The sequence below is a fragment of the Salvelinus namaycush genome, chromosome 13, assembly GCF_016432855.1.
Source record: "Salvelinus namaycush isolate Seneca chromosome 13, SaNama_1.0, whole genome shotgun sequence".
NCBI classification, from domain to species: Eukaryota; Metazoa; Chordata; class Actinopteri; order Salmoniformes; family Salmonidae; genus Salvelinus; species Salvelinus namaycush.
Genome location: NC_052319.1, coordinates 44,680 through 188,858, shown reverse-complemented (window position 1 = coordinate 188,858; position 144,179 = coordinate 44,680). Strand labels below are relative to the sequence as shown.

The window sequence follows — 144,179 nt, the reverse complement described above, 5'->3', positions numbered from 1 at the left end:
AATATGCACATTTTCGAACAAAACATAAATGTTTTGTGTAACATGATGTTATAAGACTGTCATCTGATGAAGTTGTCCAAAGGTTAGTGATTTATTTTATATTTATTGCTGGTTTTTGCTAAAGCTATCTTTGCGGTGAATAAATGCGGTTATGTGTTTGGCTATTGTGGTAAGCTAATATATTTCTATATTGTGTTTTCGCTGTAAAACACTTAAAAAATCGGAAATATTGGCTGGATTCACAAGATGTTTATCTTTCATTTGCTGTACACCATGTATTTTTCATAAATGTTTTATGATGAGTATTTAAGTATTTCATGTTGCTCTCTGTAATTATTCTGGCTGCTTCGGTGCTATTTGTGATTGTAGCTGCAATGTAAAACTATGATTTATACCTCAAATATGCAAATTTTTTGAACAAAACATAAATGTATTGTGTAACATGTTATAAGACTGTCATCTGATGAAGTTGTTTCTTGGTTAGTGACTAATTATATCTATATTTTGTCGGTTTTTTGAAAGCTACCTATGCGGTGGATAAATAGCGTTGTGTGTTTGGCTATTGTGGTGAGCTAACATAAATATATATTCTGTTTTCGCTGTAAAACATTTAAAAAATCGGAAATGTTGGCTGGATTCACAAGATGTTTATCTTTCATTTGCTGTATTGGACTTGTTAATGTGTGGAAGTTAAATATTTCAAAAAAATATTTTTTGAATTTCGCGCTCTGCGAAGGCAGCGGAATGTTGTGGGCGAGAAAGGTTAAAGTCATCATTGTCCTCGTGGTTACATCCCTGAGTGGTTTCCTTCCTCTGCGACAACTGAGTTAGGAAGGACATCTCTATCGTTGTAGTGACTGGGTGTATTGATACAGCCTCCAAAGTGTAATTAATAACTTCACCATGCTCAAAGGGATATTCATTCTCTGTTTTTGTTATTTGCCCTCATCTACGAATAGGTGCCCTTCTTTGCGAGGCATTGAAAAACCTCCCTGGTTTTTGTGGTTAAATCTGTTTTTGAAATTCACTGCTTACAGATAAGACCTTACAGATAATTGTATGTGTGGGGTACAGAGATGAGGTAGTCATTCAAAATTCATGTTAAACACTATTATTGCACACAGAGTGAGTCCATGCAACTTATTATGTGACTTGTTAAGCACATTTTACTCCAGCTTATTTAGGCTTGCAATAACAAAGATGTTGAATATCTATTGAGTCAAGACATTTCAGCTTTCATTTGTAATACATTTGGAAAAATGTTGAAAAATATAATTTGACTGTGACATTATGAGGTATTGTGTGTAGTTCAGTGACAAAAAAAACAGGATGTAACACATTGAAATGTGGAAAAAGTCAAGAGGTGTGAATACTTTCTGAAGGCACTGTATGTGCGAGGACTGATGGACAGGCGCCAGTGTTGCATTTCTTTCCTCTCATTAATGGGATGCAATTGAAGCAAACATAGCTTATTTGATTCCTGTAGGTTAATATTTTCCATATAATAATTATTTCTCTCTCTCATTAGGCACTAATCTATGAATTTCACATGACTGGCAGTACAGAAAACCAGTCAGTATCTGGTGTGACCACCATTTGCCTCATGCAGCGCGACACATCTCCTTCGCATAGAGTTGATCAGGCTGTTGATTGTGGCCTGTGCTATGTTGTCCCACTCCTCTTCAACGGCTGTGCAAAGTAGCTGGCTGTTGGCGGTAATTGGAACATGCTGTCGTGCACGTCAATCCAGAACATCCCAAACATGCTCAATGGGTGACATGTCTGGTAAGTATGCAGGCCATGGAAGAACAGGGACATTTTCAGCTGACATAAAATATTTTCCATACGCACAAAAAGCTTATTTATCTGAAATGTCCTGAGTGCAGGGCTGAAATTAATTGAATGTTAATTTCTCTACCATAAGCCACCGCCAACATCATTTTAGAGAATTTGGCAGTACGTCCAACCAGCCTCACAACCGCAGACAACGTATAACCACGTCAGACCAGGACCTCCTCATCTGGCTTCTTCATCTGCATGATCGTCTGAGACCAGCCACCCGATGAAACTGTGGGTTTGAACAACCGAAGTGTTTCTGCACAAACTGTCCGAAACCCTCTCAAGGAAGCTCATCTGCGAGCTTGTCGTCTTCACCAGGGTCTTGACCTGACTGCAGTTCGGATTCATAACCAACATCAGTGGGCAAACGCTCATATTTGATGGCCACTGGCACGCTGGAGAAGTGTGCTTATTCCCAGTTTCAACTCTACCGGGCAGATAGTAGACAGTGTATATTGCGTCATGTGGGTGAGTGGTTTGCTGACTCCACCCCATGGTGGAGGTGGGGCATGGTATGAGCAGGCATACGCTATAGACCCGCAATTGAATTTGATCAATGGCAATTTGAATGCACAGTGATATTGTGATGAGATCCTGAAGCTTTTTGTTTTGTTATTCATCTGCCGCCATCACCTCATGTTTCAGCATGATAATGTACAGCCCCATGTCACAAGGATCTATACACAATTCCTGGAAGCTCATGAAACACGGGACCAACACTTTTCATGTTGCTTTTATATTCTTGTTCAGTGTATATTGAGCCAAATTTGCAAGCAGCCCATGTTTCATAACGTTGTCATGGAAAATATGATCGACTGGCACCGAGAGTACTCATAACATAGTTAAAACTGTTCTTTTTATATAATGGATGGTCAGTCTTTGCATTCTTACCGCTGTCTAGGAATTTCTTCATGCCCACCCCTCAGCTTTTTACCAACACCACTGTGTTTTTTTTTTTTTTTAACGGTTATTTTGACAGGGATAGCAAAAATTAGACTGGAAGTTTCAAGCATGATTCAAAGATCTGTGTGTGTGTGTGTAGGTGGCATGCAGTCAGTAGTTGAGTGGCACAGGGTGGTTTGGCAATGCAAAGCTGGTCCAGTTTGCATTGCAGCATGTTGTCCTGGGTACCCGGGGCCTCTGGGTCCAGCATCAGAGACAGTCCATAGTGCTTTTTCGCCAGCTCCATCTTACTCCAGTGATGGGACAGCACCGCTGATATGGAGCAGAGAGAGAGGAGAGGTGCAAAGACTTGTTATCGTGAAGCCGAAGACACATATTTTAGCAGGACATGTTGTAGAACACTCAGATAGAAATATATTATGTAGAACAAACATGCCTTTAACATTAAGAATAATGAATTTCAGTTCACGTTAGCCTGTATTCATTACATTAATATCTACAACGTTCCACCTTATACACACTTACGGCTAGGAGTTTGGTATATTTTTAGGGTTAGTGATTTGGGGTTAATGTTAGGTTAGATTTAGAGAAAATTGGATTTTGGATGGTAATCAATTCTTTAGTCCCCACAAGAATAGCAATACAAAACGTGTGTGTGTGCACGCATTTTTTTTATACAGTCGGTAAAAAAATGATATCCCATTGACTTCAATGCTGGACATCACACATGCACTTATCTGAAGTTCGGATTGGATAAGAGGTAAATTAATTGTAAGCAATTTCTCACTGTGCTGACTGACCTCATGCTTCTGTAGTTTGCCCAGAACGTTAGCCAATGAGAACATTATGGTGTGGTCGTTAGGGAGGAGCTTCAGGGCATCTCGGCCAATCACCTCCGCCTTGGACAGGTTGCCTAGACAACAGGAAAGAGAAGGGATAGACATGAGAAGGACAGACTGATAGAGGAAATCCAAGTCATGAGGAGAACGCATTTTAAAACTGACACCCTACACAAGCCTGCTTACAAGTTATCTTTATTGGAAGTCAATGGATTCACAGAGTAGAAATGGCAACTGCTTGTAAGAATGCATGAAGCTTTAAAGCAAATGCATACCTTCATAGCATGGATAAAACGATATAATTATGAATCCTAAATACACTGAGTACCAAGTGTGTTTGTGTTGTCAGTGGTGTGTAGAGCAGAGTTTTTCCTCGCCACACATGGAAGACTGCTTTAACCTCCTAATTAGGAGCTGAACACAAGGACCACTGGCTTGTGTTCAGTAGCTCTGTTCTGCTTATTGATCTATGTCAGAGACCTGTCTGTCAGTCTGACCAGGGAGGGAAGGTGGGAGGGAGAGAGACCGAGGGGGAGAGAGGGAGGGAGAGAGAGGGTTGGGGGTGAAGAGTGAGGGCCTGAGTCATGCTCTGTGCCCCATCATACATGTCTGTGTGTGTGTGTGTGTGTGTGTGTGTGTGTGTGTGTGTGTGTGTGTGTGTGTGTGTGTGTGTGTGTGTGTGTGTGTGTGTGTGTGTGTGTGTGTGTGTGTGTGTGTGTGTGTGTGTGTGTTAGCTCAGCTTTATCTCTGTGCAATATAAGAGAGAAGAAAGAACCCAACAGCAAAAAAAACGTACACCCCAGTTAATTTGAGTTTTTTGGTGAGATGTACCCTTGGCAGATTTGGGGAACAAATGATGTGGAGGGGGGGTTAGGAAGGGGGATACTGAATTCTGAGGAGGCACTTCTCTGATTGTGTCTGCTTTGCGTTTGATCATGGCCTCGCTAGCTGGTGATTGGACGGTTCATTGGCCCTCTTGGGAGAGGCTTCTGACAAAAAGGGCGCCAGCATCTGGAAATCAGCGCATTCTCCACACGGCAGGGAAGAGTGCCTTTAGAAAACTCAACACACAAAGCTTTAATACATACATTTCAAGCATTGCCGGTTCCTGCTCTTCCGGTCTAATCACATTGAGCGCTGAGATCAAATGTTTCCACCAAAAAATGAAAAGTTGTCTCTGTCTTTACTGCTGTTAACGCTCGGAAACAATCTTTGAAAAACTGTGCATATGGATGAATGTGTAGAAATATGGGGCATTTGTCTAATCAATGGAAATTCATCCATAACTGGATTTTGAATATCCAAAATAGTTTTGGCACAAAACACAACAAGTGATGGGCATTGTCACTCATAATATCTCCCATTAGATAGCAACTGTGGTGTGTGTGTGTGTGTGTGTGTGTGTGTGTGTGTGTGTGTGTGTGTGTGTGTGTGTGTGTGTGTGTGTGTGTGTGTGTGTGTGTGTGTGTGTGTGTGTGTGTGTGTGTGTGTGTGTGTGTGTGTGTGTGTGTGTGTGTGTGTGTAAGTGGTGTGTGTATGTAGGGGTGTGTGCCTGCGTGTGTGTGCTTACCAGTGTTGTCCAGCACTATGACCAAATTGTTCCAGGCAAGACTGTGGTCAGACTTCAGTACTGAAGCGTTCCTCCACGCATTCAGAGCATCTAGGTGTCTGTTCAGGTCTACATACTGGAGAGGGTAGGGGAGGAGATTACTTTACGATTCTAGCAAATCACATCACCTTCATTCATTGATGTATTAGTAACGTCACTTGATGTAATGTGAAGCATTCAAGCTATAACCTGGAGTCTGTATTTCAGGCTAACAGCAGACCTGCTACTTAGTTAGAAACATTTCCTTACTTTGTTGAGAAATGTAACCACTAAAATTCAGACAGACCTATGGACTTGAGATTGTCATGATAGTTTTAGACATGGGGCTATAGAAGTCAACCAGAGTGTATATCCTTTACTAAAATGACCATTGAACAGTATGAAATCTTCGAGAATGTGGCTTTAAGCCCAACCTATGTATTCACCAGGAGTCCCAGGTTGTAGTAACTGTCTGGGTATTTCTTCGGGAATCTGATGGCAATCCAGTAGCTCTGTTCTGCTTCCTCAAACTGTTCTGCACTATTCCCAGATTCATCCATGCTGCTGTAAAGTCTGGCCTGGGACAAACACATGGAATACGTTTTTCAGAAGACCACCACAGTTGCATTTCATGTCAGGGAATGTTTCTTAAGTCTGAAGACAAAAGCCAAATAAAGTTTTTGTTCCGGGATTTTTTCTGTTTGTGTGTGCATGCTTATGTTTGTGCATGTGTGTGTGTGTGTGTGTATTGTAAACTTAAACTGAATCTAAAATTGGAAAAACAATTGAGTAAACTGAAGAAAAAACTGAAGAAAAAAAAAACTGAAGATAATTAAGAAAAAATAAAACTATACCGAAACTATTATCTTTGACTGCAAAGCTAACTTAAATTAAATAAAAAACATACATTCTTGAGTTTTAGGATATTTGTTTTTTTACTTTAGGCAAAACTCTAATGGGGTTTTCAAGTTTTTTCCTAATGGTGATTTGGAGCTTATGAATCGGGCAGGTAAATGATGCCAGTAGATGACAATGTTTCAAATTGGCCTAGCTTGTGCATTACTATCACCTGCTATCAGCAGCTAACACGGATACAAAATCTGAGGGTGAGCACAGAGCATAGGCTTGAACAATGGTGGCAGCAAACCAAACACCAGCAGTGGTCAGTCGCAAAAAGTAAAGCCCCATATGGGATTATTTAGAGTTACATTGCTGGAAAGGACACAATAAAATGTATTGTAGTGTCAGAAGATAACAACACGTGTCGAACAGAGATTAAAGGGAAAAACCCAACCATTCTAAAAATGTATCTGAACCTGTGTCATAAAGCATGATCAAATGAATTAGCCACCGACACATTAATTTTGAGAAACATTGTAAAATGTTTTGGTCAAATTAACCAGTTATCTAACTTTGATAAGCAGCTAGCTACCTATAGAAAGCTGTTAGCTTGCTAGCTAGTTAGCTCCCATGCCAATTTCAAGCCTATCTAAACGAATATCTGACTAACTCGGAAATATAAAGTTATTTGAGAATGAAAGTTAACTGGCTAGCGCATAATGCTTTGTGACATTACGTTAGCTAACCCTAGTTAGATCATGTATTTTCACTTATTGCATCTGCGTTCTCCCTGGTGCACTCATTAGTTCACGAGCTGGCTGCTCATTCTAACTAGTATAATCTAATCTGATCCTAACAGTGGCAGCATATGCAGCAGTGGTAGTATGGATTTTGACATACATTCCACTTTGTCATTATGGGGTATTGTGTGTAGCTGGGTGAGATTATTATTGTTATTTTTTAATACATTTTAAATTCAGGATGTAACACAAGAAAACGTGGAATAAATCAAGGGGTACACTACCATTCAAAGGTTTGAGGTCACTTGACCTTGTTTTTGAAAGAAAAGCACATTTTTTTATCCATTAAAATAACATCAAATTGATCAGAAATACAGTGTAGACATGGTTAATGTTGTAAATGACTATTGTAGCTGGAAACGGCTGATATTTTATTGAATATCTACATAGGCGTACAGAGGCCCATTATTAGCAAGCATCACTCCTGTGTTCCAATGGCACGTTGTGTTAGCTAATCCAAGTTTTGAGGGTACTATTTAATGAAGCTGCCAGTTGAGGACTTGTGAGGTGTCTGTTTCTCAAACTAAACACTCTAAGGTACTTGTCATCTTGCTCAGTTGTGCACCGGGGCCTCCCACTCCTCTTTCTATTCCGGTTAGAGCCAGTTTGCGCTGTTCTGTGAAGGGAGTAGTACACAGCATTGTACGAGCTCTTCAGTTTCTTGGCAATTTCTCAAATGGAATAGCCTTCACTTCTCAGAACAAGAATAGACTGACAAGTTTCAGAAGAAAGTTCTTTGTTTTTGGCCATTTTGAGCCTGTAATCGAACGCACAAATGCTGATACTCCAGATACTCAACTAGTCTAAAGGAGGCCAGTTGTATTGTATCTTTAATCAGAACAACAGTTTTCAGCTGTGCTAACATGATTTCAAAAGGGTTTTCTAATGATCAATTTGCCTTTTAAAAATGATAAACTTGGATTAGCTAACACAACGTGCCATTTGAACACAGGAGTGATGGTTGCTGATAATGGGCCTCTGTACGCCTAAGTTAATTCCATTAACTTCTCTGCGCTACGGATCCCTTTTACGGGATCATTTTCCTAAACAACCGCTGAATTGCAGGGTGCAAAATATTACAAAATTTTTTTATAATCATGCAATCACAAGTGAAATATACCAAAACACAGCTTAGCTTCTTGTTAATCCACCTATCGTGTCAGATTTTGAAAATATGCTTTACAGCGAAAGAAATCCAAGCTTTTGTGAGTGTATCAATCAATGCTAGAACAGCTAGCCCCAAATTAGCTAGGTCACGAAAGTCAGAAAAGCAATAAAATGAATTGCTTACCTTTGATAATCTTCGGATGTTTGCACTCACGAGACTCCCAGTTACACAACAAATGTTCTTTTTGTTCGATAAATATTACTTTTATAACAAAAACGCGCAATTTGGGTTGCGCGTTATGTTCAGAAAACCAAAGCCTCGTTCCGTTCGACGAAAATTCCAAAATGTATCCGTAATGGTCGTAGAAACATGTCAAATGTTTTTATAATCAATCCTCAGGTTGTTTTTAACAAACATAATCGATAGTATTTCAACCGGACCGAAACCTATTCAATAAGAGAGAAAAAGTAAATGGAGAGCTACCTCTCGCGCGCAGAAACTAATCAGAGGACACCTGACTAGTTTTGAAAAATCACGCTAATTTTTCATAATAAAAGCCTGAAACTATGTCTAAAGCCTGGTCACAGCCTGAGGAAGCCATTGGAAATTAATCTGGTTGATACCCCTTTAAAGACGGGCCAGGAAACACAGATTAAAAATAAAAATAAATCACTTCCGGGTTAGATTTTCTCAGGTTTTCGCCTGCAGAATCAGTTTTGTTATTCTCACAGACAATATTTGACAGTTTTGGAAACTTTGGAGTGTTTTCTATCCTAATCTGTAAATTATATGCATATTCTACGATCTGAACCTGAGAAATAGTCCGTTTACCTTGGGAACATTATTTAAAAATAAATAAAAAATCTGACCCGTAGCATCAAGAGGTTAACCTGTTAGTGTGTAGGGGGCGCTATTTTCACTTTGGGAAAAAATCGTGCCCAATTTAAACGGCCTCGTACTCTATTCTAGATCGTACAATATGCATATTATTATTACTATTGGATAGAAAACACTCTCAAGTTTCTAAAACCGTTTGAATTATATCTGTGAGTAAAACAGAACTCATTTTGCAGCAAACTTCCTGACAGGAAGTGAAAAATCTGAAATCGAGGCTCTGTTCCAGGGCCATCCTATTCAATTGCTTGAAATCTATGGATATACATGCACTTCATACGCCATCCACTAGATGTCAACAGGCAGTGGAAGGTGGAATGGGGTGTCTAGCTTGATCTGAGGTCGAACAAGAGCTCTTGGAATGACGTGACCCCAATTTCCTTTGCCTGCCAAGGCGCGGGAAGGAACCCCAGATTGCCTTCTGAAAAGCTTTCGGTATAGACGGCTAATATCTCCGGCTTTGATTTTATTTGATACATGTGATAATATCATCGTAAAGTATGTTTTTTCAATATAGTTTTATCAGATTATTGAACGTTTATCGGGAGTTTTGGCGTTTTCCGTTCTCTGCGTTTGGTGAAGATGGACATCTTCGCGCCACTTGGCTAGCTAAGGTTGCTAATTCGACAGGCAAAGAGGACATTCTAAAACCAAACAACGATTTATTCTGGACAAAGGACTCCTTGTACAAGATTCTGATGGAAGCTCAGCAAAAGTAAGAACCATTTATGATGTTATTTCGTATTTCTGTGGAAAATGTTTAGTTCTATTTTCCGCCCTCATTGCAGGCGCTGTCTCGCTATAACGTAAGCTGTATGTCGTACTAAAGTTATTTTTTTAAATCTAACACGGCGATTGCATTAAGAACTAGTGTATCTTTCATTTGCTGTACAACATGTTTTTTTTAGTAAAGTTTATGATGAGTTCTTTGATTAGATTAGGTGACTGTCCAAAATATCTCCGGATAATTTTGTGTAGTTTGGCTACGTATTCACATTGTAAAACCACGATTTGTAACGCTAAATATGCACATTTTCGAACAAAACATATATGTATTGTGTAACATGATGTTATAGGACTGTCATCTGATGAAGTTTGTCAAGGTTAGTGAATAATTTAATATCTTTTGCTGGTTTTTGCAATCGCTACATTTTGCTGCTGATAAAAGCGTTTGTGTGGTTGGCTATTGTGGTAAGATAATATAATGCTATATTGTGTTTTCGCTGTAAAACACATAAATAATCTGAAATATTGGCTGGATTCACAAGATGTTTATCTTTCATTTGCTGTACACCATGTATTTTTCATAAATGTTTTATGATGAGTATTTAGGTATTTCACGTTGCTCTCTGTAATTATTCTTGCTGATTCGGGGCTATTTGTGATTGTAGCTGCAAAGTAAAACTATGATTTTATACCTCAAATATTGTAACGGCAGTCTAAGTCGTCCTCCTCCTCAGACGAGGAGAGGCGAGAAGGATCTGAGGACCAATGTGCAGCGTGGTAATTTTCCATTATTTAATTCACACAAAACAAGACACTATACAAAATGACAAAACAAACTAACCGTCACAGTCCTAGCTGGTGCAGACAAAACACAAAGACAGAAAACAACCACCCACAATCCCCAACACAAAACAAGCCATCTATATATGATTCTCAATCAGGGACAACGATTGACAGCTGTCTCTGATTGAGAACCATATTAGGCTGGACACAGAAACAGACAAACTAGACACACAACATAGAATGCCCACCCCAACTCACGCCCTGACCATACTAAACAAATACAAAAACAAGGGAAAACAGGTCAGGAACGTGACAAATATGCACATTTTTCGAACAAAACATAAATGTATTGTGTAACATGTTATAAGACTGTCATCTGATGAAGTTGTTTCTTGGTTAGTGACTAATTATATCTATATTTTGTCGGTTTTTTGAAAGCTACCTATGCGGTGGATAAATAGCATTGTGTGTTTGGCTATTGTGGTGAGCTAACATAAATATATATTGTGTTTTCGCTGTAAAACATTTAAAAAATCGTACAGGTTTGCTGGATTCACAAGATGTTTATCTTTCATTTGCTGTGTTGGACTTGTTAATGTGTGGAAGTTAAATATTTCCCAAAAATATTTTTTGAATTTCGCGCTCTGCGAAGGCAGCAGAATTTTGTGGGTGTTCCGCTAGCGGAACCCCGGGGCGAGAAAGGTTAACTTTTTATGGCTGCAGGGGCAGTATTGAGTAGCTCTGATTAAAGGTGCCCATTTCAAACGGCCTCGTACTCAATTCTTGCTCGTACAATATGCATATTATTATTACTATTGGATATAAAACACTCTCTAGTTTCTAAAACCGTTTGAATTATATCTGTGAGTCAAACAGAACTCATTTGGCACAAACTTCCTGACCAGGAAGTGGAAAGTCTGAAATCGATGCTCTGTTCTACTTCCTGCCTATACATGGGCATGATACGTAAGAGTATACGTCCACTTCATAGACCTTCCCCTGGATGTCAAGAGGCTGTGAGAGAAGAAATTTCGTGTTTATCTTGGTCTGAATTGGAATACAAGCTCTTTGTATGACGTGTCCCTCATTTCCGGTACTCTTGGGAGCGCGAGGTGGACAGTGGGATTGCCTTCTGTTTAGCTGCCGTTATGGACGACTACTATCTCCGGCTCTGATTTTATTTGATACATGTGACCATATCATCGTAAAGTATGTTTTTTCAATATAGTTTAATCAGATTATTGAAATTTTTTCGGGAGTTTTGCCGTGTTCCGTTCTCTGACTTTGTTGACGTTGAAGAGATCCGTGCCACTTGGCTAGTGCGCGTGCTAAATGAAGAGGGAAAGTTGCCGTTCTAAATCCAAACAACGACTGTTCTGGACAAAGGACACCTTGTCCAACATTCTGATGGAAGATCAGCAAAAGTAAGAAACATTTTATGATGCTATTTCATATATCTGTCGTAGATGTGAACTAGTCGTCGGCGCCCAAGTGTTTCTGGCTATTGTGCTAAGCTAATATAACGCTACATTTTGTTTTCGCTGTAAAACACTTAATAAATCGGAAATATTGGCTCGAATCACAAGATGCCTGTCTTTCATTTGCTGTTCACTATGTATTTTTCAGAAATGTTTTATGATGAGTATTTAGTTATTTGGCGTTGGTGTCTGTAATTTTTCTGTCTGCTTTCGGTGCAATTTCTGACTGTAGCTGCAATGTAAACTATGATTTATACCTGAAATATGCACATTTTTCTAACAAAACATATGCTATACAATAAATATGTTATCAGACTGTCATCTGATGAAGTTGTTTCTTGGTTAGTGGCTATTTATATCTTTATTTGGTCGAATTTGTGATAGCTACTGATGGAGTAAAAATCTGGTGGAGTAAAAAAAGTGGTGTCTTTTGCTAACGTGGTTAGCTAATAGATTTACATATTTTGTCTTCCCTGTAAAACATTTTAAAAATCGGACATGTTGGCTGGATTCACAAGATGTGTACCTTTCATATGCTGTATTGGACTTGTTAATGTGTGAAAGTTAAATATTAAAAAAAAATATATTTTGAATTTTGCGCCCTGCACTTGAGCTGGCTGTTTTCATAAGTGTACCGACGTCGGGCTTGCAGCCATAAGAAATTAACTGACTTGAATAGTTTAACTTCTTATGGCTGCAAGGGGCAGCACTGAGTAACCTGGAAAGAGGTGGCCATTTCAAACGGCCTCCTACTCAATTCTTGCTCGTACAATATGCATATTATCATTTCTATTGGATAGAAAACACTCTCTAGTTTCTTAAACCGTTTGAATTATTTCTCTAAGTGAACCAGAACTCTTTCTGCAGCCCATTTCCTATCCGGAAGTGAGATTTCCAAATGCGAGGTCTTTTTTCAAGAGCTTGTCTATAAAAGGGCATGTCACTTGGGACCATAGAAACACGTCATACGCCTTCCCTTGGGTGTCATGCGGAAGTGAGAGCAGAAATGACTTGAATATCTCGTTCAGGGATTGAATAAATCATCTTGGAGTGAGAGGTCCGCCATTATTTTTTGTTTCGAAGGCGCGAAGTTGGACCTTGAATTGCCTCCTGGAAAACCGTCGTTATAGGTGAATATGATCTCCGGCTTCGATTTTACTTGATACATGTCACAATATCATCCTAAAGTATGTTTTTTCAATATTGTTTAATTATATTATTGAAATTTATTCGGGACTTTAGACGTGATGCGTTGGAAGAATTTTTTCAAGAAGGAGAGGTTAGCGCCGCACGGCCAGTGTGCTTGCTAATTCAAGAGGGAAATAGTTCGTTCTGGATCCAAACAAAGACCGTTCTGGACAATGGACCCCTTTACAACATTCTGATGGAAGATCAACAAAGATAAGGACCCAATTTGGGATGCTATTTCATATATCTGTCGAGCTGTGCTATCGCTACCGATTACTTGGAATCAATGCTGTTGTGTGTTAGCCATTGCAGTAAGCTAATATAACGATATATTGTGTTTTCGCTGTAAAACACTTAAAAAATCGGAAATATTGTCTGTATTCACAAGATCTTTGTCTTTCATTTTGCTATACACCATATATTTTTCTGAAATGTTTTATGATGAGTAATTAGGTAGTTGACGTTGGTGTCTGTATTTACTCTGGCTACTCCCGTGCTATTTCTGACTGTAGCTATGATGGTAGCATCAATGTAAAACTGATTTATAGCTCAAATATGCACATTTTTCGAACAAAATATAGATTTATTGTGTAACATGTTATAGGACTGTCATCTGAGGAAGTTGTTTCTAGGTTTGTTTGGTTGGATCTTGGTTAGTTAGGTTGGCTTTGTGCATGCTACCTGTGCTGTGAAAAATGTCTGTCCTCTTTTGTATTTGGTGGTGAACTAACATAAATATACGTGGTGTTTTTGCTGTAAAACATTTTAAAAATCGGACACGTTGGCTGGATTAACAAGATGTTTATCTTTCAAATGCTGTATTGGACTTGTTAATGTGTGAAAGTTAAATATTAAAAAAAAATAGATTTTGAATTTCGCGCCCTGCAGTTGAGCTGGATGTTGTCATAAGTGTACCGACGTCGGGACAGCCCGCCTAACAGGTTAAAAAAGGTTAAGTAAATAAAAAAAATATATATAATATGTCTTTCAGAGCCTTTCCATAAGTTCACTCAAGTTTCTTCAACTGTCTTCTGACTGTGATTAGAGTGATGTTGATGTTGTGCCGTGATGCCAGCAGACTACAGACTGCATTTGCCGATCTTCCATCATCTTCAATCATCAGTGAGTCAATGGTTTGAAAATGTAATGAAAAGCACTATGCAAAGTATAAAAGTGTTATATATTATGGTCTGACATGTCTGCAGAAATGTTGCGATTTTGTAATGTGTTTTGTTTGGTACATTGTTTTGTAAATATTAATTCACATTTGTGGTGCCACTAAATCAACACTGATTTTATTTAATCAATAGTTTCAATGTGAAGAACCCCTAAAGAATACTCCAGGAATCTTTTCTTTTTAGAGTGTAGGAGTAAATGTCAGTTGGATTTTCATAGCCAAGCATTCAGAGGTCAAGACAGCAAGTGCGTGAGAGTGAGAGAAAATATTGAAACACACACAGTAACGCGTGTTAATGAGTTCAGAGAGCCGATCTGTTTTTCAACGATTCGTTTAATAGCCCGGCTACTGTGTGAAAATCCCCCCCCAACAAGCAATAGCCTACCCGCGTGTGGTCAACTATTTCAGCACCGTTTCGCACTGCTCTGAGACAAGCAAGACTACTTAATAAACATATACATTTCAAAACAGTTTTTTTTTATTAACCCTGCATTTTAATTGTATAAAAGCCCCTTAGATATTAATTTAGAATCCTCTACATTTAATTAGATATACTACTGTCCAAGGACATTTTATGGATTTGCCAGTATATTCATTTAGAGATTCCGGTAAAGAAGTGTGTATGTAGAGGGGTAACTTTATTCACCAGTTCTCTTACCATTTTGTACAATTGTGTGAATAGCCTACCAGTTGGTGTAACTGTAATGTTAATTCTCTTGAGAGGAATTTAGCTTTTCACTATCACAATATTAAATACTTTCAAATGCGTTCATGAATGAAATAGTTTTAGCCTACATGTTGCGGTTCATCTGATGAAAAATGTACTCAATCTATAAGCCCAGGACGATAGTAACACGGGCAATAAGATACACTACAAGAAAGGGAGCACATATATAACTTTAGAAAACGGTTGCAGGTCCTAGGGCCATCTAACAAGTGCAGATCTGAGGGCCATCAAGCCAAACAGACCAATGAAGCACGGGTAAACGGCGGGACTATCTATGACTCTCTGAGGACTGGGTAGGGTAGGGAGCCCATGCCCTCCGCTTCTCCCATCCCTCCACGCGGGGTTCTGGGCCGGCGAAGACACACAAAACAGAAAACAACTACCCACAAACACAGGTGGGAACAGGCTACCTAAGTATGGTTCTCAATCAGAGACAACGATAGACAGCTGCCTCTGATTGAGAACCACACCCGGCCAAACACATAGAAAAGGACAACATAGAACAAAACATAGAATGCCCACCCCAACTCAAGCCCTGACCATACCAAAATAGAGACATAAAAAAGGAACTAACGTCAGGGCGTGACAGTACACCCCCCCCCCCCAAACGTGCGGACTCCGGCTGCAAAACCTGAACCTATAGGGGAGGGTCTGGGTGGGCATTTCACTGCTGTGGCGGCTGTGGTGCGGGACGTGGACCCCGAACTAGGGACCCTTGCAGTGGGCCCCGGACAGGAGGGCGACTCTGGCAGCTCCGGACAGGAGGGCGACTCTGGCAGCTCCGGACAGGAGGGCGACTCTGGCAGCTCCGGACAGGAGGGCGACTCTGGCAGCTCCGGACAGGAGGGCGACTCTGGCAGCTCCGGACAGGAGGGAGACTCTGGCAGCTCCGGACAGGAGGGAGACTCTGGCAGCTCCGGACAGGAGGGAGACTCTGGCAGCTCCGGACAGGAGGGAGACTCTGGCAGCTCCGGACTGAAGCCCGTCGCTGGAGGCTCCGGACTAGAGGGCGTTGCTGGAGGCTCCGGACTAGAGGGCGTAGCTGGAGGCTCCGGACTAGAGGGCGTTGTTGGAGACTAGAAGGTGACGCTGGAGGCTCCGGACTAGAGGGCGACGCTGGGGGCTCCGGACTAGAGGGCGTTGCTGGAGGCTCCGGACTGACAGCCTTCGTTGGAGGCCTTGTGCCATAACTCCTCATTGGAGGTTTCGTACCATGGATCCTCACTGGAGGCTTCGTGCCATGGATCATCACTGGAGGCTTCGTGCCATGGATCATCACTGGAGGCTTCGTGCCATGGATCATCACTGGAGGCTTCGTGCCATGGATCATCACTGGAGGCTTCTTGCCATGGATCATCACTAGAGGCTTCGTGCCATGGATCATCACTGGAGGCTTCGTGCCATGGATCATCACAGGAGGCTTCGTGCCATGGATCATCACTGGAGGCTTCGTGCCATGGATCATCACTGGAGGCTTCTTGCCATGGATCATCACTGGAGGCTTCGTGCCATGGATCATCACTGGAGGCGTCCTGCCATGGATCATCACTGGAGGCTTCCTGCCATGGATCATCACTGGAGGCTTCTTGCCATGGATTATCACTGGAGGCTTCTTGCCATGGATCATCACTGGAGGCTTCGTGCCATGGATCACAACTGGAGTGGAGAGACACACAGGAGGTCTGGCTCTGGCAGCAGGCTCAGAACTCACCAGGCTGGGGAGACATGCAGGAGGGTTAGGGCTTAGCACAGGCACAGAACTCACCAGGCTGGGGAGACATGCAGGAGGCCTCTTCCTTATCCGAGGCGCCGGATACACTGGGCCGTGGAGGCGCACTGGCGGTCTCGAGCGCAGAGCTAGCACAACTTGTCCTGGCTGGATACCCCCTGTAGCCCAGCAAATGCGGGGAGTTGGAACAGGCCGCACTGGGCTGTGCTGGCGAACCAGGGACACCGTGCGTAGGGCTGGTGCAGTATAACCCGGGCCGAGGAGACGCACTAGAGGCCAGATGCGCTGAGCCGGCATCATCCCTCCTGGCTCGATGCCCACTCTAGCCTGGCCGATGCGAGGAGCTGCGATGTAGCGCACCGGGCTATGCGTGCGCACTGGGGACACCGTGCGCTTCACCGCATAACACGGTGCCTGCCCGGTCACTCTCTTGCCACGGTAAGCACGGGGAGTTGGCTCAGGTCTCCTACCCGACTCCGCCAATCTCTCCGTGTGCCACCCCCCAAAACATTTCTGGGGCTGCCTCTCGTGCACGTTTCCTCGAGCCAACTCCTCGTAGCGTCGCCGCTCAGCTTTAGCTGCCTCCAGCTCCTCTTTAGGACAGCGATACTCTCCCGGTTGTGCCCAGGGTCCCTTTCCGTCCAAGATTTCCTTCCATGTCCAGGGGTCCATTCCACCACGCTGCTTGGTCCTTTGGTGGTGGGTAGTTCTGTAACGATCGTCTAATGGAGGAGACCAAAACGCAGCGTGGTAAGTGTTCATATTATAATTTATTTCAAAACTGAACACTAAACAAAATAACAACGAGAGTGAACGAAAACGAAAGTGTTCTGTTAGGTGAAGACACACAAAACAGAAAACAACTACCCACAAACACAGGTGGGAACAGGCTACCTAAGTATGGTTCTCAATCAGAGACAACGATAGACAGCTGCCACTGATTGAGAACCACACCCGGCCAAACACATAAAAAAGGACAACATAGAACAAAACATAGAATGCCCACCCCAACTCACGCCCTGACCAAACCAAAATAGAGACATAAAAAAGGAATTAAGGTCAGGGCGTGACACACACCTCCAGTGTTGTGTAGCTCTTTAGTCTCCATCCAGTCTCCATCCATCCCCTGCACCCCATGGCTCAGTTAGACAGACTGATATTTAAAGAGCTGAGATCTGTTGGGACTGATGATCAGAGAGGCTGGAGAAGACAGCTCTTCTACCCAGAGAAACTGAGATTTGCTGAACTCTATCTAATAGACAGGGTTTCCTCTTTCACCTGAACATCGATATTCACCTGTCTGATTCAGTCCAACAGGGCTGAGAGAGTAGGAACCTCCAGCCCCATGATTACTGTCTGATAGCAGCTGTGCAGAGGAATACTGGTTATGGTTCACAATTTTCAACCCCCCAACTCAGATTCACTGAGTCTACAACATTCGGTTACCATGATGCAGGAGACACACTTCAGGACAGCTTTGAGAACAGCCTTAGGTTCTTGAGTCAGTCCTGTGTATTTAGATGTGTGCACTCATTAAAAGTAGCATTTAGAGCAGGGCTGCCCAAATCCGGTCCTGGATGGCCGAAATACTTCCGTTTTTTGTTTGTACCTGGTAGTAAATTGCACTCACCTGGTGTCCCAGGTTCTGAATTAGTGCCTGATTAGAAGAAGAGGAAAAGAAGAGAAAACCAAGACCGGAATTGGGCAGCCATGATATAGAGTGAAGGGTGTGCCATCATGCCCTGCCAGTGAATGTTAGCTCTTCAGTCCAGAGTGTGTTATATAGTACAGTAGTTTCCCTAAGTTCCAGTGCGCAGACACAATGATGTGTAGACACACTGAATTAACACCACTTACAGTGTACATAGAGTCATTACTGAGAAAAGTCTAACAGTTGTGTTAAACAATTCTTTAAGACATTTGAGCTGTCTGCTCCAATTCATACCTTCTATTATTTGATTGTATGAACAGATCTGCAGTAAACAGGCAGTAAAGAAGAAAGTTTCTATGAACTGATCAAATATTTGATACTACAGTACATTATAACCACTCTTCATAATCAAGAGCATGGCCTTGTAACCAAACGTGTGTGTGTGTGTCAGCTGTGCACTCTCGCCTACCTCCTCCTCTAGCTGTCCTGTGAGCATAAGGCTTGCAGGAAGCACCAGAGCAGCAGCAGCCAGACCGTCCTCCAAACAGCCAGCAGGGACACAGCAGCAGCCAGGCATTCAGTGAGTAGTAATAATTATAGTTGACTGTCTGCCACTCACACAGAACAGGACGGGGGACAAGGGGAGAGAGCGAGAAGCAAGGAGGGAGGGAGAGAGAGAGAGGGGGAGGCATGGAGAGAGGGCAGAGAGATATGGCAGAAAACGAGGTAGAGGGAGAGGGCAAGAGAGAGGGCAGAGAGAGAAAGTAAAAAAATAAAAAGCAGTCAATGGATTGATAAGATTAACCTTGGTGCACTAGACTTAAGGGGATACTTCGATGTTAAAACGGTTACGGGTAAGTGCTAAAAATACTTTAGTGTTCTGACACAAAACTCTTCCAACAATGCTTCCAAAAAGATGAGCGAGGTAACAAATTGAATCGTTATCTAGCCTACATACCTTAATATAGTATCTAAGGCTGGGCGATATGGCCAAAATATCATGTTATAATATTCAGCAAATTGTTGAAGGTATAATAGTATTTTATGTTTTTAAATAATAAAACTTCTAAATATGCTAGATGAGTTATTCATGACCCTAGGGTGGTGATTTCAATTATAAGTAATGGGGCTTTTAATTGGGCTTACTCCATCCAGATTGTTTTATACTGTTCAATCCAACTTCAAACATTTTTGTTTTTAGCATTTCTTGCACTTTTGATATAATTTCCACCCTGTGCCACGCAGGGCTGCATGATATGGGCAAAGCATCTAGGCCTAGTTAATTTGTAAACAGTTGGAATCATGGAAATAAAATTATTATTCTAATTCTATAGTTGGAATATAGCGGGCAGCACCGTGAATATATTGTTGTTTGACATGACAACGAATGAATAAGCCAGGGAGTAATTATTGACAGGGTAGGAACCAGAAAATTCAGTGTTTCCAGTGGACCCATATTATATGGTACATTACATGTTTTCTTACCTCATGTAGCTAACTAGCTAGCGTACATATTCATACTTTGCCTATTCCTCTCATTTAGAAGATACCGTTGCACAAACATGCGTATCTAGGCTTAAACCAGGCTGCATTACCTAGCTACGTTTGCTATGATTCTTAGTACATTTAGCAAGCTAGCTAGCCAGCTAACTAGCGATTAGCATTAGCGGCTAATCCAATTTATTTCAGCCACAATTTGCTAAGAAAAGACAAACTAGCAGACAGTAGTTTGCAGACAGTAAGATACACAAACTAATAGTGTAATTATATAGCTATTGGAAAGAAGCATCGTTGTCACCAACATCTTTTTGCAGCTAGCTACCCCTATTACTAGTCTGTTCAACCTCTCTTTCTTATTGCCCGAGATTCCTAAAGACTGGAAAGCTGTTGCAGTCATCCCCCTCTTCAAAGGGGGAGACACTCTAGACCCAAACTGTTACAGACCTATATCCATCCTGCCCTGCCTTTCTAAAGTTTTCAAAAGCCAAGTTAACAAACAGATCACTCTGTTAAGATCAAACAGATCACTTTGTTCTGTTAACAAAGAGAACAAACAGATCACATTTCGAATCCCACCGTACCTTCTCCGGTGTGCAATCTGGTTTCCGAGCTGGTGACAGGTGCACCTCAGCCACGCTCAAGGTACTAAACGAAATCAGAACCGCCATCAATGAAAGACAGTACTTTGCAGCCGTCTTCATCGACCTGGCCAAGGCTTTCGACTCTGTCAATCGCCGTATTCTTATCAACAGACTCAACAGCCTTGGATTCTCAAATGACTGACTCACCTGGTTCACCAACTACTTCTCAGATAGAGGTCAGTGTGTCAAATCGGAGGGCCTGTTGTCCAGACCTCTGGCAGTCTCTATGGGGGTACCACAGGGTTCGATTCTCGGGCAGACTCTTTTCTCTGTATATATCAATGATGTCGCTCTTGCTGCGGGTGATTCCTTGATCCACCTCTACGCAGACGACACCATTCTGTATACATCTGGCCCTTCTTTGGACACTGTGTTAACAAACCTCCAATTGAGCTTCAATGCCATACAACACTCCTTCCGTGGCCTCCAACTGCTCTTAACTTCTCTAGGGTAGGGGGCAGCATTCGGAATTTTGGATGAAATGCATCCCCAAATTAAACTGCCTGCATCTCGGGCCAAGAATATATGATATGCATATAACTGGTAGATTTGGATAGAAAACACTCTAAAGGCCGCCTTTGGCCGCCTTTTCTTCCAGCTCTCTGCTGCCAATGACTGGAACGAATAGCAAAAATTGCTGAAGTTGGAGATTTATATCTCCCTCACTAACTTTAACCTCTACTTCCTCACAAACCCCCATCAGTAAAAAAAGCTGACTAGCATAGGCTAGCATAGCGTCACAAGTAAATAGTAGCATCTAAATATCATTAAATCACAAGTCCAAGACACCAGATGAAAGATACACATCATTTGAATCCAGCCATCATTTCTGATTTTTAAAATGTTTTACAGGGAAGACACAATATGCAAATCTATTAGCTAACCACGTTAGCAAAAGACACCACTTTTTTTACTCCACCCTTTTCTTACTGCATCAGTAGCTAACACAAATTCGACCAAATAAAGATATAAATAGCCACTAACCAAGAAACACTTTCATCAGATGACAGTCTGATAACATATGCTATACAATAAATATGTTTTGTTAGAAAAATGTGCATATTTCAGGTATAAATCATAGTTTACCATTGCAGCCACATCACAACTCTCACCAAAGCAACTAGAATAACTACAGAGACCATCGTGTATTAGCTAATTACTCATCATAAAACATTTTTAAAAATACACAGCGTACAGCAAATGAAAGACACAGATCTTGTGAATCTAGCCAATATTTCAGATTTTCTAAGTGTTTACAGCGAAAACACAATATAGCGTTATATTAGCTTACCACAATAGCAAACATCACAACAGCATTGATTCAAGTCAAAAATAGCGATAACGTATAAACCACCAAAATATATTAATTTTTTCACTAACCTTCTCAGAATTCTTCAGATGACAGTCCTATAACATCATATTACACAATGCATATAGAGTTTGTTCGAAAATGTGCATATTTAGCGGCACAAATCGTTGTTATACAATGTGATTAGTGTCCAAAACTTCAAGCAATCTGTCCGGCGCCATCTTGGAGAGGCACCTATTCTAATCGAAAACTATTCATAAACTTGACTAAAAAAATACAGGTTTGACAGCAATTGAAAGACAAATTAGTTCTTAATGCAATCGCTGGGTTACATTTTTTAAATTAACGTTACTTCAAAATACAGCGTGCGATAAAGCGAGGCTGCACTGCAATTAATGGCGTCTTATGCATTTGACATTTTTCAACAGAACAACGAATTATCAGCATAAATAGTTCTTACTTTTTGATGAACTCTCATCAGAATCTTGGGATAGGTGTCCTTTGTCCAAAAGAATCGTTGCTAGGTTGTTTAACGTCCTCTTCAACGTTGCAATTAGCAGTAAACATTAGCATTTGAGCCAGAGATACCCAACTTCCTAGAACGCCACAAAAATACATACCCGAAAATCGCAATATACTGACATAAACTGATATAATTTGGTTTAAAATAACAAGATTATGATGTCTTTAACCTGTTTGGGCTGCAAGGGGCAGTATTGAGTAGCCAGATAAAATGTGCCCATTTCAAACGGCCTCGTACTCAATTCTTGCTCGTACAATATGCATACTATTATTACTATTGGATAGAAAACACTCTCTAGTTTCTAAAACCGTTTGAATTATTTCTCTGAGTGAAACAGAACTCATTCTGCAGCACATTTTCTGACCCGGAAGTGGAAAGTCTGAAATCGATGCTCTGCTTTTCTTCCTGCCTATACATGGGCATGAAACTTAAGAGTCTATGTTCACTTCATAGACCTTCCCCTGGGTGTCAAGAGGCTGTGAGAGAAGAAATTTCGTGTTTATCTTGGTCTGACGTTGAATACAGGCTCTTTGTATGACGTGTCCCCCATTTTCGGTACTCTGAGGAGCGCGCGCTGGACAGTGGGATTGCCTTCTGTTTAGCTGCCGTTATGGACGACCAATATCTCCGGCTTTGATTTATTTGATACATGTGACCATATCATCGTAAAGTATGTTTTTTCAATATAGTTTAATCAGATTATTGAAATTTTTTCGGGAGTTTTGCCGTGTTCCGTTCTCTTCTGTTTGTTGACATGGAGAGATCCGTGCCACCCGGCTAGCGCGCGTGCTAAATGAAGAGGGAAAGTGTCCGTTCTGAATCCAAACAACGACTGTTCTGGACAAAGGACACCTTGTCCAACATTCTGATGAAAGATCTGCAAAAGTAAGACCCAATTTATGATGTTATTTCATATATCTGTCGTAGTCGCCGGCGCCCAAGTGTTTCTGGCTATTGTGCTAAGCTAATATAACGCTATATTGTGTTTTCGCTGTAAAACACTTGATAAATTGGAAATATTGTCTGGAATCACAAGATGCCTGTCTTTCAATTGCTGTACTTTATGTATTTTTCAGAAATGTTTTATGATGAGTATTTAGTTATTTGGCGTTGGTGTCTGCAATTTTTCTGTCTGCTTTCGGTGCAATTTCTGACTGTAGCTGCAATGTAAACTATGATTTATACCTGAAATATGCACATTTTTCTAACAAAACATATGCTATACAATAAATATGTTATCAGACTGTCATCTGATGAAGTTGTTTCTTGGCTAGTGGCTATTTATATCTTTATTTGGTCGAATTTGTGATAGCTACTGATGGAGTAAAAAACTGTTGGAGTTAAAAAAGTGGTGTCTTTTGCTAACGTGGTTAGCTAATAGATTTACGTATCTTGTCTTCCCTGTAAAACATTTTAAAAATCGGACATGTTGGATGGATTCACAAGAATTATACCTTTCATATGCTGTATTGGACTTGTTAATGTGTGAAAGTTAAATATTTAAAAAATATATATTTTTAATTTTGCGCCCTCCACTTGAGCTGGCTGTTGTCATAAGTGTACCGACGTCGGGCTGCAGCCATAAGAAGTTAAAGCCTATATCGAATAAAAACACAGCCGGAAATGTCTAAGATCTATAACCGATGGTTCTAGTACAATATGCCAAGGTCCTCAGTGCGTCAGAGCGAAGGGGGAAAAGAACATACAAGTCTTTGCCAAGTGATTTATAACCTTTGAGATCTACGTAGAGACTCCATTTCAAGTCTCCCTATTCGCTAACATCCAGGGGAAGGCGTATGCAGTGCATCTCAACCAATAGAAGACAGGCAGATTTATACACAGGTCTCAGAGCAGCTTGGAAAATTTGGCATTCTCACATACACATAGGAAAATTGCTCTAAGTCCAGTTCTGTTTCACTCACAGATATAATTCAAACGGTTTTAGAAACTAGAGAGTGTTTTCTATCCAATAGTAATAATAATATGCATATTGTACGAGCAAGAATTGAGTACGAGGCCGTTTGAAATGGGCACCTTTTATCTGGCTACTCAATACTGCCCCTGCAGCCCAAACAGGTTAACTACTGGCTTGACTTCCTCCATCCAGCTCAGGGTAGGCAGAATGGTCAAAACTGTGAAAATCTAGAAAGCAGGGACTGGACTAGACTGGACTAGACTAGACTAGACTAGCGCAAGGGGGAAAACGCTGGTATGTTTCACAAAACAAAACAAACTGGCAACAGACAAACAGAGAATACAGGTATAAATACACTGGGGATAATGGGGAAGATTGGTGACACCTGGAGGGGGTGGAGACAAGCACAAAGACAGGTGAAACAGATCAGGGTGTGACAGTTTTACCTTTTTTCCACTTTTTGATTTTGTATATATCCATAAAAATGATGCCAGCTGATTCATGATTTCGACTGGCTGATAAACGCTGCCTGCCTGTGTCTCGTCTCGACTCCCGACACGTTCATTACTATGGGACAGCAGGAGACCAAATTTGCAAATGTCATAGAGACACACAGCAAGGTTTATACAAATCTCCGCTGTTGAAAACAAAATGTTTGTCTAAAAGAAATGTGAGATAATGTCTAGATGCTTTTTATAGTGGAGATCAAATTTACAAGCTGCCTGCCTGTGCTGATGAGACAGTCAGATGGAACATAGTGAATAGGCATTTTAACGTTGTAGGTTTAGCCGGTGGTGACTTGTGGAATAGACACTGGCTGGAATGCGGTTTTAACCAATCAGCATTCAGGAATAGACCCACCCATTGTATAAATAGTAATAATTCATACATCTTACATAACTAATGATGGTTGCATCATTCAGTGTAGATAAGTTCATAACCACAACAACATCAACAAATGGATCCAAATTAAGTATGCTTATCTAACCACGGCACAGGGTACATGATCGGTACATGTTAGATTGGCCTATTAGTGATAGAGGGTGTGGGTGTAAGACTGTTAGAGGGTATGGATGGTCAGGTCTATAAATATTGGCAATATTGAACAAAAATGAGCAAAAAATACCATAAAATAAATAATAAAAATAATGAGCTATATTGTACACTACATTTTGGGGGGAAATTATATTATTTTCTAATAATACAATTGCTCAAAGAAAGATATTTAGTTTAACAAATTTTAAAAAGATAGCGGTCAAAATGATTGTCACCCCTGTTTTCAATACTCTAGCACCCTCCCCTCGCTAGGATAACGACACGTAGGGTTCTCGGCTGGCGTTAAGTCAGTGCAAGCTCGTTGGCAACTTTGACCTGTTAAAGCCAGCGCTCTGCTATTTTCAAACTGTTGCCCAAGGATTGGTACTTTACCTGTCATATATCAGATCGTTTTCAATCAGATGGTAGGGGTGGACATTTTTTAAGTGTGTCCTGTAAAACATAATCCAAAGTGTTAATTTCAAGAACAAACAAAAGCTGGTTTTAGTGGTATTGCCGTTGGCCATTGCATGAATTTTTACAGAGGAAACGCAGCCTATCCAGCCGTGACGCACAATGCCCATATGCACATGGAACAAGAGTAATTTGCTTTTGGTGCCTGTATATTTCGCATTTAGAAACATAAAAAAACGTATGTTTTTACCCATTTAGTTTTATTTTATTAAAAACCGAACATAGTCAATGAAGGCTTGTTTTTTTTCCTGCCCTATGCAGTTGCAAAGTAGGCAAGTCTGTCGATAAAGGGTTTGGCTCGTGAGACCGCTTGGAAATCAATCTTAATCACCAAAGCTTTATTAAAAGATGACGTTTGAGAGGAGCAAAACAGTGAACTGACATTCCATTTTAATATAATTATTTTAGGCAGGCCTACATTATTTTAGCCATGCGGCTCCCGTGTTGGACGTGCGTAAAACACCCTTCCATGATGTATGCTACACGTGTCCATGCCCGTCATGAAACGAGAGATGAGAACCTTGCTGAATACCGATTAACCTTATTTAAAAATGATTTTCCTGTAACAATTGTTTCCTGTAACAATTGTAACAACCCAACTCGAGATGGGGGCTTTTGGCGGGTGGAATAGTGGGGACCAATTGGAGGTTTGCTTAGTGGAGATGCAAATGTCATGGTACAACTATATAGACACTCAATCATTATGTTACTTTTTAATAGGACGTTTACAAACATATATTTTGATAAAAATAATTGAAAGGTGTGTCTCATTATGGTAAGTGGTGAAATAAGTATAGCCAGTTACAATTGTAATGGCTTAGCAGATAATAAGAAAAGACGATCAGTATTTACCTGGCTAAAAGAGAAGGATTATAATATCTACTGTTTACAGGAAACCCATTCGACAGTTTTAGATGAAGTTTTGTGGAAAAAGAACTGGGGGGGCGAAATATATTTCTCCCATGGGCAAAGAAATTCAAAAGGGGTGATGGTTTTAATTAATAATAACTTTGATCCAAATGTGCAACTTGTCCAAACAGATCCTCAAGGTAGATGGATTATTTTAAATATGTTATTGGACAATAAACATATATGGCTTATTAACCTATACGGTCCGAATAATGATGATCCAAGCTTCTTTGACAATATATATAAGAATGTATCAACTCTACAAGCAACACTAGACTCTATTATTATAGTGGGAGATTTTAATACGGTCTTAAATACCTCTATGGACCGGAAAGGAAATCACACTACAAACTATCACCCTCAGGCACTTAAGGAAATCAGGAATGTCATGGATATATTGGAATTAGTGGATATATGGAGACTTAAATACCCTGACCTAGTGAGATATACATGGCGGAGGCTTAATCAAGCTAGTCGCCTTGACTACTTTCTTATATCATTCTCTCTGGCACCAAAAGTTAAAAAGTGTTTGATAGGGGACAGAATGCGGTCGGACCATCACATAATTGGCATATATATTACTCTTACAGAATTTCCACGTGGGCGAGGATATTGGAAATTTAATCAAAGCCTACTAGATGATAAATTGTTTAGAACTAGGACAGAAGAATTTATAACTGACTTTTTTAGACATAACATAGGTACAGCAGATCCCCATATTGTATGGGACACTTTTAAGTGTGCCTTTAGAGGCCATGCAATTCAGTACTCATCTATAAAACAAAAGCAATTTCGATCAAAAGAGTCCATATTAACAAAGGAAATTGAAGGACTAACAGTACAGTTAGATAACAATAAAAACGGTACCATAGAGGCACAGAATAAGTTAGAGGAAAAACAAAAAGAAATGGAGGAACTTATTCAAGAAAGATCCAGTGTAATATATTATAAAAATAAAGCGAACTGGATGGAATATGGGGAAAAATGCACCAAATTCTTTTTCAATCTTCAATATAGAAATGCTACCAAAAAAAACGTATTAAAACTTGTTACAAATGATGGAGTCACGCATGATTCACCAAATGATATTTTGAAAGAGGAAGTAAAGTACTTTAAGAATATGTTTTCGTTTCAGGCTCCTCCATCTCCACTAACTGAAACTAATTGTATGGATTTTTTCCCTAATAATAAGGTAAAATTAACATCTGTACAGAAAGACTCATGTGAAGGCCTAATTACAGAGGAGGAACTACTTGATGCAATTGGGGCCTTTAAGGATGGGAAAACTCCAGGACTGGATGGCATACCAGTGGAAGTATACAAACATTTTTTTGATATACTCAAAGGACCATTATTAGCTTGTTTTAACCACTCCTATATAAATGATAGATTATCAGACACGCAACAAGAAGGTGTGATATCATTATTACTGAAACAGGACCCAAGTGGTATATATAAAGATCCAGTCCATTTAAAAAATTGGAGACCTCTTACACTTCAGTGTTGTGATGCAAAAATCCTAGCAAAATGCTTGGCGCATAGAATAAAAAAAGTTTTGTCAGATATTATTCATCCTAATCAGACAGGTTTTTTACATGGACGATACATTGGAGATAATATAAGGCAAGTACTGGAAACAATAGAACACTATGAAATATCGGGGACACCAGGCCTGGTTTTCATAGCTGATTTTGAAAAGGCTTTTGATAAAGTACGACTGGAGTTTATATATAAATGCCTAGAATATTTCAATTTTGGGGAATCTCTTATAAAATGGGTAAAAATTATGTATAGTAACCCTAGGTGTAAAATAGTAAATAATGGCTACATCTCAGAAAGTTTTAAACTATCTAGAGGAGTAAAACAAGGTTGTCCACTATCGGCATATCTATTTATTATTGCCATCGAAATGTTAGCTGTTAAAATTAGATCAAACATTAATATTAAGGGATTAGAAATCCAGGGCCTAAAAACTAAGGTGTCATTGTACGCTGATGATTCATGTTTTCTTTTAAAACCACAACTAGAATCTCTCCACGGCCTCTTAGAGGATCTAGATACATTTGCTATCCTCTCTGGATTAAAACCAAATTATGATAAATGTACCATATTACGTATTGGATCACTAAAAAATACACATTTTACATTGCCATGTAGTTTACCAATTAAATGGTCTGACGGAGATGTGGACATACTCGGTATACAAATCCCAAAAAAAAGAAATGATCTCACTCCAATACATTTTTATAGAAAGTTAGCAAAAATAGATAAGATCTTGCTACCATGGAAAGGAAAATACCTGTCTATTTGTGGGAAAATCACCCTGATTAACTCTTTAATCATATCACAGTTTACCTATTTGCTTATGGTTTTGCCTACACCTAGTGACCTGCTTTTTAAATTATATGAACAAAAAATATTCAATTTTATTTGGAACGGCAAGCCAGATAAAATTAAAAGGGCCTATTTATATAACGAATATGAATTCGGAGGGCAGAAATTATTAAATATTAAAGCATTAGACCTCTCACTAAAGGCATCAGTCATACAAAAGTTATACTTAAATCCAAACTGGTTCTCTAGTAGATTGGTACGAATGTCTCATCCTATGTTCAAGAAGGGCTTTTTTCCCTTTATTCAGATTACACCTGCTCACTTTCGGTTGCTTGAAAAGGAAATAATCTCCAAAATATCTTTATTTTTTAAACAAGCCTTAGAAAGTTGGTTGCAATTTCAGTTTAATCCACCTGAAAGGACGGAACAAATAGTACAACAAATCTTGTGGTTAAATTCAAATATAGTAATTGATAAAAAAACTGTATTTATCGAAGAAATGTTTAAAAAAGGTATAATTTTTGTGAATGATATCATAAATAGGACTGGTGGAGTAATGTCACACATGCAGCTAACACAGACATATGGAAATGTCTGCTCTACCCAAAATTACAACCAATTAATTGCAGCATTACCACAAAAATGGAAGAGGCAGGTAGAAGGGGATAAAAGTAAGGAACTTGTATGTCGGCCTTATATTAAAGAACATAAATGGTTAAAGAAAAGTGTGATAAATAAAAACATATACCAATTTCATTTAAGGACCAAAAAACTTACAGCTGTGCCATATAAATTGCAAAATAGTTGGGAAGAGATTTTCGATGTACCCATTCCATGGCACATGGTTTATGAATTGATATGCAAAACAACGCCGGATTCAAAACTTCGAATTTTTCAATTCAAATTATTGTACAAAATTCTTGCAACTAATAGAATGTTATATATATGGGGGATACAATCTTCCCAGCTCTGTAGATTCTGCTGTGAGGAGGCAGAGTCATTAGACCATTTATTTTGGTATTGTCCGCATGTAGCTCGTTTTTGGTCACAGGTCCAGGAATGGTTGAAGAATTGCAACATTTGCGTAGAACTAACGCTACAGATAGCAATACTGGGGGATTTGAAAAGCCATAGTCAATCAATCAATAATATAATAATTATTTTAGCAAAAATGTTTATTTTTAATTTACAATCCGTGGAAGCTATGAGAATAGGAAGATTCAAATCTTTTGTGAAGCATCACAGCACAGTTGAAAAATATATGGCAAATAAAAATCCGAAATGGATGATGTTGGAAGATAGATGGGAAAGGTTGAGTGGAGCTGAAGGGTGGGACTAATAACAAGATAAACAATGTAGGGCATACGGGATCTGTGAAATGTGTATAGGTGCGGAGCTATTGTGAAATAGCACAGTTACAAGTGGAAATCAAACTGGATGGACAACAGAAATAGAGGAAGGACTAAGAACAAACAAGAGAGAACTATTATAAAGTAGACTGTGTCTGTAAAATGTGTATAAGATGTATAAATTGAAGGTAAAAACAGAAATGTTTATCAGTTTACTCCAATTGGGGGATCGGTGGTAGGGTTTGCGGTGAATAATAATAAAGGTATACTCTTTAAAAAAAAGTATGTATGTCTATGTAGGTATGTGTATGTATATATGTGTATATGTATGCATACGTGAATGGATATATATATTTACCCCAAAAAATATGGGGGATTGGAAATGATGCAGACAATTACATTGGAAGCAACATTCTTTCCGCAATATTAAGCTGATCCACCCCCCAAAATAAAATAAAAAATAAAAAAATAAAAATTATTTAAAAAAAAAAAAAAAAAAAAATTGTTTGTTTTCCATTTCATATATTCAAAACTACTTAAAAATATTTTCCAAACATTACTTTTCTGTCCCTCCCTTATTTTCTCCTTTCGCAGCTTTTGTCTAATTGAAAAAATGTCATTTTTGCCTCTGTGGATTGACTAACTTTTTCAAATAATACCAGATAGCCTAAAATAATGAATGTTTTAATCTGCCCTTGGACACTTGTGGTACCTCTGAAAGAATCAGCTGAAGACAACTGAGGCAGCCAACAGCGCTACATATAGTCTAAATGCATTTTTTAACAAACTGCTCATAACCAGCAGAATACCACTCTGCACCCCACTGCTGGCTTGCACCTGAAATTAAGCAGGGTTGGTCCTGGTCACTCCCTGGATGACAGACCATATGTTGCAGGAAGTGGTGTTGGAAGGCCAGTAGGAGGCACCCTTTCCTCTGGTCTAAAATAATTATGTCTCACGGCATTGATTGTGTAGGGTGCTGTCTTTTGGATGGAAGTTAAATGTTTCTCCTGACTCTCTGTAGTCGCTAAAGATCCCATGGCACGTATTGTAAGAGTAGGGGTGTTAACCCGGTGTCCTGGCAAGATTTTATATCTGGCCCTCATACCATCACGGCCACCTAATCATCCCCAGCTTCCAATTGGCTCATTCATCTCCCCTGTAACTATTCCCAGGTTGTTGCTGTCAATGAGAACAGGGTCTCAGTCAACCTACTGGGTAAAATATAACACAACAGTGCATGCCATTTTTCTCTATCTGCTCCTGAACTATATATATAACCGCCTTACTGCCAGCAGCCAATTAACATCCAGCTCAGGAAACTCTCTCATTCCTGGCCTGTATCTCTCTCTCTCTCTCACTCTCGCTCTCTCTCTGTCAGTGTGTGAGAGTATGGTTGAGAGAATGTGCAAAGCTGACATCAAGGCAAAGGGTGGCTGCTTTGAAGAATCTCAAACATATTTAGATTTGTTTAACAGTTTTTTGGTTACTACATGATTCCATATCTGTTCTCTCCTAGTTTGGATGTCTTCACTATTATTCTACAATGTAGAAAATAGTAAAAATAAATGTAACGAGTATTACCGAAGGTGGCTTCCCTTCCTGTTCGAGTGGCGCTAGGCGGTCGTCGTCGCCGGTCTACTAGCTGCCACCGATCCCTTTTTCCTTTTCGTTTGGTTTTGACTAATTGATTTCACCTGTTTATTGTTTGGTTGTTAGGGTGGTGCTATTTAAGTTCGTTTAGCCCGTTTCTGTTTGTGCGGGCTTGTCTTTCTGTTTTGTATGAGGTTTTTCGTTTATTTTGGGGTTTTCCACAGTCTGGATTTATTTTCCAGTGTGTACTTTATTCAAGTCGGATTTTTATGCCAATGTTTTTGACCTTACCAGTTGTTCTTCTGGTTGGACATTAAAGAGTGGTTTTTCCCCATATCTTTGCTCTCTGCGCCTGACTCCTCACAATTGTCCTCATTGATCGTAACAGAAGCCCGCACCACATATGGAGCCAGCAGGAGCAGCGACCACCCCTCTCCCCACGATGGAGGAGACAGTCCTTCATCACACGTCCATCCTCCATCGCATCGGATCAGCTATGGATCTAATGATGGAGAGGATGGATCGTTGGGAGAGGAGTGGTCTCCCTACTACCCCACCTACCCTCCCTCCAGCAACTATACCATCTCCTCCAGCGGGATCCGGTGCCAGCGCTTTGCGTATTACGCCTCCAAGTCAGTACGATGGAGCGGCGGCGGGGTGCCAGGGATTCCTGCTACAATTAGATCTGTACCTGGCCACCGTTCGACCAGCTCCCTCGGACGAAGAGAGCGTGAGTGTCCTCGTCTCCTGCCTGACGGGTAGAGCCCTAGAGTGGGCCAATGCGGTCAGGAACGTGACAATAAAGAAAAACCCTTGAATAAGTAGAGTCACGAATCGGCTCGAAGTTCGTAACAAAAAGGGAGACAACGTGGAGATAAGGAACAACAAAATATATGTATTAACTAAAGTAAACTAAATACAATTAACAATGGTGTGTGTAGTCAGTAATCAGTAGTGTAAGGGAGTGGTTGCGTGCATACATGTGATAATGAGGGGTGTTGAAATGTGCCAAAGCAAATAAACAAAACAGCCACAAAAAATGCCACAACCAAAATCTATCAGTGTCTCATGGAGAGAGTCTCCTCAATGAATGGGGAAGTGGTGCATTTATCCTGGGACACACCCGGGCCCAGGTGTGTCCCATGTCAGTGATGACCCTCCCAGCTCCGCCCGGCAGACAGAGTGGGAGGGTCGTCACAGCAGGTGTGTCCAAACTCTTGACTGGTAATGTATATATTTTTAAAATATATTTTCCTTTATTATTTTCCCCTAACCCTACCATCCCTCCCCTAATTGGAGTAAACTAATGGACAACAACACTTAGGCTTCTACTTCCAGCTTATACATACTATATACATTTCACGGACACAGTATATATTACAATAGTTATATTTTGTTTGTTTTTAGTCCCATCCTTCAGCTCCGCTCAACCCCTCCCATCTATCTCTGAACACCATCCAGTTTTGATTTCTGTTTGCCATATATTTTTCAACTGTACTGTTTCACAAATGTGCTGAACCTTTCTATTCTCATAGATTATACTTTTTGCTAAGTTATTATTGTTGATCGATTTGACTGTTTAAATCAGCCAGCAGTGCTATTTACAGAGGGGGACATAACTTAACAGTGATCTAGGGGTCCTCAAATTTTGGGGAAATCTAAAGCACATGTCCTGCATTTCTACACAATCTAATATGGCCCATGGTGTTTCTAGCCATCTCTATTTGGAACAACTAAAAGTTGGCAAACATTCCCACAGTCATCAAGCTAGGTAAGAGATTATTAAATATGTTTAAGTGATTGATAAGACTGAACTAGATCCCTGGATGAAATGCATGCCCAAATTAAACTGCCTGCTCTCGGGCCCAGAAGATATGATATGCATATAATTGGTAGATTTGGATAGAAAACACTCTAAAGTTTCCAAAACTGTTAAAATTAGTATAAACAGAACTGATTTGGCAGGCGAAAACCTGAGAAAAAAGTTTTTGGGGGGGTTTTGTAGTTTTCTATTCAATGTCATTACAGTATCCATGGACTTAGGACTCAAATTGCAGTTTCTATGCTTTCCACTAGATTGTTTCAGGCTTGTTTCAGGCTTGTATTCTGAAAAATTAGGAAGTAAGAGCAGTCTGAACTAGTGGACCCTGCCGTGTCACAGTGCTTTTTCATGCGCGAGACCGAGAGAGTGCGTTTCTTGTTTACCTTTTAAATTGACGACGTTATTGTCCGGTTGAAATATTATCGATTATTTAGGACTATAAACATCGTTTGACATGTGTCTATGAACTTTACGGATACAATTTGGATTTTTTTGTCTTCCTGTTTTGACTGCGTTTGAGCCTGTGGATGACTAAAGAAAACACGCGAACAAAACGGAGGTTTTTGGATATAAAGAGACTTTATCGAACAAAGGGAACATTTATTGAGTAAATGAATGTATGCTGAGTGCAACCATATGAAGATCATCAAAGGTAAGGGATTAATTGTATCTCTATTTCTGACTTGTGTAACTGTTCTACTTGGCTGGTTAATGTTTGTAATGATTTGTCTAGTGGGCTATGTTCTCAAATAATCGTAAGGTATGCTTTCGCCGTAAAGCATTTTTTAAATCTGACACCGTGGTTGGATTCACAAGAAGTTAGTCTTTAAACCTATGTAAAATATGTTTTGTTTTCTGAATTTTTATAATGAGTATTTCTGTATTTGAATTTGGCGCCCAGCAGTTTCACTGGCTGTTGAAGAAGTGGGACGCTAACATCTCACGTACCCTAGACATCTTCAATATCAAATTTCAGCCAGACTGCCCAGTCAACCCGAGCCGCTTACACCCCACCAGTCTAGTCAATAACTCAACTCTCTCCCCAACACAACTTCCTTTTGATCTTTTTTTTTTATTGAATAATTGAAATGACCATTATTCCCAGATCCCAGACTGTAGCTTTAAGCTTAATAAGTAAGCCGTCATTGTAAAAAACAATTATTTCTTAACTGACTTGCCTAGTTAAATAAAGGTTAAATAAAAAATATTACAACATTTAAGCTGCTATCCTGTATCTACTGTAGGTCTACCCATCAACTCAAGATGGAACTTTGCATCATTCACTGATATTGTTAATATAATGCAAAATTCACCTGAGCTCTGTAGACTGGTCTTCCCTGGCTGTCTGACCCTGCTGGGACACCTGTCACCATCTGATCCTGTTAAGACATGATGGGCATATTGTTGTGTACTGACTGTGCACTAGATGACTACATTCCCGCGGGTGCCTGCGGGTCCCAACATAGATAATTGCGGAGCGGTCAGCATTTTTCATGCTGCAGGCGGGAGCGGGAGGTCAGACAGATGACTTTGGGATGAAAATATGTTTGCTGTCCCACAGATTATTTTTGAAACGGTCCTCTTTCTGTTTTGTATGCATTTTTCACACACTCACAATTTGCTGCTTCAACTCAGTAGCCTACCTCTCGTAGTTGGGCGTGAGAGTTCAAGTGCGCCTAGTATGCGTGGTCTCATTGAAATAAAGTACGCTGTGTACTTGGGCGGAGAATCACGTAGCAGTTAACTTGAATAAGAAATGTACTTAAATATGATTAGACTGTAGTTTTCTACAGTGTCTGTAAATAAATATTGATAATAAAAATAAGTGGAGGGCTCTCAACCAACGTGAGTCGAAGTGCAATCAAAAAATGCAACCATATTGAAAAGTCACAATGCATACATAGGTTGGGCTACTATGGTAAGCAAGCGTTGCGCCTTTTCATTTTCAATAAGTATGGATTACCCATTTATCTGTCTCTGCTTGCAAATGGTCCCCCTAAAAGTTATACTATATCCTATTGTAGCGGCTCTCGTAGGTGGTATGAAGAGTGGACCAAGGTGGTAAGTGTGTGGTAAGTGTTCATGATTCCTTTATTTCAAAAACACTCAAACAAAATAACAAACGTGAAAATGAAAGCGCACAGTTCTGTCAGGTACAGACACGAAACAGAAAACAAGATCCCAACACCTAATGGTGGGAAAAAGGGCTGCCTAAGTATGATACCCAATCAGAGACAACGATAGACAGCTGCCTCTGATTGGGAACCACACTCGGCCAAAAACAAAGAAACAGAAAACATAGAATGCCAAGCCAAATCACACCCTACCTAACCAAATAGAGAAATAAAAAGGCTCTCTAAGGTCAGGGCGTGACACCTGTAGGACAATGCAAAACGTAGCAAGTGTCCCTTTCATCATTCTTGCTGCTTCCAGTTCAGTAGCCATACCTGCAAGATCAGGTGTGAGTGTGGTCTCAATTAAATAGAGTATGTATACAGTACATGGGCGGAGAAGCACGGCGCAGATATCTTTCCAAGGTAATGTACTTCCTAAATAGGCCTATAGTTTGCTACATTGGCTAGAAATAGGCCTACATTTTGATCACCCATATTTCTTCGTATGTGCTTTCTGTGGAGGTCGGGCAGCCAGCAGAAAATACAGAGAAGAAGGGTTGGTAATGTTCTCTTGTTGCGCTGTGATTGGCTCAGTGTTCTGTCGCTAATGGGGACACGACGTCAATGCCACATCTAAGGGTAGAGCTAGAAAATTCAAGTCCCTTGGGTGCTGCCATAGAGTTACATTAGAAGTGCCCATCCAAGAAGGCTCAAGGTCATTAACCACAGATAAAATGACGTTAAATCACGTTATATCTACAGTAGCTTTATTGGACTTTATTGGACTGTCCGATCATGTCAACATCATACTTTCAAAATCTTAGCTAGCGGTCATCATGAATCAAGTCGACAATCTACTGGAAAATCCTTTGAAGAGAAATGATAGATAAAACGTATCGATGCTCATCATGATTCAACCTTTTTTTCAGAGTTCCCAGTTGTTTTGAAAGCACCATATATCCAGAGAATGACAGACTTTGATGACAGACTTTGATGACAAAGTTTGCCCACGAAGGACCGCCGCGCCACCTTCCTGTTCAAGTGAGCACAGCACAACAAGGAGAGTCCAAAAATGTATTGTATGCTGCTGCAAAAATGATGTAATATGCCAGGCAGATATGTATATTGTAGCTAAGAAAGTAATACTAAGTGTATGTTGTGTAGTAAGCTGTAAGTAACCCATGTGTCTCACCCTAATCATTTGGTCTATTTTCACCTCTTAATTTTGCCTGCTGTTCTGACTTGGTGGTGCACATGTAGCCTATAACCTGTTTTTAAGAAATTGAATCATTGAATATTGTATGAGCTTTCATTTTCTGCTTATATGACCCCTTTATTTATCCTACGGTCCTGACTTGGTGTATATGGAGAACACTGTAAGAACAGCTCATGTTCTGAATTCTGTTGCTGTACATTTCAAAAGTGCTGAGCAAATAGTTATATTGACTACGTCCGTCCTAGCTCACGTATTAATGTCTTAATCGGAATTACAGATTGCCTCTTATCCGCTTGTCGTCCCCTTATGCCATAAATTGTACATTTCAATTGCAGGTAGAAACGACATTTGTTTAAGCAAGTCAGCGGTATAAGCTATGTTTTTTTAAAAGGCAGTAAATGAGGCTGAATGAACTGTTTCACTACCAGGCAAGGCTTCGCTGATAGCCAGGTGTAGCATTTGTAATGCTCTAACAGTTTGTGGGCACAGCTTGTCACCGTTATAGTGCAATTAATGTATTGTTTAGTATTGTGTTATGTTGTGTAGTGGCATTGCTGGCATGCATCACCAATGTATATATATGTTTTGCACCACCAAGATGCTGAAATCGCCACTGAAATTAAGTTTTGCATCATGCGATAGAGTCTTTATGGATGTGTTATGAATGACCGAATGTGTCTCACTTAAAACTAAGTATTACAGGACACTGCATAATGTGTCAATAAATAGGTTAATATTCTGCTGATGTATTAAGCTTCTCTCATGATCCACAGGATACTGTAGGGTGTGAGAGGAATTTAAATAAGTTGATGGACCTGCAAAGCTTGCGTTTGTGTGTGTGTGTGTGTGTCAGAACCAAGATGATTTGGAGTAGGTCCGCACCAGGTATTCCTCTTCTGTTCCAATGCTGGAGACCAGGGCTTGATTACAACCTGTTACAATAGTGCCAACATTTTGTGGCTCGTCTTTCAGCGGGGGAGTGGGTGAATGTGTCAAAGACCTGACTGGGCCCAGTATGGCTCGTTTTTGTTGTTAGTGTGCTAAGGAACATGGTGTAAGGTCGTCCCCAGGCTTTTGCACACACAGCACATACAAGCCTGGGATATAAACCAGTCAAAGTTGGCCTTAGTGGGAGTAACCATATAGTTAAAATGTGATTTGAAACCTAACCCTAATTAATGAAGGCCAAGTTTAATGTGTTGGTCCACCAGACTATCAGCGCATTTGGGCGGAAGTGTCTGGAAATTAGATTAGGTGTAATGTGACTAACATGACATCACTTTAGAGTGTATGCCATCCTTAAGCACAACATGTCACCCTTTATAAAACACATGTTTATATTATATTCGACATAGTGGGTTATGTCACACAGTTATGCTACGGTTATTAATGCTTTCTAACACATTTATGTAGTGCTTATGAAGGCATTATGAAGGCTTTTTGAAGCCTTTATAAGCTGAACGTAATTTAAAGTGGGACCTATAGTTCTATCATAGATTCTGCAAACACACCAGGACTGACACACAACCCATCTCTCTAATTGCTTTCCCTTATATGTGAGGGGGAAAATGAAAGGGAATTTTAACATCCTGTAACAAGTCAAAGTAATATACATATTAATCGCCTATCAATTACGATTCTACAGAGTAGAATAGGACTTGGGCCCCACCTCTGACCAATCCCCACAGAGAATCAAATTGTGTTTTCAACAATTATCCATTAATACATTCCAAGGTCATCTTGGCATTATGTTCTTGACAGTTGTTAGAACAAATTGAAGCAGTTATGAGCCAACTTTTCTGTCTGTCTATCTGTACACTGACAGAGCTACCCAATCATGCAGACAGTCTTGTGTGAGTGTGTGTGTTTATTTGTGTGTACGTGTGTATATGTGTGTACCATACGTCATATGCATGTGTATCCTACCTAAAGGTGAGGACAATGAGTGACCTGTAGGTTGTGTGACTGTTGTTGCTGCTCAGGTTACTACCCCAGAAGTGATTTCTCCAGATGCTGTTGATGGGGGTGGCTGGGTTCAGGTCCTGGAAGAGAGACACATCAAAAAAGAGATGTGACACATGGCTGGGGACTATTTTTCGCACACATTGCACCAAGTGTGGAAATCACGTTCCTCTACCGTTCAGAGTGCTGTTGACATCTGACTGCTGACATTTGTGCTTGATTATACAAGTAAAATATGTTTGCACTCAGTTTGCAAGTACTCTAGGCAGGCAAACGCTATTGGTGTGTTCGAGCCCTTAGAAACACACACATTGATGTGTTTACGTATGACTTGGAATATGACATGAGTATACAGGTTGACTCATAACCTGCAGTCCACGGTTTAATCAGGTTATATCCTCCGGCAGGTTTAGGGTCATGTAATATTGTGTCGGATTGAATAAAGAGAAAACAATACATAAAAAAACATAAATGTATCATTCTTGTAAAATGTATAGGCTACATTGAGGCTTTTCTTTCATTTTTTGTGCTACGTTGAGGCTTTTCATTCATTTTTTTGGCTACGTTGAGGCTTTTTTTTAATTTTTTGGGCTACGTTGAGGCTTTTCTTTCATTTTTTGGGCTACATTGAGGCTTTTCTTTCATTTTTTTTTGGCTACGTTGAGGCTTTCTTACAAAATGTTGGGCTACATTGCATTAGTGTGTAAACCTAACCTAACCTTCCTTAAGACCGGTCAAACTGATGTCATTTGGAAATTTAGCACAGATTTTTCTTTTTTATTGCACTTTCTCTCCTGTCCCTGCTGTTTTCACTTTTGGGGAAAATCGTATCCAATTTAAACGGCCTCGTACTCAATTCTTGCTCATACAATATGCATATTATTATTAATATTGGATAGAAAACACTCTCTAGTTTCTAAAACCGTTCTAATTATTTCTCTAAGTGAAACAGAACTCTTTTTACAGCCCATTTCCTATCCGGAAGTGAGATTTCCAAAAGCGAGGTCTCTCTTCAAGAGCTTGTCTATAAAAGGGCATGTCACTTATGACTGTAGAAACACGTCATACACCTTCCCCTGGGTGTCATGCGGAAGTGAGAGCAGAAATGACTTGATTATCTCGTTCTGGGATTGAATACAACCTCTTGGAGTGAGAGGTCCGCCATTATTTTTTTTTGGAAGGCGCGAAGTTGGACCTGGAATCGCCTCCTGGAAAACCGTCGTTATAGGTGAATATGATCTCCGGCTTCGATTTTATTTGATACATGTCACAATATCATCCTAAAGTATGTTTTTTCAATATAGTTTAATTATATTATTGAAATTTATTTAGGACTTTAGACGTGATGCGTTGGAGGAATTTGTTCAAGAAGGAGAGGTTAGCGCCGCACGGCCAGTGTGCTTGCTAATTCAAGAGGGAAATAGTTTGTTCTGGATCCAAACAAAGACGGTTCTGAACAAAGGACCCCTTGTACAACATTCTGATGGAAGATCAACAAAGATAAGGACCCAATTTGGGATGCTATTTCATATATCTGTCGAACTGTGCTATCGCTACCGTTTTCCTTGAATCAATGCTGTTGTGTGATAGCTATTGTAGTAAGCTAATATAACGACATATTGTGTTTTCGCTGTAAAACACTTCAAAAATCGGAAATATTGGCTTTATTCACAAGATCTTTGTCTTTCATTTGCTATCCACCATATATTTCTCTGAAATGTTTTATGATGAGTAATTAGGTAGTTGACGTTGGTGTCTGTATTTACTCTGGCTACTCCCGTGCTATTTCTGACTGTAGCTATGATGGTAGCAGTAATGTAAAACTGATTTATAGCTCAAATATGCACATTTTTTGAACAAAACATAGATTTATTGTGTAACATGTTATAGGACTGTCATCTGAGGGAGTTGTTTCTAGGTTAGTTAGGTTGGTTCTAGGTTAGTTAGGTTGGCTTTGTGCATGCTACCTGCATGCTACCGGTGCTGTGAAAAATGTCTGTCTGTCTTTTGTATTTGGTGGTGAGCTAACATAAATATACGTGGTGTTTTCGCTGTAAAACATTTTAAAAATCGGAAATATTGGCTATATTCACAAGATCTTTGTCTTTCATTTGCTATCCACCATATATTTTTCTGAAATGTTTTATGATGTGTAATTAGGTAGTTGACGTTGGTGTCTGTATTTACTCTGGCTACTCCCGTGCTATTTCTGACTGTAGCTATGATGGTAGCAGTAATGTAAAACTGATTTATAGCTCAAATATGCACATTTTTTGAACAAAACATAGATTTATTGTGTAACATGTTATAGGACTGTCATCTGAGGGAGTTGTTTCTAGGTTAGTTAGGTTGGTTCTAGGTTAGTTAGGTTGGCTTTGTGCATGCTACCTGTGCTGTGAAAAATGTCTGTGCTTTTTTCTATTTGTTGGTGAGCTAACATAAATATATATTGTGTTTTCCCTGTAAAACATTTTAAAAATCGGAAATATTGGCTATATTCACAAGATCTTTGTCTTTCATTTGCTATCCACCATATATTTTTCTGAAATGTTTTATGATGTGTAATTAGGTAGTTGACGTTGGTGTCTGTATTTACTCTGGCTACTCCCGTGCTATTTCTGACTGTAGCTATGATGGTAGCAGTAATGTAAAACTGATTTATAGCTCAAATATGCACATTTTTTGAACAAAACATAGATTTATTGTGTAACATGTTATAGGACTGTCATCTGAGGGAGTTGTTTCTAGGTTAGTTAGGTTGGTTCTAGGTTAGTTAGGTTGGCTTTGTGCATGCTACCTGTGCTGTGAAAAATGTCTGTGCTTTTTTCTATTTGTTGGTGAGCTAACATAAATATATATTGTGTTTTCCCTGTAAAACATTTAAAAAATCGGACATGTTGGCTGGATTCACAAGATGTGTATCTTTCATTAGCTGTATTGGACTTGTTAATGTGTGAAAGTTAAATATTTCTAAAAAAATATTTTTTGAATTTCGCGCTCTGCCTTTTCAGTGGAATGTGGGAGGAGTTCCGCTAGCGGAACGGGGGGGCGAGACAGGTTAAGTGGTTGATAAGGGAATTTATATGTTTAAAGTAATAATAAGAGAATATGAATAACATTAAGAGTAATGACTAAAGTATTTCACCCTAATAGTTACAGAAGCTTAGACAATGTGTTTAGACATACTACTACAATATTGTGAGACAGTGGGAACATTGTGTTTGTGTGTGATAAAGAGGAACTGACAACAGCCATGTTTTGGTACTGTGAGACCAAGGACAGGAGATAAAGTTCCTCCACCCAGGGAGGAACAGATGCGCTTGTACACTTGTAGGCGCTTGTAGGAGTTATATAAAAGGCTGTGCGCATTATATGATTTTTAGAACGTTCTCGTGAATAAAGGACCATACCTTTTGCATAAGCTAAGTCTTTGCCTAATTATTAATGAACCCAGGGTCTTACAAACCTCAGGAATTGGTCAGTAGTAAACAGTAGCTATAAAAATAGATTGAGTAGGCTGCATAGATTTCATGACTAGAAGCTCAAAAAGACGAAAACGTCATTTTTTGGGGGTAAATTGAAATTTGCTATCGTAAATGTTAGCAACACCTCCGCCTTTGCGGGATGCACGGGGGATATGGGCACTAGTGTAACCAGGAGGTGAGGCCTCATTTGACACAGTAAATTCATCAGGTTTAAGCCATGTTTCAGTCAGGCCAGTCACATCAAGATTATGATCAGTGATAAGTTCATTGACTATAACTGCCTTTGAAGTGAGGGATCTAACATTAAGTAGCCCTACTTTGAGATGTGAGGTATCACGATCTCTTTCAATAATGGCAGGAATGGAGGAGGTCTTTATCCTAGTGAGATTGCTAAGGCGAACACCGCCATGTTTAGTTTTGCCCAACCTAGGTCGAGGCACAGACACGGTCTCAATGGGTATAGCTGAGCTGACTACACTGACTGTGCTAGTGGCAGACTCCACTAAGCTGGCAGGCTGGCTAACAGCCTGCTGCCTGGCCTGCACCCTATTTCATTGTGGAGCTAGAGGAGTTAGAGCCCTGTCTATGTTGGTAGATAAGATGAGAGCACCCCTCCAGCTAGGATGGAGTCCGTCACTCCTCAGCAGGCCAGGCTTGGTCCTGTTTGTGGGTGAGTCCCAGAAAGAGGGCCAATTATCTACAAATTCTATCTTTTGGGAGGGGCAGAAAACAGTTTTCAACCAGCGATTGAGTTGTGAGACTCTGCTGTAGAGCTCATCACTCCTCCTAACTGGGAGGGGGGCCAGAGACAATTACTCGATGCCGACACATCTTTCTAGCTGACTTACACGCTGAAGCTATGAAGCTATCCAGTCCACATTTTTTACTTATTGTCAACCACCAAAAGAACGTAGTGTTAAAGCCTTCACATTTTTGATTCATAGCTTTGTAATCATCTGGAACTTCCCTGGAGATGTCAATAGCATCCATCTATACAAGGCTACTCCCATCCTGGTCAAAACTCCTCCTGTGCCTACTGTAGCCTCCTATAACTGGCCTCTGATGACTAACTCGAACTGGTTGGACCAATAACACCTGGGCGCAAGTTCCTAACCACCCTTCTGGTAGTGTCTATCGTATGCATCCTTTGCTGGTACAAGCCCACCATACATCAGTTATAGGTGCTGTGAGGTTAAGAATATTCTCCTGTACTTCCAAGCCGAAGTCAGTCACATTAACCTGTTTGGGCTGCAGGGGCAGTATTGAGTAGCCTGGATAAAGGGTGCCCATTTCAAATGGCCTCGTACTCAATTCTTGCTCGTACAATATGCATATTATTATTACTATTGGATAGAAAACACTCTCTAGTTTCTAAAACCGTTTGAATTATATATGTGAGTAAAACAGAACTCATTTTGCAGCAAACTTCCTGACCAGGAAGTGGAAAGTCTGAAATCGATGCTCTGTTCTACTTCCTGCCTATAAATGGGCATGATACGTATGAGTATACATGCACGTCATACACCTTCCCCTGGATGTCAAGAGGCGGTGAGAGAAGAAATTTAGTGTTTATCTTGGTCTGAAGTGGAATACAAGCTCTTTGTATGACGTGTCCCCCATTTCCGGTTTTCTGGAGAGCGCGAGGTGGTTCCTGGATTTGCCTTCTGTTTAGCTGCCGTTATAGGCGACTACTATCTCCGGCGTTGATTTTATTTGATATATGTGACAATATCATCGTAAAGTATGTTTTTTCAATATAGTTTTATTAGATTATTGAAATTTTTTCGGGAGTTTTGCCGTGTTCCGTTCTCTGACTTTGTTGACAATGGAGCGATTCGTGCCACTTGGCTAGTGCGCTTGCTAAATCGAGAGGGAAAGTGGCCGTTCTAAATCCAAACAACGACTGTTCTGGACAAAGGACCCCTTGTCCAACATTCTGATTAAAGATCAGCAAAAGTAAGAAACATTTTATGATGCTATTTCATATATCTGTCGTGCATGTGAACTAGTCGTCGGCGCCCAACGTTTGGGTACTCTAGCTATACCGAAGCTGGATGTCGTAATGAAGTTATTTTTTAGAATTCTAACACTGCGATTTCATTAAGAACTAATGGATCTATCATTTCCTATACAACATGTATTTTTTAGTTATGTTTATGAATAGCTATTTGGTCAGAATATGTGTGTCAGAAAAAGTGTCAGAAAAATATCCGAACGTTGTTGGAAATAGTAGCTACGTTAGCAGAATGTATAACCACTGATTTCAGCTCTAAATATGCACATTTTCGAACAAAACATAAGTGTATGTATAACCTGATGTTATAGGACTGTCATCTGATGAAGATTATCAAGGTTAGTCAAAAATTATATATCTTTTGCTTGTTTGTTACGATCGCTAACCTTTTGCTACTGGGAAATGGCATGTGTTTCTGGCTATTGTGGTAAGCTAATATAACGCTATATTGTGTTTTTGCTGTAAAACACTTAATAAATCGGAAATATTGGCTGGAATCACAAGATGCCTGTCTTTCATTTGCTGTACACTATGTATTTTTCAGAATTTTTTTATGATGAGTAATTAGGTATTTGACGTTGGTGTCTGTAATTATTATGGCTGCTTTCGGTGCAATTTCTGATTGTAGCTGCAATGTAAACTATGATTTATACCTGAAATATGCACATTTTTCGAACAAAACATAGATTTATTGTATAACATGTTATAAGACTGTCATCTGATGAAGTTGTTTGTTGGTTAGTTTGGTTGGTTCTTGGTTAGTTAGGTTGGCTTTGTGCATGCTACCTGTGCTGTGAAAAATGTCTGTCCTTTTTTGTATTTGGTGGTGAGCTAACATAAATATACGTGCTGTTTTCGCTGTAAAACATTTTAAAAATCGGACATGTTGGCTGGATTCACAAGATGTGTACCTTTCATTTGCTGTATTGGACTTGTTAATGTGTGAAAGTTAAATATTTAAAAAAAATATCTTTTGTATTTCGCGCCCTGCACTTGAAGTGGCTGTTGTCATAAGTGTACCGACGCCGGGCTGCAGCCATAAGAAGTTAACTTCTTATGGCTGCAAGGCAAAGTGTTGAGTAGCCAGTGAAATCGTGCCCATTTCAAACGGCCTCCTACTCAAATCTTGCTCGTACAATATGAATATTATTATTCTTTTTGGATAGAAAACACTTTCTAGTTTCTAAAACAGTTGGAATTATTTCTCTGAGTGAAACACAAGTCCTTCTGCAGCACTTTTCCTGACCAGGAAGTGAAATGTCAGAAATCTATGCTCTTTTCAATCTGATGCCTATATATGGTCTTAACACCTAGGAGTCTGCTGACAGTCTATACGCCTTCCTATTGGTGTAAAGAGGATGTCAGAGAAGAAATTTTTTTGCTCCTCTTGGTCTGTGGTGGAAAAAAACCTATTTCTTTGACCTGAGCGCCCACTTCCGGTATTCTGAAGGAAGTGGGATGGACTTCTGTTTTGCCTTCCTAACGAACGGCTAACGTCTCCGGCTCGATTTTTTTGGGATATATGTGACCATATCATCGTAATGTATGTTTTTTCAATATAGTTTAATCAGATTATTGAAACTTTATTCGGGAGTTTTGCCGTGTTCCGTCGTATGACTGTGTTTACGTTGGACCACGGCTACTGGAAATGCTAAATGAACAGGGATATTTCTCATTCTGAAACGAAACAACGACTCATCTGGACAGAGGACGCCTGTTTCAACATTCTGATGAAAGATCAGCCAAAGTAAGACTCATTTTATGATGTTATTTCATATATCTGTCGTGCATGTGAACGGGTCGTGGGCGCCCAAATGTGTCTCTCTATTGTGGCTACGCTAATATAGCGATACATTTTGTTTTCGCTGTAAAACATTTAATAAATCGGAAATATTGTTTGGAATCACAAGTTGCCTATCTTTCAATTGCTGCAAACTATATATTTTTCGGAAATGTTTTATGATGAGTAATAAGCTATTTGACGTTGGTGTCTGTTGGTGTCTGTAAATATTATGGCTGCTTTCGGTGCACTTTCTGATTTGTAGCTGAAATGTAAAATATGATTTATACCTGAAATATGCACATTTTTCGAAAAAAAATATGCTATACAATAAATATGTTATCAGACTGTCATCTGATGAATTTTGTTTCTTGGTTAGTGGCTATTTATATCTTTATTTGGTCGAATTTGTGATAGCACCTGATGGAGTAAGAAACTGATGGAGTTAGAAAAGTGGTGTCATTTGCTAACGTGGTTAGCTAATAGATGTACATATTTTGTCTTCCCTGTAAAACATTTTAAAAATCGGACATGTTGGTTTGATTCACAAGAAGTTTATCTTTCATCTGGTGTCTTGGACTTGTTAATGTGTGAAAGTTAAATATTTTTAAAAACTAGCTTTTGAATTTCGCGCCCTGCACTTTGAGCTGGATGTTGTCATATTGTGGGCGGTGTCGGGCTTGCAGCCCAAACAGGTTAAGATGGGCAAAAGAACACAGACACTGGACAGAGGAACTCTGCCTAGAAGGCAAGCATCCTGGAGTCACCTCTTCACTGTTGACGTTGAGACTGGTGTTTTGCGGGTACTACACTGCTCAAAAAAATAAAGGGAACACTTAAACAACACAATGTAACTCCAAGTCAATCACACTTCTGTGAAATAAAACTGTCCACTTAGGAAGCAACACTGATTGACAATAAATTTCACATGCTGTTGTGCAAATGGAATAGACAAAAGGTGGAAATTATAGGCAATTAGCAAGACACCCCCAAAAAAGGAGTGATTCTGCAGGTGGTGACCACAGACCACTTCTCAGTTCCTATGCTTCCTGGCTGATGTTTTGGTCACTTTTGAATGCTGGCGGTGCTCTCACTCTATTGGTAGCATGAGACGGAGTCTACAACCCACACAAGTGGCTCAGGTAGTGCAGTTCATCCAGGATGGCACATCAATGCGAGCTGTGGCAAAAAGGTTTGCTGTGTCTGTCAGCGTAGTGTCCAGGGCATGGAGGCACTACCAGGAGACAGGCCAGTACATCAGGAGACGTGGAGGAGGCCGTAGGAGGGCAACAACCCAGCAGCAGAACCGCTACCTCTGCCTTTGTGCAAGGAGGTGCACTGCCAGAGCCCTGCAAAATGACCTCCAGCAGGCCACAAATGTGCCACGTTTTTCTTAGTCCACCATTTTTTCTCTCCACCAGTAGCTATCACCAATTCGACCAAATAAAGATATTGATAGCCACTAACCAAGAAAAAACCTCATCAGATGACAGTCTGATAACATATTTATTGTATAGCATAGGTTTTGTTAGAAAAATGTGCATATTTCAGGTATAAATCATAGTTTACAATTGCACCCACCATCACAACTCGACTAGAATAAATACAGAGAGCAACGTGTATTACCTAATTACTCATCATAAAACATTTCTTAAAAATACACAGCGTACAGTAATTGAAAGACACAGATCCTGTGAATCCAGACAATATTTCAGATTTTCTAAGTGTTTTACAGCGAAAACACAATAAATCGTTATATTAGCATACCACATGTGCAAACATTACCCCAGCATTGATTCAAGGCAAAAAGAGCGATAGCGTTATCATCACCAAAATATATTAATTTTTTCACTAACCTTCTCAGAATTCTTCCGATGACACTCATGTAACATCATATTACACAATCCATATAGAGTTTGATCGAAAATGTGCATATTTAGCGGCACAAATCGTGCTTACACAATGGAAATACTGTCCAACTACTCAAGCAATCTGCCCGGCGCCATCTTGGAAAGACATCTATTTTTATAGAAAACTATTCATAAACTTGACTAAAAAAATACAAGTTGGACAGCAATTGAAAGACAAATTAGTTCTTAATGCAATCGCTGAATTACATTTTTTAAATTATCCTTACTGTGCAATACAGGGTGCGCCAAAGCGAAGCTACCCCAAAAAAATGGCGACATATGCGTTTAACATTTTTCAACAGAACAACGATTTATCATCATAAATAGTTCTTACTATTAGCTGAGCTTCCATCAGAATCTTGGGCAATGTATCCTTTCTCCGGTCTAATCGTCTTTTGGTCGAAAGATGTCCTCTTGTCCTGTCGAAATGGCCACTAACGTTCGGCATGTACCGGAAAAGTGCCCAACTCTTGAAAGTGCGTCACATAGAAATGCCAGAAAATCGCAATAAACTGCTATAAACTGCTATAAGTCGGTTTAAATTAACTACCTTATGATGTCTTTAACACCTATAACGAGTAAAAACATGACCGGAGATATATTACTGGCTAAACCAAAGCTTGGAAGGAGGCCAGTCCGACGTCCATCGTGCGTCAAGCGCAGGGCAGAAAAGAAAGGTACTTCCGCATTTTGGTCTTTTATAAAGTCCCAGATTGCGCAATCGACCCCATTCAAATTGTCACCACTTACTGACATCTAGAGGAAGGCGTAGGCAGTGTTTGTAGCCACACAGCATTCACAGGGACTTATAAACTGACCTGGGACCAGAGGCCAAGATTTCTGAAATCTCACTCCCTGGCAGGAAAAGTGCTGTAGAATGAGTTCTGTTTCACTCAGAGACATAATTCCAACGGTTTTAGAAACTAGAGAGTGTTTTCTATCCAATAATAATAATAATATGCATATTGTACGAGCAAGAATTGAGTACTAGGCAGTTTAATTTGGAGACCAATTTTTCCAAGATCGAAATAGCACCCCCCATAGGCTCAAGAGGTTATTAACTTGGGTCAAACGTTTTGGGTAGCCTTCCACAAGCATCCCACAATAAGTTGGGTGAAATTTGTGTTACGTTCGTCTTTAGAATGAGACCAAGGTGCAGCCTGGTAGGCGTACATTTTCCTTTAATTTAAATGTTCCACCAAAAAAAACAAGAAACAACTCAACGAACGTAAAGCTAGTAGTGCAAAACTATGCAACACAAAAAGACAAGATCCCACAACAGAAAGTGGGAAAAGGGGCTGCCTAAGTATGATCCCCAATCAAAGACAACGATAGACAGCTGCCTCTGATTGGGAACCATACTTGGCCAAAAACAAAGAAATAGACAACATAGAATGCCCACTCCAAATCACACCCTGAACTAACCAAATAGAGAAATCAGGGCGTGACATTTTGAGGTTAGGGCTTTGTGATGGCCACTCCAATACCTTGACTTTGTTGTCCTTAAGCCATTTTGCCACAACTTTGGAAGTATGCTCGGGGTCATTGTCCATTCGAAGACCCATTTATGACCAATCTTTAACTTCCTGACTGATGTCTTGAGATGTTGCTTCAATATATCCACAAAATTTTCCTCCCTCATGATGCCATCTATTTTGTGAAGTGCATCAGTCCCTCCTGCAGCAAAGCACCCCCACAACTAGATGCTGCCACCCCCGCTGCCACCCCCTTCACGGTTGGGATGGTGTTCTTCAGCTTGCAAGTCTCCCCCTTTTTCCTCCAAACGTAACGATGATCATTATGGCCAAACATTTTTTTTTTTGTTTCATCAGACCAGAGGACATTTCTCCAAAAAGTTCAATCTTTGTCCCCATGTGCAGTTGAAACCGTAGCCTGGAATTCTTATGGTGGTTTTGGAGCAGTGGCTTCTTTTTTGTTTACTACATGATTCCATATTTGTTATTTGAAAGTTTTGATGTCTTCACTATTTTTCTACAATGTAGAAAAACATAGGAAGAAACCTAGAGAGGAACCAGGCTATGAGGGGTGGCCAGTCCTCTTCTGGCTGTGCCGGGTGGAGATTATAACAGAACATGGCCAAGATGTTCATGTGTTCATAAATGACCAGCATGGTCAAATAATAATCACAGTAGTTGTCGATTGTGCAACAGGTCAGCACCTCAAGAATAAGGTCAGTTGGCTTTTCATAGCCGATCATTTAAGGTCACAGTTATGAAAATGTAGGACACTAAAGAGGACTTTCTACTGACTCTGAAAAACACAGAGAGAAAGAAACCCAGGGTCCCTGCTCATCTGCGTGAATGTGCCTTATGCATGCTGCAAGGAGGCATGAGGACTGCAGATGTGGTCAGTGCAATTAATTGCAATGTCCGTACACAGCACTACAGGGAAACATGATGGACATCTGATCATCCTCGCAGTGGCAGACCACGCGTAACAACACCTGCACAGGATCGGTACATCAGAACATCACACCTGCAGGACAGGTACAGGATGGCAACAACAACTGACCAAGTTACACCAGAAATGCACAATCCCTCCATCAGTGCTCAGACTGTCCGCAATAGTCTGAGAGAGGCTGGACTGAGGGACTGTAGATCTGTTGTAAGGCATGTCCTCACCAGACATCACCAGCAACAACAAAGTTTCTATGGGCACAAACCCACCGTCGCTGGACCAGACAGGACTGGCAAAAAGTGCTCTTCACTGATAAGTCGCGGTTTTGTCTCAGCAGGGGTGATGGTCGGATTCTTGTTTATCGTCGAAGGAATGACCGTTACACTTAGGCCTGTACTCTGGAGCGGGATCGATTTGGAGGTGGAGTCTCCGTCATGGTCTGGGGCAGTGTGTCACAGCATCATCGGACTGAGCCTGTTGTCATTACAGGCAATCTCAACACTGTGCATTACAGGGAAGACATCCTCCTCCCTCATGTGGTACCCTTCCTGCAGGCTCATCCTGACATGACGCTCCAGCATGACAATGCCACCAGCCTTTCTGCTCGTTCTGTGCATGATGTCCATGATCTCAATCCAATTGAGCACGTCTGGGACCTGTTGAATCGGAGGGTGAGGGCTAAGGCCATTCCCCCCAGAAATATCCTGGAACTTGCAAGTGCCTTGGTGGAAGAGTGGAGTAACATCTCACAGCAAGAACGAGCAAATCTGGTGCAGTCCATGAGGAGGAGATGCACTGCAGTACTTAATGCAGCTGGTGGCCACACCAGATACTGACTGTTACTTTTGATTTTGGCACACCCTTTGTTCAGGGACACATTATTCCATTTCTGTTAGTCACATGTCTGTGGAACTTGTTCAAGTTTATGTCTCAGTTGTTGAACCTTATGTTCATACACATATTTACACATGGTATCTTCTTATGGCTGAAATCCCGCTAACGGGATCAATATGACAACATCCAGTGAAAGTGCAGGGCGCCAAATTCAAACAACAGAAATCTCCTCAAACATACAAGTATTTTACACTATTTTAAAGATAAACTTGTTGTTAATCCCACCACAGTGTCCGATTTCAAAAAGGCTTTACGACGAAAGCACACCAAACGATTATGTTAGGTCAGTACCTAGTCACAGAAAAACACAGCCATTTTTCCAGCCAAAGAGAGGAGTCGCAAAAAGCAGAAATAGAGATAAAATTAATCACTAACCTTTGATGATCTTCATCAGATGACACTCATAGGACTTCCTGTTACACAATACATGTATGTTTTGTTTGATAAATTTCATATTTATTTCCAAAAATCTTAGTTTACATTGACGCGTTATGTTCAGTAATGTTTTGCCTCCAAAACTGAAAATGCTGAAAATAAACGCAGTTGACAGTGAGAGGACGTTTCTTTTTTTGCTGAGTTTATGTACATGTGTATCACGACTTCCGCCGAAGTCGGTTCCTCTCCTTGTTCGGGCGGCGTTCGGTGGTCGACGTCACCAGTCTTCTAGCCATCGCCGATCCACCTTTCATTTTCCATTTTGTTTTGTCTTGTTTTCCCACACACCTGGTTTACATTTCCCTCATTACTTGTCGTGTACCCTCTGTTCCCCCCATGTCTGTGTGTGTGTACTTGTTAATTGTCAGGTCGGCACGCTTCCGGCTGGTTTGCGCCTGGGTTCTGTTTTATACCCGTGCTTTATGGCAGCCGGTACTTTGTACGTTGTTGTGGTACTTTGTGCTGCCTCACTTGTTCATTGGGCATTTGTTTTGCGTTCGGTTATAATGATTGCCTCAGTAAAGTGCTTTGTCCACTCATCTCTGCTCTTCTGCACCTAACCTCTATGCACCAGCTACACCCACCGTTGACAATGTGGATATGTATGTGTATGTACAATATAAAAATATATATACTGTACATACACATACATACCCACATTGTCAACGGTGGGTGTAGCTATGTATATGTATACTATCACGTTCGTCATAACGATGAGACCAAGACGCAGCGTGATTTGAATACATTCTTCTTTTATTAACGAAGATCACTAAACAAACTAACAAAACAACAAAATGAACGTGAAGCTATTTAAACCGAGTGCTGACATGCAACTACACATAGACAATAACCCACAAAATCTAAATGGAAAATGACAACCTAAATAGGATCCCCAATAAGAGACAAAGATAAACAGCTGCCTCTGATTGGGAACCAATTCAGGCCACCATAGACCTACATTACCTAGACATACAAAATCCCCATAGATAAACAAAAACCCTAGACAAGAAAAAACAGACATACCCACCCTCGTCACACCCTGACCTGACCAAAATAATACAGAAAACATATATAACTAAGATCAGGGCGTGACAGTACCCCCCCCCCCCCAAAGGTGCGGACCCCCGACCGCAAACCTGAACTTATAGGGGAGGGTCCGGGTGGGCATCTACCCTCGGTGGCGGCTCTGGTTCTAGACGCGGCTCTGGTTCCCATCTTTACCCTGGTCTCTCCGCCTTTGATGAGCTGAACCGTGGCTCATCACCGAAGGCTCTGGACTGTAGATCATCGCCAGAGACCCCGGGGTGGAGACCGTCACCGGAGACCCCGGGCTAGGGGCCGTCGCCGGAGACCCCGGGCTGGGGACCGTCGCCGGAGACCCCGGGCTGGGGACCGTCGCCGGAGACCCCGGGCTGGGGACCGTCGCCGGAGACCCCGGGCTGGGGACCTTCGCCGGATGCTCCGGACTGTAACCCGGTTTTACTGTGGATATAGATACTTTTGTACCTGTTTCCTTCAGCATCTTCACAAGGTCCTTTGCTGTTGTTCTGAGATTGATTTGCACTTTTTGCACCAAAGTACGTTCATCTCTAGAAGAAAGAACACGTCTCCTTCCTGAGTGGTATGACGGCTGTCTGATCCCATGGTGTTTATACTTGTGTACTATTGTTCGTACAGATGAACATGGTACCTTCCGGCGTTTGGAATTGCTCCCAAGGATGAACCAGACTTGTGGAGGTCTACAATTGTTTTCTGAGGTCTTGGCTGATTTCTTTTGATTTTCCCATGATGTCAAGCAAAGAGGCACTGAGTTTGAAGGTAGGCCTTGAAATACATCCACAGGTATACCTCCAATTGACTCAAATTATGTCAATTAGACTATCAGAAGCTTCTAAAGCCATGACATCATTTTCGGGAATTTTCCAAGCTGTTTAAAGGCCCAGTCAGCTTAGTGTATGTAAACTTCTGACCCACTGGAATTGTGATACAGTGAATTATAAGTGAAATAATCTGTCTGTAAACAACTGTTGGAAAAATTACTTGTGTTATGCACAAAGTAGATGTCCTATCCGACTTGCCAAAACTATAGTTTGTTAACAAGAAATTTGTGAAGTGGTTGAAAAAGGAGTTTTAATGACTCCAACCTTAGTGTATGTAAACTTCCGACTTCAACTGTATATCATTTGTATCTATTATTTTTTATTTGCAAACTTTGCCATGAAATGATCAGCAGCAGTAGGCCTGCATCACTAGACCACCGCATTAGATTGCACATTCCTCACTCGCTAGATGGACAATTGAAGGGCCAGATGCACAATTAAAGGGGAAATACACTCTAAAATCAAAATGTGTTCGTTTTCTTCTTCCAGACTCCCCAAAAAAAAGGTATTCTGATGTGATTTAGCCATTGACATGGACTCAGAACATTCATTTTCTCTGCTTCTCTATGAACAATTGTAATTTTGAGGGTGAAAAACAAGCAAAAACGTAAAACCAGCAAAAATAAAAAAAACGTGAAAACGTAATTAGGGAAAATGTAAAACAGAATTTGGGGAAATAAATCACAGATTTTATACAACCCCCACTTAGAGTTGTTTATTATCCATAATTTTTTAACAGGTATATTGACAGAAAACATACTGCACTACTTTCTCTTGTATACTAAGGACCCGGGGAAGAGTTGCAGGGGACAAGAAAAGAATGTGCCTTTGAAAGCTAGAAAAAAGTATTAGCTCGCGACATGTTTCATTTTTCTTTTGTAGCTCTCATGCTAGAAACGTTCTGACCCTGACTTTGTAACAGAAATGCCATTTAGAGCCCTGCCTTTGACCACACACACACACACACACACACACACACACACACACACACACACACACACACATTAGTTTTCTATTTCTTTGTTGGCTGGGTATGGTTCCCAATCAGAGGCAGCTGTCTGTCGTTATCTCTGATTGGGAATCATACTTAGGCAGCCTGTTTATTCACCCTAGTTTGTGGGATGTTGTTTTTGCATAGTAGCTGTATAGCCCTGCAGAACTTTACGTTCGTTGATCTTTTGTTGTTTTTGGTGTTCATTTTAAATAAAGAAGATGTACACTTTCAACGCTTCGCTTTGGTCTCATTCCGACGACGGACGTAACAGAACATCCCACCACCAAAGGGCCAAGCAGCGTTGCCAGGAGGAGCAGGGATCCTGGGCTCGGGGGAAAAGGGAGTGGAGGACATCATGGACATGGGAGGAGATTATGGCAGGGGACAAGACCCTGCCATGGAAAGGGGCGGAGGCAGCGAAGGAGGATCAACGACGACTCCGGGAGTCGCAACCACGACAGAGTCCTGAGAGGCAGTCCCAAAAATGTTTTTGGGAGGCACACGGAGTGGTCGGCGGAGCCGAGGGGTGAACCAGAGCCAGTCAGGGAGTCGAGTGAGGAGCTCGATGCACAATTCCAGAGAGAGGTGCTGGCGTTGAGAGAGCTGCAGAGTGGGCGTGCGGAGGAGCGTGACACCAGTCTGGTGTCATGTGCACCTGTTTCACGCATCTGGCCTCCGGTGCGCCTCCTTAGTCCGGTGCGTCCTGTGTCTCCTCTGCGCACTCGCCCTGGGGTGTGTGTCACCGTTCAGGCACAATGTTATGCGGTTCTACGCACCGTGTCTCCAGTGCGCCTTCACAGCCCAGTGGGTCCTGTGCCAGCGCCCCACACTTGCCGGGCTTAAGTGGGCATCCAGCCAAGACGGGTTTTGCCAGCTCTACGGTCCTGACCTCCAGTGCGCCTCCACAGTCCAGTACGTCCCATGCCTCCTCCCCGCACTCGCCCTGAGGTGCGTGTCATCAGCCCGGTGCCACCTGTACCGGTCCCACGCATCAGGCCTCCAGTGCGCCTCCACAGTCCACTACGTCCTGTGCCTCCTCCCCGCACATGCCCTGAGGTGCGTGTCATCAGCCCGGTGCCACCTGTACCGGTCCCACGCATCAGGCCTCCAGTGCACCTCCACAGTCCAGAGCTTTCGGCGACAGTCCCCAGTCCAGAGCCTCCGGCGACAGTCCCCAGTCCAGAGCTTCCGGCGACAGTTCACAGTCCGGAACCTCCAACGACGGTCCACAGTCCAGAACCTCCAACGACGGTCCACGTTCCGGAACCTCCAGAGACGGTCCACGGTCCGGAACCTCCTGAGAAGGTTCACGGTCCGGAACCTCCTGCGACGATCTACAGTCTGGTTCCTTCGGCGGCGATCTACGGTCCGTTTCCTCTGGCAACGATCTACGGTCTTGAGCCTCCGCCTCCGGCGACGATCCACGGTCCGGTTCCACGGAAGCGGAGGGATCAGCAAGCGGAGCGGGTTCTAGGCCCCGAACCGGAGCCGCACCCGAGGCTGGATGCCCACCCGGACCCTCCCTCATATACTCAGGTTTTGCGGCCGGAGTCCGCACCTTTGGGGGGGGGGGGGTACTGTCACGGCCTGACCTTAGAGAGCCTTTTTATTTCTCTATTTGGTTATATCAGGGTGTGATTTGGGTGGGCATTCTAGTTTTCTATTTCTTTGTTGGCCGGGTATGGTTCCCAATCAGAGGCAGCTGTCTGTCGTTATCTCTGATTGGGAATCATTCTTAGGCAGCCTGTTTTTCCACCCTAGTTTGTGGGATGTTGTTTTTGCATAGTAGCTGTATAGCCCTGCAGAACTTTACGTTCGTTGATCTTTTGTTGTTTTTGGTGAAGATGTACACTTTCCACGCTGCGCTTTGGTCTCATTCTGACGATGGACGTAACAATGAGACCATACTCACTCTGATACACCCATCCTTGTCTCTCATCCCTTTTAATCTATTCAGCTTGTAAAGCATGTGAATGGAAGTTTTGAATGGAAGTGTTTTATTGTTTTGATATTCATCGAAGCCACTTTCTTCCCTGAAGACACCAAAACCTGAGAGGTATGACACAGCAGGACTACATGGACACTTTGACGGTGTAGCTCGGCTACCATAGCAACTGCAACTGAGACAGACGGATGAGTGGTGGGTGAATCATATACAGGAAGTTTAGGAGGAGAGAAGTGGTCTTTAATTTTCAGAAGAGCAGGAAAAAGAGGATAGGAGAGCAGAAGGAGGACTGAGCAGGAGTGGGCTGTCTGGTTTCCCCTCTGTCCCCTGTAGGTCGTCAAGCGAGGTAAGTGCTCTCTTTGTCCACGAGAATGGCTTACCAAGAAAAACTTCCAAAAGGACTCATTTAAGGTAAAAAGGAGTAGGAGCACTCAACAAAAATGGCAGATTGATTTCTCTGCCTTTTTTGTTGAGTGCTCCTACTCCTTTTTACCTCAAATTAGTCCTTTTGGAAGTTTTCCTTGGTAAGCGATTCTCATGATTTTTGTCATTGTTGAGCACCCTTCCTTTCCATTGTTTGCTGAAGCTCCAAAGCCCACCTGATCTCTCTTTAACCAGTTGACCTACCCAGTGGTGAAGTTTCGGTTTGTTGTTGTGTAATAATTGAGAAATCATTATGTACATGAGGTTGTGGATGTCTCACGTTACACTGTGGTATGATGTATGTTCTCCACGCTGTCACTTTTCATCTTCTACCAATGTTTGAGATAGTGCTTTCTCTGTATTTAAGAGATTATCAAATATGTAAACACTTAAGAACTTGTTAGCATATTGTTCGTGCCTTTGGAAAGTATTCAGACACCTTCACTCTTTCCACATTTTCTTTCGTTACAGCCTTATTCTAAAATGGATTAAATAAAACAAATCTTCAGTAATCTAAACACAATACTCATAATGACAAAGCGAAAACAGATTTGTAGATTTTTTTGCAAATGTATTTAAAATAAAAAACAGATATCATGTTTACATAAGTATTCAGACCCTTTGCTATGAGACTCGAAATTGAGAGCAGGCATCCTGTTTCCATTGATCATCCTTGAGCTGTTTCTACAACTTGATTGGAGTCTACCTTTGGTAAATTCAATTGATTGGACATGATTTGGAAAGTCAAACAACTGTCTATATAAGGTCCCACAGTTGACAGTGCATGTCAGAAAACCAAGCCATGAGTTCGAAGGAATAGTCCATAGAGTTCCGAGACTGGATTTTGTTGAGGGACAGATCTGGGGAAGGGTACCAAAAAATGTCTGCAGCATTGATGGTCCCCAAGAACCACCAAGGCTCTTCCTGACTGAGCAATCGGGGAGAAGGGCCTTAGTCAGGGAGCTCCAGAGTTCCTGTGTGGAGATGGGAGAACCTTCCAGAAGGACAACCATCTCTGCAGCACTCCTCCACCAATCAAGCCTTTATGATAGAGTGACCAGACGGGAGCCACTCCTCAGTAAAAGACAGATGACAGCCCACTTGGCACCTAAAGACTAAAACCATGAAAAATAAGATTCTCTGGTCTGAATGCCAAGCGTCACATCTGGAGGAAACCTGGCACCATCCCTACGGTAAAGCATTGTGGTGGCAGCACTGTGCTGTGGGGATGTTTTTCAGCTGGTGGGGACTGGGAGACTAGTCAGGATCAAGGCAAAGATGAACGGCGCAAAGTACAGAGAGATCCTTGATAAAAACCTGCTCCAGAGCTCTCAGGACCTCAGACTGGGGTGAAGGTTCCCCTTTGAACAGGACAACGACCCTAACCACACAGCTAAGACAACACAGGAGTGGCTTCGGGACAAGTCTCCGAATGTCCTTAAGTTGCCCAGCCAGATCCCGGACTTGAACCAGATCAAACATCTTTGGAGAGACCTTAAAATAGCTGTGCAGCAAAAGTCCCCATCCAACCTGACAAAGCTTGAGAGGATCTGCAGAGTAGAATGGGGAAAAACTCCCCAAATACAGGTGTTCCAAGCTTAGCGTCATACCCAAGAAGACTTGAGGCTGTAATTACTACCAAAGGTGCTTCAAAAAAGTACTGAGTAAAGGGTCTGAATACGTACGTAAATATGATCAGTTTTTACTTTGTCTTTATGGGGTATTGTGTGTAGACTGATGAGGGAAAAAATGATGTAATCCATTTTAGAATAAGTCTGTAACCTGACAAAATGTGGAAAAAGTCAAGGGGTTTGAATACTTTAAGAAGGCACTGTATATTGTAGTACTGTCAATGATGCTAGTGTATATACAGTGGCTTGACACTAGATGTCTTAAAGGTTGGATGTGGAAGCTCAGACTGGTGTTTGCATTACATCATCCCAAACTAATAGATGTCTAGTCATAAAATAGGAAGGATGTTACATAAAACATGTATTCTAGTCAGGTAACATGGTGACTCTCGTGTGATCCTGAAGTTTGATTGGCCCACATGTTTCATTTCAGGAAATGAATGGTTCATTTAAGGGATTAAGATTCACTTGAATGTTTTACAGGCCAGGCAGAATCAATTGGTAAGCTCATTTATGAAACAAAGCCTTTACAGGTGCTGTCTGCATATGTAATCAATAGTTATGGTTTGTACACTGTAGGTATTTGGACTATTCAACATATATACACTGCTCAAAAAAATAAAGGGAACACTTAAACAACACAATGTAACTCCAAGTCAATCACACTTCTGTGAAATCAAACTGTCCACTTAGGAAGCAACACTGATTGACAATAAATGTCACATGCTGTTGTGCAAATGGAATAGACAACAGGTGGAAATTATAGGCAATTAGCAAGACACCCCCAATAAAGGAGTGGTTCTGCAGGTGGTGACCACAGACCACTTCTCAGTTCCTATGCTTCCTGGCTGATGTTTTGGTCACTTTTGAATGCTGGCGGTGCTATCACTCTAGTGGTAGCATGAGACGGAGTCTACAACCCACACAAGTGGGTTGTATAATTTTTTTGAGCAATGTATTTCAGCTTTAGAAAGCAGTTTTTTGTTACTTTCACTCTGACCCTAGAAATGACTACTTACTTTTGAAGTGGTGATTTTGGTTCCCCTATTGATTAGGAGGCCTAATACGTTAAATTATTACTATTACTGCTTTCACTCAGGATTTACAGTATTTTGCCTGTATTTTGTTTTATATGACCGCCTTACAAATAGGCAGTAGTGGTGGTAGTGGTAGTAGTGGTGTGCAGATGTGGGTGGGTGTCCATTTGAATAAATCCATTGAAGATATACACCATCAAAAATAAATCCAATATTAATTTGTTTAGGCAGGTCCTAAGAAACATTATAGGATGAATAATAGGTATTTTCAAACAGTAGAATGGCATATTTTGAGTTTACATTACTGGTCAGTGCAGCCTATATGGCTCTGGCATGCACATGAAATCAATAATTATTTTTTTAATAAAACAGACAAGATACACTTAGGCTACTATATTTTATAGTAGGCTAACATGCTGTCCGCATGTGCCATTGGGCGCATGTTGATTTTGTCCTTCCACACCAGGCACAATCAGGACACGTAGGTTGAAATATCAAAACGAACTCTGAACAAACTATAATCACTTGGGGACAGGTCGATAAACATTAAACATTTATGGCTAGCTAATTTGCTAATTTGTCCTGGAATATAAACACGTCAAGCATCACAAATAGAACCAAGAGGCTGCACAGTATGTGTACATTTATTTTGTAACGCTCACGCATGAGAACCGGGCAATGTGGTCAGCATGTAAGAATATAATGAAATATAACAATAAAATACAAATAATATTTTTCCCATACAACTTGCGTCATGGCGACATGTAAAACCGCTGTCAAATAAAAAAAGTGATATTTTGAAACAGAGCCCAAGGTAAGCGCTTGCTTTTTTGATCCACCTTTCATCTCTTTCCTACCCTCACTCAGCATTGTCAGGGAGCAGACGTAGGTCTTACATTGAGAGTATTTTCATCATGATACGGATAGAGAATATTAGCAATCTATATTTTCAACGCATTTGAGTCTCGTGTTCATATTTCGCAACCTTTGCACGCTTTTGGAGTTGCCTATATGCAATTGAGTGAAATAATAGCCTACACTTGATTTAGGCTACATTATTGCATGCTAAATGCAATAATGATCAGTGATAGATGAGGAAACAAATAGATGAGCTATACCAACTCCACTTATTTGCCCAGCTAGAGTACAGATGGAGATTCAGTGAAACACAATCACATTGATTGATTAAGACAAGTCACTAAGCTTTTGGTCAGGAGTATGCTAGTCTTAGACTACTACGCGACTGCGAGTGAATAGCAAAATAATCCACTTAAACTTGAAAACATACTGGAAACATACTGGAAAATGTTTTTTATTAGTGCTAATAAATTAACCAACTAGACAAGATGATCACTTTTCAGGAGAAGACCCAGGTGCAGACCGTGTCGAAGTAACAAAAGTTTATTACTAGAACAGGGGGCAGGCAAAACGACAGGTCAAGGGCAGGCAGAGTTCAGTAATCCAGATCAGAGTCCATAACATACAGAACGGCAGGCAGTCTCAGGATCAGGGAAGGCAGATTGGTCAAAACCCGGGAAAACTAGAAAACAGGAACTAGAAAAAGACAGGAGCAAGGGGAAAACTGCTGGTAGGCTTGATGAACAAAACAAACTGTTAACAGACAAACAGAGAACATACACAATACACTGGGGATAATGGGGAAGATGGGCAACACCTGGAGGGGGGTTGAGACAAGCACAAAGACAGATGAAACAGATCGAGATGTGACAAAGATGATCATGAGCAGCACTCACCTCAACTTAATAATGATAATAAATTGTTGTGACGTGACTTTTATTAATGTGATGACTGTTATTTCTCAAATCAACTAACTATGTGTAATTGTACCTCAATTAAACGAATAATGTAAATGAACTCATTAGGAATATATGGGGACCATGGAAGAAGTTTATTAAGTGGGATGCATAAATGTTCAATAAAGGCAAATGGCAAGTACAAATGGCAAGTGTAAAGTTGCGGGTAGAAGCTGCTTAGAAGCCTCTTGAACCTAGACTTGCGCTCTGGTACCGCTTGCCATGCGGTAGCAGAGAGAACAGTCTATGACTAAGGTGGCTGAAGTCTGACAATTTTTAGGGCCTTCCTCTGACACGCCTGGTATAGAGGTCCTGGATGGCCGGAAGCTTGGCCCCAGTGTTGTGCTGGGACATACGCACTACCCAATGTAGTGCCTTGTGGTTTGAGGCCGAGCAGTTGCCATACCAGGCAGTGATGCAACCAGTCAGGATGCTCTTGATGGTGCAGCTGTAAAATATTTTGAGGATCTGAGGACCCATAGCAAATCTTTTCAGTCTCTTGAGGAGCAAAAGGTTTTGTCGTTCCCTCTTCACGACTGTCTTGGTGTGCTTGGGCCATGTTAGTTTGTTGGTGATGTGGATACCAAGGAATTTGAAGCTCTTAACCTGCTCCACTACAGCCCCGTCGATGAGAATGGGGGTGTGCTCGGTCCTCCTTTTCCTGAGGTCCACAATCATCTCCTTGAAGATTGCATCATCGGTGGATCTGTTGGGGCTAGGGCTTCTGGGATAGTGGTGTTGATGTGAGCCATGACCAGCCTTTCAAAGCACTTCATGGCTACTGATGTGAGTGCTATGGATCGGTAGTCATTTAGGCAGGTTACCTTAGTGTTCTTGGGCACAGGGACTTTGGTAGTCTGCTTGAAACATGTTGGTATTACAGACTCAGGCAGGGAGAGGTTGAAAATGTTAGTGAAGACACTTGCCAGTTGGTCAGCGCATGCTTGGAGTACACATCCTGGTAATCCGTCTGGCCCTGCGGTCTTGTGAACGTTGACCTGTTTAATAACTTCTTGCGGATCAGTGGGACGGTAGCATCCCATTTAGAAAATCTCCGGTGAAATTGCAGAGCGCCAAATTCAAATTAAATACTATAAATATTAAGCTTTCATGAAATCACAAGTGAAATACATGAAAATAAAGCTTAACTTGATGTTAATCCAGCCGCCGTGTCAGATTTCAAAAAGGCTTTATGGTGAAAGCAAATCATGCGATTATCTGAGGACAGCGCCCAGCACACAAATGCTTGACAAATAATTTTCAACCAAAGAGTTGCGGCACGAAAGTCAAAAATAGCGATATAATATATGCCTTACCTTTGAAGATCTTCTTTTGTTGGCACTCCAAAAGGTCCCAGTTACATTACAAATGGTCCTTTTTTTCGATAATGTCCTTCTTTATATCCATAAAAACTCAGTTTAGCTGGCACGCTTCAGTCAATAATCCACTTGGTTTCCCTCCTTCAAAATGCATACAAAACTAATCCCAAACGTTACCAATAAACTTATCCAAACAAGTCAATCAACGTTTGTAATCAAACCTTAGGTACCCTAACACGCAAATAAATGATACAATTTAAGACGGAGAATAGTTATTGTCTTTACCGGAGAAAAATACCAAAGAAAGCGTTCTCATTCACGTGCTTTCGAAACACTACAGCCAAAATGGGAGCCACCTAGAAAAACTACAATTTCTGTCTCATTTTCCCAAAAACCAGCCTGAACCTCTTTCTAAAGACTGTTGACATCTAGTGGAAGCCCTAGGAACTGCAATCGGGCACGATTTCGCCCTATTATAAAAGTGCCAGCAATTGAAATCAGTGGTAGGATTACTTTTTTGGGGGATGATGGTTTGTCCTCGGGGTTTCGCCTGCCATTTTAGTTCTGTTATACTCACAGACATTATTTTAAAGGTCTTACTCACATCGGCTGTGGAGAGTGTGATCACAGAGTCATCTGGAACAGCTGGTGCTCTCATGCATGTTTCAGTGTTACTTGCCTAGAGGTGAGCATAAAAGTAATTTAGCTCGTCTAGTAGGCTAGTGCCACGGGACAGCTCTCGGCTGTGCTTCCCTTTGTAGTCTGTAATAGTCTGCAAGACCTGCCACATCCAACGAGTGTTGGAGTCGGTGTAGTAAAATTCGATCTTAGTCCTGTATTGGCGCATTGTCTCTTCGATGGTTCGTCGGAGGGCATAGCGGGATTTCTTATAACCTTCCGGGTTAGAGTCCCCCTCCCTGAAAGCGGCAGCTCTACCCTTTAGCTCAGTGCGGATGTTACCTGTAATCCATGGCTTCTGGTTGGGGTACGTACGTACAGTCACTGTGTGGACGACGTCATCGATGCACTTATTGATGAAGCCAGTGACTGATGTGGTGTACTCCTCAATGCCATGAGAAGAATTCCGGAACTTATTCCAGTCTGTGCTAGCAAAACAGTCCTGTAGCTTAGCATCTGCTTCATCTGACCACTTTTTAATTGACTGAGTCACTTGTGCTTCCTGCTTTAATTTTTGCTTGTAAGCAGAAATCAGGAGGATATAATTATGGTCAGATTTGCCAAATGGAAGGCAAGGGAGAGCTTTGTACGGGTCTCTGTGTGTGGAGTAAAGGTGGTCTAGAGTTTTTTCCCCTCCGGTTGCACATTTAACATGCTGAAATTAGGTCAAACGGATTTAAGCTTCCCTGCATTAAAGTCCCCGGCCACTAGGAGCGCCGCCTCTGGATGAGTGTTTTCTTGTTTGCTTATGGCGGTATACAGCTCATTGAGTGTGGTCAGTGCCAGCATCGGTCTGTGGTGGTATGTAGACAGATACAAAAAATACAGATGAAAACTCTCTAGGTAGATAGTGTGGTCTACTGCTTATCATGATATACTCTACCTTAGGCGAGCAAAACCTTGAGACTTCCTTAGATATTGTGCACCAGCTGTTGTTAACTTCTTGTCAATATGGGGGCGCTGTTTCCACTTTGTAAAACATCGTGCCCAAATTAAACTGCCTCGTACTCTATTTTAGATCGTACATTATGCATATTATTATTACTATTGGATAGAAAACACTCTCAAGTTTCTAAAACCGTTTGAATTATATCTGTGAGTAAAACAGAACTCATTTTGCAGCAAACTTCCAGACAGGAAGTGAAAAATCTGAAATCGAGGCTCTGTTCCAGGGCCTTCCTATTCAATTGCTTGAAATCTATGGATATACATGCACTTCATACGCCTTCCACTAGATGTCAACAGGCAGTGGGAGGTGGAATGGGGTGTCTAGCTTGATCTGAGGTCGAACAAGAGCTCTTGGAATGACGTGACCACAATTTCCTTTGTCTACCAAGGCGCGGGAAGGACATCAGCATTGGCTTCTGAAAAGCGTTCGGTATAGATGGCTAATATCTCCGGCTTTGATTTTATTTGATACATGTGATAATATCATCGTAAAGTATGTTTTTTCAATATAGTTTTATCAGATTATTCAACGTTTATCGGGAGTTTTGGAGTTTTCCGTTCTCTGCGTTAGGTGAAGATGGACATCTTCACGCCACTTGGCTAGCTAAGGTTGCTAATTCGACAGGAGAAGAGGACATTCTAAAACCAAACAACGATTTATTCTGGACAAAGGACTCCTTGTACAAGATTCTGATGGAAGCTCAGCAAAAGTAAGAACCATTTATGATGTTATTTCGTATTTCTGTAGAAAATGTTTAGTCCTATTTTCCTTCCTTTTTGCGGGCGCTGTCTCGCTATAACGTAAGCTGTTTGTTATGGTAAAGTTATTTTTTTAAATCTAACATGGCGATTGCATTAAGAACTAATGTATCTTTCATTTGCTGTCCAACATGTATTTTTTAGTAAAGTTTATGATGAGTTCTTTGGTCAGATTAGGTGACTGTCCAAAATATCTCCGGATAATTTGGTGAATCGATGCTACATATTCACAACGTATAACCACGGTTTGCAGCTCAAAATATGCACATTTTCGAACAAAACATAAGTGTATTGTGTAACATGATGTTATAAAACTGTCATCTGATGAAGTTGGTCAAGGTTAGTGATTCATTTTATATCTTTTGCTGGTTTTTGCGAATGCTATCTATGCGGTGAATAAATGCGAAGGCGTATGAAGTGCATGTATATCGATAAATATAAGCCAGTTGAATAGGCAGGCCCTGACACAGAGCCCCATTTTCAGAATTTTCACTTCCTGTCTGGAAGTTTGAAACTTGGGAGTGTTTTCTATCCAATAGTAATAATAATGTGCATATTGTATGATCTAGAATAGAGTACGAGGCCGTTTAAATTGGGCACGATTTTTTCCAAAGTGAAAACAGTGCCCTATTGACAAGAATTAAATGCCTTCAAGAATTCATTGTTGTTTTTTCAGATCTCTCTTAAATATGTATCTTATTGAAATTAGATCAACCTGGATAAAAGAGGCAAAATAAAATAGCGAATGAATGTATCTTGAATAATAACTACACTAATTAATACCTGAGGTAAATTGAGCACCCTCAGCCTAGAAATGAACACTAAGGAATATAGAACATTTAATGGGCTAGAACTGTGTGTGTCTGTCTGTCTGTCTGTCTGTCTGTCTGTCTGTCTGTCTGTCTGTCTGTCTGTCTGTCTGTCTGTCTGTCTGTCTGTCTGTCTGTCTGTCTGTCTGTCTGTCTGTGTTTCTCTGCACAAGCAGTGCGTGTGTGTGCCCCTGTACTGTGTGTATCTGTAAGCGTACTGTGAAAGGTAAGTACATGAGAAGTGCTTACATCCAGGTTGGTGGGGGAATCTTCAGAAGTGCCTTGAACTTCAGCAGCTCCTGATGAAGCGCTTGGAAGTGTTTGAAACGCCTTTTGATTTTCCACGTGAAGTCCCCGTGGCTTAGCTCAATCGTGTAGAGGTTGGGATTCAACACCTTTGAGGTGAACGTTTCAAAAGACACAAGTTCAGGTCAACACTTGTCAATACTGCCTTACAAAGCACTTTGGAGAAGATGAGATGAGGAAAAAACAATACTGTGTCTCTTCTACAGAGCAGAGTTTTTTGGAGAGATCGTGACATTAAGAAATGTTTTGTTTCTTTGATCTGAGTAGTGTGACACTCACACATAGTGAAAATGCTAAAAGTGTTGCAGTTGGATATTGTATGAAGAGGGTTGCTTTAGCTTTTTCACAATTCAGTACAGCACATTACATTTACACTACATCTTGAAAAATATTGCATCAGTATTACATGATAGAAAGGATATGCTGAGGGATAGCTTTCCCATAACTGAATTAAAGCAAATAGGCTAACGAGAATTTGGAGTCTAAATTAGAAACTCTAAATTGTAATGAACAAAAATATAAATGCAAAATGCATTCATTTCAAAGGAAATCAATCCATTTAAATAAATGAATTAGGCCATAATCTATGGATTACACATGACTGGGAAAACAGATATCCAACCTGGATGTAAGCGCACTTAAAGAAAAGATAGGGGCTTGGATCTGAAAACCAGTCAGTATCTTGTCTGACCACCATTTGCCTCATTCAGCGTGACACGTCTCCTTCGCATATAGTCGTTCAGGTTGTTGATTGTGGCCTGTGGAATGTTGCCCCAATCCTCTTCAGTGGCTGTGTGGAGATGCTGGATATTGGCAGGAACTGGAATACACTGTCGAACACGTTGATCCAGAGCATCCCAGAACGTGCTCAATGTCTGGTGCACTCAAATTGCCATCAATAAAATGCAATTGTGTTTGTTATCTATTATGCCTGCCTGCCCATACCATAACCCCAACATCACAATGGGGCACTTTGTTCACAGCCTTGACATCAGCAAAGCGCTCTCCCACACAACCCCATACATGTGGTTTGCGGTTGTGAGTCTGGTTGGACCAACATCCAAATTCTCTAAAACAACGTTGGAGGCAATTTATGGTAGAGAAATTAGCATTAAATTATCTGGCAACAGCTCTGGTGGACATTCCTGCAGTCAGCACGCCAATTGCACGCTCCCTCAATACTTGAGACATCTGTGGCATTGTGTTGTATGACAAAACTGCAGATTTTAAAGCAGCCTTTTATTGTCCCCAGCAAAAGGTGCACCTGTGCAATGATCATGCTGTTTAATCAGCTTCTTCATATGCCACAACTGTCAGGTGGATGGATTATCTTGGCAAAGGAGAAATGTTCACTAACATAAGACAGGAGAGTTCTCCAGAAACACCACACAATCAAAGGACTTGAACCGAAAAAAGTTGTAAATTGCTTGAATAGGAATGATTATAGTCTCTGAAAAATTAAGAAGGGGATTACAATTGTAACAACAAAACATACTGAATCAAGCTATACTTATATAAACTGGATGATTGTGTGTGTGTGTGTGTGTGTGTGTGTGTGTGTGTGTGTGTGTGTGTGTGTGTGTGTGTGTGTGTGTGTGTGTGTGTGTGTGTGTGTGTGTGTGTCTGCATGTGCCTGTAGGTGCTTGCTTGCTTGCTTGTGTGTGTGTGTGTCTGTGCATGCATGTGTGTGTGTGTTCCAGGCATCTTGAGGTGACAATTGACCAGTCATTGGCCTGGTAGCTTCCTATTGCAATGGTCACCATGACAGCAAAGGACCACTTCCTCGTTGGTGTCGTCCGGCAGATCGTAGCAATCCAGACTCCCAGAGAACCTGCTCATGACTGACTCCAGATGCTCCAGAGCCAGAGATTTTTGCCTGTCTCTCACTGATCCCATGCTGACTCACCCTCACCACACCTGCAAATCTATCTGACAACAGACAGCAGAGTTGGACCTGATTCAGTATGGGTTTGAACAAGTACCTGCAGACCCAGAGGATTACCTGTAGGCATACAAAAAGCATAGAGGCAGTCGAGCAATAATGATCAAATGTAGAAAGTAGAAGCTACACCCCAGTTGATGCAATTTTGCATCGGATGACAAAACTACAGTGGCATGCGTAAGTATTCACCCCCCTTGGTATTTTTCCTATGTTGTTGCCTTACAACCTGGAAATAAAATTACTTTTTGGGAAGTTTGTATCATTTGATTTACACAACATGCCTACCACTTTGAAAATGCTAAATGCTAAATATTTATTGTGAAACAAACAAGAATCAAGACAAAAAAATTGAAAACTTTAGCGTGCATAACTATTCACCCTCCCCCAAAGTCAATACTTTGTAGAGCCACGTTTTGCAGCAATTACAGCTGCAAGTATCTTGGGGTATGTCTCTATCAGCTTGGCACATCTAGCCACTGGGATTCTCAATTGGATTGAGGTCTGGGCTTTGACTTGGCCATTCAAAGACATGTAAATGTTTCCCCTTATTAAACTGCTCGAGTGTTGCTTCAGCAGTATGCTTAGGGTCATTGTCCTGCTGAAAGGTGAACTTCTGTCTCAGTTTCAAATCTCTGGAAGACTGAAGCAGGTTTCCCTCAAGAATGTCCCTGTATTTAGCGCCTACCATCATTCCTTCAATTCTGACCAGTTTCCCACTCCCTGCTGATGAAAAACAGCCACCACCATGCTTCCATGCTTCACTGTGGTGATGGGGTTCTCGAGGTGATGGGTTTGCACCTGACATAGTGTTTTCCTTGGTGGCAAAAAAGCTCAATTTTAGTCTCATCTTAGCTTCTTCCATATGTTTTGGGAGTCTCCCAAATGCATTTTTTTCTTTAAACAATGGCTTTTTTCTGGCCACTCTTCTGTAAAGCCCAGCGCTGAGTCTTAAAGTGGTCCTATGGACGGATACTCCAATCTCTGCTGTGGAGCTTTGCAGCTCCTTCAGGGTTATCTTTGGTATCTTTGTTGCCTCTCTGATTAATGCCATCCTTGCCCGGTAATCAGGACAACAGATTTCAGCTGTGCTAACATAATTGCAAATGGGTTTTCTAATAATCAATTAGCCTTTTAAAATCATAAACTTGGATTAGCTAACACAACGTGCCATTGGAACACAGGAGTAATGGTTGCTGACATTGGGCCTCTGTACGCCTATGTAGATTTTTCATAAAAAATCTGCCATTTCCAGCTACAATAGTCATTTACAACATTAACAACGTCTACACTGTATTTATGATCAATTTATTGTTACTTTAACTTCTCTGGGATATGTGGGATGGTAGCGTCCCACTTGGCCAAAAGCCAGAACAAATGTAGCGCGCCAAATTCAAATATATTACTATAAAAATCAATCTTTCATGAAATCACACATGAAAGACACCAAATTAAAGCTACACATGTTGTGAATCCAGCCAACATGTCTGATTTCAAAAAGGATTTATGGCGAAAGCACACCAAACGATTATGTTAGCTCAGTACATAGCCACAGGAAAACACAGCCATTTTCCCAGCCAAATATAGTAGTCACAAAAAGCAGAAATAGAGATAAAATGAATCACTAACCTTTGATGATCTTCATCAGATGACACTCATAGGACATCATGTTACACAATACATTTATGTTTTGTTCGATAATGTGCATATTTATATCAACAAATCTCGGTTTACGTTGGCGCCATGTTCAGAAATGCCTCCTAAATATCCGGAGAAATTGCAGAGAGCCACGTCAAATAACAAAAATACTCATCATAAACTTTGATGAAAGATACATGTTTTACATAGAATTAAAGATACACTTGTTCTTAATGCAACCGCTGTGTCAGATTTAAAAAAACTTTACGGAAAATATCTGACTGTGCTCAGATATAACAACATTAGTCCGCCATGTTGGAGTCAACAGAAATATGAAATTACATCATAAATATTCCCTTACCTTTGATGATCTTCATCAAAATGCACTCCCAGGAATCCTAGTTCCACAATAAATTGTTGTTTTGTTCGATAATGTCCATTACTTATGTCTAAGTAGCTACTTTTGCTAGCATGTTTTGTGCACATGTCCAAACGCTCGTGCAGATGCAGGCGAACTCGGACGAAAACTTCAAAAAGTTATGTAACAGGTCGAATAAACTGGTCAAACTAAGTAGAGAATCAATCTTCAGGATGTTGTTATCATAACTATCCAATAACGTTCCAACCGGAGAATTCCTTTGTGTCTCTAGAAGTTATGGAAAGCAAGACAATATCGTTTGGAACGCGCGTGACCAGGAACTGGCATTCTGCCAGACCAATGACTGAAACACCTGCCATCCGACTCAACATCACAGTAGAGGCTTCATTCCACATTCTACAGACTGTTGACATCTAGTGGAAGGCATAGGAAGTGCAAACAGATCCATATCTTACAGGGAATTGAATAGGCGATGAGTTGAACATTGACCAGTCTCAGAATTCTCATTTCCTGTTTGGATTTTTTCTCGGGTTTTTGCCTGCCATATGAGTTCTGTTATACTCACAGACATCATTCAAACAGTTTTAGAAACTTCAGAATGTTTCATATCCAATAGTAATAATAATATGTATATATTAGCATCTGGGACAGAGTAGGAGGCAGTTCACTATGGGTACGCAATTCATCCAAAAGTGAAAATGCTGCCCCCTATCACAAAGAAGTTAATGGACAAAAAATCTGCTTTTCTTTCATTAACAAGGACATTTCAAAGTGACCCCAAACTTTTGAATGGTAGTGTATGTTGAAGAGGGTGGGGTTTAAGCTGCATCACTGTCTCACCCCACTGCCCTTTGGGAAGAAATACATTTGTTTTTTGCCAATTTTAATTGCACACTTGTTGTTTGTGTACATGGATTTTATAATGTTGTATGTTTTTACCCCAACACCACTTTCCATCAATTTGTATAGCAGACCCTCATGCCAAATTCAGTCGAAGGCATTTTTTAAATCAGCAAAGCATGAGAAGACTTTGCCTTTGTTTTGGTTTGTTTGTTTGTCAGTTAGGGTGTGCAGGGTGAATATGAGGTCTGTTATATGATCATTTGGTAAAAAGACAATTTGGCATTTGCTCAGTACATTGTTTTCACTCAGGAAATGTATGAGTCTGCTGTTAATGATAATGCAAAGGATTTTCCCAAGGTTGCTGTTGACCCAAATCCCATGGTAGTTATTGGGGTCAAATTTGTCTCCACTTTTGTGGATTGGGGAAGATGCCAGAGCTAAGGATGATTTTAAAATTAAAGAGTTTTAGTATAGCCAATAGGAATTTGTTGTCTGTATATTTTATAATTTCATTGAGGATACCATCAACACCACCGGTCTTTTTGTCCTGTAGTTCATTCAAGGTAATTGGAGATTCTAGTGGGTTCTGGTAATCTTTGTCATTTCTTTACTATGGATTAAATTATATGACATGCTATTTTATAAAATCAATTCTCTGTGATTAATATTACCTGATTAAACTAATCATGTAAATGTAATTAACTAGGAAGTCGGGGCACCACGGAATAATATTTATAGAGCTGTTGTCTTCTGAAATAAACTCTTAATAAAGACCTGGTAATATTGTATGTCAATAGCAGTCAAATATTAATCGTCACCTTATTCAGTCTCATCTGAACATCATACAATTCTTGGTTATCTTCACAAACCTGGCTAACAAGTTGAATCAGCAATATAACATTTGGTTTAAGCATTTATTTGCTAAATACCTAAATAATCACACAGAATTACATATACACAGGATGGATCATACATTGATTACTAATTATGTCATAAAAGAAAACGTCCCTAGCGGACGAAACTGATATGACGGCTGGTTACACAAAGAAAGGGGGTTGGGCTTGAATGAAAGCGCGGGAAGACTGAGGAACAAAAGGATTGGGTCTCTATCAGGCCTTATGAAGATATGCTATCATAAATACAGAATCTTATGCATTCTAAATAACTGCCCATTCAGAAAAGGAAAATGCAAGAAATATATTTACTCTGAGCTGCGCTTCGATAGATTGGTCGAAGATGGAAGACTGGGTTGCCCAGCAGAGATCTCCCTTGTCCTTTGAAGAATATGGTAGAACAGATATGTTGTAGTGTGTTGTCTTGTGATAGAACAGATACGTTGTAGTACCATGTTGTCTGGTGGTAGAACGGATACAATGTAGTACCCTGTCGTTCTGAAGAGATTGTCCGTCTTTTCCGAGGCCAAGCATGTTTACAGCTGCTGCTGATAACTTGACGTCTAGGATGTATCACTTCTTACTGAATAAGAGTTCAAAGTTCATACCAAGTTGCCATACTATAAGCTCATGCTATATTCTGGCTGGTGTAGTCACATTCATCATTCCAGCGTGGCGATCGTCACCTCCACGTTGAAATTCGTCCTTCTAAACGTATGGACAGCAGTCCTCACTTCATCGGGAACACAATGTTAATTTCGCTAGGTTGTAGTCGTTCAACCATTCGCAACCAGAGATCACACTGAGGTTAGCTTAGTTCTGTAGTTGATATTAGCCCTTTTAAATGTATGGACAGCAGTCCTCACGTCATCGGGAACACAAGAGGTTGACTTTCGTCGATGGGCTTTTCTAGTGGGGGAGAGAAGGGTGTGTTTTATAGTTCACAACCAATGTCTGTTCACTTGTCTAAAGGTCTAATGTGCATTGCTCGTCTTTATTGGCCCAAGCAAGTCTCTTCTTCTTATTGGTGTCATTTAGTAGGGGATATCTTTGCATCAATTCAACCATGATGGCCTGATTCTCACAGTCTCCTCTGAACAGTTGATGTTGAGATGTGTCTTTTACTTGAACTGTGTGAAGCATATATTTGGGCTGACATTTCTGAGGCTGGTAACTCAAATTAACTTATCCTCTGCAGCAGAGGTAACTCTGGGTCTTTTTATGTGGCGGTCCTCATGAGAGCCAGTTTCATCATAGCCCTTGATGGTTTTTGTGACTGCACTTGAAGAAACTTTCAAGGTACTTGAAATGTTACGAATTGACTGACCTTCATGTCTTAAAGTAATGATGGGCTGTCATTTCTCTTTGCTTATTTGAGCTGTTCTTGCTATAACATGGACTTGGTATTTTACCAAATAAGGCTATCTTCTGTATGTCACCCTTACTTTGTCACAACACAACTGATTGGCTCAAACACATTAAGAAGGAAATCAATTCCACAAATTAACAAGGCACACCTGTTCATTGAAATGCATTCCAGGTGACTACCTCATGAAGCTGGTTGAGAGAATGCCAAGAGTGTGAAAAACTGTCATCAAGGCAAAGGGTGGCTACTTTGAAGAATCTCAAATATAAAATCTAACACTTTTTTGGTAACTACATGATTTGAAATGTGTTATATCATAGTTTTGATATCTTCACTATTATTCTACAATGTAGAAAATAGTAAAAATAAACACAAACCCTTGAATGAGTAGGTGTGTCCAAACCTTCGAGTGGTACTGTAGAAGCAAGGCAACACAAATCAGCAATCATCCTTAAAGATCTTGATTAATTCATCAAAGGATGGGTGGAAGGAATGTGGAACATACGTACATTATTTTAACTTTCATCTTTTTGGAGAGTGTAGAAAACTTTTGAAGTGTTCCTCCGCAGTTGGAATTGAATATTTATGAAAAAGTGGAGTTGTTGCTTCTGGTTTATCATAGGAATCTTTTAGGCAAATGATTATGGACCGACTGTTGACCAACCTATGTTAGAGATGCAATCTGATTTTGTTACATTACAGAAAGCCCTTGCTAATTTAAAACATGTACTTAAAGTGGGCAAAACTAAATATACAGCATGTTTTTCTCTAATTCAAGGAAAAATGACTCAGATAGGCTACAAATTCTCTCATTGGATGGTTCTGTCATTGAGCGGGTTCCAGCCTTTAAATACCGGGCATTTGGATTAACATTTAAAAACATACTGATGAGCTAGTTAAAAAACTAGGATTTAAAGTGGGCTTCTTTTCTAGAAATAGATCTTGCCTCTCCATGAACAGCAGGAAGCAGATTGTACAGTCAACTTTCCTGCTAGTTCTTGACTATGGTGACACCATGAACCAGAAGTCAGCAGCCACTAGTCTTAAACCTTTGGATGCTGTCTACCATAACGCAATTTGCTTAATTACTGATGACAGTTTTACAAAGCTTCACAAGCTTCCAACATACACTCTATATACAAAAGTATGTGGACACCCCTTCAAATGAGTGGATTCCGCTATTTCAGCCACACCCATTGGTGACAGGTGTATAAAATCGAGCCATGGAATCTCCATAGACAAACATCGGCAATAGAATGGCCTTACTGAAGAGCTCAGTGACTTTTAACGTGGCACCGTTAAGCTACCTTTCCAACAAGTAAGTTTGTCAAATTTCTGCCCTGCTAGAGCTGCCCTGGTCAAATGTAAGTGCTGTTATTGTGAAGTGGAAATGTCTAGGAGCAACAACGGCTCAGCCATGAAGTGGTAGGCAACACAAGCTCACATAATGGGACTTACGAGTGCTGAAGTGTGTAGCACGTATAAATCGTCTGTCCTCGGTTGCAACACTAACTACCAAGATCCAAACTGTTCCAAACTGTCTCTGAAAGCAACGTCAGAACAAGAACTGTTCGTCGGGAGCTTCATCAAATAGGTTTGCATTGCCGAGCAGCCACACATAAGCCTAAAATTACCATGCGCAACGCCAAGTGTCGGCTGGAGTGGTGTAAAGCTCGCTGCCATTGGACTCTGGAGCAGTGGAAACGCATTGTCTAAAATTATGAATCACTCTTCACCATCTGGCAGTCCAACGGACGAATCTGGGTTTGGCGAATGCCAAGAGAACGCTACCTGCCCCGATGCATTGTGCTAACTGTAAAGTTTGGTGGAGGAGGAATAAAGGTCTGGGGCAGTTTTTTATGGTTCAGGCTCGACCCCTTAGTTCCAGTGAAGGGAAATCTAAATGCTACAGTATGAAATGACATTCTATACAATTCTGTGCTTCCAAGGTTGTGGCAACAGTTTGGGGAAGGCCCATTCCTGTTCCAGCATAACAGTGCCCCCGTGCACAAAGCAAGGTCCATACAGAAATGGTTTGACGAGATCAGTGGAAGAAATTGACTGGTCTGCACAGAGCCCTAACCTCAACCCCATCCAAGACTTTTGGGATGAATTGGAACGCCGACTGTGAGCCAATCCTAAACACCCAACATCAGTGCCCGACCTCACTAATGCTCTTGTGGCTGAATGGAAGCAAGTCCCAGCAGCAATGTCCCAACATCGCCCAGCATCGCCCCGTAGCACTCATTTCTGTCATCATGAAGTGCTTTGAGAGACTAGTCAAGGATCATATCACCTCCACCTTACCGGCCACCCTAGACCTACTTCAGTTTGCATACCACCCCAACAGGTCCACAGATAACGCAATAGCCATCACACTGAACACTGCCCTATCCTGTCTGGACAAGATAAAAACCTATGTAAGATTGCTGTTCATTGACCACAGCTCAGCATTCAACACCACAGTACCATCTAAGCTCATCATTAAGCTTGAGGCCCTGGGTCTCAACCCAGTCCTGTGCAATTGGGTTCTGGACATTCTGACGGGTCGCCCCCCAGGTGGTGAAGATAAAAAACATCTCCACTTCGCTGATCCTCAACACTGGGGCCCCACAGAGGTGCATGCTCAGCCATCTCCTGTACTCCTTGTTCACCCATGACTGCGTCGCCAGGGACGCCTCCAACGCAATCATCAAGTTTGCAGATGGCACAATAGTAGTGGGATTGATTACCAACAACAGCGAGACAGCCTACAGGGAGGAGGTAAGTGCCCTCGGAGTGTGGTGTCAGGAAAACAACCTCTCACTCAACATCAACAAAACATAGGAAATGATCGTGGACTTCAGGAAACAGCAGAGGGAGCACCCCCCTATCCACATCAACAGGACAGCACTGGAGAAGGTGGAAAGTTTTAAGTTCCTCGGCGTACACATCACAGACAAACTGAAATGGTCCACCCACACAGACAGTGTTTTGAAGAAGGCTCAACAGCGCCTCTTCAACCTCAGGAGGCTGAAGAAATGTGGCTTGTCACCTAAAACCCTTACAAACTTTTACAGATGCACAATTGAGAGCATCCTGTCGGGGTATGTCACTGCCTGGTACGACAAATGCACCGCCCTCAACTGCAAGGCTCTCTAGAGGGTGGTGAGGTCTGCACAACGCATCACTGGGGGCAAACTACCTGCCATCCAGGACACATACAGCACCCGATGGCACAGGATGGCCAAAAAGATCATCAAGGACAACAACCACCCGAGCCACTGCCTGTTCACCCCGCTACCATCCAGAAGGCGAGGTCAGTACAGGTGCATCAAAGCTGGGACTGAGAGTGAAAAACAGCTTCTATCTCAAGGCCATCAGACTGTTAAACAGCCATCACTAAGACAGAGAGGCTGCTATTTACATACAGACTTGAATCATTGGCCACATTAATAAATGGATCACTAGTCACTTAGATGGCATAATATTGCCACTTTAATTTTTTTTAACATATTTTACATTACTCATCTCATATGTTTAAACTGTATTTTATACCATCTATTGCATCTTGCCTATGCCGCTCGGTCATCGCATATATATATATATATTCTTATTCTACCCCTTTAGATTTGTGTGTATTAGGTAGTTGTTGTGGAATTGTTAGATTACTTGTTAGATATTACTGCACTGTCGGTGTAACGGGTTTCCTCCTCTTCGTCTGAGGAGTAGCAAGGATCGGACAAATACGCAGCGTGGTAAGTGTCCATATTGATATTTTTTATAAATCAAACAGAACACTGAACGAAATAACAAAAGAACAAATAAACCCGAAACAGTCCCGTATGGTGAAAACACTAACACAGGAAACAACCACCCACAAAACCCAAAGGAAAACAAGCTACCTAAATATGGCTCCCAATCAGAGACAACGACTGACACCTGCCTCTGATTGGGAACCATACTAGGCCAAACACAGAAATAGACAACCTAGACATACAACATAGAATGCCCACCCACATCACACCCTGACCAAACAAAACATACAATGCAATCTATGGTCAGGGCGTGACAGTCGGAACTATCAATCAATCAATCAAATGTATTTATAAAGCCCTTCTTACATTAGCTGATACAGAAACCCAGCCTACATCTCCAAACAGCAAGCAATACAGTTGCACAAACTAGAAGCACAAGCATTTCGCTACACTCGCATAATATCTGCCAACCATGTGTATGTGACCAATAACATTTGATTTGATTCCTATAGATTTTCACATTTGAAATGTGATACTTAATCAAGCCAATTATGTTATATATATATATATTTTTTTTTTTTTTATTAATGACCTGTAATCAAAATCTTTTTACATTTGCACAAACTATATTACATTTAACATTAAACGTTTGAATGATACAATTCATCATTTTCGGCTACATTCATTGCTAAGATTTAAGGTGGCCATATTTTTTATGAGCTAGTTTAAAAGCTAAGACTTAAGGTGGCCATATTTTTTTTTGAAATAGATATTTCCTCTCCCTAAACAGCAGGAAACAGATTGTGCAGTCAACCTTACTGCCAAAAATGTATTGTGGTGTAGTAATTGTAGTTTTTGAAATGATAAGCTGTAGTTTTTATTTGTTTATCATTTTTTTATTGGAATTGTCAGGTATCAAATACGGTAACAAAGTGAGATCAGCTGGTCTGGCAAGCTTATTTTACGTTTTACATTGCAGTTAATACTACGTTAGCACAGAGGTTTTAAGAAAACCAGTACTAACACAACTGTGAGTTAAGTTATGCTTGGTTGTTGCAATTGCCTCCCCGTTTCTACTCAATACGTCTGCCAAATGTATACACTAATTACCTCCCAATGCAAAATGCATAAAGTATGGATTTCATATCTCCCTTTCTGTCTGCTATGTCAGTCAGCCAGCCAGCCAGCCATTAAGTCAGTTAGCCAGCCGATCCGCTTGCCTGCCACCCACCATTCTGTCCTTCCATGATATCAGATAGACAGACAGACAGCCACAGAGACAGGCAGCCAGCCAGCTACACAAACAGACAGTGAGCCAGTTAGTCAGCCAGCCGATCCGCTCGCCCGCCACATACCCCTCTGTCCCTCTCTCCGTCAGATAGACAAACAGCCAGCCAGCCAGCCACACAGACAGGCAGCCAGCCAGAGATTTGCATCACTTACAGGGGGTGCTGGGCAGTGGTGGGGTTGGAGGAGTGATGGGGGGTAATTAGGGGGGGGATGTGCCTGTATCACCCCGTAGAAGGCCTAGTGGCCCAAATGCGGTGTGACAGGCCATGCCAGAGGAGGACAGGGGGGACCTAATGTCTTGTGATCCCCCAAAGGTAGACCCACATTGATTGAGAGCAGTCTGACGGTACATGTAATGACAACAGAAAGAAAAGGTCAGGCTCAAATGGCGTGAAAGTAAGGAAATGACTGAGTACCACGCAATGTCGCAAAGACATTTCCTTTGTGCCTGATTCCATGTGTTTTTATCAATATGTTCATTTTATGAATTAATATGATAAACTTTTTACCATTAGCCTAATATGGATACAAAGTTGTAGTGTATCATACTACTTACAGTTAGTTGATAAATAAGTTTATATAACTTTAAACATTATTTTAAATGTATCACCATATTATGATTCTGACAATGAGATATAAGAAAGGTCTGGATATAAGACACTTGAAACAATACAATCATAACCATGTTGTGTCATTCAGGAGTCATATAATTGAAATCAATAGAGAAGGGTAGGTCATTTTGGAATGTGTTGAGAGCAACATCAAACTTTAGCTACTTCTAATCTCAGAGGCCTTTAAAACATCACAAAGTCTCCCAATAGCCTTATCCATTCCATCTCTAATTGATGAATTTGACCATTACAGTATGAATCCTGAACTGGTGTGATTCACTGTGTTTTAAATACTGTCTCTGAACTGCTGGTTAGGATGCTGTGAGGTGTTTTACAGTATACTCCAGGTGAGAGTATGCTTACCTGCTGAATGCGTGTATCTCTCTCTAGCCAAACGTAAGACCCAGTTTAGGGGTGAGAATGTGAGCGGTCACCCACTCCACACTCTCCCTCCCCGTCCACCCCCTCCCTTCCCATCCTCTATAGCCCTTTGCCCCTTGCTATGGCCATTAGGGAGAGTCCTAGTCCACCCCAAGCAATGACAGGTGAAATGGAGCACAAAATCCAACAGTCTGCGAAGGGCCTCTCTCCTCAACCTCACTTCAAAGCTTCTCTCTCTGTCTCTCTCTCCCTCTCTTTCTATCTATCATTATTTGTATTTTTATCTGTTTGTCGTCTCTCTCTTTTTCTATCTTCCTCTCTCTCAAACACTCTCAAACATACAATGGATACGCCTTCAAAAGCTTGTGAACACCCTTCTATCCTTGACAATAGGGGTGTTTTTCAGCACTGTCCATCTATTGCATACATATCTAACCACAGAAGGCAAGGGCAAGGTCAAAATCCCTTAGGATATAAGTCTATTGAATAAAATACAGTTAACAACATGTCCTTGCTATAGGCCACATTGTCTAGAGCTCAGCCATGCTAACCAGCTGGTGGGTGTACCAAGCAGGTTATATTCCACTTCAGACAATGAGGCACTGCACCTATATGTTACAAACCTCTCCTTACAGATGACATTCACACACACACACACACACACACACACACACACACACACACACACACACACACACACACACACACACACACACACACACACACACACACACACACACACACACACACACACACACACCATGTTCATAGAGACATGCGTACACGTGATGGAAGATGGCACCTACTGTATATGCACAGGCCTTATGTCCCCTCGCTGTTGGAGAAGCAGTTTTCTGATTCACTAGATAATAATGAGTTTGAGCTTGAGTCTCCTCCCATTCTCTTTCCATCTCTCTGTCTGTCTTACTCTCTTCCTCCCCCTCTCTCCCTCTCTGGCTCCAGAAATTCACATCGTTATGGTAACCAGTCCTGCTAACAGCTTGTTAATTCATTCAAAAAGCCCCCGCAGTCAAAGATAATGAAAATGTATTATTGTTTTTGGGCATAGGGGTATTGGAGCTAGCATTACAGTCACTACCATATGAGACAGCCTATCTGCATTAATTATGATTATCACGTTACATACTTTGGCCGACCATGGCCAGGACTGGGCCCATAATGATATCACTGCTGGTATTAGTGAACTAAGTGTGATATCAGAGATACGTCTATATGTGTCTCAATATATATTTTTCTTAAGTTTTGATTTAGGTTTGATTTACTGTAAAAAAAAAAGATCTATGATAGAAATTCATATCCAATCATCGGTGTTCTGTGTTTCTTTAAGTGTCTTGTTCCCGCTGCTTTTGTTCCATTGAAATCAAAGGAAGGATGATATTTGTGATAAGTTCTGTTACAATACGTTCTCATTGGGATAATGAGAGGATTGACATTTGGAGAGAGGTTATTTAATGCCAGAGCACTAAGTGAAGAGGACATGTTTGGAGTCTGTATCAAAAGAAGAAGAACAAAAGGAGGAGTGATTATATTATAGATGCAGACAAGCCTATCTGCAGAGGATGGGGGTGAAGATGAAGGGATATCATTCACATGCATTCATGTGCGCACACACACACACAATGTGTGTGGTGTCAGACGGATTACCAGGACGTGTACTCAGTGCATGCGCGGACCAACTGGCAAGTGTCTTCACTGACATTTTCAACCTCTCCCTGGCCGACTCTGTAACACCAACATGTTTCAAGCAGACCACCGTAGTCTCTGTGCCAAAGGAAGTGAAGGTAACCTGCCTAAATGATTACCACCCCGTAGCACTAAAGTCGGTAGCCATGAAGTGCTTTGAAAGGCTGGTCATGGCTCACATCAACAGGATCCTCACAAATACCCTAGACCCACTCCAATTTGCATCCCGCCCCAACAGATCCACAGACGTCGTGATCTCAATCGCAGTCCACAAAGCCTTTTCCCACCTGAACAAAAGGAACACCTACGTGAGAATGCTGTTCATTGACGAAAGCTCAGCGTTCAACACCATAGAGCCCACAAAGCTCATCACAAACTAAGGACCCTGGGACTAAACACCCTCCCTCTGTAACAGGATCCTGGACAAACTAACGGGCCGCCCCCAGGTGGTAAGGGTAGGCAACAACACGTCTGCCACGCTGATCCTCAACACTGGGGCCCCTCAGGAGTGTTTTTACTTAGTCCCCTCCTGTACTCCCAGTACACCCACGACTGTGTGGCCAAACAAGACTCCAACACCATCATTAAGTTTGCTGACAACACAACAGTGGTAGGCCTGATCACCGACAACAATGAGACAGCCTATAGGGAGGAGGTCAGAGAACTGGCAGTGTGGTGCCAGGACAACAACCTCTCCCTCAATGTCAGAAAGACAAAGGAGCTGATCATGGACTACAGGAAAAGGCGGGCCGAACAGGCCCCCGTGAACAGGGTTGTAGTGAAGCGGGTCGAGAGTTTCAAGTTCCTTGGTGTCCACATCACCAACGAACTATCATGGTCCAAACACACCGAGACAGTCGTGAAGAGGGCACAACAAAACCTTTTCCCCCTCAGGAGACTGAAAAGATTTGGCATTAGTCCCCAGATCCTCAAAAAGGTCTACAGCTGCACCATTGAGAGCATCCTGACCAGTTGCATCACCGCCTGGTATGGCAACTGTTTGGCATCTGACCGTAAGGCGCTACAGAGGGTAGTGCGTATGTCCCAGTACATCACTGGGGCCAAGCTTCCTCCCATCCAGGACCTATATAATAGGTGGTGTCAGAGGAAAGCCCATAAAATTGTCAGAGACCCCAGTCACCCAAGTCATAGACTGTTTTCTCTGCTACCGCACTGCAAGCATTACCGGAGCGCCAAGTCTAGGACCAAAAGGCTCCTTAACAGCTTCTATCCCCAAGCCATAAGACTGCTGAACAATTAATCAAATGGCCACCAGACTATTTACATTGACCCCCCTCCCCTCCATTTGTTTTGTACACTTCTGCTACTCGCTGTTTATTATCTATGCATTGTTACTTCACCCCTACCTACATGTGTTACTTTTTTTTTAAATTATTTTTTTACTTGAGTTTATTTGGTAAATATTTTCTTAACTCTTCTTGAACTGCACTGTTGTCTTGGGGCTTGTAAGTAAGCATTTCACGGTAAGGTCTACACTTGTTGTATTCGGCGCATGTGCCAAATAAAGTTTGATTTGATTTGGAATTTCTGATATGTCTATTTCAAAAATACTAGCCTTTGAACTTTTACATTTGCAGTTTATAAAAGATAGATTTTGGTCAGACTGAACCTCATCATTTCAGTAGTGTGTTAAATCAAGGCCACATTGTCTACAATCACAATACACCTTTCAATCCAATACGTTTTTCCACCAAGTTTAGCATCCCGCCATCTTTTTTTCATTTTTGTATTCCCGGCGACAAAGCCTATACTTTATATCCGCAAACCGAACTTGTCATGATTGGGGTTAAGTTCTGCCTATGGCTTATTATGAAATGTAGCCGTAATGCCGAGGCCGCATTGGCACGCACTACGCTGTTAAGCTCTTGATGGTTGCTAGGCAGCGCCCATTACTACTATCCTCCTGGAAGTTCTAAACTTTGCGAGGCATGTCACTCCACCCATCTCTTCACTATTTTCTTAACCACTAGATGGAGCCATAAAAAAATTACTAAGGGAATAAATATCACTGAATGATGAAAATATTGGAATAAAGCAAGCTAATGCAATTGAAGGCATCAACTTGTTGCTGACGGAAACTCCCTATGTCATCCAATTGTTATAATACATTAGATTGAAGCAATAGCCTACCCGCGTGTGATCAACTATTTCAGCACTGTTTTGCGCTGCTTTGAAACAAGCGGGGTGTCTTGATAAATTAATCAATGTTCGATTTTTTTGTTGTATTGAATCTCCATTTGGAAATTGGTTAGGCTACAATTAGGCTGTGGAAATGTTAGCTAACTATAGTTATATATAGTATCATATAGTGGTGGCAGGTAGCCTAGTGGTTAGAGCATTGAACTTGTAACCAAAAGGTTGAAAAATCAAATCCCTGAGCTGACAAGGTAAAAATCTGTCATTCTGCCCCTGAACAAGGCAGTTCACCCACTATTCCTAGGCTGTCATTGAAAATAAGAATTTGTTCTTAACTGACTTGCCTAGTTAAATAAATAAAAAATATAAATATAGTTGACATGGTGCCTTAGTAGCAAGCCTAAACAGAGAGCTCCTGTAAATTTAACATTACACATAATTATTTGCAAGTGTTTTGAATTTTGTGTTTTTTAAATCAACTGTTTAGTTGTTCATAACATTTCGTTTTATTGCATATTTCTGGTGGTTTTGACCCACAGATTTGCAGATGGACTGGCTGGTCAACTTTTGGTTTGGCTAGCTAGCTAGCTGTTAGGCTAATTGTTTTTGTTTGAATGATGCACCAAGTGGATGCCATACATTGTGAGGGAGGAAAAGTCCAGGAGCTTCACGACTCAGGCTGGTTCCCAGAGTAGCACCCTAAATGGTCATCAATAGACTCTTCATCAACCATCTTCCTGACCACCTTCCTCTCATCAAGCTACGAACTGTCCTCCATCTTTGGAGGATGCATGCACTCAAGGACTAACTTAGTCTCTATTGGTTGATCTAACTATAGCCAGGTTACTAATTATGATGTATTGCTTGCTTGTTTTATGCTTTTAAAGCGATTTGAGATTGTTATGAAAAGTGCTATAGACATTTAACAAATTTGTCATGACTCTCCTGGTCGATGATCCAAGGCCTCAGATCAGATTGGCAAATGGATGACGACATGACCAGACCCCTCTCACCCACAGAAGAGGAGGAGGGGGGGGGGGGTCGGGCTGGTTTTGACATCTTAACACTCTGTCATAAATTAGGCAGGAGGGAGATCTCCCGCTCCTGCTCTTCAGTATCAAGATCTCCTGCTCTTCAGTATCAAACAAAGGAATGCCTTTGTCCCCCAGAATATTTTTGCCGCCAAAACTATAACGCCCAAATAGTGAATATTGGAACAATATTTCTAAGAAAGGAATGTTAAGAATGGTCAGTGGGGATCTGAAGAATAATCATGTCGTATTGCTTTTCATTTTGCAATATTATTAAACACTGTATGAATCAAATACTGTAACAAAGGAGGGAAAACCCCTTCGGCTTTCAAGTTTCCATCCAATATGATGTTAATACAATATGAAGAATGATGAAAATGTTTTTGTTAAGATATGAATGTGATTTTAGTTTTCTAACGAAATCATAGTTTTCATGTCCTTTGCACATGAACTAAGCCACACCCCGATTGAGGTCAGAAGAGCGATGGAACTGCCCTTTTTGACCAGAGTGCTTAAAAGGACTCGCTAAGAATTAACATAGCAGAACAGCAGACATGAAGCGTGAGCTAAATGTTTGAAACGGCTGAAAATGGTTAGAACTTTGAATCTCCACATGAGGTGAAGAAGAGAAAGACTAGACCTTAACTTGGATTTGGATAGAAAACACTCTGAAGTTTCTAAAACAGTTTGAATGATGTCTGTGAGTACAATAGAACTCATATGGAAGGCAAAAACCTGAGAACAAATCCATCCAGGAAGTGGGAAATCTGAGGTTGGTGGATTTTTAACTCAGCTCCTCATGAAAAGATACAGTAGGATATTGGTAATGTTGCACTTCCTAAGGCTTCCACTAGATGTCAACAGACTTTAGAACCTTGTCTGATGCTTCTACTGTGAAGTGGGGCCGAAGGAGAGAGGAATGAGTCAGAGGTCTGCCAGCAGCCACGAGCTGACCATGCTCTGACCATTTGCGTTCACATGAGAGTTTGTTCCCGTTCCATTTGCTTTTCTGAAGACAAAGGAATTCTCCGGTTGGAACATTATTGAAGAATTATGTTAAAAACATCCTAAAGATTGATTCAATACATCGTTTGTCATGTTTCTACTGACTGTTACGGAACTTTTTGACATTTCGTCTGCTTTTAGTGAACGCACTTCGTGACTTTGGATTTGTTTACCAAATGCGCTAACAAAAGTAACTATTTGGACATAAATGATGGACATTACCGAACAAAACAAACATTTCTTGTGGAAGTGGGAGTCCTGGAGTGCATTCCGACGAAGATCAGCAAAGGTAAGTGAAGATTTATAATGCTATTTATGATATTTGTAGACTGCATAATATGGCGGATATATTTGTGTATTGATTGGGCTCTCAGCACCGACTCAGATTATTGCATGGTGTGCTTTTTCAGTAAAGCTTTTTTGAAATCTGACACAGCGGTTGCATTAACCTCTAACACCTACCAAACCCGGATCCGGGATCCCCCCCATCACAAAAGCTGACTAGCATAGCCTAGCCTAAAGTTACAGGGATATCATAAAATAAAATGTTCATGAAATCACAAGTCCAAGACACCAAATGAAAGATACAGATCTTGTGAATAAAGCCATCATTTCTGATTTTTAAAATGTTTTACAGGGAAGACACAATATGTAAATCTATTAGCTAACCACGTTAGCAAAAGACAACTTTTTTTTACTCCACCATTTTCTTACTGCATCAGTAGCTATCACAAATTCGGCCAAATAAAGATATAAATAGCCACTAACCAAGAAACAACCTCATCAGATGACAGTCTGATAACATATTTATTGTATAGCATATGTTTTGTTAGAAAAATGTGCATATTTCAGGTATAAATCCTAGTTTACCATTGCAGCCACCATCACAAATCTCCCCAAAGCGACTAGAATTACTACAGAGAGCAACGTGTATTACCTATTTACTCATCATAAAACATTTCTTAAAAATACACAGCGCACAGCAATGGAAAGACACAGATCTTGTGAATTCAGACAATATTTCAGATGTTCTAAGTGTTTTACAGCGAAAACACAATAAATCGTTATATTAGCATACCACATGTGCAAACATTACCCCAGCATTGATTCAAGGCAAAGAGAGCGATAACGTTATCACCACCAAAATATATTAATTTTTTCACTAACCTTCTCAGAATTCTTCAGATGACACTCCTGTAACATCATATTACAACATACATATAGAGTTTGTTCGAAAATGTGCATATTTAGCCACATAAATCGTGGTTATACAATGAGAAAAGTAAGCCAAGCTGGACAGAAAATGTCGGTCGCCATCTTGGAGCGTCACCTAGTCTAATCAGTAAATAATCATAAACTTGACTAAAAAATACAGGGTGGACAGCAATTGAAAGACAAATTAGTTCTTAATGCAATCGCTGAATTACATTTTTAAAATTAACCTTACTGCGCAATACTGGGTGCAATACATGGTGCTATAGCGCAACGTTACACTGAAAAAAATGGCGTCTGATACATTTTACTTTTTCAACAGAGCCACGAATTATCAGCATAAATAGTACTTACTATTAGCTGAACTCCCATCAGAATCTTGGTAAAGGTGTCCGTTGGCCAAAAGAATCGTTGCTGGGTTGGAGAATGTTTCCTTCCACGTTGTAATTAGCAGTACAGAATGGAATTCGAGAGAGAGATACCCAACTTCCTACAACGCCACAAAATGAAATGCCCGAAAATCGCAGTATACTGACCTAAACTGATATAAATCGGTTTAAAATAACAAGATTATGATGTCTTTAAAGCCTATATCGAATAAAAACAGAGCCGGATATATATAGGAGCTAAAACGGGAGCTTCTAAAAAGACATGCCAAGACCCTTTCTGCGTCAGCGCGAGAATCCAAAAGGTTGGTCACCTCGGTTCCAACCAATTTATAGACTTTCTGAATTACGTAGCGACTCCATTTCAACTCTCCCTATTCGCTAACAACCAGGGAAGGCGTATGCAGTGCATCTCAACCAATAGAGGACAGGCAAATTAATACACAGGTCTGAGAGCAGCCAGTAAAATTCTGCATTATTACATACACATAGGAAAATTGCTCTAAGTCGAGTTCTGTTTCACCCACAGACATAATTCAAACGGTTTTAGAAACTAGAGATTGTTTTCTATCCAATAGTAGTAATAATATGCATATTGTACGAGCAAGAATTGAGTAAGAGGCAGTTTAATATGGAGACCAATTTGTGCTATGTCGAAATGGCACCCCCCTAGTGGCAAGAAGTTAAGGAGAAGTGCATCTAAAATTCCATGCATAACAGTTGTATCTTTTAGCAATGTTTATTATGAGTATTTCTGTAAATTGATGTGGCTCTCTGCAAAATCAAAGGATGTTTTGGAACTTCTGAACGTAAGGCGCCAATATAAACTCAGATTTTTGGATATAAATATGAACTTTACCAAACAAAACATACATGTATTGTGTAATATGAAGTCCTATGAGTGTCATCTGATGAAGATCATCAAAGGTTAGTGATTCATTTTATCTATATTTCTGCTTTTTGTGAATCCTCTCTTTGGCTGGAAAAATGTCTGTGTTATTCTGTGAATAGGCACTCACCTAACATAATCGTTTGGTTTGTTTTCGTCGTAAAGCCTTTTTGAAATCGGACACTGTGGCTGGATTTACAACAAGTGTATCTTTAAAATGCTGTAAAATACATGTTTGTTTGAGGAATTTTAATGATGGGATTTCTGTTGTTTTGAATTTGGCGCCCTGCAGTTTCACTGGCTGTTGAAGAGGTGGGACGCTAGCGTCTCACGTACCCTAGATTAACATTGCCAGTCTGCAGCTGGGCATGTAAAAGTGGTCCTAGAACTTTGACTAAAGATACAAGGTGGGAAGGAAGAATATCCCATCTCAGACAACCATTGGTGCATCTGAAGATCTGTTCTAGTTGAACACTCCACTACAATACCAAGACAACTAAGAAGAAGGACATTGTGACCTCTGGTGGATAACCAGAGTCTTACACCTATCGAGCCATTCCCCATAGAAAGATTGATTGGTTTCAACAGAGAGATGACGAAGAAAGACATCTACACGTAAATACATTGTGTTTCTTATCCAAACGTGTGGCGGCTCATGTGCAAGGTATTTGGTTACTGTAAGTGTAGTTTCCAAATGTACGATAAATGTCCCTTTTTCCCTATCTCTCTATTTCCCCCACCCCCTTCTCCATCTCTGTGTAATACGCCATCATATCTTGTCAGTCCACTAGGGACTTTTGTCTCATGTAAGTGTGTATGTCTATTCTTTGTTATTATTTAGTTAGTTAGTAAATAAATAATTACATAAATTTGTGTAGAACTGAATAATCAGAAAAGGCCTGGGTTCTTGCAGATTCAAGAAGTCTGTGATGTTCAGAATGAGACTGATATGTTATCAGTTATTATTAATTATTAATAAATGACTGTTATCAATATATCTTATATGTATAATCTTGAGTTTAATTCGGGAGATGATAACTCATTAACTTCTCTAGGATAGGGGGCAGCATTTTCACGTTTTGATGAAAAGCGTGCCCAGAGTAAACTGCCTCCTACTCAGTCCCAGATGCTAATATATGCATGTAATTAGTAGTATTGGATGGAAAACACTCTGAAGTTTCTAAAACTGTTTGAATCATGTCTGTGACTATTACATAACTTATTTGGCAGGCAAAATCCTGAGGACAAACCATTCAGAATGTTTTTTTCGAGGTCACTCTCTTTTCAATGAGTTACATTGGGAATCCAGATTTCTAAAGGACTTTCCTTTAGTTCCTATCGCTTCCACTGGATGTCAACAGTCTTTAGAAATTGGTTGAGGTTTTTCCTTTGAGAAATGAAGAAGTAGCCATGTTCAGAATGAGGCTCCAGTGAAGTGTACTGTTTGTTAGTGGCACGTGACCAGAAAGCATGCTACACATTGTTTTCCTCCGGTATTGAACACAGATCATCCCGTCTTCAATTTTATCAATTATTTACGTAAACAAATACCTAAAGTTGTATTACAAAAGTAGTTTGAAATGTTTGGACAAAGCTTACAGGTAACTTTTGTAGTCATGTTGAGCGAGTTGGAACCAGTGATTTTCTGGCTCAAACGCGCCAAATAAATTGACATTTTGGATATATATCGACGGAATTAATCGAACAAAAGGACCATTTGTGATGTTTATGGGACATATTGGAGTGCCAACAGAAGAAGCTTGCCAAAGGTACTGCATGAATTATATCTTTATTTCTGCGTTTTGTGTTGCGCCGGGAGGGTTGAAATATGATGGTCTGTGATTGTTAGCTGGGGTGCTATCCTCAGATAATATCATTGTTTGCTTTCGCCGTAAAGCATTTTTGAAATCTGACGAGTTGGCTGGATTCACAACAAGTGTAGCTTTAATTTGGTATATTGAATGTGTGATTTCATGAAAGTTAAATTTTTATAGTAATTTATTTGAATTTGGCGTTCTGCATTTTCACTGGATGTCGGCCAGGTGGGACGCTACCGTCCCACATATCCCAGAGATGTTAAACAACTTCTTCCATGGTGCCCCAAATTCCTAATGAGTTAATTGTTACATGATGAATTGAATCGAGTAACAATTAAACATAGTTAGGTTACTCGATAAATAACAGTCATCACATTAATGAAAGTCACGTCATGACATAGTGGAGCCCCCGTGCGAGGAATCTAAGCAGAAATTAGGCCTTAATGTTGAATTCAGTCTATTTGAATCGTGTAGCTGATTACGTTATACACCATTGGAGCCGTAGAAAGATTTCAATTCAAATCAAAGTTTATTTGTCACATGCGCCGAATACAACAGTGAAATGCTTACTTACAGGCCCTCACCAACAGTGCGATTTTTATTAAGTAAAAAATACATATTAGGTGAACAATAGATATTAACTTCTTATGGCTGCAGCCCGACACCGGTACACTTATGACAACAGCCAGCTCAAAGTGCAGGGCGCGAAATTCAAAAGATATTTTTTTTAAATATTTAACTTTCACACATTAACAAGTCCAATACAGCATATGAAAGGTACACATCTTGTGAATCCAGCCAACATGTCCGATTTTTTTAATGTTTTACAGGGAAGACACAATATGTAAATCTATTAGCTAACCACGTTAGCAAAAGACACCACTTTTTTTACTCCATCAGTTTTTTACTCCATCAGTAGCTATCACAAATTCAACCAAATAAAGATATAAATAGCCACTAACCAAGAAACAACTTCATCAGATGACAGTCTGATAACATATTTATTGTATAGCATATGTTTTGTTAGAAAAATGTGCATATTTCAGGTATAAATCATAGTTTACCATTGCAGCCACCATCACAAATCTCACCAAAGCGACTAGAATAACTACAGAGAGCAACGTGTATTACCTAATTACTCATCATAAAACATTTCTTAAAAATACACAGCGTACAGCAATTGAAAGACACAGATCTTGTGAATCCAGACAATATTTCAGATTTTCTAAGTGTTTTACAGCGAAAACACAATATAGCGTTATATTAGCTTAGCACATGTGCAAACATCACCCCAGCATTGATTCAAGGCAAAAAGAGCGATAACGTATAAACCACCAAAATATATTAATTTTTTCACTAACCTTCTCAGAATTCTTCAGATGACAGTCCTGTAACATCATATTACACAATGCATATAGAGTTTGTTCGAAAATGTGCATATTTAGCGGCACAAATCGTGCTTATACAATGACAATAGTGTCCAAATACTCAAGCAATCTGTCCGGCGCCATCTTGGAAAGGCGCCTATTCTTATCGAAAACTATTCATAAACTTGACTAAAAAAATACAGGTTGGACAGCAATTGAAAGACAAATTAGTTCTTAATGCAATCGCTGAATTACATTTTTAAAATTAACGTTACTGCGCAATACCGGGTGCGATAAAGCAAGGCTACACTGCAAGTAATGGCGTCTTATGCATTTTACTTTTTTCAACAGAACAATGAATTATCAGCATAAATAGTTCTTACTTTTTGATGACCTCCCATCAGAATCTTGGGATAGGTGTCCTTTGTCCAAAAGAATCGTTGCTAGGTTGTAGAATGTCGTCTTCCACGTTGCAATTAGCAGTAAACATTAGCCATGTGGGCCAGAGATACCCAACTTCCTACAGCGCCAAGAAAATAAATACCCGAAAATCGCAATATACTGACATAAACTGATATAATTCGGTTCAAAATAACAAGATTATGATGTCTTTAAAGCCTATATCGAATAAAAACAGAGCCGGATATAACTAGAAGCTAAAACGGGAGCTTCTAAAACGACATGCCAAGGTCCTCAGTGCGTCAGCGCGAAGAAGCAAAAGGAGGGACACATCGATTCCAATCAATTTATAGACTTTCTGATCTGCGTAGAGACTCCATTTCAAGGCCCTCTATTCGCTGACACCCAGGGGAAGGCGTATGCAGTGCATCTCAACCAATAAAAGACAGGCAAAGTTATACACAGGTCTGAGAACAGGTTGGAAAAATCTGCATTCTCAACTCCACATAGGGAAATTGCTCTAAGTCAATCAATCAATCAATCAATCAAGTTTATTTTATATAGCCCTTCGTACATCAGCTAATATCTCGAAGTGCTGTACAGAAACCCAGCCTAAAACCCCAAACAGCTAGTAATGCAGGTGTAGAAGCACGGTGGCTAGGAAAAACTCCCTAGAAAGGCCAAAACCTAGGAAGAAACCTAGAGAGGAACCAGGCTATGAGGGGTGGCCAGTCCTCTTCTGGCTGTGCCGGGTGGAGATTATAACAGAACTATGCCAAGATGTTCAAAAATGTTCATAAGTGACAAGCATGGTCAAATAATAATCATGAATAATTTTCAGTTGGCTTTTCATAGCCGATCATTAAGAGTTGAAAAACAACAGGTCTGGGACAGGTGGCGGTTCCATAACCGCAGGCAGAACAGTTGAAACTGGAATAGCAGCAAGGCCAGGCGGACTGGGGACAGCAAGTCCAGTTCTGTTTCACGCACAGACATAATTCAAACGGTTTTAGAAACTAGAGAGTGTTTTCTATCCAATAGTAATAATAATATGCATATTGTACGAGCAAGAATTGAGTACGAGGCCGTTTGAAATGGGCACCTTTTATCTGGCTACTCAATACTCCCCCTGCAGCCCAAACAGGTTAAAGAAGTAAAAACAACAGTGAAAAATAACAGTAGCGAGGCTATATACAGTAGCGAGGCTATAAATATAGCGAGGCTACATACAGACACCGGTTAGTCAGGCTAATTGAGTTAGTATGTACATGAATGTAAAGTTAAAGTGACTATGCATTTATGATAAACAGAGAGTAGCAGCAGCGTACAATTTGTTGTTGGGTGTGTGTGTTTCCATTTGAACAAGATACTAGAGGTTGCCTCCGGTGTAGGGTGCATTACTGAATGGCTACGAGCCAGGACATATGGGCCGGCTGATTTAGATATTCTGAGAAATAGACTGGTTGGGCCAAAACGTAGTACTATTTCTGTCTCTTGCGCTTCAGGAGTGAGTAGACTCGGTCATTATTCATTTCTAGAGCGAGGACATATGGCCAGTAGATTATAGAAATTTGATTAGAAATATTCGCTTGACCGAAGTGGATTTATCTCTCCATCTCTCGCGTTTCAGTAGCGAAGAGTAGATGACGGTGTATTTCTTGCTAGCGAAGAAAACGGCGATGGGGTTGGAACGTGAGATGTCATTAGTAAACCTGTTCGCATATTATAGGGGCCCCTGTTGTGCTTGGAAGTGAAATTCTTGTACAAATAAGGCTAGCTTTGCATGAGATGCTAAGCTAACAAAGGGAGAGCAGCCATTTTTTCCTTTGTTCACCGGGAAATCCTGTGTCTTCGGCGACGGAAGTTCCACCTCCTTGGGACTCGCGTTTGATTAAAACTTTCTGTGATTCTGTGATCAGATCCTGATGGTGAAGAATCACCTGCATATATAATGTTTAAATTTTTTAAAGAACATTTTCAATGTGAGGGCAGAACGTGTACGTTATGATATCCAGGCAATCTCAGCTGATTGGATATTGTTGTCTCATTCAATTTAACAAGGAAGTTAAGTAGCCTAACAAACCTTGTCAGGTTGGAACAAATTCTTATTTCAATGACAGCCTAGGAACAGATAACTGCCTTGTTCAGGGGCAGAACGACAGATTTGTACCTTGTCAGCTCAGCAATGCAAACTTGCAACCTTTTGGTTACTAGTCCAATGCTCTAACCACTAGGCTACCCTGCCGATTATATCCAAAATTATTTGTTCCAACCAATGAGACATTTTAAACTTTTCTACATTAACCTAGATACAGCAACGCTTTCAGATTAATTAAAGTTTAATTCCCGGATAGCCTATACAGGTATGATTAATCATTAACATTGATTAATCAATTAAATTGCTTTTGCATATTCATTCACGTCCAACTCCCACATTTTTGATCCAGTATTGATGGTTCATTAATGTCTATAAATAGATGAAAATCGTTTTTGCTGCTTCCATCAACTCAAAACCCAAACTTAAAAAAAATATATATAATAATAATAATGTGCAAGCTATCAGAGGGGCTGGTCCCCATTCCCCTGCTAATTAGTGAACCGTCACCCATAAAAGGATTGATCGCTGACCTCAGCAGCGATATCAACCCTAACTATGCCATTAGCGGAAAACAGCAGAAATTGCGACAAACGCCCTCCAAAATAAACCATTGTGCGCAGACCTTGTAAAGGTTCTCTCCAGTTTAGCCCTGATGTACCACCATCAGAGATTGGCATCGATCAAGTACCGCAGTGCCCAGCAGAAGCACGAGCAAGAAACGGTTGACATGAAGGGACAGGTAGAGAGAACCAGGACACTAATGACAAAAACAGAAGAGGTAAACATTCTGCTAGCTGAGGAACTACGTCACAAAATAGTAATTGAAAAAACTGATGACGATGAACGAGCACAAACTCTTCAACAAAATAGTTTTCTCCAGGAACAAATTGATTTAACAAAACTGAATAAGATGTAGGCCATGCCAAACTAGGTTCATCTGTTGAGTTATCTACAAACAGGAGCGCGCAATTTGATAACACGCATGCAGTTTTGATGAATGTTACTCAAAGCTTTACAATGACAGTCTTTTGTGGTAGTTCAGTGTATTACAATGAAAGTCTTTTGAGGTAGTGCAGTGTTTTACAATGACAGTCTTTTGTGGTAGTTCAGTGTTTTACAATGACAGTCTTTTGTGGTAGTTCAGTGTTTTACAATGACAGTCTGTGGTAGCTCAGTGTTTTACAATGACAGTCTTTAGTGGTAGCTCAGTGTTTTACAATGACAGTCTTTAGTTGTAGTTCAGTGTTCTACAATGACAATCTGTGGCAGTTCAGTGTTTTACAATGTCAGTCTTTTGTGGTAGTTCAGTGTTTTACAATGACAGTCTTTAATGGTAGGTCAGTGTTTTACAATGACAGTCTTTAATGGTTGTTCAGTGTTTTACAATGACAGTCTTTTGTGGTAGTTCAGTGTTTTACAATGACAGTCTGTGGTAGCTCAGTGTTTTACAATGACAGTCTTTAGTGGTAGTTCAGTGTTTTACAATGACAGTCTTTAGTTGTAGTTCAGTGTTCTACAATGTCAGTCTTTTGTGGTAGTTCAGTGTTTTACAATGGCAGTCTTTTGTGGTAGTTCAGTGTTTTACAGTGACAGTCTGTGGTAGTTCAGTGTTTTACAATGACATTATTTTGTGGTAGTTCAGTCTTTTACAATGACAGTGAAAGGTGAGCATTTTTGTTATGTGAGCTCTATGTACATTGATTGATGCAATTCTCTGTCATGCTGTTTTAATGTTTTATGTATGTATCTAAAGTGAAGGCCTGATCCTGAAGAAGTCAGGAGGAAACATGTTCCCTGTGTGTTACTGGTGTGGCTTCAACAGCGTGTGTTACTACTGGTCAAAGAGGTAAGAGGACGAATGTACGATTTACTGAACAGACCTTAATAGTATTGTTTTCCTTCAAATTCTTCAGCTGCACATGATTGAGGTTACCTGGTGCAATGCAACTAATGGAAAAGTCTTGTGAGTGTGTGTGTTTGTGTGGGCTTGTGTGTGTGTGTGTGTGTGTGTGTGTGTGTGTGTGTGTGTGTGTGTGTGTGTGTGTGTGTGTGTGTGTGTGTGTGTGTGTGTGTGTGTGTGTGTGTGTGTGTGTGTGTGTGTGTGTGTGTGTGTGTGCACGTGTACCTGCGTGTGCATGCATGTATGTTTTTGTTTGTATGTTTGTGCAAGTGCATTATACTACAGATGGCTAGTGGTGAAGGACTCTTTCATCCTCTACATGCGGCCAGAGGATGGCTAAGTAGGAACGGTCATTTTGTGTGACAAGGGCTTCCACATCAAGATAGGCACCCAGGACACAGGTGTCCGACATGGATTCACCATCGAGATACTCTGCAGGCACATTCAAAAGATACAAAAAAAATCACTCCCTAAGGCTGTGGTCAAAATTAGTGCAATTAATGGTGATTTCGGTGTGATTTGGATTTGACTTTGATATAATGTGCTGTACATCCCTTGAAGTGACTGAGCTGTCATACATTACTGCACATTCTGTCATTGATGTTGCATTTGGCAAATGCCACACGAAAAGTTTACTGATGACAAAAACATTTATACAAATTATATTGATACTATATTTGATACTATGGATGTTCATCAATTGCTGGTGTTCATTTATTAAATACATAAAATGTTTTATATTTTTTCTTTGACTTCTCTTCTTCAGGGCACTCACCATCAAGTGCTCCACATACAGGCAAGCTCGCTGGTGGAGTCACTCCATCGATGAGTTTGCTCAGAAGTATGGGATAGACTTCCTTTGGGATCCTTCGCTCCCATCAGAGAAAACACCAAAACACAATGGTGGAGAACATCCTTGATTTTCTCTCTGTGATGGCCAACCTTTTCTTGAAGGGCTTGCAATGCCTCCTGGTTTGTCAGTGAAATATCAGGCCATTAAAGTTATTTTGACATCAGACGACAGTAATTCAACATGGGCAAGCTATGTTTGTTATGTCCAATATGGTTCATTTTCTGTTTTGTGGCATGTTTATTAGTCTTTGATATTTGAGATCTTGGTATGTCAAATAGCATACCAACTTGTCTATAGTGTAACCTTCAGATGATATTGTAGATCTGCTGTTGATACCACAGAGAGATCTCTCTATCAGCTGATTGGTGCTTGTGTGTTTGACCCCAGGTCTCTTAGCCTGCTGAGATAAAGCCAAGGCATTTCATGGCTCATGCAACATGGCTCTGTAACTCTGTTACATTTGCAGGTCCGTCAACACAGTGGGCTACTTTGATGCCATCGCTGACGCCCTGGAAGGAGCCAAAGAGGAAATCTTCATCACAGCCTGGCGGGAAACAGAAAAGTTTTTTTTAGGATTGCATTTTTTGGGGCACTCAATTACTTCTGTCTGTGAATACCTTTTTTGTTGATATTGTTGATTATTGGAATCACATTCTCTTTCAGGTTTAGTCCTGAAATCTTCTTAAAAAGGCTTGTGGTTGATGGGAACACCTGGAGATTGGATTATGTTCTGAAGCGTAAAGCAGTACGTATTACTAGTGGTGAGAGGAGCATGGATTATCAATGATTTACAGTATGGTCCAAATGACTTAATTCCATTAAATGTTTTCTATTGCGATTGACTGAATTACATAGTTTAGTAAACTACTGTATATGTTTGACATTACATGTAATGTATGCTATGGGAAGCCATCTGTATGCATGGTCATTTATTATGTCCCTACAGGAGCAGAGGGTTAATATCTGTGTGGCAGTTATTCTGGGACTGAACAGAGAGTATACCAAGAGAACCCTCATGGGCCTCCACCCAAACATCCGAGTAAAAGAACCTGCATGGGCCTCCACCCAAACATCAGAGTAAGAGAACCCTCATGGGCCTAGACCAATGTTCCGTCCAAAAAATTAAACACTGATCAAATTGCAGGTCTGCTGAGCGCAGACTTGAATGTTGAGAAAAATCTGTGCAACTTCCATGGCATGTTTACTGTGAACACTGAGGCTGTACCTACTTTAAGTTACAGTTTCAGACAGTGATCAAGCAGGCTACCAGAGAGGCCTACCATTAAAAAAATGGAGAAAATGCATAACATTTTAACATAGAAATAGCTATTCTATCATTCAGCCTACAGTAGCAGCCAATGTGTGGTGTTCAATGTAGGCCTACATTCCATGGGACTTTTGAAAGAATCATGCATGGCTTGACATTAACCTGTTTATCCACTTGTCCTTCAGACAAGGAGGTGACTGAACATGTTGCTGTGCTGTTTATCGCAAGAAACCACTTCACAAAATAAAATGCATTATTATTCCATTATTACAGACAATCTGTCACGTTCTGACCATAGTTCTTGTGTGTTTTACTTGTTTTAGTGTTGGTCAGGACGTGAGCTGGGTGGGCATTCTATGTTGTGTGTCTAGTTTGTCTGTTTCTATGTTTGGCCTAATATGGTTCTCAATCAGAGGCAGGTGTTTTGTGTTGTCTCTGATTGGGAATCATATTTAGGTGGCTTGTTTTGTGTTGGGGGTTGTGGGTGGTTGTTTCCTGTCTTTGTGTTCGTTTCACCAGAGAGGACTGTTTCGGTTTGCCACGTTTGTTATTTTGTATTTTGTTAAGTGTTCACAGTTTCGTTTATTAAACATGTTGAGCACTGGCTACGCTGCGTGTTGGTCCGATCCCTGCTACACCTTCTCTTCTCGTGAAGAGGAGAAAGGCTGCCGTTACACAATCAGACAAATTGCTGACTACATCTTTATCTGGGCTAATAACGCAAAACAATATGAATGCAGCTCTTGCTTTTATCTCAAAACAAGCACATCTACTCACAACTGCTCATGCAGTAAACATAGTCCAGTTCAAAGTGAATAGCACAAATCCATGTATGGCAATGGTCTATTTGCATATAGGCCTACTGCAGCTCTGATTGGTTACGCTGCACCGGTCTGTGTAAGAGTACTGGCTGAGTCGTGTGTGTCAATGCAGTAGAATCGTGCTTTGATGCCTTCTGCCTACAACAATATCTCTTGCATAGTTAATTTTGCATACTAAGTCTTGCATAGTTTATTTTGTTTCGGTAGTTGTGTTGAAAGTGGCTAATATTGCATTAATTCGATCACAATTCCCACAGTAAAGGGAAACGTTGACACTCTTAACTAAGGGGGAATTTGCTAGAAAGTTAAATCTCGTGCTTCTCTGCATGGGCTGATATATCTTCTTCGTGGCAGTCCTTAGAGGGAACATTGGCCTAGACTACACCCCAACATCAGGTTGAAGGAACCATCATCGACCTACACTTCACCAAAACATCAGAGTAAGGGACCCGTTATACGCCTACACACAAACATGAGGGTAAGAGATCCATCATAGGGCTACACTACACCCAAACATCATGGACCTAAACCAGGGTTTCCCAAATAACTGGAGTTATTTCTAGATACAATGACACACTGTATATTCAACCCACTGTGAGAACATTGTTGTACTTGATTGTGAATCATAGACACAAACTGTTCAGCTGTTTTATATGTCACACTGATTAAAATAGAAGGTCACTGAAGCAGGAATCAAACAATGATAGAAATATCTCAAATCAAGTTGTATTTGTCACATGTGCCGAATACAACAGGTGTAGACTTTACCGTGAAATGTTTACTTACAAGCCCTTAACCAACAATGCAGTTTTAAGAAATATAGTTCAGTCATTATTTAATAAATAAGCTCAAGTTAAAAAAGTAACACAACAAAATAACAGTAACGAAGCTATTTAGAACAGCAGAGAGAACAGTCTATGACTTGGGTGAATGGAGTCTTTGACAGTTTTTTGGGCCTTCCTCTGATACCGCCTAGTATAGAGGTCCTGGATGGCAGGAAGCTTGGCCCCAGTGATGTACTGGGCCATATGCACTACCTTCTGCAGCGCCTTACAGTCGGATGCCTAGCAGTTCCCATACCAGGTGGTGATGCAACCGGCCAGGATGCTCTTGATGGTGCAGCTGTAGAACTTTTTCAGAACCCATGCCAAATATTTTCAGTTACCTTAAAATCAAATCAAATTTTACTGGTCACATACACATGGTTAGCAGATGTTAATACGAGTGTAGCGAAATGCTTGTGCTTCTAGTTCCGACCATGCAGTAATATCTAACAAGTAATCTAACAATTTCACAACAACTACCTTTTACACACAAGTGTAAAGGAATGCATAAGAATATGTACATATAAATATATGGATGAGCGATGGCCGAACTGCATAGGCAGATGCAGTAGATGGTATAGAGTACAGTATATACATATGAGATGAGTAATGTAGGGTATGTAAACATTATATAAAGTGGCATTGTTTAAAGTGACTAGTGATACATTTATTACATCCAATTTTTTATTATTAAAGTGGCTAGAGATTTGAGTCATTATGTTGGCAGCAGCCACTAAATGTTAGTGATGGCTGTTTAACAATCTGATTGCCTTAAGATAGAAACTGTTGATCAGTCTCTCGGTCCCAGCTTTGATGCATCTGTACTGAACTCGCCTTCTGGATGATAGCGGGGTGAACAGGCAGTGGCTCGGGTGGTTGTTGTCCTTGATGATCTTTTTGGCCTTCCTGTGACATCGGGTGGTGTAGGTGTCCTGGAGGGCAGGTAGTTTTCCCCCGGTGATGCACTGTGCAGATCTCACTACCCTCTGGAGAGCCTTACGTTTGTGGGCGGAGCAGTTGCCGTACCAGGCGGTGATATAGCCCGACAGGATGCTCTTGATTGTACATCTGTAAAAGTTTGTGAGTGTTTTTGGTGACAAGCCAATTTCTTTAGCCTCCTGAGGTTGAAGAGGCGCTGTTGCGCCTTCTTCACCACGCTGTCTGTGTGGGAGGATCATTTCAGTTTGTCCGTGATGTGTACGCCAAGGAACTTAAAACGTTCCACCTTCTCCACTACTGTCCCGTTGATGTGGATAGGGGGGTGCTCCCTCTGCTGTTTCCTGAGGTCCAAGATCATCTCCTTTGTTTTGTTGACATTGAGTGTGAGGTTATTTTCCTGACACCACACTCTGAGGGCCCTCACCTCTTCCCTGTAGGCCATCTTGTAGTTGTTGGTAATCAAGCCTACCACTGTAGTGTTGTCAACAAACTTGATGATTGAGTTGGAGGCGTGCATGGCCACGCAGTCGTGGGTGAACAGGGAGTACAGGAGAGGGCTGAGAACGCACACTTGTGGGGCCCCAGTGTTGAGGATCAGCGGGGTGGAGATGTTGTTTCCATCTGGGAGCGTCCTGTCAGAAAGTCCAGGACCCAGTTGAACAGGGCGGGGTCGAGACCCAGGGTCTCGAGCTTATTGACGAGTTTGGAGGGTACTATGGAATTAAATGTTGAGCTGTAGTTGATGAACAGCATTCTTACATAGGTTTTCCTCTTGTCCAGATGGGTTAGGGAAATGTGCAGTGTGATTGCGATTGCGTCGTCTGTGGACCTATTGGGGCGGTAAGCAAATTGGAGTGGGTCTAGGGTGTCAGGTAGGGTGGAGGTGATATGATCCTTGACTAGTCTTTCAAAGCACTTCATGATGACGGAAGTGAATGTTACGGGGCAATAGTCGTTTGTTCTCCTTAGGGAGAATAGGCGTTGTCGTGCCCTCTTTACCACTGTCTTGGTGTGTTTGGACCATGATAGTTTGTTGGTGATGTGGACACCAAGGATCTTGAAGCTCTCGATCCACTCCAGTACAGCCCTGTCGTTGTGAAAGGGGGCGTGTTCAGCCCTCCTTTTCCTGTAGTTCACGATCAGCTCCTTTGTCTTGCTCACGATGAGGGAGAGTTTGTTGTCCTGGCACCACATTGCCAGGTCGCTGACCTCCTTGCTATAGGCTGTCTCATCTTTGTTGATGATAAGGCCTAGCACCGTTGTGTCGTCAGCAAAGTCAATGAGGGTGTTGGAGTTGTGCTTGGCCACACAGTCGTGGGTGAACAGGGAGTACAAGAGGGGACTAAGAATACACCCCTGAGGGGCCCCCCTGTTGAGGATCAGCATGGCAGATATGTTGCTGCCCTCCCTTACCACCTGGGGGTGACCCATCAGGAAGTCAAGGATCCAGTTGCAGAGGGTGTTTAGTCCCAGGGTCCTTAGCTTAGTGATGAGCTTTGAGAACACTATGATGTTGATTGCTGAGCTGTAGTCAATGAACAGCATTCTCTCATAGGTATTATTTTGTCCAGGTGGGAAAAGCCTGTGTGAAGTGCAATTGAGATTGCATCATCGGTGGTTCTGTTGGGGCACTATGCGATTTGGAGTGGTTCTAGCATTTCCGGGATGATGGAGTTGATGTGAAACATGACCAGCCTTTCAAAACACTTCATGGATACCAACATGAGTGCTACAGTCATTTGGTCTGTGCATGCTCTGAGTACACTCCTGGTAATCAATCTGGCCCCATTACCTTTTGAATGTTGACCTGTTTAAAATGTTTTCCTCACATTGGCTACCAAGTGTGATCACACAGTCGTCCGTAACAGCTGGTGCTCTCATGCATGCTTCAGTGTTGCTTTCCTCGAAGTGAACATAAAAGGCTTTTAGCACATCTGGTAGGCTCTGGGCAGCTCACTGGGCAGCTCACGGCTGGGTATTCCCTTTGTAGTCCATAATAGTCCATAATAGTTTCCAAGCCCTGTCACATCCAACAAGCGTCGGAGCCGGTGTAGGAGGATTCAATCTTAGTCCTGTATTGAGGCTTTGCCTGTTTGATGGTTCATCTGAGGGCATAGTGGGATTTCTTATAAGCGTCCGGATTATTGTCCCGCTCCTTGAAAGCGGCAGCTCTAGCCTTTAGCTCGGTCCGAATGTTGCCTGTAATCCATGGCTTCTGGTTGGGATATGTACGTACGGTCACTGTGGGGACAACGTCATTCGATGCACTTATTGATGAAGTCGGTGACTGAGGTGGTATGCTCCTCAATGCCATTGGATGAATCCAGTCTGTGCTAGCAAAATAGTCCTTTAGCGTTGCATTCGCGTCATCTCACCACTTCCTTATTCAGCGAGTCACTGGTGCTTCCTGCTTTAGTTTTTTCTTGTAAGCAGGAATCAGGAGGATATAATTATAGTCAGATTTGCCAAATGGAGGGCGAGGGAGAGCTTTGTACTTGTCTCTGTGTGTGGAGTAAAGGTGGTCTAGAGTTTTTTTCCTCCGGTTGCACATCTGACATGCTGGTAGAATTGAGGCTAAACGGATATCAGTTTGCCTGCATTAAAGTCACCTGCCACTAGGTGCGCCGCTTCTTGATGAGTATTTTCTTGTTTGTGGTGGTAAATAGACAGCTATGAAAAACATAGATGAAAACTAGTGTAGTCCATGGCTTATCATGAGGTAGTCTACCTCAGGCGAGCAAAACCTTGAGACTTCCTTAACATTAGACATCGCACAACAGTTGTTTTTGACAAATGGACACACACCACCACCACATCTGCATATCTTCCCAAGTGTTTTGAGAATCCTGTCCCTGGAGCACACACACACACACAGACAGACAGACACACACACACACACCATCAGGGTCCAGGAATACCTCTAATTCCCAGCTGGTGTGTGTCGGAGTTCCTTTGTGTGTGTGCGTGTGCGTGTGCGTGTGCGTGTGTGTGTGTGTGTGATACTTCCCAGCTCTCTGCCAGTGCTGTCATGAGATAATGTGACAGGGTGTCAATCATGCCAGGTCCCGCGGTGCCATGGCGACAAGAGCATTTCTCAGGCGGAATGCTTTCGAGAGCAACACCAGTGTGAAAGAAGCAGCAAGGACCAATAATACTACAATACAAACAAACCCACCACCGCCAGATTTTTTGTCAACCCCTTCCCCTTGAACCCATCCCACAAATTCCATCTGGCCAATACACACGCACCCACATAGCATTCCTTCCACATTCCGAGAGGGATACCTATCCCATTACAAATCCCAGTGGGGGGTCCGAGTCCAAATAAAGTGATCGCCCTCCATGTCCCTAAAAGAGAGCCTTCCGTGGGTATTCGTCACTTGATATAATTATCCATCCCCAACCCCTCCCCTCCCTTCCCTCTACCCACAGGCCTGCATGGCAGAACCTGTCAGGGCACAGCCCTCTGCCAGCCTGCGTCATGATGTATTGTGATGTGGCATTCACTCTCTCGGGGACGTTGGGGCAGGCAGGACTCAGACACCTGTGAAGGAAGAGGATACATTTGATCTGGAGGGACAAGTCATCTCTCGAGTAGTCTATGGAACTGATGCTTTTTGGTAGGGGAGAGGGGGAGGGAGTGCTTGACACTGTGACAGACAATTCTTGGAAAAGAAGTGGAAAGAAGTATATGGGGAAAGAAGTAACAACTCAATGGCCTTGTGGTTAGTATGTCTGCCGTTAGTTTGGAAGGTTGGGGGTTTGATCACCAGTCGAATCATACCAGACTCTTAAGATGGGACCGATTGCCTCCTTGCTTAGCGTTCAGCATAAAGAAGATGGATTGGGGGAAAGCATCCTGTCAAGGGGGCCTTATTTACTTTTTACCCATTTTTCTCCTCAATTTCGTGATATCCAATTGGTAGTTACAGTCTTGTCCCATCGCTACAACTCCCGTATGGACTCGGGAGAGGCGAAGGTCGAGAGCCATGCCACACTGCTTCTTGACACACTGTTCGCTTAACCCGGAAGCCAGCCGCACCAATGTGCAACCGGCCCGCCATAGGAGTTGCTAGAGTGCGATGGGACAAGGACATCCCGGCCTGCCATACCCTCCCCTAACCCGGACGAAGCTGAGACAATTGTGCATCGCGTCATGGGTCTCCCGGATCTGTAGTGACGCCTGCAGTACCTTCGACTGCTGCGCCATCTGGGAGGCCCTAAGGGGGTATACTTGTACATCAAGCTGCCTCACGCTACAGAAACAGGAGATATGTTTATTCCCTATGGGCCCTTTCTGGCTCGGACAAGGCTTTCTTTATGTAAGAAAGGTTGAATATATTCCTCTTTCGAAAGCGCAGTAAATATATATTGATTAGACGATAGACGTTGTGTGCTCAGTCCTCTCCTGTACTTCTTGTTCACCCATGACTGCGTGGTCATGCACGCCTCCAAATGAATCATCAAGTTTGCAGACGACACAACAGTATCGGCAACAATGACGACACAGCCTACAGGGAGAAGGTGAGGGCACTCGGAGTGTGGTGTCAGGAAAACAACCTCTCATTCAACGTCAACAAAACAAAGGAGATGATCATGGACTTCAGGAAACAGCAGAGGGAGCACCCCCTATCGACATCGAAGGGACAGCAGTGAAGAAGGTGGAAAGTTTTAAGTTCCTCTGCGTACACATCAGACATACTGAAATGGTCCACCCACACAGATAGTGTGGTGAAGAAGGTGCAACAGTGCCTATTCAACCTCAGGAGGCTGAAGAAATTTGGCTTGTCACCCAAAACCATGACAAACTTTTACAGATGCACAATCGAGAGCATCCTGTCGGGCTGTATCACAGCCTGGTACGGCAACTGCACCGCCCTCAACCGTAAGACTCTCCAGAGGGTGGTGCGGTCTGCACAACGCATCACCAGGGGTAAACACCTGTCATCCAGTACACATACAGCACCCGATGTCACAGGAACGGCAAAAAGATCATCAAGGACAACAACCACCCGAGCCACTGCCTGTTCACACCGCTATCATCCAGAAGGCGAGGTCAGTACAGGTGCATCAAAGCTGTGACCGAGAGATTAAGAAGCAGCTTCTATCTCAAGGCCATCAGCCTGCTAAACAGTAATCCCTAACTCAGAGAGGCTGCTGCCTACATTGAGACCCAATCACTGGACACTTTAATAAATGGATGCGATAGATGATAGTAATTGTTTTGCCCTCTTTGCTAAAGAAAATTTTACACTGTCACCACCTCACGTAAAGACATCGATGCAGTAGATGCAGTCCAAAAGATACTCTGGCACTTCAGAAATTAGAATTAAATGTTTCTTAATCATTTAACCTGCTGCAACCATAATCAAGGTCAGACCTGGGTTCAAATACCATTTGTCTTCTTTCAAACACTTTTGCCTGCCTGTAGTCCAAGATGGGTGGGGTTTGCACTGTTGGTACTATTCCATTGTGGCATGGAAAGCTCAATCAGGTGTGCCTAGATCTGATTGGGGAACCTTTATTCTCTGTCTCTATTAGGTGATTGGGCACCCTGACCATGAACCCACTACTGCCCTGTTGTGGGCGCACCACAAAAAGACTGTGGTGATTGATCAATCGCTGGCTTTCCTGGGAGGCATTTATCTGGCCTACGGGTACTGGGATGACTCCCAGCACAGACTCACTGATGTGGGCAGTGTGCGGAGGAGTCCCCAGCCCAGCCCTCTCCCCCAGCTCCACCAGAATATGTGTTACCGTTCTGGTCCTCTGTGTGGCTAGAGACTGTACTAGCCTATTGATGTCCTCAACATCAACTACTTTGTCTTCAGGTATTCGCCAAGGTTACTGCGCCAGAGTAATCCTAGTCTAGCCTAGCCTAGCTCATCCCAACCCAGGCCATCCCAATCCTAGTCCTTGCCCTACACTTTGAAAAAAAGGGTTCCAAAAGGGTTCTGCGGCTGTCCCCATACGAACACCTCTTTTGGGTTCCAGGTAGAACCCTCTATTTGGTTTCCGTATAGAACCATACATGGAACCCGAAAGGGGTTCTTCAGATGGTTCTCCTATGGGGACAGCCAAAAAACACTTTTAATTCTTGATAGCACCTTTTTTTGTAGTGTAGCCATAGCTAAGTAGCTCAAACCTAGCCAAGCTCATGAAACAAACCATTGTTTCGGACTGATAACCATTGTTTTGGACAGATGGTCACTGGTCTTTCCTTCATCAAAGTAGATTTGGTTGACAGACTTCAGTCTTCATCTGATTTTCCCAATACACTTGAGGAATACTTATTTGCCGGTGGCTTACAGTGGGGCACCAAAGTTTGTCCACACAGGTCTGACCACCATCTGGGGTCTGGGTCTGGAGCAGTGCTGCATGGGTGGCATCTCCACAACAGCTGGGTGTGGGGGATGACCGTCAGACTTTGCCACACGTCAAACCATAAGACACGCACCTGCCTGACAGCTGACTGATGAAAACACAGTGCCGTAGCCACCAAATTTTTAACAGGGATCTAAGTGGATGGTCGCTTTTGCGAGATCTCCACACAACTCAGACTTTAGCGTAATTCATGCATTGATGTCAATGGGAGATTTGCATGCAGGTTTCATGTATGGCTCTCGAGACGTTCCATTTGTACTTTACCGGTATATCTATTTGTTTACCTTTATTTCACCTAGTAAATTGATAGATAGTGCAAGTGAGAAGGTGTGCTAATGACTGAGTGACGAGCAGATGCATGTTTCAGTGTCAAAACTAAAACTACTTTGATAATGAATGTACGTACAGTACACTAAAATCATCCATACACTGGAAAGAGGTTGCTGTAAATTTGACAGTAACTGAAAGGCAAGTCAGTTACTGTATTTCAGATGGCGGTACACCTTGTAATTTCAATGCAGTATCAAAGCAAGTACTATTAAATGACAAACAGTAAGACAATACAGTCAAATTGAATGTATTATACTGTAAAAAGTAAATTCTACTATAATCGTAAATCGTAATGGATGAATGAATGAATGAATTAAATTAATTGATGGGGTTTGTATTTCACAGTATTTTCCATTGGATTGGCAATTATAGTATTTCAATGAATGTTTGCACTTCTAATGCCTTCATAAAGGCTTCCAAACTGGCAGTGACTATAGGGCAAAATAGACCAAAAGAACATGGCAAAATGCTCAACCATTAAAACCTCATCAGGCCCAAGGACCCCAGCAAAAATAAGCGTTTTTTCACTACTTTCATTTATCTGCATGTGAAGTCCTTATATTTAGCACCCCAATTAAGTGTCTTGCCATTTTCTTTTCAGGGCGACCAGGGCTACAAGTAGAACAAAAACTATTTGACATAAACAGTTTCATTCACGAGTTTTATTGACAAATGTCAATAAATAAATATGGTCTGCCATGCAAAAACCTGATTAAAAAGAATTTACAAGAATGCTGTCAGTACATAAATAGTTTGCTCAGTGTGAATGTATGTCCAACTAGAAAGTGACAACTGTGTGGAGTTTGGAGTTTGTGACAGCAACTATGTGAGCTTATTACAGTATTATAGACACTATGTCCTGGTATTTCCTGTGAAATTATATCTAGAAGAACCCCTTACAGTATTATAGACACTATGGCCTGGTATTTCCTGTGATCTTCTATGTAGAGTAACTGCTTACAGTATTATAGACACTATGTCCTGGTATTTCCTGTGATCTTCTATGTAGAATAACTGCTTACAGTATACTAGACACTATGTCCTGGGATTTCCTATGATCTTCTATGTAGAAGAACCCCTTACAGTATTATATACACTATGTCCTGGTATTTTCTGTGATCTTCTATGTAGAAGAACCCCTTACAGTATTATGGACACTATGTCCTGGTATTTCCCGTAATATTCTATGTAGAAGAACTTCTTACAGTATTATAGACACTATGTCCTGGTATTTTCTGTGATCTTCTATGTAGAAGAACTCCTTTACTTCTAACTACTCTTGTGTGCCTTGTGAATGTCAAAGAGCAAAACAGATTGCATGTACGTGTTTGTGAGAGTCATATTGCTCAAATAATTTGACTCTAAGGATGTTTTTGTGAGAATACCCAGCCCCCGAACCCTTCGGGATCCGCCCTTGTCTTACAAAAAATGCTCTAGCTTAGCCCACGTTTATCACAGGGGTTAGAAGTCCAAAACGTGCAGGCGATACGATGGGACTCAAGGAGTTTTAAATGTTTAAGACTTACTGCCACTCCAGTCTGTCCCCTATACATTTTAAAATGATGGGGCACTATTACCACATATGTTAAATTGTTACATCACTCACTAACGGGTGCAAAAAATACATCCTCTTACAAGGCAAGCCTCAAAATATGTTAATGCACCCGCAACAATAATACCATGCACCCACTAGTGGTCAAATGGTTTTGGGCACTCCAAATATATGGTACGGTACTGTATTCTGTGGGGTAGAATTACAGGACCATTCGAAAACACAGCAATTATTTCCCAGCCTACAACATTTTTCCACAATGTATCATAATTTGCAGTATGCTGCAGTAAAACATTTCACAGTTGCTAATACACACGTTTCTTGTATAATTTACAGTTTTCCGTTACAGTGTCTATTCTTCTGCATATGTGTATATATATATATGTCAAAAGTATTTCTGCTGTGATTTGTTAGTGATTTAAATCATTTCTGGAGAGAAGTATTTTTGTTTTCCAGTTACCTAGCCACCGACAGAATCTCAGCAGTTAATTTTCCTATTATGGGGATCAATTTTGGGGCCCGTATATTCAGGTGGGTCGAGGGCTAATGTAAAATGGCAATTAGAGAGCCTCTAGGGTCCGCTTTGAAGGGCAGCTAACTCTCTCCTCTCCCTCATGTTCCCCCCTCCCTCATCTTCCTCCTCTTTCTCCCACCTCAACCCTCTCTTTCCTTGGGAGGCCTGCATTAAACATAAAGACCCTGCATGGATGAGTGAGTCAACAAATTACCACAGTCACTAAATGGAGAAATTATCTAGCCCTCTATACACCACCCCTTTCTCTCTCTCTTTCTCTCTGTCTCTCTGTATCTCTCTCTCACTCTCTCTCTCTCTCGCTCTCTCCGTCTCTCACTCTCTCTCTCATGGTTGACTGCTTGTATCCATCAACTCGGGGGGCCTCCCTGCCTGTAAAATATTGGCTAATACATATGAAACTGTTACAGCTGTTGGTCTAACCTTTGCGAGTGTCTCCTCCGGATCATAGAAATATTTGCACTTAATAAAATGATGCCTTCCAGGAGAATACGGCGCTGACATTTGCAACTTGTCAAATTGAGGCGACAGTGATGTTTTATGAGCCATTAGCACTCATATGTGAGAGACAATGTCCCCCTTACCCACGTTACTCTCTCATATCAGTCACTCTGCTTATCATAGCATGGTTTATATGGACGTACGCGATCATGTATTATGTATTATATCACAGCATACTGTATATTATAATGTTATTCCACTACTGTATTTATATTGTTGTATTGCTCATACTTCTTGATTTTGCTTGACAAGCTCAGGATACTTCCTCACTAAAACTACAAAAAGTATCCCAATAAATACTATGTCAAGAATTGTGTGGGAATTTGTACCCTTTACCTCTCCGTTCTTACACTGTGCTACCCTGTCAAAGTTCAAAGCTTTTTAATGACCTTGAAAGATTTTATCAAGGACTCTTTCCGTGTCTCTCCCCAGCAATCGGCTACTATTGCCAAGGAAGAGGAGGAGGAAGATGAGAGGAAGTATAGCGAGGTGGGGGATATTCTCACTGACCTGAAGAGGAGTCACAGTAGACATAGTCCTTCAGAGCATCGGGGGAGAGGGGGGGCAAGAGCTATAGGAGCCTCACCCCCCAGGGGCAGAGTTATGGGAGCCTCACCCTGCCTCTGGTGATGAGTCCTGGGTATGACCACAGCACTGTGGCAGCCCCAGTTGGCAGCCCCAGAGACTGAGTTACAGAGGCCTTGCCCAGAGAAAGACGCCTATAGATGCACAACAAAGGAATGTGGATGCCAACGCTGGCCACTCTAGTATTGACCACCAAGAGGAGAGCTATGGAAAAGCCCCCTTCCCTAGCAGGGAGCCCCAGAGTGGGTCTTTTGAAAAGGAGTGTCTTGCCCTTCCTGTAGTAACAGTGCCCGGGAATGGTGACAGTAATGTTGCCTTTCAAAGGGAGACCTATGAAAGCGCCCCCCACCCCAGGATCAGAAATCAAGTAGAGAGCAATGGAAGAGATGCCCTGCCCGGCATGAAGGAGAAGTGTGGGTGCTATGGAGGTCTTTGCCCTCGTACAGTGGAAGAGCTAGGGGAGGTCTATGGAAGACAAATCCTGCCCACTACCCACCTCCAACAGGGCAGCCTATGACTGTGTACCTCTCCAAAGCCTCTACCACCACTGCTCCGATTCAAGTGAGAGTAACCTGTATTTTTTTGGTATCTCTTTATGTGTCTCTGTCTGTCCGTCCATCCATCTGTATGTCTGCTCTTCCGTTCGTCAATCTGTCTGTCTGTCAGTCAATCAGCCCGTTCACAGTATGTTTTATAAGTATCTCTCTGTGCCTCTGTACTTCTATGTGTCTCTATGTATCCTGAAGAAAAATATAAACTTAACATACAAAAATGTTAAAGGTTTTACTGAGTTACAGTTCATATCAGGAAATCAGTCCTTTTAAATAAATTAATTAGGCCATAATCTATGGATTTCACATAACTGGGAATACAGATATGCATCTGTTGGTCACAGATACCTTAAAACTTCTTAGGGCTGCAATCCCGTTAACGGGATCAATATGACAACAGCCAGTGAAAGGGCAGGGCGCCAAATTCAAACAACAGACATCTCATAATTAAAATTCCTCAAGCATACACGTATTTCACACCATTTTAAAGATACACTTCTTGTTAATCCCACCACAGTGTCCGATTTCAAAAAGGCTTTACAGCGAAAGCACCACAAACGATTATGTTAGGTCACCGCCAAATCACAGAAAAACACAGCCATTTTTCCAGCCAAAGACAGGAGTCACAAAAAGCAGAAATAGAGATAAAATTAATCACTAACCTTTGATGATCTTCATCAGATGACACTCATAGGACTTCATGTTACACAATACATATATGTTTTGTTCGATAAAGTTCATATTTATATCCAAAAACCTCAGTTTACATTGGCGCCATGTTCAGAAATGCCTCCAAAAAATCCGGAGAAATTGCAGAGAGCCATATCAAATAACAGAAATACTCATCATAAACTTTGATGAAAGATACGTGTTTTACATAGAATTAAAGATAAACTTGTTCTTAATGCAATCACTGTGTCAGATTTCAAAAAAGCTTTACGGCAAAAGCACAATATTCAATAATCTGAGAACAGCGTTCAGCCACAAAAGCAAGCCATACAGTTACCCGCTAAATTGTGGAGTCAACAAAAGTCATAAATAGCATTATAAATCTTCACTTACCTCTGCTGATCTTCATCGGAATGCACTCCCAGGACTCCCACTTCAACAAGAAACGTTTGTTTTGTTCAGTAATGTCCATAATTTATGTCCAAATAGCTACTTTTGTTAGCGCGTTTGGTAAACAAATCCAAAGTCACGAAGCGCGATCACTAAAAGCAGACGAAATGTCAAAACGTTTCGTAACAGTCAGTAGAAACATGTCAAACAATGTATTGAATCAATCTTTAGGATGTTTTTAACATAAATCTTCAAAAATGTTCCAACTGGAGAATTATTTTGTCTTCAGAAGTGCGATGGAACAGAACTCGCTCTCACATGAACGCGCATGGTCAGCGCATGTACAGGTCATGATAGACCTTACTCAATCCCCTCTCCTTCGGCCCCACCTCACAGTCGAAGCATCAGACAAGGTTCTAAAGACTGTTGACATCTAGTGGAAGCCGTAGGAAGTGCAACATGACCCATATCCCACTGTGTATTCGATAAACGATGAGTTGAAAACCTACAGATTTCCCACTTCCTGGTTGGATTTTTCTCTCAGGTTATTGCCTGCCATATGAGTTCTGTTATACTCACAGACATCATTCAAACAGTTTTAGAAACGTCAGAGTGTTTTCTATCCAATACTAATAATAATATGCATGTATTAGCAACTGGGACTGAGCAGCAGGCAGTTTACTCTGGGCACCTTTTCATCCAAGCTACTCAATACTGCCCCTGCAGCCATAAGAAGTAAAAAAAAAAGTAGGGGCGTCGATCAGAAAATCAGTTAGTGTCTGGTGTGACCACAATTTGCCTCATGCAACACGACACATCTCCTTCACATAGAGTTGATCAGGCTGTTCACTGTGGTCTGTTGAATGTTGTCCCACTCCTCTTCAATGGCTGTGTGAAGTTGCTGAATACTGGCGGGAACTGGAACATGCTGTCATACGCATCAATCCAAAGCATCCCATACCTGCTCAATGGGTGACATGTCTGGTGAGTATGCATACCATAGAAGAACTGGGACATTTTCAGCTTCCAGGGATTGTGTATATATCCTTGGGACATGGGGCCGTGCCTTATCATGCTGAAACATGAGGTGATGGCGGCAGATGAATGGCACGACAATGGGTCTCAGGATCTCATCACGGTGTCTGTGTATTCACATTGCCATTGATAAAATGCAATTGTGTTTCATTGTCCACAGGTTATCCCTGCCCATACAATAACCCCACCACTACCATTGACATCAGCAAACCACTCACCCACACGACGCCATACACGCTGTCTGCCATCTGCCCGGTACCTTTGAAACCGGGATTCATATGTGAAGAGCACACTTCTCCAGCGTGGCGGTGGCCATCGAAAGTGAGCATTTACCCACTGAAGCCGTTACGACGTCGAACTGCAGTTAGGTCAAGACCCTCGAAGAGCACGCAGATGAGCTTCTGTGAGATGGTTTCTGACAGTTTGTGCAGATATTCTTCTGTTGTACAAACCCACAGTTTCATCAGCTGTCCGGATGATTGGTCTCAAACGATCCTGCAGGTGAAGAAGTGGTCTGCGGTTGTGAGGCCGGTTGGACGTACAGCCAAATTCTCTAAAACAACATTGGAATAGGCTTATGGTAGAGAAATAACATTACATTCTCTGGCAAAAGCTCTGGTGGACATCCCTGCAGTCAGCATACCAATTGTGCGCTCCCTCAAAACTTAAGAAATCTGTGGCATTGTGTTGTGTGACAAAACTGCACATTTTAGATGTCCCCAGCATAAGGAGCACTTATGTAATGATCATGCTGTTTAATCAGCTCCTTGGTATGCCACACCTGTAAGGTGAATGGATTATCTTTGCAAAGGCAAAATGCTCACTAGCAGGGATGTAAACACATTTGTGCAAAACATCTGAAAGAAATAAGCTTTTTGTGCGTATGGAACATTTCTGGGATCTTTTATTTCAGCTCATGAATCATGGGACCAACACTTTACCTGTTGCATTTATATTTTTGTCCAGTACACAGTATGTGCCTCTTTGAGCCTCTGTGTATATCTATGTATCTCCAGAAATGTATTTCTATCTCTGTATCTTCTCCATCTCAGAGAACTGCAGTAGCAATGCCAGCCTCAGCTTGAGGATGCTGTTTTATAGAGAATGGCACAACAAGTCTTTCACTGCACTCCAGTGAGTCTGACTCTCTATGTATTCACTACTCCCTGCCCTTGCCTTATGGTGAGTGATACAATTACATTAGGGGAGAGTGGGGTAAGTTGAGCCAAAGGAGTAAGTTAAGCCACCCTTGTTTCTAGGAAAGCATACTCAAAATTAATAATTTGATCAACTATTTAGGAAGAGGTCATCATGTCATGGTGTCTGTGAAGGAAGAAACCACATGGAAAAAGTTGTAAGCAAGTTAGGTCTAAAACAACTGATTTTCAGAGTCAAATTAATTTATTGTGTTAGAGGTTTCATGACGCTTGTATCTAAAACCAAAGTAGATCATTTTAAAAAGTAGATCAGTTGGGACTTGGGGTCTCTATAAACTTCTATATGAGGTCCTAAACCTAGAATTAAAGTGCATCCTTGTAGCTGTATGGGCTAATATAGTCCAAATGTTTGCCTTGGGGTAAGTTGAGCTACTGGCCATGGGGTAAATTGAGCCAATGGTTGAGCCAATGGCAAGTTGAGCCAAGAGACCAATTTTTTGAGTGTGGTTTTTATGCTTTTTTGTCTAAGTGGGTTTTCAAGCTTCTGAACATGGAGTGTCACATTGAGATTGACTTTGGAATTTATAGGTAGACTCAGCAACATGACGTTGCCATGAGCATCACCACTGATATTGGTCGTGTTTGAGTGGTAAGGCTAAAGCCTCCAACTGTAGATGAAAGTCGAAGAGTTAAGTCGGGCGAGGTGCATCTGTGTCAGCCGAAAGTCGGACACTAATGTCGTTTTCCAACAGCAATGCTCATATCAAAATGGTAGTGTTGCCAATGTTTATAAAATGTTTGTTGAAATGAACATGTACAGTGTCTAACCCCCATATTACACACTCACAAAATGAAATCATAATATAATATTAGGTGTGTACAATCAATAAGTGAGAGAGAGGCTCAAATATCACATTTATTTGTATATATCCACATGAATCTCAGCAAATTGGTTCCTGCTTCAGTCATGCCTTTGGTCAAGTTTGCATGGGTCATACAAAACACGTACTGATTGAATGACAATAGAGCCTCTCACATTGCAGGCGATGGCTGCAGGATAAAGTTGGTGAAGATCAACTGCAGAAACTAGCTTTTGACTGTAGTCAACACTTGGAGACCAACACTTTGAGATATTCCTGACCACCTCCGGAGGGAGTCAGGCACACATTGTGTCTGGATGTCTTACAAGTGTAGACTCGCTTCGAGGCAAGCAACACTGAGGCATGCATGAGAGCATCAGCTGTTCTGGACGACTGTGTGATCACGCTCTTCGTAGCCGACGTGAGTAAGACCTTTAAACAGGTCAACATACACAAGGCTGCGGGGCCAGACAGATTACCAGGACGTGTGCTCCGGGCATGTGCTGACCAACTGGCAAGTGTCTTCACTGACATTTTCAACATGTCCCTGATTGAGTCTGTAATACCAACATGTTTTAAGCAGACCACCATAGTCCCTGTGCCCAAGACCACAAAGGCAACCTGCCTAAATGACTACAGACCCGTAGCACTCACGTCCGTAGCCATGAAGTGCTTTGAAAGGCTGGTAATGGCTCACATCAATACCATTATCCCAGAAACCCTAGACCCACTCCAATTTGCATACCGCCCAAACAGATCCACAGATGATGCAATCTCTATTGCACTCCACACTGCCCTTTCCCACCTGAACAAAAGGAACACCTATGTGAGAATGCTATTCATTGACTACAGCTCAGCGTTCAACACCATAGTACCCTCAAAGCTCATCACTAAGCTAAGAAACCTGGGACTAAACACCTCCCTCTGCAACTGGATCCTGGACTTCCTGACGGGCCGCCCCCAGGTGGTGAGGGTAAGTAGCAACACATCTGCCACGCTGATCCTCAACACTGGAGCTCCCCAGGGGTGCGTGCTCAGTCCCCTCCTGTACTCCCTGTTCACCCACAACTGCATGGCCAGGCACGACTCCCACACCATCATTAAGTTTGCAGGCGACACAACAGTGGTAGGCCTGATCACCGACAACGACGAGACAGCCTATAGGGGTGAGGTCAAAGACCTGGCCAGGTGGTGCCAGAATAACAACCTATCCCTCAACGTAACCAAAACTAAGGAGATGATTGTGGACTACAGGAAAAGGAGCACCGAGCACGCCCCCATTCTCATCAATGGGGCTGTAGTGGAGCAGGTTGAGAGCTTCAAGTTCCTTGGTGTCCACATCAACAACAAACTAGAATGGTCCAAACACACCAAGACAGTCGTGGAGGGCACGACCAAACCTATTCCCCCTCAGGAAACTGAAAAGATTTGGCATGGGTCCTGAGATCCTCAAAAGGTTCTACAGCTGCAACATCGAGAGCATCCTGACCGGTTGCATTACTGCCTGGTACGGCAATTGCTCGGCCTCCGACCGCAAGGCACTTCAGAGGGTAGTGCGTACGGCCCAGTACATCACTGGGGCAAAGCTGCCTGCCATCCAGGACCTCTACACCAGGCGGTGCCAGAGGAAGGCCCTAGCCACCCCAGTCATAGACTGTTCTCTCTACTACCGTATGGCAAGCAGTACCGGAGTGCCAAGTCTAGGACAAAAAGGCTTCTCAACAGTTTTTACCCCCAAGGCATAAGACTCCTGAACAGGTAACCAAATGGTTAAAGTCCAAACGGACTATTTGCATTGTGTGCCCCCCCAACCCCTCTTTTACGCTGCTGCTACTCTCTGTTTATCATCTATGCATAGTCACTTTAACTATACATTCATGTACATACTACCTCAATTAGCCCGACTAACCAGTGCTCCCGCACATTGGCTAAACGGGTTATCTGCGTTGTGTCCCGCCACCCGCCACCCGCCAACCCCTCTTTTTACGCTACTGCTACTCTCTGTTCATCATATATGCATAGTCACTTTAACCATACCTACATGTACATACTACCTGTAACGCACTGGAAGCCTGGTGCGTGGAGTAGGCACTGGTGGTACTGGGCTGGGGCGGGGAGGTGGCACCGGAAATACCGGACCGTGCAGGCGTACTGGCTCCCTTGAGCACTGAGCCTGCCCAACCTTACCTGGTTGTATGCTCCCCGTCGCCCGACCAGTGCGGGGAGGTGGAATAACCCGCACCGGGCTATGTAGGCGAACCGGGGACACCATGCGTAAGGCTGGTGCCATGTAAGCCAGCCCGAGGAGACGTACTGGTGGCCAGATATGTAGGGCCGGCTTCATGACATCCGGTTCAATACTCAATCTGGCCCGGCCGATACGAGGAGCTGGTATGTACCGCACCGGGCTGTGCACACGTACAGGAGACACCATGCGCTCTACTGCGTAACATGGTGTCTGCCCGTACTCTCGCTCTCCACGGTAAGTACAGGGAGTGGGCGCAGGTCTCCTACCTGACTTCGCCACTCTCCCTTCTAGCCCCCCCCCCAAGAAATCTTTGGGGTTTACTCACAGGCTTCCAGCCACGTCTCCTTGCTGCCTCCTCAAACCACCGCTCCTGGGCTTTAGCTCTCTCCCTCTCTTCCCGAGAGCGGCGATTCTCTCCTGCCTTAGCCCAGGGTCCTTCTCCATTCAATATCTCCTCCCATGTCCACGAATCCTGGTTTCGCTGTAGCGCTCTCCCACGCCGCTTGGTCTTTGGTTGGTGGGTGGTTCTGTAACGGTGGGTGGTTCTCTTCATCCGAAGAGGAGGAGCAGGGATTCGACCAAAATGCAGCCTTGTCATAGGACATAATGAATTTATTTAAACAAGACAAAAACGAACTATACTTGAATAACTAACAAAATAACAAACGACGTAGACAGACCTGGACATGCGAACTTACATACAACGAAGAACTCACGAACAGGAAAATGACTACACAAAAGAACGAACGTACAAACAAACCGAGACAGTCCCGTGTGGCGCGACAAACACAGACACAGGAGACAACCACCCACAACAATCAATGTGAAAACACCTACCTAAATATGGCTCTCAATCAGAGGAAATGAAAACCACCTGCCTCTAATTGAGAACCATATCAGGTCACCCTTTAACAAACATAGAAACACATAACATAGACTACCCACCCAAACTCACGCCCTGACCGTAAAACACATACAAAATAACAGAAAACCGGTCAGGAACGTGACACTACCTCAATAAGCCTGACTAACCGGTGTCTGTATATAGTCTTGCTACTGTTATTTTCAAATGTCTTTTTACTGTTGTTTTATTTCTTTACTTATCTACACACACACACACACACACACACACACACACACACACACACACACACACACACACACGCACACCCACACACACACACACACACACACACACACACATACATTTTTTCGCATTATTGGTTAGCGACTGTAAGTAAGCATTTCACTGTAAGGTCTACCTACACCTGTTGTATTCGGCGCACGTGACAAATAAACTTTGATTTTAATTGATTACTATTATAATACCACTACTACTACTACTACTAGTACTACTACCACTACTACTACAACCTCACTACTCCTGACCCTTACCCTATTGTACATCATGCACTACTAATACACAACTACTGATATTACACTACTATTACTACTGCTGGTACTATTCTAATACTACGATTACCACTACTACTGCTATTCTAATACTACTGCTAATACTACTACTATTATAATACCACTACTACTACTACTACTACTACCAGTACTACTACTACTGATACTACTTATACTGTACTACTATTATTCTAATACTACTACTACTACTACTACTGCTACTATTCTAATACTACTATTACCACTACTACTGCTACTATTCTAATACTACTATTACCACTACTACTGCTATTATTATACTACTACTACTACTACTACTATTCTATTAACACTGCTACCACCTCCACTACTACTACTGCTACTACTATTCTATTAACACTGCTACCACCACCACTACTACTACTACTACTACTACTACTACTATTCTAATACCACTACTACTACTACTACTGCTACTATTCTAATACCACTACTACTACTACTACTGCTACTAGTCTAATACCACCACCACTACTACTACTACTACATTCTAATACCACTACTACTACTGCTACTACTACTGCTTCTATTCTAATACCACTATTAGTTATCAAGTATCTGCACTTACCTTATGGTGAGTCGACATCTCTACTCCTACACTACTCCTGTGCTAATAAATACTTAATGTGTTGAGTGTTGGTCCTTTAGCCCTGTGATCCTGACCCTGTGTTAGTGTGTGATCTGTGCGTGTGTGTGTTTCAGAGACAGACTCCCTAAGGAGTCACATCAGTAACAATGAGTTGTGTGGAGAAACCAGGTTCTGGCATGGCAAAGACTACTGCAGCTTCATTTTCAAAGAATTGGTCAAGCTCAACAAGCCTTTTGACAGTACTACACCTATACTCTGCTTCAATTTAGGAAAAGGGGAAAGGGTCATTTTAGAGGTAGTAAACCTATAGTACTAGTATGAGTGACTATAACACTAATGAGCATCAGAACATCTACAAATACAAATACAAATTATTTTCTTATTTACCCGAACCCTGGTGTCCATTATTTTGTTCAGTCCTGGACTGTTCTACATTCCTCCATTTCAGTTGCGGCCCGTATTCTGATATACACAGTTTGACATTCCAAATATCAAAATGTTGTTTTCTAACCTCATCCAAAAACACTGCATAGTGCTGTGCCTAGTCAAGCATAGACTAACCTGGAACATGCCACAAACCATGAAGGACATTGAGTTAGTTTTGATTTAATTTGTGTGTGTCTGTGTGTGTGTTTTTTTTTTTTACAATTGCTGAAACAGCAAAAGGTCACATTTTTAAAAAACGAACTATACGACAACTGGATTCTCTTTCATACGATCAATCCCAAATCATCAAATGGCCCAAAGAAACAAACAACAAAAATAACCCCTCACAAACAAAAGAAGAAACAAACCATAAAAACAAAAAATCGAAGTTGTCAGTTTGCACCTGAGTTCTCCCAAACTATCCCATTCTGCAGCCAGTGGGGGTTGCTGTCAGTTCTCTCTCCACTGCTCGCAACATGTGCATTCCAAATGGCACCCTATTCCCTATATAGTGCACTACTTTTGACCAGAGCCCTGTAGGTCCTGGTCAAAATGTGTGCACTGTATAGGGAATAGGCTGCCATTTGGGACAAAGCATACCTCTCCGTTCCCCCAGCCCTGGCATCTGTGCTTTTATAAAGCTGTGGGTCTAGGGCTCACACAGTAATAACTAGGTAAGACACAGCAGGGGGAGGGGACTGTTGGCAGATACATACATTAAAATATTCTGCCATTTCCAGACGAAGGAAAGGGGAAACATGGGCAGGCAGGGAATGACTGAGATTAAAGCCAATCTTTGATCACCCCCCCCCCCCCACACATAGGACGAGGGGCTATGTTTTGTTCCTTATTGAGTTGGGGTGGGTGGTGGGGAAGGAGTGGTAGTTTTCTTCTTTTGTGTGAATGCACAATCACAATGCACCCAGGCTCAATTGTGTCTGTGTGTGTCAAATCAAAATCAGATAAAAGTTTATTGGTCGCATACACAGATTAGCAGATGTTAAAGCGGGTGCAGTGAAATGCTTATTTTACTAGCTCCTAACAATGCAGATGTAGGCATATTCCTGGTAGGCTTAACAAAGTTATGTTTTGATTTGTTCTTGTTTGTTTGTTTGTTTGCTTTTGTTGAAGACTTTATCGACAGGTTCAAAACACCCTCAAATGCCGTGGCATGATATTGGGGTGGCGGTGCAGGGCAGAGCTGCCCGAGATATCGCTAGGCATTTCATTCCGAGACGGAATTTTACAAAGGTAAGACAAAATAACATTGTTTCTTTACATACTGTTTGTTTTTGGTTGTCATATCTTTCTCTTCGCAATATCTTATGATATGGAAGTCTTGAAGTCGAAGGCAATTCAAATATATATATATAATAATAATAATAACATAATATAAAACATTTATTTCATGTACAGGAAACTATCATTTCTTATGTTGTTTACAACTTTCCAAAAGCTTAAAACAATGCATTATATATGATATTAGCTCTGCAAATGCCTCATCAATTCTCATTTTCACACTCTGCACTCTCATATACAAACACCATTTAATCCCTACAGTTTTGAAATAATAGCACGGAAATTTCACATGAAGCATAGTCGAAAAACGTGAAATGATGAACTAAATATACCTTAAGTGCTGCAGTCGGGGACAAACATGCTATCTAAATGACCTATAAGGTTGTTGATTTGTTTCCCACTTCTCTGAGTGCTCCAGTCCTTCTCCAGTCCTTCTTCAATAGAGGGATATATTTATTAGCTTGAGCTTAGCACCCCCTGCAGTTAGTCTTTGTGCCCTGCTCTCCATACCAGCCTCGCTCACCCATACAACCACCACCACCATCTCTACCTCGCTCCCATTTCAGGGCAATTTGAGGCCCTTTCTACTTTGATTGTCAGGTAATTGAATTGGTTTGAGCCTGTATGGTTTCCTTTAGAATAACGCCAGTCATATTTCAGGCTTGGCTGGGGATCAGAGGAGTAGAGTTTTTTCCCGAGTAATTAAAGAAAGGGAGAAGCTAGGTGCGAATGGGAGAAAGAGAGAGAAAGAGGAGAATACAGGGGGACCACAGCCAGATGAATGGCCCTGATTATGTGTTTGATTGAAAATGAGAAATTTCTGGCTCAAAGACAAAGTGCAATTGCATTGGGTTGCCCCGGGTAGTCAATTGGGGTGGCAATTGACTACTGCTGATCAGGGAACAAGGCCCGAAGTCATTTTCTCCATTCATTGGTCTCACAAAGAAAGCACAGTTTCAAAATGAAAATAATTTAATCATAGATATGAACATGAAGCCGTATCAGATGTACTGTACAGTAAATTTGTGTATAAACTGTAGGCCCTCAGTATCAGTTACTATAAAGACTTCTAGTATTTTCCCGACTGTATAATCCTCAGTTTGTGTCTGCTGGTTTGTGTCTGTTACTATAGATTAGTTGATGCCTAAAACATAATTAATGCACAATAACCATCCCACTAAAAGATACACATGTTAAGCCTGTTAAGGTTTCTACATAAAAGATAAATTGACATGAATCCAAATAACAGCACTCTATAGAACAGTAGAACGATCGGAAAAAAGTTACAACCAGACATCTGCTCAACATCCAGTTTTGTTGAATTCAGGTTATCTACTAATGTGAATTCAACATTAAATAAGTGAGACGTTGATGCTTGTCGTTTCATTTTGGTTTGAAATAGGTGGATTCAACATGTGCTTAAAAAAACACATGCAACCTAATCAACCCAAAGACCCAGTTTGTTTATTGTGTTAAACTCTTCATCCCTCTCTATTGTCTCTCCATAAAACCAACTAGACCAACACTTGACTGACCTCGATAAACAAAGACCGAATTAACACAGTATCTGAAATGGTTATTTTTGTCTTTGGTAAGTCTACCTTTGTCTCTCTCTGCATCAAGGTCACCGTAGTTTGAGTAGCTGGCTCTCGGATGTGTGCCAGCAACAGTCTAGGCGGAGAAGGAGAGCGTTTCTCTCTTCATTGAGACTGAATGGATATTTAATCAACACATTATGCCAGTTGTTAATTGCCTGAGACGCCTGCTGCTAAAATAATTTGCTACTTTTTATTGTACTAGTAACCATCTGTTTAAAAACACAGGGCTGGGATTAGCCTTGGTCCTGTGGTGAATGTTGACATGAGATACAGACGGCTAATTTGCACCCCCACCACCTTACTTATCAGCCACAAATTTGTGGAGGGAGAAAAAATAAGAGATTAAATGAATGTTTTGAAAATGACGAAAGATGAGAATGCAGCTTCTGATAATGAAAGTGAAATGTTGATAAGGAAATAAGGAAACTTGGATAAAGCTGAAATCCAAGCATTGTCACTTTAAAAGGCTAGTTTAACCTCTTATAAATTCAACAATTCAACAAAGAATAGCACGTACAGTACATTACATTTTGTCGTTCCTTTCTTAAAAGCAGAATTTGAGAGATGTGGCGGTTGTTTTACCAAGTAAATCTGCTTTGCACCAAACAATGCTAATCGCTCAGCCGGGCACCCAGACTAGCAGTTAGTTGCCCCCTGAAGAACAATACTGTTCTTATGAGTACACCATTTTACTGACCTCATTCATTCTCCCTTGATTTGGTCAAGCTCATCAAGAGACACCAGACACAGTAGTTAAAGAGTTGTGTCTGGTGTGGACAATAGGGATTCTAGAACATTAAGAGCACAGTTAGTGGATGAGTTTACCCTCGTACACCCAGCATTCACTGCAATCAGACCCACTGTTAAAGTAGACAGAGAAGGCCAGTGACTTCTGAACACCACACACTGATCCTCTGTCTAAGTGGATGTAAGGGCAGCATATTGGAGTCAAAGGGAACTGTGACATCACATAGCTATTCTCCTGTGTAATTAGTAGCCTTTTTCTGGGGATGATTTTCACAGTCAACGCAATGCTCTGATGTCTGGTCTTAATCAACTCTCTTTTTGTCTCTTTGTGTGTGTGTGTGTGTGTGTGTGTGTGTGTGTGTGTGTGTGTGTGTGTGTGTGTGTGTGTGTGTGTGTGTGTGTGTGTGTGTGTGTGTGTGTGTGTGTGTGTGTGTGTGTGTGTGTGTGTGTGTGTGTGTGTGTGTGTGTGTGTGTGTGTTTGCTTACCTGGGTGTGTGTGTGTGTGCTTGTAGTTGGTGAGGAAGCACTCTGAATAACGTTTTAACCCTGTCTGATGCCCAAGTTTCTCTCTGCCCCCATGGAGCTGCCGCCACTCCTGGGAAAACATACACAGGGCAATGTACATGTAGGGAGAACACACACACAAAACTATACGAATATACTGTACTATCAGCATGTGTTATGAAACTGTGTGTGTGTGTTTTAAAGGTATGAAAAATGTATTTCTCTGCATTTAGGTATTGAGGTTGATAGGCCAGTGGTCTATAGGATCTAACATCCACAAGGAGTCTATATACCTGGCCTACATCTCTGCCATCCAGAACAGCAAACACTTAATCTACATACTGTAGAGGTGACCGTCATACTTTAGCTATAAGACTGCTTACCTAGGTCAAATGAGGTTGTATGAAAACTTACTTGTCTTAAGCTGGGATTCAAACAAGTCACACTGCGCCAACATCACACTGCACTTGACTTTTAAAGGTAATTTATCCTTGAGCTGATGTCGGTGCAATGCGATGTCAAGTGCAGTGCGATGTCGGTGTGGTCTTACAATAAGAAATGTTTTGGCCCTTCATCAGTCAACCACTTTTGGTACATAACCAAAGCTTCTCTTCCAGAACCAGTTTTTCATCAGCTGTGCAGACAGAACCATTCACAACAGCATAGGAGATGCACTGACACAGAGGATCCTACGAGCGTACAGGTGTGTGTGTGTGTGTTTGCATTTGCATTTGTGTTTTTATGATGTGTGTTTTCACATGTGGGTTTACAATGTGTGCTTATGTGTCTGTGTCCACACATGTGTTTGTAATTGGTTGTACTGTCCTTGTGAGGACCAGAAGTCCTCAAAGGATAGTAAAACAAGGAGCATTTAATTTTGCCGGTCCCCACAAGAAAAAAGGCTATTTTAGGCTTTGGTTTCGGTTTACAATTAGGGTTAGAGTTAGGAGTTAAGGGTTTCAGTTTAGGGTTAACTTCTTTGGGGTATAGAGCAGTATTTTCATGTCCGGATGAAAAGCATGTCAAGAGTAAACTGCCTGCTACTCAGGCCCAGATCCTAGGATATGCATATTATTAGTATATTTGGATAGAAAACACTCTGAAACTGTTTCTAAAACTGTTTGAATGATGTCTGTGAGTATAACAGAACTCATATGGCAGGCTAAAACCTGAGAAAAAATCCAACCAGGAAGTGGGAAATCTGAGGTTTGTAGGTTTTCAACTCTTTGCTTATTCAAGATACAGTAGAAATGGGGTCATGTTGCACTTCCTAAGGCTTACACTAGATGTCAACAGTCTTTAGAACCTTGTTTGATGCTTCTACTGTGAAGTGGGGGCAAATGAGAGGGGATTGAGTAAGGTCTCTCCCAGAGTGCCACGAGCTGACCATGCGCTGACCATGCACGTTCACATGAGAGGTAGCTCCTGTTCCAAAGGAATTCTCCGGTTGGAACATTATTGAAGATTTATGTTAAAAACATCCCAAAGATTGATTCTATACATCGTTTGACATGTTTCTACGGACTGTAACGGAACTTTATGGACTTTTCATCCATACTTTCCGCTGGACTTGCACACGTGTCGTGAGTTTAGATTGTGTACTGAACGCGCGAACAACAAGGAGGAATTTTGACATAAATGATGGACATTATCGAACAAAACAAACATTTATTGTGGAACTGGGATTCCTGGGAGTGCATTCTGATGAAGATCATCAAAGGTAAGTGAATGTTTATAATGTTATTCTGACTTCTGTTGACTGCACAACATGGCGGATATCTCTTTGGGTTGATTTGTCGTCTGAGCGCCGTACTCAGATTATTGCATGGTTTTCTTTTTCCATAAAGTTTTTTTAAAATCTGACACAGCGGTTGCATTAAGGAGAAGTGGATCTAAAATTCCATGCATAACAGTTGTACCTTTTAGCAATGTTTATTATGAGTATTTCTGTAAATTGATGTGGCTCTCTGCAAAATCACCGGATGTTTTGGAACTACTGAACATAACGCGCCAATGTAAACTCAGATTTTTGGATATAAATATGAACTTTACCGAACAAAACATACATGTATTGTGTAACATGAAGTCCTATGAGTGTCATCTGATGAAGATCATCAAAGATTAATGATTAATTTTATCCATATTTCTGCTTTTTGTGACTCCTCTCTTTGGCTGGAAAAATGGCTGTGTTTTTCTGTGACTTGGCTCTGACCTAACATAATCATTTGGTTTGCTTTCGTCGTAAAGCCTTTTTGAAATCGGACACTGTGGCTGGATTTACAACAAGTGTATCTTTAAAATGGTGTAAAATACATGTATGTTTGAGGAATTTTAATTATGGGATTTCTGTTGTTTTGAATTTGGCGCCCTGCAGTTTCACTGGCTGTTGACGAGGTGAGACGCTACCATCCCACATACCCTAGAGAGGTTAAGAGTTAGGGTTAGGGGTTTCATCTCAACTATAGTATTGCACGACTGCAAGGAGGAGGGAAGGTGCTCATTCACAGAGACTGCTGGCTCGAAATCATGAAAAGAATGGTCAATCAGGTTTGCTGATGGAATGTGTCAAGATATCGTAATATCTCCTTGGATACGATTCTGCACCAAGAGGTTTCGAAACTTATTTTTCTGAAGTGATGCTGTTGACAGTTACCCCTCGTGGATGACTGCGTTGCAGCTGGCTTTAGGAGGAGACAGTGTGGTTAGTGGAGACGGCACTGGGACCAGTGACCATACTTGGTTGGTTATCCAATCCACCAGTGGGAGTAAAACGATGCACCAAGTCTGCTCCAAGTAGCAGGGGTTCAAATTCGAGGCTAGTAACATGCACAGGGTGAACAAGCGATACGTCCTGGTAGTGTAGTTTCAGCATGAGTCTCAATGTGAGAGGCGAGGTAGTCTGAGTGAAACCGCAAAGTGTATTGTTGCATCATTCCTTTTTTATCAATGTTTAGTTGGCTTCATATCCCTTTTGAGATCATTGAACAGCGTTTTAGGGATAAGAGCGATATTGTCGAACACGAATCAATTAGCGCATGACAGGTTAAGCAGTCCCCCGGGACTGTTTTCAGGTATGTTCTCTTTGAAATGCGTGTAGCGGACATATTCCCCACAAAGTGGAGGGGTTGTTTTCAACAAAGTGATATGTCATTTCTGTTCATGGTGAAAACAGATTGACTTATCGGATTTTGAGTGGATTTGGCTTTTGCGAAGCTTTTTATCTTTTTCTTCGCAACCTTTGTATCAGAGTCTATAGAAAAAGCCTGTGGGCTTGTTTCTTGGTTGAGCGGGCCCTGGATAGGGTCTCGATTGAGAGCAGGAGTAATTTGATTACTAACGTCCTTGTTAAGGGCGTTAATTCCGGCGGACCTGTTCCAATTCCACGTCTAGTCCTAGTCCGTCAATTCCACGTCTAGTCCTAGTGACTTTTCTCACTTTAGTTCTCCATGTAGTAGAACTTTTATATTGGTCTACGTTTTGATCATCCATGAACCCTTTGTTGCCCTTGTGCTCTGACACTTTGTGTGGGTTGGGTGCAGGAACGTAGCAATCAGGTCGATTGTAATGGTAGTTGTTTCGATGGCGACGTACTTTACAGTTATTTTGACTGCGGTGGGTATTGGTATCATGGTTTCTTGGTAGAAACCGTTGTTGTGCTTCATCTCTCAACGCTCCAATACCTGATGATGCACCCTCTAACTGGAGTGAGTGCTCTTGGTCAGTCTTCGAAACTGAGATGTCAGGGCCCTTAGCGTTGCATACTTTGATGCCTCAAAAGCTGTGCTCGCAAGCTCTCTGAGCTGTAAAATAGGCAAGCCAACGTGGGCTGTAGGGCCCAAGTAGGTAATGAAGGTGGGATACATGTTCGACAGAAACATTTGTTTGAATGGTAACAGCTCTTCCATTCCTGTTTCAGTGAGTTGGCCAAAGTAAGCTGAACAAAGCCTATGATAGTAAGCTGGTGGGTGTTCATTCCGAGCTTGTTTGACGTAGTCGTTTTGTACGTGTTGCTGTTGTAGATGAACGAACCTGAAGAGAGAAGAAGAAGAGGAGAAGCCAAGCTTCGGCTTTGTTTGCGAAGAGGCGCCATAATACTCTGTGCCGAATGGCCAAGAGGAGAAGACTGAGGGACACGAGGGAGGCAAAGTCTGAAACCTTCTATCATCTTCACTCCTTTGAGTACCGAGCTCCGGTTGCTTGACTGGGTAGTCACGCTGTAGCGCATGAACGTTCTGGAATTCCTCTAGATTGTAAACTAAGGATTGTATTCTACTGCATCGCAGAGTCCATTTGGGCGCTTAGAGTACTGATTTTAGACACACGAGTGTCGCACTTGCTCCGTTGGGCCTCATACTTATCTAGAGATTCAGTGATGATATTTCCTCCGCTTACTTAGATATCAATAATTTCATCTTCAACACCTGAGTTCTCTCATCATTCATTTGGTCAATGACTTCAATGAATTCTGCTGATTTGTCATCCAACTTAGACATTGTGTTCATTAACCTCTCTGGGAAATGTGGGATGGTAGCATCCCACCTGGCCAACATCCAGTGAAAATGCAGAGCGCCAAATTCAAATAAATTACTATAAAAATTCAACTTTCATGAAATCACACATTCAATATACCAAATTAAAGCTACACTTGTTGTGATTCCAGTCAACGTGTCAGATTTCAAAAAAGCTTTACGGCGAAAGGAAACAATGCTATTATCTGAGGATAGCACCCCAACTAACAATCACAGACCATCATATTTCAACCTTCAGGCGCGACACAAAACGCAGAAATAAAGATATAATTCATGCCTTACCTTTGACGAGCTTCTTCTGTTGGCACTCCAATATGTCCCATAAACATCACAAATTGTCCTTTTGTTCGATTAATTCCGTCGATATATATCCAAAATGTCCATTTATTTGGCGTGTTTGATCCAGAAAAACACTGGTTCCAACTTGTACAACGTGACTACAAAATATCTCAAAAGTTACCTGTAAGCGTTGTCCAAACATTTCAAACTACTTTTCTAATAAAACGTTAGGTATTTTTTAACGTAAATAATCGATAAAATTGAAGACGGGATGATCTGTGTTCAATCCCGGAGGAAAACAATGTGTAGCATGCTTTCTGGTTATGCGCCTCTAACAAACAGTACACTTCACTGGAGCCTCATTCTGAACATGGCTACTTCTTCATTTCTCAAAGGAAAAACCTCAACTAATTGCTAAAGACTGTTGACATCCAGTGGAAGCGATAGGAACTGCAGAAAAGTCCCTTAGAAATCTGGATTCCCAATGAAATCGCATTGAAAAGAGAGTGACCTAAAAAAAAAAATCTGAATGGTTTGTCCTCGGGGTTTTGCCTGACAAATAAGTTATGTTATAGTCACAGACATGATTCAAACAGTTTTAGAAACTTCAGAGTGTTTTCTATCCAATACTAATAATAATATGCATATATTAGCATATGGGACTGAGTAGGAGGCAGTTTACTCTGGGCGCGCTTTTCATCCAAACGTGAAAATGCTGACCCCTATCCTAGAGAGGTTAACTAATCGTCTTTGGTCTGCAGCATTTAGACTAGAATATTATTGCTTTGAGTAACATTCATCAAAACTGTATGCGGGTTATCAAATTGCACACTCCTGTTTGTAGATAACTCAACAGATTCATCTAGTTTGGCATGGCCTACACTTATTTAGTTTTGTTAAATCAATTTGTTACTGTAGAAAACTATTTTGTTGAAGAGTTTGTGCTCGTTCATCGTCATCATTTTTTAAAATTACGTTGTTCCTCAGCAAGCAGAATGTTTACCTCTTCTGTTTTTGTCATTGGTGTCCTGGTTCTCTCCACCTGTCTCTTCATGTCAACCGTTTCTTGCTCGTGCTTCTGCACTGCGGTACTAGACCGATGTCAATCTCTGATGGCGATACATCAGGGCTAAACTGGCGTGAACCTTTACAATGCCTACGCCCAATAGTTGATTTTGGAGAGCGTTTTCCGCAATTTCTGCTGTTTTTCCGCAGATGGCATAGTTAAGGTTTGTATCGCTGCTGAGATCAATCCTTTTATAGGTGAGGGTTTACTAATTAGCGGGGGACTGGGAACCACCCCCTCTGATTGCTTGCACATTATTGCTAAAAAGTTTTTTTTTTCAAAGTTTGGGTTTTGAGTTGTTGGAAACTGAGAAAACGTTTTAAAATCTATTTAAAGACATTAATGAACCATCCAATACATGAATAATTAATCACTGTTAAGGATCAATCATACCTGTATAGGCTATCTGAGAAATAAACTTGAATTAACCTTAAAGCATTGCTCCATCTAGGTTAATGTGAAAAAGTTTTAAATATCTCATAATTTAAATGAGACACCGATATTCAATCAATTTAGATTGGATGGCTATCCTAAGTGTAACCCCTTGTTACAAATGTGAGCGTACGGTTGCTGTCACATGTAATATATATATATATGTATATATACTGTATATTTTTTTCATTACTGACGATTCTTTACCACCAGGGGTCACTTATCCCACATGGGATTCACGCGAAGGTGGGACTTCCGTCAATACTGGATTAGTACTGTGGGAGATGAGCTTGCAAAAGCAAATTTAATTGAATAATCAATTGTAATGTGCTACGTGCTACCTGTCCCAGACCTGCTGTTTTCAACTCTCTAGAGACCGCAGGAGCGGTAGAGATACTCTTAATGATCGGCTATGAAAAGGCAACTGACATTTACTCCTGATTATTATTTGACCATGCTGGTCATTTATGAACATTTGAACATCTTGGCCATGTTCTGTTATAATCTCCACCCTCCCGGCACAGCCAGAAGAGGACTGGCCACCCCTCATAGCCTGGTTCCTCTCTAGGTTTCTTCCTAGGTTTTGGCCTTTCTAGGGAGTTTTTCCTAGCCACCGTGCTTCTACACCTGCATTGCTTGCTGTTTGGGGTTTTAGGCTGGGTTTCTGTACAGCACTTTGAGATATCAGCTGATGTACGAAGGGATATATAAATAAATACATTTTTGATTTGATTTGATGGTGAAGGGAATAGACATGGATCTGATGGCCAGCGATGGATTCAACGTTGTCGTCACCATGGATCACTCAGCTAAGGTAAGAATGATGACCTAGTAGTTTGTGTTTGTATCTGTGTTTGTTTGTCAATCCTTCTTGCCCCCTGCCTTCTTGCCCCCTGCCGGACATTCAACAACACCAGGTCACAGTCAACACACAATACTACCCAGTCACTTTATTGGCTTTTGCACACTAGTACTCTACTCATTTACTTGCTCCTCTACAGTTATTTATGTTTGGTGTGATTGTCTTGTAGTGTTGTGAGGATTGTATTGTTTTTACTTTTCCTGTATAACAAACTAATATAATCGTATCTCTCAGCAGATGAGATTGTTCTTCCTGGCCATGGAGAAGTCGGCCACTCGTTCCAAACTCAGCAAAAAAGAAACATCCTCTCACTGTCAACTGTGTTTATTTTCAGCAAACTTAACATGTGTAAATATTTGTGTACCCGCTAACTAGCTAGCCATTTCACATCCGTTACATGAACATAACAAGATTCAACAACTGAGACATAAACTGAACAAGTTCCACTGGCCATGGCAGATCTCAGTGGGCTCTTTGCTGGCCATGGCAGAACACTGACATTCCTGTCTTGCAGGAAATCACGCACAGAACAAGCAGTATGGCTTGTGGCATTGTCATGCTGGAGGGTCATGTCAGGATGAGCCTGCAGGAAGGGTACCACATGAGGGAGGAAGATGTCTTCCTTGCAACGCACAGAGGTGAGATTGCCTGCAATGACACCAAGCTCAGTCCGATGATGCTGTGACACACCACCCCAGACCATGACGAACCCTCCACCTCCAAATCTATCCCGCTCCAGAGTACAGGCCTTGGTTTAACGCTCATTCCTTCGACGATAAACGCGAATCCGCCCATCACCCCTGTTGAGACAAAACCTCGACTCGTCAGTGAAGAGCCCTTTTTGCCAGTCCTGTCTGGTCCAGCGACGGTAGGTTTGTTGCCGGTGATGTCTGGTGAGGACCTGCCTTACAACAGGCCTACAAGCCCTCAGTCCAGCCTCTCTCAGCCTATTGCGGACAGTCTGAGCACTGATGGAGGGATTGTGCGTTCCTGGTGTAACTTGGGCAGTTGCTGTTGCCATCCTGTACCTGTCCCGCAGGTGTGATGTTCGGATGTACCGATCCTGTGCAGGTGTTGTTACACGTGGTCTGCCACTGCAAGGGCACTCAGCTGTCCGTCCTGTCTCCCTGTAGCGCTGTCTTAGGCGTCTCACAGTACGGACATTTCAATTAATTGCCCTGGCCACATCTGCAGTCCTCATGCTTCCTTGCAGCATGCTTAAGGCACGTTCACGCAGATGAGCAGGGACCCTGGGCATCTTTCTTTTGGTGTTTTTCAGAGTCAGTAGAAAGGCCTCTTTAGTGTCTTAAGTTATCATAACTGTGACCTTCATTGCCTACCATCTGTAAGCTGTTAATGTCTTAACGACCGTTCCACAGGTACATATTCATTAATTGTTTATGGTAGGAAACAGTGTTTTAAACCCTTTACAATTAAGATCTGTGAAGTTATTTGGATTTTTATGAATTAACTTTGAAAGACAGTGTCCTGAAAAGGGGACGTTTCTTTTTTTGCTGAGTTTAGTACCCATTCCTGCAAGCTGAATTTAAATTATTATCATTATTTTTGCAGTCTTTCATGCCATCCAGTGTTGTACAGTATATAGTCAAATGAAACAAATTTCTTTAATGTTTTTCTTTTTAACGATTTGCTGTTGACGGTTCATGTTCACGCTGAAATTTACATTATTTTGGCTCCAGTTCAACATACTGTATGTATCAATTATTGTACAGTATAATAATTTGTTCTAGTAATGATTATTTAATACAAACAATACCCGCAGTTGCTGTTTTAAAAATAATAAATATAGTGACAATATAGTGACAAAAAATCAAGCAGAGGTTCTAGCTAGTGTATCCCACTGTCCTTGGACTCTTGTCGGATGAAGTTGTTCGGTTTATCAAGTCCCAGGCTCCCATGACTGTTATGACCATTTATTTACAAGTTAATTGCAATTGGCTTTTTGCTTTAGTGCCGTCTGTACCTGATAGAGCAGATCAAGTCTCACATGCAGAAGTAAGCCATCTGGCGCGAGAGACTCATTGGGAGGAGGAGACTAGAGCACACCCAGAATTTCAGACTGAGCGGACGCACATTTGAGCATCCCCAGGATGGTCCATTTACTTTGTGCTGTTATAATTTATGCTATTAAATCCTGTGATTTCATTGGGGCATTTCCCCCTCATAGCAAATAGCTGGCAAAACAATCGAGGTGGAGCTAGCAGTCACTGAGGGACAGGGTAGTAAGTAACTGAACAGCTTGTTTTGAACAATATATTTTTGAAACAGGAAAATGTACAAATTTACTGCACTTATATGATAATCTAAAACGTTATCCATGAATTATATAATATATATATATGTATTTCATATATATTATTTTTAATACAATTATTTTATTTTATTGGCCGGGCCGCCACTATAAATGAGTAGCCCTTTGGATATGGGGATTGTAAATATACATTTAAAAAAATGTAGATCTATTTTACCTTATGATTGCTGGAGAGAAATGTGAAACCAGTCATATGCCAGCAAACTGAAGCATATCAACATATTATCTTTTCCACATTGAAGGTTATGAAATGCTGACATTATAACTTGTCATGAAATTTGGAGACCCAAGTGATATGCTTTGGTAGCCATGTACAAATGACAGTATAGCGCCAATCCCACCCAGTTGATTTATGATTTCTACAATGTTTTAATTAAATGTCCAGTCTTTTCACTGTGTTTTTTACAACTTGTATCATGTTAAATATTAGCCACTATCAGTCGGCACCGTCAGTTATACCCACATCCATTTATAACTGTCACTGACTTTAGTGTTAGTTTCCTTACATTTAGCTCCATTCCATTCCATTGTTAGTTTACCTTTATTTCCTCTGTCACATTCGTGTTGTTGTTCCTGAGGATCATATTAGGCTAGCTTATTACAAGTTGTGCAATAATTTGTGACATGTAGGATATTTGAATCATTATGGAACACAGACCATAGGTAGCAGTTTAACCCTGGAGCCTGGTGCACAGTTCACGACGACTGGACCGTTGTAATAACAGTTCCATGATTAGTGAGGATTATTAGGGTAGATTTATAGGACTACTCTTGTATCTTACTACAGTATGTATCTTGCTTGTGTGTGTGTTCAGGGAGAAAAGGCGGTTCCGGGTGTACATAGTGATGCCTCTGCTACCCAGCTACGAAGGCGACATCTCCTCAGAAGGGGGCCAAACCATCAAAGCCATCATGTACTTTAATTACAGGTAATCACTGCTCACACAATCTCACACCCTCTCACACACTCCTTCCCTAATTGCCTCAATTAAGCTCTAAATAAGCACTGGACACGCGCCTTTGCCTTAGAGACAGGCAAATTACAATGGCCATGCTAAAAACAACAGTTACCTCATCTCACGCTTAAAAGGCGATTAAGGAACACACAAAAACATCACGTCTCCCACGCAGTGCGAAAATGAGAAAAGAGAGAAAAGAAAGCTTTGATAAGCCAGTTCTGAGCTAAGTGGACAAAGAAGAAGGGATGGCCAGAGAGGAGAGAAATGGGAAAAGAAAAGAGTGATGAAAGTGGAGATGAAAAGAAAGACGAGGAGTGATGTTTGTTTCTTCTCTTCCCTACAGGACCATGTGCTGGGGAGATCACATCGAGAGACTGAAATGTGTGAGTAACTAGACGTCCCATTGGCTGCCAATTCATTTCACGGCCCCCTGAACACGGCCCCTCTCTCACTGCCCCCTGAACACTCATTATCGACAGTGCACACAACCTGCATATGTATAGCGTCAACTGAGCAGCACTGGCCCTTTTGTAAATAGAAATAAAGATCCCATGCCTTAAATGGGCTAATTCTCTGACTAACAACGCTCTGCATTAAGGGCTTTCATACACCTCGCTGCAGCCAGCAGTATTAATAGAACCCTAGTCAATTAGCTGAAATCTAACCCCCAAGTGTTGCCGTGTGAGGGGGTCTAGATGTTGGATGCTTTGACAGGAGAGAGCAAATAGTACAACCTGTGTGTGCATCTGTGTGTGTGTACAGTGGAAGCCTGCTGGATCAACTACATCTTGTTCTGTGGGCTGAGGACTCATGCTGACCTGGACGACAGACTAGTCACTGAGCTGATCTATGTCCACAGCAAACTGCTCATAGTGAACAATCGCACCATCATCATCGGTCAGTAAGATAATATACTGTAACAACAATACTATACAACAGAACATAAAATAACATAACCACATCAAACTGCTCATAGTGAACAATCGCACCATCATCATCGGTCAGTAAAATAATATACTGTAACAACAATACTATACAACACAACATAAAATAACATAACCACAACAAACTGGTCATAGTGAACAATCACACCATCATCATCGGTCAGTAAGATAATATAAAATCAAATCAAAACAACACAAGACAACATGGGCATAGTGAATAGCGATATGATCATCATCAGTAAGCTGGACTGCATCTAACCCTATACACTACAAAACATCACATGACAAATAACTTCACAACACTCTCAGGAAGACAAACAAAGTACTGGTGCTGTGCAACCGTTTTTAGACTTTTGTTTGCTGTTGAAAAAGATAGAAGTACACCATTTGCCCAGTAGATGGCAGTGTCACCCAGGAAAATAGCAGAGAGCATGTTCCAGCTGCAGGCTATGCTGCAGTGTTTGGCTGCAAATGTGTTCTGGAAGCCATTAAAATAACATCTTTCACCCAGAACATCTGTCCCGTAGTTAACTAATTTCCTCATAAAAAGACACTTACCATACAGATACATGAAAAGAGATGAGGTGTACCCGTAATATGAGATGAAAGTCATTTTCTTCAACATCCAGATACCTAGTGAAAGGCACCCTAAATCCCAAATCAACACCTAGCCCCCAGAGATGTTTAAAAACTTTTCCTGTTGAAAGTGATATCCGAAGTATAAGTAGAGTAAATTTCACACATTAAAGAATACGTTTTGAGAACATTTTAGATTTTTAGATACAACTGCAAACTTCAAGGAGTAGGGTTTACCCTCCGCTTGTGCTATGTCATGACATACCTGGACCACCTATTGATAGGTAAGCAAATCAGGTGTTAAATGAGGTGCTAAGGAGACTAAAGTGGCACTCCAAGCACAATTTATAAGTTCATCCTGTGTGTCTGCTGGCAGGCTCAGCCAACATCAACGACAGAAGCATGCTGGGTAAGCGGGACAGTGAGATGGAGGTGGTGGTGGAGGACGCGGACATGGTAATGGCCGTGATGGACAGAGAGAGCTACCAGTTTGGGAGTTTTGCCCTGTCACTCAGAGAAGAGTGTTTCAGGTCATTCAAATTAATAAGAAAAAGTGGGGTAAGTTGAGTTGTTTTAACATTCAGCATCACTCCTTCAAAGGAAATATAATTTTCTTTCTAACAAAGACATATACATATTTCATGATGTTGTGTATCCCTGGAAATAATCAGAATTCATGTAAACATTACAGATTTGAAAACATAGCTTTTGAAAACAAAGTGGTCTCTTGGCACAACTAACCCCGGGTATGGAGTAAGTTGTGTTGCGGGACAGGGTAAATTAAGCCGCCTACACATTTCTGCACTGAATTAAATATGTGACCGACCGGCTATGTAGCAAAATTTGAAATGGATAACAGTAAAGACTCAGAGCTAGAAAATGGTATATATTACACCGCAGTTGAGGAACAATGGGAAAGTAATTCAGATTTGAAAACTGATAAACTTGTAAACTCACTTTTGAGAAAATGGCCTTTGAATGTTTTGGTACACCTACTAGAGAGCTTGTTTTGTCTACACCCATTCAGCATCATTCACACCCTCTTAAGCCCAAGCCCCACCCATCCCTTTAAAACTTCTTAAGGCTAGTTGGGACGCTAGCGCCCCATCTCAACAACATCTGGTGAAATTGCAGAGAGTGAAATTCAAAATACAAAAATCGTAATATTGAACATTCATGAAAATACAAGTGTCATACATCATTTAAAAGCTTAACTTCTTGTTAATCCAGCCGCTTTCTCAAATTTCAAACTGGCTTTACGGCGAAAGCATACCATGCAATTATCTGAGGACAGCGCCCCACATACAAAAGCATTAAAAATATTTTCCAAACCAGCAGAAGCATCACAAAAGTCAGAAATAGCACTAAAATAAATCACTTACCTTTGAAGATCTTCCTCTGTTGTCAATCCCAAGGGTCCCAGCTACACAACAAATGGTTGTTTTGATCGCTAAAGTCCTTCTTTATATCCCAAAAAAGTCTGTTTATTTGGCGCGCTTGATTCAGTAATCCACCCGTTCCAGTCGTTCAACATGCAGACAAAGCAACCCCAAAAGTTACCAATAAACTTCATCCAAACAAGTCAAACAGCGTTTCTAACCCATCCTCAGGTACACTAATAGGTAAATAAATTATACAATTTAAGATGGAGATTAGTATGTTCAACACCGGAGAAAATTAACGAAGTGTGCGCCCTCATCCACACGCGCCACAAGACTACAGTCCAAATGAGAGCCACCTTGAAAAACTACAAATTCTAGCAAATTTTTCCAAAAACAAGCCGTAAACCCTTTCTAAAGACTGTTGACATCTAGTGGAAGCCATAGGAACTGCAATCTGGGAGGATTTCCTTTGAATATCCCATAGACAACCATTTGAATGGGTGGTGACCTCAAAATTCCGGAAGGATTCTCCTCGGGTTTTCACCTGCCATATCAGTTCTGTTATACTCAAAGACATTATTTTAACGGTTTTAGAAATTTCATAGTCTTCTATCCAATAGTACCAATTATATGCATATACTAGCTTCTATCCTAGCCTGAGTAACAGGCAGTTTACTTTGGGCACGTCAGTCATCCGAACTTCTGAATACTGCCCCCTAGCCCTAAGAAGTTGATTCACATGAGGCCATGTACTAAACAACCACAGATTTCAAGACTAAAGGCTGGTTTATACTACGGGTGTGTTTGCAAATTCAATCTGGATTGTCAGAGTGCGGTCAAAGTGCCCTCTGGGTATTCGTAAACTCACTAAGCATTGTCAGATTGTCCATTCAAAATTCAGAGTGTTTGATTTTGGCACAAAAAAAAATGCAAATCTGTTTTGACTTTGTGATTATGGGTATTCAGTGTAGATTGATGTTTAATTGTTTAAATAATAGTGTAAAAGGTTTTATTTAATCCATTGTAGAATAAGGCTGTAACGTAACAATGTGTAAGAATGGAAGGGGTCTGAATTCTTTCCGAATGCACTGTACTACCAGTAGAAAGAGCCCTTGGAGTATGATGGTGCGTGGAATAGGACTCACTAAAGTTCAAAATATCCATTCAGGACTAACCACTTACCAGAAGTGGCATTCGTTCTATGGTGAGCTTTGTTTACGACCCGCTCAGTATTCTTGCACTCCTCATTCCTTGCAAGACAGATTTTGCAAGAGCTGTGCAGGATAAAACTTGGATGGGACGATAGCATCCCTGAAGTTCTGGGTCTAAGATGGTGTAACTGGTTGATGGATCTGAACCAGCTGTCAGACTGCGAATTCAGAAGATGCATCAATCCCAGTGATTTTGGAGAACCAGTTTCAGCTCATCTCCATCACTTTGCTGATGCCAGTGAGAATGGTTATGATATTGTCCCTTACCTGTTGTTGAAGAACAGAAAGAGTGAAGTTCGCTGTGATTTCATCATGGGTAAGGCCAGGGTCGCACCATTAAAACCAGTCACCGTACCACGTATGGGGCTCACAGCCACCAAATTTGCTGTATGTGTAGACAAGATGATGAGAACAGAGTTACCACTCGAAGCATCAGTGTTTTGGACTGAGAGCACATCTGTGTTAAAATGTCAGAAATTAACTTCTACTTCCTCCCAAACCCGGATCCGGGAGCACCCCCATCAGTAAAAAAGCTGACTAGCATAGCCTAGCATAGCGTCACAAGTAAATAGTAGCATCTAAATATCATTAAATCACAAGTCCAAGACACCAGATGAAAGATACACATCTTGTGAATCCAGCCATCATTTCTGATTTTTAAAATGTTTTACAGGGAAGACACAATATGTAAATCTATTAGCTAATCACGTTAGCAAAAGACACCACTTTTTTTACTCCACCATTTTTTTCCTGCATAGGTAGCTATCACAAATTCGACCAAATAAAGATATAAATAGCCACTAACCAAGAAACAACTTCATCAGATGACAGTCTGATAACATATTTATTGTATAGCATATGTTTTTGTCACGACTTCTTCCGAAGTCGTTGCCTCTCCTTGTTCGGGCGGTGTTCGGCGGTCGACGTCACCGGTCTTCTAGCCATCATCGATCCATTTTTCATTTTCCATTGGTTTTGTCTTGTCTTCCCACACACCTGTTTTCAATCCCATCCATTACCTATTGTGTATTTGACCCTCTGTTTCCCCTCATGTCTTTGTCAGAGATTGTTATTTGTCAAGTGTTGTGTTTATTGTGTATAGGTGTGCGACGGGTCATCGTACCCATATTTGTTTTATGTTTTCCTATGAGTGTTATGGAGCAGATTACTGGGACTATAATTAAAAAACTCCATTCTACACTCTATTTGACTCTCCTGCACCTGACTTCCCTGCCACTTATACACGCAACTGTGACAGAATCTCTGACCAAAGACATGAGGGGAAACAGAGGGTTAAATACACAATAGGTAATGGATGGGATTGAAAACAGGTGTGTGGGAAGACAAGACAAAACCAATGGAAAATGAAAAATGGATCGATGATGGCTAGAAGACCGGTGACGTCGACCGCCGAACACCGCCCGAACAAGGAGAGGCAACGACTTCGGCAGAAGTCCTGACATTACCCCCCCCCCCCCCTGACGCGCGGCTCCAGCAGCGCGTCGACACCGGCCTCGGGGACGACCCGGAGGGCGAGGTGCAGCGCTTTTTGAGGTTTGCCAATTACTACCGGAGATTTATCCGGGGTTTTGGTCAGGTTGCGGCTCCCATTACCTCAATGCTAAAGGGGGGTCCGGTGCGCTTGCAGTGGTCGGCGGAGGCGAACAGGGCTTTTGGACACCTGAAGACTCTGTTTACCTCGGCGCCTGTGTTGGCTCATCCGGATCCCTCTTTGCCATTCATGGTAGAGGTGGACGCATCCGAAGCTGGGATAGGAGCAGTGCTCTCTCAGCGTTCGGGTGTGCCACTGAAGCTTCGCCCCTGTGCTTTCTTTTCGAAGAAGCTCAGCCCGGCGGAGCGAAACTATGATGTGGGGGACCGAGAGCTGTTAGCTGTCGTAGAAGCCTTGAAGGTGTGGAGGCACTGGCTTGAGGGGGCTAAACACCCTTTTCTCATCTGGACTGACCACCGCAATCTGGAGTACATCCGGCAGGCGAAGAGAATGAATCCTCGCCAGGCAAGGTGGGCCATGTTTTTCACTCGTTTTGTGTTTACTCTTACTTACAGACCAGGCTCCCAGAACGTCAAGGCAGACGCATTGTCTCGGCTGTATGACACAGAGGAGTGGTCCATGGATCCCACTCCCATACTCCCAGCTTCGTGTTTGGTGGCGCCAGTAGTATGGGAGCTGGACGCGGACATTGAGCGGGCGTCACGTGCAGAGTCCTCTCCTCCTGAGTGTCCAGCTGGTCGTCTGTACGTTCCGTCTGCTGTCCGCGACCGATTGATCTATTGGGCTCACACGTCACCCTCCTCTGGTCATCCTGGGATAGGTCGGACGATGCGCTGTCTTGATGGGAGGTACTGGTGGCCCACTTTAGCTAAGGACGTGAGGATTTATGTTTCCTCCTGCTCGGTGTGCGCCCAGTGCAAGGCTCCTAGACACCTGCCTAGAGGTAAGCTTCAACCTTTACCTGTTCCTCAACGGCCGTGGTCGCACCTGTCGGTGGATTTTTTGACTGATCTTCCACCTTCACAGGGTTACACCACGATCTTGGTCGTTGTGGATCGGTTTTCGAAGTCCTGTCGTCTCCTCCCTTTGCCCGGTCTCCCTACGGCCTTACAAACTGCAGAGGCCCTGTTTACACACGTTTTCCGGCACTATGGGGTGCCTGAGGATATAGTGTCTGATCGGGGTCCCCAGTTCACATCAAGGGTCTGGAAGGCGTTCATGGAACGTCTGGGGATCTCGATTAGTCTTACCTCAGGTTTTCACCCCGAGAGTAATGGGTAGGTGGAGAGAGTTAACCAGGATGTGGGCAGGTTTCTGCGGTCCTATTGCCAGGACCGGCCGGGGGAGTGGGCGAAGTTCGTGCCCTGGGCAGAGATGGCCCAGAACTCGCTACGTCACTCCTCCACTAACCTTACTCCTTTTCAATGTGTATTAGGGTATCAGCCGGTTCTGGCTCCTTGGCATCAGAGTCAGACCGAGGCTCCTGCGGTGGACAATTGGTTTCGGCACGCTGAGGAAACCTGGGAGGCAGCCCACGTCCACCTTCAGCGTGCCATAAGGCGCCAGAAAATTGGCGCAGACCGTCGCCGCAGTGAGGCCCCGGTGTTCGCACCAGGGGACAGGGTCTGGCTCTCGACCCGAAACCTGCCCCTCCGCCTGCTCTGCCGGAAGCTGGGTCCGCGGTTTGTGGGGCCGTTTAAAGTCCTGAGGAGAGTGAACGAGGTATGTTATAGGTTACAACTGCCCACTAATTACCGTATTAACCCCTCGTTCCATGTGTCTCTCCTCAGGCCGGTGGTGGCTGGCCCGCTCCAGGAGGCTGAAGTGCGTGAAGTTCCTCCACCTCCTCTAGACATCGAGGGGGTCCCGGCGTATTCTGTTCGATCCATTTTGGATTCGAGACGTCGGGCGAGGGGCCTTCAGTACCTCGTGGACTGGGAGGGGTACGGGCCGGAGGAGAGATGCTGGGTTCCGGTGGAGGACGTTTTAGATCCTTCCATGTTAAAAGAATTCCACCGCCTCCATCCGGATCGCCTTGCACCTCGCCCTCCGGGTCGTCCCCGAGGCCGGTGTCGACGCGCTGCTGGAGCCGCGCGTCAGGGGGTGGTAATGTCACGACTTCTGCCGAAGTCGTTGCCTCTCCTAGTTCGGGCGGTGTTCGGCGGTCGACGTCACCGGTCTTCTAGCCATCATCGATCCATTTTTCATTTTCCATTGGTTTTGTCTTGTCTTCCCACACACCTGTTTTCAATCCCATCCATTACCTATTGTGTATTTAACCCTCTGTTTCCCCTCATGTCTTTGTCAGAGATTGTTATTTGTCAAGTGTTGTGTTTATTGTGTAAAGGTGTGCGACGGGTCATCGTACCCATATTTGTTTTATGTTTTCCTATGAGTGTTATGGAGCAGATTACTGGGACTATAATTAAAAAACTCCATTCTACACTCTATTTGACTCTCCTGCACCTGACTTCCCTGCCACTTATACACGCAACTGTGACAGTTTTGTTAGAAAAATTTGCATATTTCAGGTATAAATCATAGTTTACCAGTGCAGACACCATCACAACTCTCACCAAAGCGACTAGAATAACTACAGAGAGCAACGTGAATTACCTAAATACTCATCATAAAACATTTCTGAAAAATACACAGCGTACAGCAAATGAAATACAAAGATCTTGTGAATCCAGCCAATATTTCAGATTTTTTAAGTGTTTTACAGCGAAAACACAATATAGCATTATATTAGCTTACCACAATAGCCAGAAACACAAGCCATTTACCAGCAGCAAAGGTTAGCGATCGTAACAAACAAGCAAAAGATATATAATTTTTGACTAACCTTCATAAACTTCTTCAGATGACAGTCCTGTAACATCATATTACACAATGCATATAGGGTTTGTTCGAAAATGTGCATATGTAGCGGCACAAATCGTGGTTATACAATGTGATTAGTAGCCAAACTTCAAGCAATCTGTCCGGCGCCATCTTGGAGAGGCACCTAGTCTAATCGATAACTAATCATAAACTTGACTAAAAAATACAAGTTGGACAGCAAATGAAAGATACATTAGTTCTTAATGCAACCGCTGTGTTAGATTTTTAAAATTAACGTTACTACTACATACAGCGTGCGCTAAAGCGAGACCGCACCGAAATTCATGGCGGAATTATTGTTTAACATTTTTCAACATAAATACGAATTAACTTCTAGTTCCTCCCAAACCCGGATCCGGGAGCACCCCCATCAGTAAAAAAGCTGACTAGCATAGCCTAGCATAGCGTCACAAGTAAATAGTAGCATCTAAATATCATTAAATCACAAGTCCAAGACACCAGATGAAAGATACACATCTTGTGAATCCAGCCATCATTTCTGATTTTTAAAATGTTTTACAGGGAAGACACAATATGTAAATCTATTAGCTAACCACGTTAGCAAAAGACACCACTTTTTTTACTCCACCAGTTTTTACTCCATCAGTAGCTATCACAAATTCGACCAAATAAAGATATATATAGCCACTAACCAAGAAACAACTTCATCAGATGACAGTCTGATAACATATTTATTGTATAGCATATGTTTTGTTAGAAAAATGTGCATATTTCAGGTATAAATCATAGTTTACCATTGCAGCCACCATCACAACTCTCACCAAAGCGACTAGAATAACTACAGAGAGCAACGTGTATTACCTAATTACTCATCATAAAACATTTCTTAAAAATACACAGCGTACAGCAATTGAAAGACACAGATCTTGTGAATCCAGACAATATTTCAGATGTTCTAAGTGTTTTACAGCGAAAACACAATATAACGTTATATTAGCTTAGCACAGTAGCAAACCAAACAACAGCATTGATTCCAGCCAAACATAGCGATAACGTATTCACCACCAAAATAATAATTTTTTCACTAACCTTCTCAGAATTCTTCAGATGACAGTCCTGTAACATCATATTACAAAATGCATATAGAGTTTGTTCGAAAATGTCCATATTTAGCGGCACAAATAGTGCTTATACAATGAGAAAAGTTGCGAAGCTCCCCAGAAAATTTCAGGCGCCATCTTGGAGAGTCACCTAGTCTAATCAATAAATAATCATAAACTTGACTAAAAAATACAGGGTGGACAGCATATGAAAGACAAATTAGTTCTTAATGCAATCGCTGAATTACATTTTTTAAATTAACCTTACTGCGCAATACAGGCTGCGATGACGCAATGCTATACTGCAAGAAATGGCGTCTCATGCATTTTACTTTTAACAACAGAACAATTAATTAACAGCATAAAGACTGCTTACTATTAGCTGAGCTTCAATCCGAATCTTGGGCAAGGTGTCCTTTCTTCAAAACAATCGTCTTTTGGCTGAAAGATGTCCTCTTGTCCAGTCGAATTAGCCGCTAAACGTTAGCCACCCACTGGAGAGGTGCCCAACAAATGGAAGCGCGTCACAAAGAAATCCCAGAAAATCGCA

General features: G+C 41.6%; 1 protein-coding gene across 1 annotated transcript; it reads left to right on the top strand.

Moving 5' to 3' along the window:
• Positions 1–32,294: 32,294 nt before the first annotated feature.
• Positions 32,295–136,137, top strand: si:ch211-168k14.2 (phospholipase D1; the record flags this gene model as incomplete). Its single annotated transcript, XM_039006203.1, is given in 17 exon segments — positions 32,295–32,623; positions 95,341–95,433; positions 96,254–96,345; positions 96,348–96,390; positions 96,807–96,887; positions 97,004–97,085; positions 97,287–97,379; positions 105,733–105,943; positions 109,861–109,979; positions 110,143–110,488; positions 110,581–110,636; positions 123,834–123,939; positions 124,213–124,303; positions 133,916–134,029; positions 134,403–134,446; positions 134,822–134,956; positions 135,956–136,137. Coding segments are annotated over 17 exon segments (2,217 nt in total), but the record flags the coding sequence as incomplete, so codon positions are not given.
• Positions 136,138–144,179: the final 8,042 nt, after the last annotated feature.